Below are 133,473 nucleotides of genomic sequence, written 5' to 3' on the forward strand. Positions count from 1 at the left end.
TGGGCCGGGCACGGTGGCTCATGCCTGTAATCCCAGCACTTTAGGAGGCCAAGACGGGTGGATCATGAGGTCAAGAGATCGAGACCGACCATCCTGGTCAATGTGGTGAAACCCCGTCTCTACTAGAAATATAAAAAATTAGCTGGGCATGGTGGCACGTGCCTGTAATCCCAGCTACTCAGGAGGCTGAGGCAAGAGAATTGCTTGAACCCAGGAGGCGGAGGTTGCGGTGAGCCGAGATCGCGCCATTGCACTCCGGCCTGGGCAACAAGAGGGAAACTCCGTCTCAAAAAAAAAAAGAAAAGAAAAAAGAAAAAAGAAAAGAAAATAATACCACCTTTGTAGAATGTATTGGTATAATGAAAATGTCAATACACATAGGTCATACGTGAGGTAGGCTTGGATTGATTATGTGTACCAATAGCCTGAAATCTAAATGAAGAGGTTTTTTAATAAGAAGGTAATAGGACTACAGTTTTTTAATAGAGATCTTTGTTATGACATAAAATACACAGGGAGGTGTGTTGTAATGTGAATAAGACTAATTGATCATCTTATTGGAGAAACACTTATCTTGAGATGAAAAATGGCCACACTGTTGTTTGACATTTGGATTGTCGATGGCTTGACCAGAAGAATTCTTGGTCAAACACTCTAGAGACAAGAGGAGTTCAAGAGATCAGTTGCTTGCCAAAGGTCACTGATAGAATAATAGGGCTTTTTCTTTACAGTCTTAAGAAAGTCATCTGACTCTGCTTATATCCTAGTGAAGGGGAAATAAAATGATAGCCAAAAGTCATCATTTTATTAAAAATAACATCATTCAATGTTTCATATGACAGGACAAATCAAAATTTCTCCATAATAAAGTCACCAAATAGCATACTTAGGCCTATAACCTATACATTGCTCATGTGCTATGTATCAAAACTAAAATATTTCATTATTTTTTTAGCAAACATAAGCTAAGAAAACCCCCGAGCTGAATCAGTATTTATCTAGCTTGAAAATTATCCAAATGAGTAGAATTCTCAAAATATGTTTAGAATCCATATTTGTTTTTAAATTGTCATAGAAAAATCGACTTTAGGTAGGCTTAAAAGTATTAAAGGAAAAAAAGAAGTAAAGAAAGAGACCCAATCCTCTCCTGTCTACCACAGAGTTAAGATTTTCAGACGGAAGAGTTGGTGACTGTTCTTAGTCATTTTGTGCACCCGTACTAATTTTATAACTTCCTATCCCCTGAAGCAGCTCACATTAAGAACTGTAAATTAAAATCAAGAGGTCTTTAGTTTAAAATGAAAGAATATCTAAAATGGTGGCATTAGTAAGTCTCTCTAAAATATAGGTTGTCTTGAACAGGACTTATGGATTGTCCAACTGTAATGAAACATAATTTCAAAAACTTGGGTAGATATAGATGGTATTACCATTAGGAAGAAATTCATTTTGAAAATCAGTAGTTCTTAAATAATTTTTAAATAGTGGTTCATTTTTTAAAAAAATATCTGGGATTTTAATGCCACATTAGCAAATACTTCACAACTGAAATATTTAACAAGGTATTGGTAACAGTACTAAGATAAGATGTGCTGGTGGACATGAAGCATTCCCAAACCTTGGACTTCTCACTTTGTGCCAAGAAAAGGTTTTCACAAAGCCATCCATTTTTAACTAGTGCATTGCCTCTCCAAAGTGCACGACAACATCTGTGATCATCTCTGGCAAAGTTGAGGTTTCCCTATTACCTCCCCACCCAGTGGAGAGACTTGAGAGCAAAAAAAAAAAAAAAAAGTCAGAACAATGCAACAGGAAGCCTGCATTGTGTGCAGGGGAAGGGAGAGCGGCAGCTCCATTTCCCTTTACCTTGGTAAGACCTGGCTGTACATGAGCTTCAGTGCCACCTTCTTAACTCAGCCCTCCTCTTGCACAACAGATACCCACTCCTTCCTTGCCCATCTTGGTCACTCTTGCAACAAAGGGCTGTCTAAGAACGATTGCCCCAATTTGTTCTACCCCCAGGGATGGTTCTGAGCATTATCTACTGGTGTTTGGTGAGTAACTAAATTGACCACCAAACTTTTTTCTGCCCACAGCAGTGTGAAATAAATTTTGAGTCTCTTAGGCATGCACAACCTTATCTTTCTGATTAGTGGCATTATTTGTCAGTAAGCTCTGAAAAATATAGTACGGTTTGGATGAAGAAAGGTTGACCTAATATCTGAATTACTGTGAGATCCAGATTCTCACCAGCACTTCATCCATGATGTCTAGGCCGTCTCTTACAGCTAGAATTGCATGGAAGAAAATCAACAACATTTCACCTGTTCTCTTTCCTTCAATTAGGAATCTGTGTTTTTAACTTCAGAGGAAAATGCATGGATCTCTAAAATATTCTTTTCCAAGTTGCTAGCAGTGCTATGAATTCAGTAAAATTAGCTTATTACGAACATTATTTTTATAAGATTACTTCGCAGATCAAAGTGTTATTTGCAGTCAAAGATTGCCAAAATCCCATAGATTCTTATGATCCATACATGACACATAGCTATTTCATTCCAGAAGCGCCCCCAAAACTGGACAAGCAACTACCTTTGGAGTTGAAAGATTACTTGAGACCAAACTGTCACAAAGTACCAAGCTAAACTGCTGGCCTGCAGGAGTAAGATGGTAGCATCTAATCTTCTGTCTGACTTTGAGGATAGGTTATGTCTTAACTAAATCACTCAAGGGTTTGAACAGTTTTGTCATTATCACCTCTGGATCGTAAACTTTAAGCTAAAACGGTGAACCAGAGCTCCCAGAAGGCAACCTATTCACCAAGTGTTTCTGACTAATCTTAGGAAGAAGTCCATGTAAATAATTCTAAACTCTTTCTCTCCTTCTCTTCCATATTCTCTTTTCCTCTACTTTTTAGGATTTACTTAATAATTAAGTTCTCAACAATGGACATTTCACTAGGAATGGAGATGTCTATAAATTCGTTTCATATTCAGATTGTCAGGCAGCAGAATCAGCTGAACATTTTGAATCTATGATTTCCTAGTTATGTGATCCTGGGAAAATTAAACTTCTTTGGGCCTGCTTTTTTTTTTTTATTAGTACAATGTAACTAATAATCCCTGCCTCATCAGATAAACTTTAAGAATTAAGTGACATATAAAGTAACTAGAATGTTATAGGCACATAAGAGATCTTAAATATTTTAAACAAACATTTGAATTTATTTACTTAAAGAATTTGTTATGGATATGTTTTTCTTTTGTCACAAATGTCTCTACTGTTAAATTATCTTTATTCACCATTTCAAAGGGGGAATAATCAAGCTTGTTTTAAAATTTCTGTGATTTAAAATGTTTATACAAATACAACATTACATTCTGTTTCTACTTTTGAGTTAACTTATTTTTTTATTTATATAATCACATAATCTTTATCATATTTATTTTGTGCATTCAAATTTTTCATAGAGTGATGTATGCTAATTATCTCTTTCCATTATTGTACATATAATTTGTTTCTTATTCTTCAACAGTATCATCAATAATATTAGATGGGAGGAGAAATTTTGTGTATAAGAGCTTTTTCTAACTTGTCAATTGTTAATTTCTTAGGATACAGTTCCAGAACTGAAATTACTAGATCAAAGGATGTGAATACATTTTTATGGTTCTGATCTGTTTTGTTGATTTGAAGTGCATGGAGAGAAGAAACTACTGTGAGAAAGGATAGTCAGAGGTCTGAATTTGTGGGTTTGGAGGATTGGAAAAGAAATATTTAAGAAAAAAAAGAGCCTTAAAAAATCAGAATCAAATAAGAGTTCAGTATGAATAAAAGGCAACAGAAAATCCACCTGACCAAAGCTGGGTGCTGTAGCTCACACCTGAAATTCAGGCAACATGGGAGGCCTAGGCAGCTTGAGCCAGGAGTTTGAGACCAGCCTGGGCAACATAGCAAGACACCACCTCTAAAATTTTTTTTTAAAATTAGCCAGTGTGGTGGCATGTGCCTGTAGTCCCAGCTATAAGGGAGGATCCCTTGAGTCTAGGAATTAGAGGCTGTAGTGAGCTATGACCATAACTGTGCATTACAATCTAAGTGGCACTATGAGATCCCATCTCTTAAAGATAACTTCCCTTTGAAGTAAAAGATTTATTTTGGCAGTAATAAGAAATCAGGCTGGACAGATTGAGAAGATTCTTACAAGAAGGGACCCTTGAGAGCGAGATAAAATAAATTCAGCTTGCAGTAGTATGCCTAGAGTCCAGGACAGCAGCAAAATCGAGAGAAGGAAATGGTTTATGACGAATCGCTGGCAGTGAGATTGAGGCTGTGTTGGATGAGGACATGGAGTTGTGGAAAATAGCTAGAATTAAAACTTCACATGTGATGGCAAAGAAGAGGAAGACGGAAAGCAAATACAGACAGTTGAGAGAAAAATAAAAGGACTTAAAAAGAAGCAGTGTAAGAGAGTAAAGAAAAGTATGCTTCCCCACAGTTCCCACCTGAGAGACTAGAAGTGAGCAGAAATAGTTGTCACTGAAGTGACAGCAGACCGACAATTTTGGGAAGGGGACCAAGTTTACTGGAGGGGTGAGATGGGCAAGAGATACTGATCTTGTGTTGAGAGTAGGATATTCAGGTGAAAAGGCCAAGTATAGCCTGTTGGAAGGCATTACGTTCTTCAGGACATTAAGTTGGATACATGCAAAACAAGTTTATTTTGCAGAACAGGGCATTCTACCAGAAGATGGGGAAGATAAAGTGAAGTTTCTGAGATGGCCTCATTAGCCAAGGCCTTGGACTGAAGCAGCAAGTGATTCTGGCTTATCAGCCATGGCCTCCCAGGATTGAGGTAGTGTCAGAATTTCATTAGAAATCATGTCCCATTGCTATGGTCTCAGTGTATGTGGCCCCTTTCTCCCCGCCACCAAATTCCTATGTGAAACGTAATCTCCAATGTAATAGTATTAAAAGGTGGGGCCATTGGGAGGTGATTAAGCCATGAGGGCAAAACCCTTGTGAGTGGGATTAATCCCCTTTTAAAAGAGGCCTGGGGGAACTTCTTCGCCACTTCCACCACCTGCCGACATAGCTGGAAGGAAGGGGCCACCTGTGAGGAAGAGAGGATTCTTATCAGTTACCAGTCTGCCAGCTCCTTGATTCTGAACTTCCCAGCTTCCAGGACTGTAAGCAATAAATTTCTGTTGTTTACAAACCACCCAGTTTATGGCACTTTTGGTGTAGCAGCCAGGATGGACTAAGACACCCATTCTCTAGTTCCACCATCACCATCGTATGTGGTAAAATATAATTGTGGTAAAGCATCAAGACAAGAAGAAACAAAATTTAGAATTATTTAATGTAGACGCAAAACTAGTAATACTATCATGGGCTCAACTCGTTTTATTTGGGGGTCAATGACATATGATTTATGAATAACTACTTTTTTTTTTTTTTTTTTTTTTTTTTGAGACGGAGTTTCGCTCTTGTTACCCAGGCTGGAGTGCAATGGCGCGATCTCGGCTCACCGCAACCTCCGCCTCCTGGGTTCAGGCAATTCTCCTGCCTCAGCCTCCTGAGTAGCTGGGATTACAGGCATGCACCACCATGCCCAGCTAATTTTTTGTATTTTTAGTAGAGACAGGGTTTCACCATGTTGACCAGGATGGTCTCGATCTCTCGACCTCGTGATCCACCTGCCTCGGCCTCCCAAAGTGCTGGGATTACAGGCTTGAGCCACCATGCCTGGCCTGAATAATTACTTTTTTATTTTAGAAGGTACCTGTATCGAAAGACTCCTCTAGGCCAGGCACAGTAGCTCACATCAGTAATCCCAGCACTTTGGGAGGCCGGGGCAGGAGGACTGCTTGAGCCCAGGAGTTCAAGACCAGTCTAGCCAACCTAGTGAGACCTTATCTCTGTTAACCTCAGGAGGTTGAGGCAGGAGAATCACTTGAGCCCAGGAAGCAAATGTTGCAGTGAGCCAAGATCGTGACACTGCACTCCAACCTAGGTGACAGAGCGAGACTCCATCTCTAGAAAAAAAAAATTTTTTTTAAATTAGCCATGCATGGTGGTGCCCATCTGTGGTCCCAGCTACTCGGGAGGTTGAGGTGGGAGGATCACGTGAGCACAGGAGTTTGAGACCTCAGTGAGCTGTGAACATGCCACTGACTTACTACTTGAGTGGCAGAGTAAGACCTTGTCTCTAAAAAATAAAAAATAAATAAGAATTGTTAAAGATTCCTCTAAAATATATCTGCAAAACTCAGAAAATCTTCCCCATTAAGAGGAGGAAAAATAGGTTTTAAAACACTACCCAGTAATGAAAATTTGGCAGGCCTTCACACCTGCAAAAACTTACAGATAGACTCATGTCCACACCAGACAGTCAGAATTCTGGATTCATCTTTTAACTATAGAAAATTCCACAAGAAGAATCAAATAATCTCCTGGGTCATCCCAAACCACTGAGCACATACCCACTATTCTAAATATAATCCTTTGCATTTTTCCTTAGAGGAATACTAATGACATGTGTGGACCATATGTTGCAGTCTAATATCTCCGCAATCAGCAAGGAATTTCCCTGGATTTTTTTTTTATAGGATCCCTGAGGAACCAGAAATAGACAACAGGAAAATTCAGTTTGAAGTAACCCTCTTAGATTGAATTAAATATAGTTGTATCTGTAATGGTATAAGGATCTGCTAGAATATTTGGAATGTACAAAGTGTTCCTGAATTTGTATGATTTGTCTATTTTTAATGATTACTTTTAAATTTCTGGGAAAAATATTTTGTTAAAATAAGACCATTCATGGATCATAAATAAGACCATTAGTTTGAGTAAGCCCATAGTTAGTCACCTCAAAAAAGGCTCGCACCATCTTAGAGGTGAGTAGAGAATGCACCAGAATAACTCACAGCCATTGCAACTGCTCATGGCCCAAGGTGCCTCTGGCACAATTAAGCTGCTAAGCATTCTTAGTTTGCAGAAGGCTCTAGAAATTGCTACTGGTGAGTCACTCTAAAGCCCTGTATCGGAATCAAGCTAGGAAAGTGTGGATGCATCCATCTCCCAAGAGTTTTGAACCACAGGTCTCCAGGGTCTTCTGAGTACGAAAGATGTTCTGGCCCAAGGTCTCCTGCTTTCTTAAAATCTGCAAAGCTAGAGTGAGGAGAGAAAGGAAGAAGAGACGGAGAAGGAGAGTGGAGAATCACTCTCTTGCTCATTACCAGAGGTTATTTTGATTCTTTTAAATGATAGAAGTACAGAATTACATATTTTTCCTTTTCTGTAACTCCAGTAAATATGTTCATTGCAATTAAATAAGATTTTTCAGTCCATTAACTTGTAATGAATATAGCCTTTGGGTGTTTTTGAAAACTAAAATTAAAAGAAAAATGAGCAAGTGAATGTGTTGATTAATGCATCTATGAGGATCTTACACTAGCTTTTAAACAGACTGATAAACATTTTAAAGCAAAATAAGAACTTGAAAATAAGTATACTGTATATTTGTTTTTATTCCCTTTTCTTTATTTATTTAGACAGGGTCTCCCTCTATTGCCCATACTGGAGTGCAGTGATGCAATCACAGTGCATTGCAGCCTCAACCTCCTGGGCTCAAGGGATCCTCCTGCCACTGTCTCCTGAGTAGCTGGGATTACAGGCACGCACCACCACACCTGGTTAATTTTCTAATTTTTCGTAGAGATAGGGTCTCACGTTGTTGACCAGGCTGGTTTTGAACTCCTGGTGGGCCCAAGCCCTCCTCCTGCCTCAGCCTCCCAGACTGCTGGGATTACGTAACAGGCATGAGCCACCACTCCCAACCTGTATTGTATTTGTAATGACAAACCTGTTTTTCAAAACAACCACATGAATTAATATTGTTCAATACATTCTGAAGATGAAGACAGGAAATCACAAGGAGATAACATTGCTATTGCACATAGTAACTTGGAAGAGGCAGCAGCCACTAGAACTGCTGCCCAGTCAGATAACAGTGATTATCATGAAATTTGTCAAGAGTTTCAAAGCTGTACCCACTTTGCTTAAAAGAAGAATCATATTGGCTGGTACAGTGGCTCACGCTGGTAATCCTAGCACTTTGGGAGGCTGAGGCAGGTGGATCATGACGTCAGGAGATGGAGACCATCCTGGCTAACATGGTGAAACCCCATTTCTACTAAAAACACAAAAACTAGCCTGGCATGGTGGCACGAGCCTGTAGTCCCAGCTACTCAGGAGGCTGAGGCAGGAGAATCTTTGGAACCTGGGAGGGAGAGGTTGCAGTGTGCCATGTTGGGTGAACTTAATGCCACTGAATTATACACTTTAAAATGGTAAAAACTGTTAGTTTTATTTTGTATGTATTTTCAAGATAGATTTCTTCTCTTTGCATCAGTCACTAACTCCTCCCCATTTTTCCTCCAGAGTGCCTGTTTTACGTTTTTCTGTCTTCATTGCCTCAAGCTTTCATCATCTCTCATCAAGGCCATTGAAATGAATTCCTAAATGGCCTCTCTGACTTCTGCCTCTTCCAGTCTAATCCGTCTTACAGTTCCGCTTTCTATGTCATCTGATGTTACACTCTCAGTGTCTCACTCTTGTCTCCAGAAGAAGTACGAAACATATCGACCCAACCTTATCTCTCACTCAGAGGGAAACCTGGTATGTTCAGGAGAGGTCATATTTTTAAATGTGCATTATTTAACTTCTTTTGATTGCAAAATGTAACATACATGCAAAAGAGTACATTAAACTTTGTGTATAGTTTTAAAAAGCAGCGAGGTTAAGATAGAACACTGCTCATTAGAACCTAGAGCTTCCTTAATCCACGCTGACTGGACAGTATTGGTAGGCCTACAGAGAGGCCGTTAGTGGCCGGAAGAGTCCTAGAAAAAGAAGAGACAGAGATAGGCTTTCTCACTTCGTCATTATAACCCAAGCATGGGATGCAGTACCTTTTAGCAGGACCAAAGTGGGCACACAGGCACGTCTTTTTTAAAAAATGGTTTCAGTAATTACTATATGTAAAATGAGCATAATACCCAACACACAAAAGTGAATATGGTACAGAAACTGGAGCTAGGAAGATGAATATGTTATAGCACCTGCCCTGGAGGAGAAAGACGTGGATACAGATAATTGCAATCAACAGCAATTGTTCTGTAATAAACAGGTATGCAAAGTACAATGTGGAGTATAGAAGGGTTTGGAAACAGAAGGAATTAAAATTAATCCAACCATGAAACTAAGCCAGAGCAATCAGTGTTGGGATCCTTGTCATCGCTTAGTCTAAAATTCCCACTTTGAGCTGAGAAGGAAGGTCCTTAGGAACCAAAAGAGATGGGGGGTGGGGGGAAATGACTTCATTTCCCCATTGCCAGAATCTCTGAAGTAACTAGCAGCAGGTTATCAGTAGAAGTTGTGGAGTTTCCTTCTCCAGAGATCTTATGATTGACATTGTAGCCCTGTGTTTTCAATGCACTGCCAAATTTGTTAAAGCGACTGGATGCTTGCCATCCTGCCACTTCATTCCGTGCTGCGTGGACACAGTCGTAAGCATGTGAAGCGCCAATAAAGCACTTAACGTTATTTTTGGATTTACCTAATTTCCCTTTCTACTGAGTTTGTAAGTTCCTTGAGGGCAGTGCATCACACTGTGCTCTGAGTGGCAAACATTGGACCCACTAAAGATAGCTTAAAAAGGAAAAATGATTAACTTTAATTATCTCCAGGAGGGCTAGGAGACTAGGTTCAGAGGGTACTCCACACCCAGGAGACAACAGCAACACCTGGAATGTAACCCTGGCACAGGCTCCAGAGCAGGTGTTACCATCACGGGCATGGGAATCAACTGTTCCTTTTCCTGCAGAAAAAGTGTCAGGTTGTTAGAGGGACAGAAAATGAATACTGGGCAAGCCAAAATAGTGGCAAGTATATAGTAGATCCTCCACAGGATTTAAACAATTTCAGCCAAATGAAGATACCTAATACCATTAGAAAAAGGACGTATTTGACAGTCAGGCTCCGTGGCTCACACCTGTAATTCTAGCATTTGGGGAGTCTGAAGCAGGCAGATCACTTGAGTCCAGGAGTTTGAGACCAGCCTGGGCAATGTGGCAAAACCCCGTCTCTATAAAAAATTAGCTGAGTGTGGTGGTACGCATCTATAGTCCCAGCTACTCAGGAAGGAGGCTGAGATGGGAGGATCACCTGTGCCCTGGAAGGTCAAGACTGCAGTGAGCTAAGATCACGCCACTTCACTCCAGCCTGGGCAAAAAAGTGAGACCCAATCTGAAAAAAGAAGAAATCTGTTTTTAGTCCTCTCAGGAATACCTCAAGGGATCAAGTTGCTAGTGAAATAAGCCAACTTCTAAATAAAACTAGTGACATGATTAGCATTTTCTTATCATGGTTACTTAACCCTAACTAAGCTTCTTGAGGCTTAGTTACACTTGTGTTTTTATGTGTGTTAATCTCGCAGACAACTATCAAATTTTATAAATCTTACTACAACAAAAATGAAAAAATATTTTAGTGTTGCTCCCCAGAAAACTGCAAAGCTTACTAAGAATATGCATTCTTTAAAAAGTTTGCCTATATCTTTATAAACTTGCTTTTAACATTTCTTTAATTTTGTATTATAAATATAGAAAAATGATAAACAGAATAGTTTCCCACATTTCTTGGAGTCTCCATTTTACTTAAGCTAAAGGTGTACTTTTCTTATTGATTTGCTAATCACGAATTCTGCTTTTATCAACACAATTCAGAACTTGTTTCCAACTGGTAGGATGAAAATTGAACATATGTGACACTCAAATGCTCAATTCCCTGTTGAAGAAATGAATGATAGACCTTATCTATCATCTATTTGACTCATGCATATACCCGTGTATATCACAGACATTTTTATTTAATTATTCAAGAATTGACACATGAGAAACATTATCTAATTCCTCTGGGACTTTCCACTGGCAAAAATAAACGCAATGACTGTGGCTACCAGATGAATTTTGCCCTTTTTCTTATATTTGAAAGTAATGACTTTATTATTTCTACATTTAATGATTTAAATTTTAAGCAAAACAGAAAATCACTACAAAGAAAAAAATGTCAGCAAAATCTTACTATGTAGAAGTAACCATCATTGATATTAGGGGAACATTTTCTTGATAGCTCTATGTAGATACTCAGATATCAGGAGTGACAGATACATAGATAACTTGGTACACAGAAATAATTTTATAAAACTGGATACATATCATGCATGCTATTTTTAAATAAAAATATTAAATTTACATTAATAAGAGAGAGAAACAGATGAAACTAACAGATAACTGTTTCTTCTTCACTAAGAGAGCAACCTCTAAGAAAGTTTTCTGGGAGTGTGGGAGAAAACTATTAATAAGTTTGGATTTTATAGCAACCTAAATGTGTTGTTGAACTTTATTAAAGTGCTCCTAAAACTAAAAATAGAACAAATAAAATAAACCAGTTGAGTATGGCGGCACACGCCTGTAGTCCCAGCTGTTGGGGAGGCTGAGGCAGGAGGATGGCTTAAGCCTAGCAGTTAGAGGCTGTAGTTAGTCATCTATAATTGTGCCTGTGAACAGCCACTGCACTCCAGCCTGGGCAACATAGTGAGATCCTGTCTTTAATTTTAAAACAATAAATAAGTACATAAATAAACAAGTGACCCTAATACTACATAATCTTAATTGAGAAAGCCTTGAGCCAAATCTATTCATTTTGAGCTCCAAATGATAATTATGTTTTATAACTAAAATTGGAAAGAGGCAGAAATGGAACATCTGAAACCTTTAGTCTTTATTTCCATATGAATTGGAGCTAGCTTACCTTTGTCATTGTGATACATGTCGAATTAGGGACAAGTACCAAGCAATACCTTTATTCCTCTTAATTCGTTCAGAACAAAGTTAATTCAGTTCATCGGTGTAATAAAATATCTAAGTTGCAATTGTTGGTGTTTACATGGAACCAGCTGAGATCACATTGTCGTCTAAAATACGTAATTTTTTTAAAATCAAGGGCCAAGCCAAAAATTACAAACCTTTAATAAAAACAGACTTTGACAATTCTCAGATAGCTTCCCCATGTGACAATTCTGAAGTATCTCGAGAGATACAAACACAGCTGTTTCTAAAGTTTCCAAAGGAACCATATGCTGCTACTAAGATAGATTATTCTGGTTATATGTGTGCTTTTATTTGTTGTCAAAACAGACGAGTATTGGACTTTCTTGGCAGGTTAACACAAGGAAGTTTGAATTTTAAAGTCGATTTAAGAAAGTCTATTTAAGATTTTTAGGGACAAATAGTATGCTATCTTTGTCTGAATAAGAAATGTTATAGTTTTAATTCATCATTTGGAACTCATTTTATGTATTTATGCTGAATCTATCTTTTCCACAATTTTTTTTTTTTTTTTTTTTTTTTTTTTTTTTTTTTTTTGAGAGGGAGTTTTGTTGTTGCTGCCCAGGCTGGGGTACAAAGGTGGGATCTTGGTTCACCGCAACCTCCACCTCCCAGTTCAAGCAATTCTCCTGCCTCAGCTCCCAAGTAGCTGGGATTACAGGCATGTGCCACCATGTCAGGCTAATTTTTTGTATTTTTAGTAGAGATGGGGTTTCTCCATGTTGGTCAGGCTGGTCTTGAACTCCCCACCTCAGGTGATCCACCCACCCTGGCCTCCCAAAGTGTTGGGATTACACCCATGAGCCACTGCGCCTAGACTGTAGCCTTTCATAAGCTAATGGTTTCTTTTTTTGCCCCCTGTATAAAGCTAACAAACTTAACATATTCAAAATGTGACTAAAGTTTCAAATGTAACAGGAGGTGTAAAAATTTACATATGATAGAGTAATTACTCATAAAGGCAATTGAATGCTAACATTATTTTGACAGTTAGATCATAAGCAATCAGGAAAAATAAAATACTTTCTATTTACTTAGAACTGTCTTTCAGCCATTAATTAGACTCTGACGTGTCCTTTGCAAGCTTTTATTTATTTATTTATTTTCAGTTTAAGAGTAGGTTTTTATAAACCCACAATGGAAATAATTACAGTTTTATGCATAGTTGAGAAAATTCACAATTCCCTACTGCCAAAGTAGGTAGAAGGAAGAATTTCTCCCTTCTGCAGCAACAACCGTTAATGCGGTTGATCCCTCCTGTTTTAACTTTGATGTCCACAGAACACAACAACCTGAGCTTCTCTATTTTAAAGAATGATAAATTCAACTCTGGGGGAGGTGCTACAATGTAGCAAAGACATGTAAATCATCACCGCATTCTGATTTATGGCTCTTGACTCCCAAAGTGCCATGTATGTGAATTCACATGTCCTTTTGGACAGGAAAGAACGAATGAAAATGTGATGGATTTAAGTTTTCTGTGATGCTCAGAATGAGCGAGTAAACCAGAAGCAGTGGTAATGGCCTGACACCCTCTACATCCTTTATTTCTCTTGGGCTTCTTCTAAGGTCTCGGAGTCTTAATTTAGTGAGTGCCCAGCCGTTGCACTCATCAAGTATTCATTAACTGCCATTTTTCTTTCCTCTGTAATTATGTATCACCAGTATTTTGCTAAATATAAGGATAACCCTAGACCTTTACTTATTCTCTCCAGCCATATTCCCTGTAATGATTCTTCCCTTCCAGTATCTCTTCAATCCTAGTTGGTAATAGTTTATTCATGGCACCTGGGAACTCAACACCTATTTGTCATACATGTAAATATTTCTCTCCCTCAGCCCCTGTCTTTCCATCCTAGATGCCTATCACAATGCTCATCACCCATTCTGTCTTAATAATTAGCAAATGTTACACTATACATTGTGCTAAATGATCCACATGTGTTATCTCTGTTCTTCCTCAAAAGTCAATGAAGTAGAGACATTAATATTCTCATTTTTAAGAGAGGAATGTAGAGCTGAATGACACTGAGTCATCTGTCCCAGGATTTGTGCCCAAGACTGTTTGCTTCCAAGGTTCACCATGGTAACTACTATATTTAACTGTAGTTTCTACTACTACAGAAGCCCTATGTTAGACCTCCTTTGGTTTCAATGATCTTTCTCCAGGAGTTCTGTTTCCATAAGGTGCTCCAAAAACTATAACAAGTAACAAAAACAATATATTAAAAAGCCTCAAGCAACAAACAAAATGCATTATAAATTGCATTTTGTAAGAATAGAAGAGATTGGCCAGGTGCAGTGGTCATGCCTGTAATCCCAGCACTTTGGGAAGCCAAGGTGGGTGGACCACCTGAGATCAGGAATTCAAGACCATCCTGGCCAACATGGTGAACCCCTGTCTCTACTAAAAATACAAAAATTAGCTGGGTGTAGTGGCAGACACTTGTAATCCCAGCAACTTGAGAGGCTAAGGCAGGAGAATTCTCATAATATGGCAGGAGATTCTAAATGCTTACGCAGGTAATACTAACAATAAATATTACAGCAGCTCAGAGGAGTTAGCTTTAAATTCGGATGATGTGCCAGGCTTGCGGGCTCACGCCTATAATCCCAGCATTTTGGGAGGCCAAGGCGAGCAGATCATGAGGCCAGGAGGTCAAGGCTATCCTATCTAACATGGTGAAGCCCATCTCTACTAAAAATACAAAATATTAGTCGGGCATGGTAACACATGCCTTTAGTCCCAGCTACTCGAGAGGCTGAGGCAGGAGAATCACTTGAATCTGGGAGGTGCAGGTTGCAGTGAGCACAGATTTCTCCACTGCACTCCAGCCTGGGTGACAGAGTGAGACTTCATCTCAAATTAATTAATTAATTAATTAGGATGATGTGAAAAAGGTTTTATAGAGGTCATGAGGTTTGAGCTATGCCACAAAGGATGACTTTGGATAGAGAGAAGGTAAGAGTAAGTATGAGAGAGGAATGACATGAGAAAAGGTTTAGAGGCAGAAAAGCACACGTTTCTTCTTGCAGGGAGAATAAACAGTCCATACCAACTGGGGTAAAGTTTTTGTGTCAAGCAATGGTGGGAAATGATCAGGGAAAAAATGGCTGGATACAGGTGTTAAGGGCCTTGAATCCCAAGCTAAAGACATCTGAGTTTCTTCTACTTGCTACCAGGAGCTACTGAGAGTTCAAAGTGGAACGGTACAATGGAAGCAGGGCTTTAAATGGATTGACTGGGAAGAAGACTGGAGGCAAAGTGATCAGTAAGGCATCAGTTGCATTGCTGAGTGAGAAATGATGAAGACTGAGCTAACGGAGAGGGAGAAATAGACAGGATTTGGTGACTAACCGGAAAGGAGGAGAGATTTGTTTATCCATATTTTTTTTTCTTCAACAGAACAGAGTCCCATTTATCTGAAAGGAAGACAAAAGATTCAGTATCACTTCCCTATTTGGAAGTTGTCAACTTTGAAGTATGGAATTAAGGACAAGGAGATTGAGAATCCAAACGGGAAGTGCTGACACCCATTTGAAAAGCCTCTTGTTAGAATCTAGTTTATCTGTTCAAAGGGAAGTGGTCTTTTTGGAGGCTATCACCATCGTTAGCTTTTAATTAATCAGGTCGACTAATGAGGAACATTACCTAGTTCACATATACATATGCACATAGATTTTAAAACTAGATAGATTAATTTTTAAAGGTCTCAGATATTACTTCAATACCAGCCTCTTGTTGACATTATTCTTACAGACCTACAGTACTACTAAATAAACTCTTCAGTAATAACCAGCAGAGTGAAGGATTGTGAAGAAATACTAAGGTGATAAGGGAATGTAATGATCATCCATACCGACCCACTTTGTCTTACAGGAGAATCTGAGATCAGGAAAATTATTTTTCCTTTTAATCGGAAAACACAGCTGGAACTGAAATCCAGGTCTCCTCCCTTATGTATAATATTCTTACTGGGTGTGGTGATGCATGCCTATAGTTCCAGCTACTTAGGAGGCTGAGGTAGGAGGATCACTTAAGTCCAGGAGTTCGACACCAGCCTGGCCAACAAAACAAGATCCCATTTCTAAGAAAAGAAAAAAATAATGATGTTATTTTTTCAGGGTCCTTTACTTCAGCCTTAGCGGTTCCAACCTAGGAAATGTTTAGACACTAACAATGTGGTTGCATTGTCTCCAGCTATAACTTTCTCTTCTGTTCATATCTTTGAGAAGAAAACACAACAAGAGAACCTCTAGGAATCTTAGAATAGGGTTCCCATTCTAAGGCAGTGAGGTAAGCCCACTGGCTAAAGTCAGCCAGCCAGTATAGCCCAGAAGAGCACAGTGAGATTGAGATGCTAAGAGAGTAAAACAGAGTGCCAACCTGCCCTTGTCCCCATTATCCACTAATATGATGCATTTGAAGAGAAGCAAACAGTGACTCTGACTCCAAGATGTTAGAGAAAAGCAATCATTGCTATCATCTCATAGGCAACGACGGCAGTGAAGAAAAAGCAATGATTTCAAGGAAGGGGGAGATACGGATTTACCATGAACCCAGTGAAACTTAAACCTCACTAACTTGAACCATTCCACATCCTGGGAATTTTGTATTGACAATTTTGTATTTTTTTCCCCCTTACAGATGTCTCCCCAAATTGTATAAGCTAAGGCTGTGAAAAATTCCTAAGAATTCAGTATGCTAAAGAGTCTAGTACCTTCTAGAAATGCCTTGAAAGTGTCAGTTTTAACTTGCAACAGTTTATTAGCTATTACAAGTCCAAATGACTACTCTTAGGCCCTTCTTTCCAAAATACATCAGTAAGATTTCTAGAAGGAGAAGAGATTGTGTTGAAATCTTTACAAGCTCAGTAGTAGACCTTCCTTCCACACCAATATTTAGGATTTTTGTCCTCTTGATTCATTATTGAATTTGGTTAAACAATTTCTATTGAAATTTTATTTCTGAATAACAAGTAAACTTAATAAGCAGTTAAAAATGAGATGTCCAAATAGAGTCATTTTGCAGATTTGTTGCATGTTCATGACTTGAAAACATTAGAGTAAAAACCATGAACATCTTCGTTTCTATTTAGATGGATATTTATCATTATTTGCGAGATATGTCCAGGATGGTTTTACTTTAAAACCACAAATAAAGTTTTAACAATGGGCATTTTTCTTGTTGAGAGGTCTGTGGTCAGACTAAACATCTCTCAGAACCTGATTAGATCCTGAGGTTTTCAAATTCAATATTCAGCAAATATAGATCATTTCTTTGGCCATAAGAAATAATTAAGAACTTCAGAGCTAATGCAACTCTCCTGAGCCTGCTGCTTTTTTTTTCGGATGACATGATAATCAGACAACCTCTTCTGGGGTTGGGCCTCACCATATTTGAGATTGAGGCAGCATAAATCACACACAATTAATCTTTTGAAACTCTAGGTGACAATGCTTTAGGTTTTTATATCAGCAAAGCCCTTGTTTGCTAGTACTCAAGTTATGGGAATTTTATTTATTATTAAATGTTTTCCTTTTCCTCACTCCCAATTATCCTGATCCAGAGAAGTAGACACATGGTCATTATGTGAAGACGAAGGAACACTGAATAGCTATATAACAGCCAGAACTGTTCACTGTGTATTCATTCTTGCAACAGATCGCTGGATGGTAAATTAGCATATTTAGTTTGAAATCCTGTAAAATAGAAATGGGATTGAGTAGTTGCAGTTTATGTAGTAACCTCATACTTCATGGAGATTTGACTCAGAATAACACAAAGCTCAGAATAACGGGGAAAGGAATGCTCTGTAAATGGTCCACATTGCCTAGGTACCTCCACTGACAAGATGTATTTGATAGTGTATAAAATCCTCTTTTCCTGTATAAACACAGTATCATTGTAATCTTAGAGAGTACATTTGCTTTCTCTCAGAAGCTAACTCCCTTCAAATGATAAGTCTAAGATAAAGTATGCAGAAGTCACTGAATTGTAGCATTTTCATTGCTGGGAGGGACCTCCAGAGGTCACCTAGTTCATCCTGATCTCCAGCCAGGACTCTTCCTAATACTGAATATAGCTGTACAGCGATCTGCATTAAGAAAGCTTTTAAAGATCCCTGGGGTTGGGCAAAAAATAGCTAATATTGGCCTGATTCATAGAACAGCATTATACGAATGTCATAATAGCCACCTTCATCAAGGAAGACATCCATCAGGGCTAAGTGCTAGTACTAGCTTCAGAAGGAAAAGCTTTATTTTCTCAGAGAAAAGGGTGGTAGATTAAGGAAATGACCAAGCACGTTGGTATTTTGTTGTTGTTTAGGTGTACACTTAAATGCTTATCAAAAAGGAAACATTGTCATGTCAAAGACCCCTGCAGGGGAAGCCCAGGGGTGGCTGTAAGCAAGCAGATCACAAGTCCTTTAACAAGTTCTTTCAAATAGCAGCAGAGCTCAGAGGGGGGCCGTTGTTTCAAACAAGATTCAATTAGCATCAAGTTATTGAAGGGCAGATGGGGAAACATAAGAATAATATTGACAGACCTGCTTTTTAAGTGATATCGTTTTCCTCTGATCAGCTGAGTTGGTTAGAGCTGATCATTTTATTTCTTGAACTCCATTCAACTATAGGTGCAAAGAATGAGAACTTGAGTGTAACTTCAATTTCCTAAGAGAACTAATCACATTGATCACATTGCTGCTTTATAGGAAAGGTAATCTTTCACAGTTGCTTAGATTTACGAATCATTAGATTTGAAGCATTCTACTGGAATCTAGAAACCTAGCTTGAAAGAGCTGAGATTCTTATCTGAATTACTTGGGCCTTTAAGCCTTTCTGTTGAACTAAAGAAAGAACTTAAAGACATAGCTATAAAATGAGGAAAATGATCTACTCCCAAAAATTATTCCAAGTATCCACTTGATTTTGTGTGTTTATATTTCATCTTTTTATTCTCATATTTCTGCAAGGTTACATAAACCCTGGTCAACTACGAATGCCTCCAGAAATGAGAAATGAGAGGTAGGGTGGAAACAGAGAAGAAGTTTTGAGTTTTTTTTTAACCACATACTCTCTTGTCCACTTTCAAATTGGGTGCTTGTACTTCTTTGAAATAATTTATTTGAAAATATTTCATTTTTGAAATCAGAAAGACACCTTCTGTGCTTTGTGCTCAGTCTGGGTTACAGGAAGTAGAAACTTGTGACTACTAGCCTTTTCCAGCCTTCTTTGTAACTCTTGACTTTGGAAATGGGAATTCAGCCAGTCAGAACTTTTTGATGTGCAGCTGCCTTTCTCAGAGAACACTAAGAAACAAAGTCTTCAAGTCACCTTTCCTCTTCCTTGAGGACAGGAGACAAAAGAACAAGATATCCCCTAACTGTCTCCTTTTCTTTACAACATTCTACAGTAGGCACCCAATACTTGAGTTAATGTGCAGACTACACACCTACCATAAAACTAGGACACTGTAGGTAAGGAAAGTATTTCCCATAGTTACCTGGACATTTGGCAGAGTAGTTTTCTCTCTTAAACTACTCCGATAATTGTCCATAACTTGTTGGGTGTGTACATAACCTGTAAGAAATATTATTTTTAAAAGTTATCAGCCAGGTGTGGTGGCTCACACTTGCAATCCTAGTACTTTGGGAGGCCGAAGTGGGCAGATCACCTGAGGTCAGGAGTTCAAGACCAGCCTGGCCAACATGGTGAAATCCCGTCTCTACTAAAAAAAATATGAAAAATTAGCCAGGCATGGTGGCTCATACCTGTAATCCCAACTACTCAGGAGGCTGAGGCAGGAGAATCACTTGAACCCCGGAGGCAGAGGTTGCGATGAGCCAAGATTGTGCCACTGCACTCAAGCGTGGGCAACAGAGCAAGACCCCGTCTCAAAAAAAAAAAAAAAAAAAAAAAGTTATCAACATAAATTCTCATAGCAGAGTCAAGTAAATTCAAGCACAGGAAACGGAATCAACTTTAAAGAAAGTGAATTATGATGAAAGAGAGTAAGAAAACAGAGAGCAGCAGATTCTATAATTTTTATTACAAAAAAAAATCCTTTACATGCTATGACATTAAATGTCACTTATAAGGTCGTTGCAAGCAAACCTTTTAAAAACTATACATAATGTATATATTTACATTCAAATTTGAATAACTGATGTCAAGATACAGTTCATATTCTACTCTTTACCCACTCTGTGGATTTGTTCAGCTAGTAACTAAACAGCGATTGTATCTTCACTTAGGCACATGGAGAGGTAGAAACCACTTTTTAAAGAAAAAAAAAAAAAAAACTGGAGTGCAAATGTGAAGATCATTGAAGCAGCTTAGCTCTATCGAGGAAACCCTAACTAGCTTTGGTCATCTCAAAAAGCTAAATACATGTAGCCTTGTCTTTTCAATTAAAACCAGAACAGCTTTGGGCAGGTGCTCTTCTGAGCACATCAGAGGGCTGACAGAACTAATGGTCTGCCACTCTGCACCAAGAATTGCATACGACTGAGGCAAAGACAGCAGCAGAGCTGGGCTGGCAGCTGGTCACCTTTTCCCTGGTAAGACACAAATCACAACCAAACAAGTGGCTTAGGAGACAGCCAGTTAATATCTGGACATACAGTCTGGAACTCAGAAGCCAACTAACGTACTTCATTTCCCAAGTGAAATCCCTACTCATTTGTGTTCTCCCACCTCCATCCCAAACTGAGCTCCTAAGTTTAGATAGGGACGGGGGTGGCCTGGGACTTCTGCAAGCCGTGATTTCTTGGCCCTAAGTCCCGGCCTCACGAAGGCTCTTGGGACTGAGAAGGGCTGCCCGGGTTCTTGCTAAACTTGGTGGGTCTCGTTCCAGAGAGGGGAAGTTGGAGCGGAGCCACAGGAATGGCCGTGGCCAGAAGCCCTTCTCGTTCCCTTTTCTTCTGTTTCATCCTGCGGTTCTGGAACCAGATTTTGACTTGCGTGTCATTCAGCTGCAAGCAGTTGGCTATCTCGATGCGTCGGGCTCGAGTTAAGTACTTATTGAAATGAAACTCTTTTTCCAGTTCTGTCAGTTGCTTGGTGCTGAAATTCGTGCGGATCGCGCTGGAGGGGCTAGCCGCCCCATACTCGGCGAGTTTGCCTGAAATGTAAAGACAGGGCGTCAGGGGGGCCAGAGGCCGGGGACAGAACGTGGGCTAGCAGTGGAGCTAGTTAGAATCCAAGTCCCAGCGCAGCCCTCCGGGGTCCCTAGGAACACAGTTTGTGCCAGGAGAAACTCCACGGAGAGCTCCTTCCTGAAATTTTCTCAATGCCAGGCACATTTTCCGAGTCTGTTCTCGAGGCAAGCTCAATGGAATTCGCCCGGGAGCGCGTCTCCTCCACAAAACCCCAACCGCTGTCTGGAGAGGCAGCGGCGCCGCGCTCCCAGCGCAATTCCGCGGGGGAGTCTTGGACCCCAACCTCAGATGGCCCCATCCAAGGCCCGCGGACTTACTTTTCTTAGGAGCGTTCCTCTTCACTTTCATCCACTCGAACGTGCTGAAGGCAGCGGGGAGGCCGGAGGCAGGAGAGACGGACTTGGGGTAGGCGCCTGGGGCTGGGGATGCGGTCTGGAAGGCACCGGGGTGGCCATCGGCTGGCTCTTTGAGACACGCCGGGAAGGGGCCGGGCTCGCTAAAGGCCGCGTAATCCACCTGGCCGCTGAGGAGGAAGGAGCCGCCGCCCGAGAAGACGGCCGAGGTGGCGTAGTGGACGTGAGCCCCGCCGTCGTCTGCCGCCCGCCCCAGCACGCCCGGGAAGTCGTACGGGGGCCCGGGCCCGAGGAAGCCGTAGTTCGCGCCCCCCGCCGCCGCGGCAGGTGCCGCGCCCGGCTCGTAGGACCCCTCCAGGATGCACGGCGCGTACTGGGGCGCGGCCGGCGGCGGTGCTAGTGGCCGCGCGGGCGTGGCCGGGGGCGAAGGCGCGGGTCGGGCTGCGGCCAGGGGCAGACAGCTGACGAAGGCGCCGTCGCCGCTGCCCAGGGAGAAGGCGGGCTGGAGAGTCACGGGCCCGGCGTCGGAGCGGCAGAACTTGGGTGCCAGGCTGAGCACGTCGCCGCCGACCCCGCTGCCGCCGCTGCACGAGACATACTCCAGGTAGGAGCTCATGGTTCCGGCCCCAATGTCCTGAGGGCGCAGGCCGGGGCCAGAATGCGGAGCCGGGCAGAGGCTGGGCGGGACGGCCGCCGTCTGCGGCGCTCCGCCTACCCTCTCTACCCGAGCTGCCGTCGCCGAGCCATGGCGAGCGAGACTGAGGTAAATAGTGGCCTAATATACCGGCGGGGGCGGCCACGTGGCGCTGGCCGGCCAATGGGCGGCCTCCCCGCACGGCCCAGGTCCCCACGGTCGCTTCGCTCCCCGCTCCTGCCCCGCCGCCAACTTAGCCAAAGCCGCCGAGGGCCGCCGCCCGGCGCCCCCCAGCCCCGGGGAGAGGCGGCGCGGCCGGGGGCTGCTCGAGCAACAGCGGGGCGAGAGCGCAGGACGCCTGCTCCGATACAGGTATTGGGCGAGGTCGGGAGAGAAAGGAAGGACTCGCCGCTTGGGTGAGGGCGAGGGGATGGAGGGGTGCGAGCCGCTTCTGCTCTGGATCGTGGGGGGCTAGTCCCTCTAGGGCGGAGTGTGGGCTCGCGGGGTGGAAAAGGTTAAACGCGCGCATGGCGCGCGGCGGGTGGAGACGGCTCTTCGCCCACCTCCAGGATAGGTAAAGTTATTCCTCTTCCCTTCTCCTGAGTCCTCTGCGCTTTCAGTTTTCTTGGCACTGATGTTATTATCCTTCTCATAAACCTAGAGCAGATGCTTGGTTTTTTTCCCTTTCTTCTTTCTTTCCTATGACTCATGGCACTACATTTTATGCTGTGAGTGCTGTGTGCCTAGGGCAGGACAACATCTTCACTTTTTGACTAGGCTTCCTTTTCACGTGACTTCGCAGCTTTCTATATCCCTCGCAATTTGTGGCGGCGTGATGAGGGCCAGTGTTGTAGTGTCAGGTTTTGATAAAGTTTCTGCCATGTGGGGAAGTTTAGCAGATTTTCCCCTCCGGCTGGGTTGTTGGAATAAAGCATCCAGGATGGTAGTGGAACCTCTCTGGGAGGCTGGCACAGGCAAGGTGCGGCGCTTGCTTTCACCGAGGATCTTGTCTGGAGGGCGCAAAGGCTTCCAGGGGACGGGTGAGATCTCAGAGGTTTGGATGGGCTTGTACCTCTAAGCAATTAGAGATTCTGCTCCATCAGATAAGTGCTGCGTCGTCTCTTGCGAGTGAAATGTGAGGGCTCACGATGTTAATGGGCTCACATCTTTCCCTTGATAATATGGTTTTGTTTACTGAGTGTAGAGAGACGGGAAATAAAAGTGCAATTGGCACAGGAAATGAAGAATAGAAAGGTTACAAAGACAGCCTTACATTGACAAACTTTACAACTTCCTTGAATATTTCTTTTAACGTTTCCCTTTTTGGGGGGGCTGTAGGAAGATAACAAATTAGATAAACAGAGGTTATTTACACACGGTAGTAATGAAAAATGGTGGTTTCCTAAAACCCTATGTGAATAAAGATTCTAAACTAAAGGGTCTACTCAAAGCTTATATCAAGTACCCTTGAAAACTTAATCTATTACAGCCTGAGTTATGGTAACCGAGGTTTTATTATTGTTTTACTAATCCACTTGTCATAAAAGAGTGATTGAGCTGTTGCCTAAAATTCCACTCTGAGGAAGTCTTTAGAATAGGAGCCATCACAGCCCAGGGAGCCAGTTCCTTCCAGGGATGTGGACTTACGAATAAATAAAGCCCTGCCAAAATGTCGACTACTGGTGGACCTGAACTTGCTGCAGGATGGGGAAGGGGTGTCCCCAGGTTGAGGGGAGCCGGCAGAGGGTGGATGCCTAGGAATGAGCACGAATTTAAAGGGATCTGTGGTTCCTGCACTGCTGGCATTCTTGAGTTTGATTGGAAATGGAATCCCTGTGCTGAAAACAGCCCTTCAAACTTGATTTTGCTATTTCAGTTTTGTGCTGTAGCCAGTCAGATGACAAAGGTCCTAAATAATTGTTAAGAAGAGAAAAATAAAAGTTCTTCCCTAGCACCCTAGTTAGGAAATGATAGAGCTCTTCAGAGCTAGGTCAGCCTTAAAATGTAGACATGTTTCTTCACTGCTTTCCCTCTGTGCTGTTTATGCAAAAGTATCAGCAAATAAGATGCTGCTGAGTTCACAATGCCCCCTCCTCCACCTCTGGCTAGATTTTATCTGCAACATGTCCCAGCTTTCACAGCATTTCCCCAAATGATACTTATCCTATCATAACTCCTAAGCCCAGAGGTCCCGTGGGTCAAGAAGGAAGATTGGCTTTGTAAACCTCTTTGGGGAAGACATCAAGCCGACTGCAACCCACGGTTTAGGGCAGAAGAGTCAGCCTGTCTAGAAAGTCTGATGAAAAGCCCTCAAATTAAGGGCCTATTCGCTAAGGTTTCAGAAAAATCAGGCTGCCTGAGTGTCCTGGCAGCTTTCATGGCAACAAAGACTGGGTTTTTCCTGCTGAGCATCTAGGGCAAAGGCTGGGTCCTTCCTGATACAATAAGTTGATTTTGATGCACCCATTAGCTATCCACGCTAGCTCCATCAAGTAAAATTTTGGAGATTTAGCCCTTCTGAGGGAAGAAAATGTCCTAAAAAAGAGTGAAGTTTTTAAAAATACTGTTTTGTTTTGTTTTCACAATTGTGGGTGAGAGTGAGGGGGAGTTGTTCAATATTTGCTTGAACCTAATAGTATTTCTCTGATAATTGCATAAAGAAAGCTACATTCACCCTTCTCTCCACTCCCTTAATCTCTAAATCCTTGGGATATCCCACACCTTGGGGCTCAGAATTGGTATTTCCATTCTTGGGCTGCTTCTTGACTTGCTCTGCTTGGAAGTCAAGACTCTAGTCATCAACATTTGAGCCACACAATATAGGCTCAGCAGATATTTACCAAGGATTTACTATGTAAGACTATTTTGTTAGGAGAAAATTAGGCTAGGGAAAAGACCTTCTCAAACCAAAGGAACTAGAGATTAATTTCTAACACAGGTCTTAGCTATACTATAAATTTACTCTAAAATAATCTTAATTTATAATTATCTAAGGAGAGATTGGAAGATATTATTTGGGGAAATGTAGCATATTTTGAGTAACTTTAAAGTTTGTCTCTTAGATGTTCACAGAGTATGGGAGAAATGTCTCACTAATTTTATTACTTGTCAAGCCATGAATTCCCAAGGGTCACTTGCCCTGCTGGGTCCTGGTGCTGAATTCTCCACGGGAGGTGACAGCAGAGGGGCTCGATTGCCAGGTTGTGTTTGATGTAGGAATGCTTTGAAATCTCTCCCCTCCTGCTCACCACAGCAGTGACTCCCTACCCATTCCCTATCCCTTTCATGACTACCTTTCTCTCCCTTTCTAATAACTAGCCTCTTTTCTGCAGAAGTGATGGAGGGTGGCAGTCTGGTCTTCTGTGTGTCTATTTTATTTTATTTTATTTTGGAGATGGAGTCTTGCTTTGTCGCCCAGGCTGGAGTGCAGCTGTACAATATCGGCTCACTGCAACCTTCTCCTCCCAGGTTCAAGTGATTCTCATGCCTCAGCCTCCCGAGTAGCTGAGACTACAAGCACGTGCTACCATGCCTGGCTAATTTTTATATTCTTAGTAGAGACAGGGTTTTGTCATGTTGGCCAGGCTGGTCTTGAACTTCTGACCTCAGGTGATCTGCCCACTTCAGCCTCCCCAAGTGCAGGGATTACTGCTGTGTTTTTAAAGCTGTTTTCAAGAAGCTCTGGGCAAGCCCCTTAGACAAATCCCACTATGTTACCATTTGGAGACACTTGAGCACATTGAAACTCTTGGCTTCCTAACCCCGAGACACTGAAAATCTTTGTTGGGGTGAAAAAGGTGGGTGTCTTTTTTTCTTAAGCCACATTAAGAGAAAGTGCAGTTTAAGATGCAGTTCTCTGTAGCATCCTTCAGTCATCCTAGAATGGAGGTAGGGATGCAAAGGAGTCCTAAGGACAAGAACAAGCATTCTAAACCTGTTGGAAATCTGACAATATGACCTTCCCTGAGGAAAGCATTTAAAGTACTGTGCCTTTCCCTGAGAATTTTGTGAATGAAAGTCTCACTGGTCAAGCCAGTGATTTGCACATGGAGGCATTTGACAAATGTTTCTTGGACATAAGCACAGTGAACAGAATGGTGTGTCTTTACCATGACTAATACTGGCTGAAGGATATCTTTAGATTATTGCCCCCGGAAACCACATCATGTGGGTAGAAATCACCACAGAACCTTATTTAAAAGTTGAGGTTTTTTGGGTCACCCCCAGAGACTTTTATCCAATAGGTCTGAGTCAGGAATACTTTTTTAAAAAATTATTATTATTATTATTATTATTATTATTATTATTATTATTTGTAGAGAAGAGGTCTTACTCTGCTGCCAGGCTGGTCTTGAACTCTTGGGCTCAAATGATTTACACACCTCAACTTCCCAAAGTGCTGGGATTGTAGGTTCGAGCCACTGTGCCTGGCTTAGGAGTCCTTTTTTTTTTTTTTTTTTTAACAAGGTCTTTGGGGTGATCCTCAAGCTAGATTCTTTGGAACTACACTTTGGAAAGTTCTGCTGTAGGAGTTGGGGTGGGAAGGGGTGGTATGGGAAGAAAGGAGATGTTCCTATGGGAGGAATCATGAATGATGCGAGGTCATGGCTAGCTGGTTCATGAGTATACCTAAAAAGTGTCCAGAGGTCTCTTGGGTTGCAGATAGGTCAATGTCAAGGTCAAACTTAAGTCTACTTGGGCTGAAGTTTTAGAACATATCCTTAAGAAGTGGTCAGTTGGAAGTTTCCCAAGTTTTGCTGGCCATTGGTGATTTGCAGAGACCGGGCTCACTTCTGCTTCTTGCCACTTCCCTACCTTGGCTCTGATGATGCCAGTGGGGTGGGAAGAGGAAGAGATTTGTCTCTTCCAGTCTCTTCAGAGATAATTTAGAGTGGTTCTGAGGCAATGGGAAGAAGAAAGAAGTGAGAATGGGCATCTCAAGAGAGAGGACTCCACCCTTTTTCTTTTCTGTTTCTCAAATTGTCTGGAATATGCCTTTGAGCCCCAGGGCTCCAGAGGGGCCAAATGTCCCTTAGCCTAAGCTATAACTGTTCCTCTGGATAAAGGCTGACTTTTCACAGCCTAAGATGTCAAAGCTAGAAACACCTTCCAGGTAAGCTACATCAAACCCCTAATTTTAGAGAGGAAGTCACTTTACTCAGAGGTTAAAAGGCAAAGCCATCCTGCAAAAAAACGAAACCACCTTTGGTCTCCTGACTTTCCACAGTCGATTCCCTTTTCACAGTCTTCAAAGAGAAAGCAGCACAGTAGCCACCGCTTGGCACAGTGGCAGGTCTCGATCCCAAGCAAGCAGAGCAGCGCTCAAGAAGGTGTACTCATTTTCTGGAGGCCACACAGTCAGCGGTTCTGACTGAGGGGCCTGCTGCTCTGCCCCAGACTTCTGTAGCCTCACCTTGAGTACTCCTACAAGAGAGGGCAGAGACAGACCTAGGTCCCCACCACCAAGCAAGAGTAAAGGGTCCCCTCATTATCCTTGAGGTTGATCAGCATCAGAGCCCTGGGGGAACAAAACAAGAGGCATCCCAAGATTAATTTTGCTGGCTAGAGCAAGTATGAATAAGAACACATGTGAATACACACAGGCACATCCAGGTCACTTGTACTAACAATTTGTTGTTGTTGCTGTTCCTTTATTTACTTATTTTACTCAAGGCGAGTTCCATTTCTTTTTAATGGTATTATTTTGTTTTGTAATTTTTAAGTTCAGGGGTACATGTGCAAATTTGTTACACAGATAAACATGTATCATGAGGGTTTGTTATACAGATTATTTCATCACCTCGGTATTAAGCCTAGTACCCATTTGTTATTTTTCCTGATATTCTCCCTCCCACTGCCCTCTACTCTGTTCTTTTATTTTTATGAGACAGTCTTGCTCTAATTGCCCAGGCTGAAGGGCAGTGGCTTGATCTTGGCTTACTGCAACCTCCACCTCCTGGGTTCAAGTGATTCTTCTGCCTCAGCCTCTGTGTAGCCGGGACTACAGACACATGCTACCACCCCATCTAATGTTTGTATTTTTAGTAGACATGGGATTTTACCATGTTGGCCAGGCTGGTCTCAAACTCCTAATCTCAAGTGATCAGCCTGCCTTAGCCTCCCAAAAGTGCTGGAATTACAAGTGAAAGTCACCATGCCTGGCTTCTTTTACCTTTTCAAATGGGTAATAAATTTAAATGTGCCTGGTTCAAGATTCAAAGGGTACAAAGGGATATACAGTGAAAAGTCTTCCTCCCACTCTTTTTCCCAGCTACCTGATTCTCCTTCACATAAGCAACCAATTTGGGTATCTTTTCAGAGGCAATTTTTACTAGCACAATTTATATACATGTGGGTGTGTACTCCACAGGTATTTACACAAATGGTAGCATGTTAGGAAGACTTTTTTGCACCATGATTTTTCCCCTATTGTATCTCCAAGATCATTCCATATAAATGATCTTCATATAAATACACACATAACTTCCTGGATTGTTGTTGTGGTGGTAGTTTGAGACAGGGTCTGACTTCGTTGCTGAAACTGGAGTGCAGTGGTCCAATCATGACTCCCTGCAGCCTCGGGCTCAGGTGATCCTTCTACCTCACTCTTCTGAGTAGTTGAGATTGCAGGCATGCACAAACATGTCCAGCTAATTTTTGTATTTTTTTGTAGGGACAAGGTTTCATCTCTACAAAAATCAGGCTGGTCTCGAACTCCTGGGCTTGAGTGATCTGCCAGCTTTAGCTTCCTGAAGTGTTGGGATTACAGATGTGAGCCACAGCATCTGGCCCTGGTTTACTTTTATAACTTCATACTGTTCTACTGTATACACCTGCCACAATTCATTTAGCCATTCCCTACTGATGGGCATTTAGCTTGTTTTCAACCTTTTGCTATTACAAACACATGGTCAAGCTTTTGCCTATTAGAAAAATTTGTAGAAGTGAAATGATTTAGTTAAAAGGTATGTGTACTGACAATTTTAATACATTTCTCTACAGACATGAATCAATTTCGACCTCTATCAGCAATATATGAGCACTCCTGTCTTCTCACACCTTTGCCAAGTTAATGGGAAGTTTTTATGTTTGCCAGTCTGATAAGTGAAAAATAATACCTTTTACTTACCCTTATAACATCTCCCAAAATCTCTTCCTTATCTTGAGCCTTTCATAATTCTGTATTACAAATGGTAATACTAACACAGAAAAGATAAACAACTTGCTGTAATCACACCCAGTGTAAATGGCCAGAGTCAGATGTTCAGCACTATTCCCTGCGCTACACCATTCCACACAGGGCTTAAGGAGGTTCAAAAGAGAGTAGGTGCCTTTAAGCATTCTCTGAAAGACAGGTGATATTAAAACAAAACAAAACATAGAAGCTGTCTGACATTAGCTAAAAGACCTCTTCTTTAGTGGTCTGATACCAAGACCACATTTCTGCATGACTCCTCCAGCGAGCACTGCTCTTGAAGGAGAGGTCTCTGATTAGCAATTTGATTTAACCTAGTCCCAAACATTAGCTTGGATTCAATATCTACAAAGCATTGTTTTTAATTTCTCTAAGATATTTCTCACTGGTCACCCAGGATCTAAGTATTAATCAGCATGGTGTGAGTGGGGGTGTGTTTTCTTTAGGTTTTAGCTTTCTATAGAATACTCACTTGGACCTGGTGAAGATACTAATACCTAACACACATACCCATATTACTCTAATGATAAACCTGTGAGGTAGATATCTTTATTGACTCTTTCACTGCTGAAACAGAAAAGCAGAAAGATTAAGTAAATTGCATAGGGCCACACAGTATGTCAGTAGCAAAGCAGAAAAGACAATGTAGACTGCAATCAAACTCATTAGCTTCCCTGCAAAGCCTTCTCTTCTCCCTCCTCTATTTATTTTTGTGACTAGTATGACTCAGCTCCTCAAATCTAGAGATTAATATCCACAACTGCTCTTTTACTCATCCAGTTGATCACTGAGTCCTGTGAATTCTACCTCCTAAATGTGTTTTCTCTTCATTCTTGTTAATTAGCTTTCTCTCTGATTGGAACTAGTTCCTGTCTAACTGCTATATTGTTGCAGTCACCTCCTTTTTTGTTCTTCTTGCCATATCTCTCTTTTATCCAATCAGATGCAGCATCCCTAAGAGTTAGCTCCAAAATACATAACCTCACATCCCAGCTTAAAACCTGCTGTGGTTCCCTGTTCTCGACAGAGTAGGTCCAGACTCCTTCACATAAACCCTGTGCAACTTCCCTTTTTAGCCAGGATGCCCGCACTCCAAAGTATGCTCCTTGTTCCAAGTGCAGACTTTGCTTTTTCCTCCCTCTTTGCTTTTGCATGAGTTGTGCTCTCTACCTAGTATGGCCTTCACTTCTCGGCCTGAAAAACTCTTATAGTTCAGGAACCCGAATTTACCTCCTCTGATTTTTTTTTTTTTTTTTTGACATTTTAGTAGTATTAGTGGCTCCTTTTTTATTATAGAAACATTCTAACCACACCTCTGTTACGGCATCTATCATTATTGTTTCAGGATTATTTCTCTTCCCCATTAGATTGAAGGGCACACACCATCAGTGACTCATCTTTGTATCCCAGAGCCCAGAACAGTGTGTATAGGAGCTGTTCACTAGGAATTGGTGAAAGGCAAGGAGGAGGGACAGACTGAACCAAGGACAGCAGGACCAGTAGTTTCATTGCTCAGTGAGCTCAGGACACTGTGTGAGGCCTAATGCTTCAGCTTATATCTATCTGAAGCAAGATGGTAGAACATTTTTCCAAAGCAAGTTCAATTTCCACCCAAGAGGATGAAGGGATAGAAGGCTGAAGGAAGAGAGGGCAAAAGCTGAGGCTTTCTGTCCTTAAGGGACACTTTGCTGTGGGCTAAGGCAACACATTTACTAACTTCAGAAACATCTCAGCTGATGTCCCGCAGCAAAAAAGGGGGAAAGGGAAACTAGGCCGGAATTTGGTTAGGATTTATAAGGACAACAGCATGACCACTCCAGAGGGATTATAAAAATGCTTCACCACTAACTTCACCAAATCCTCCTGCTGTAAACAGCTCTAATGCTAATGACTACCCTCAGAAACTTGCTGTCTATCCCTTTAGGGTGTTCTTAAAATAAGCTGGAAAGAACAGAGGTAAAAATACTGGAGCGTTTCCTCCACACTGGAAAGGAGAGTGTTTCCTCCACAATCATATCATTGTGATTGGTGTTTTAAGTATATTTTTATTGTTATTTTAAATGGCATTCAAGTTTAGCTTCAAGTTCAACAGCAGTCTTAACCTACTTCCTCCCACACAAATACTCCTGCCAGTAAATAGACACTCTTAAATAAAACAGTGCCTTCAAGAACCTGCTGACCCATTGAAATTAGTCCTGCCCTGCCTTCAAAGGTGGATTCGTCCCTCTCTGGGTGTAGAGCAGCGTTTAAGGGCGACATTCCGGCACGCAGGAGGTGTGGCGGGGGGCGGGGAATGCAGGGTCACTGTGGGTCAGGGGCGGGTGTGGGTGCAGGCGCGTTGGGAGGGCCCTGGGCGCCCCGGGAAGTCCGAAGGCGGGCGGCGGGGCTGGCGGGCAGCCTTGCTAGCCTCGGACGTGACGGGGCGACGGCCGGCCCTGCGCCGCCGACTGCTGTCCTGGCTGCGCAGCTCCCCAGCAGGCGCGGGGCTCAGGTCGCGCCTTCCGTTAGCGCTCAGCTTGTGTGCCTGCGTCTCCTCTGCTTGCGGTTTCTGGTCGGATCCCAGCTGGCCCAGACTTGCTCAGAAGTAGGAGGAACCGCTGTCGAGCGAAAAGTGCACGCCGGGTGATTGATGAACTCTTAATAGGACTAACCTCTCCTGCCCCCCACCCTAGACACACACAGAGAAATCGTTCACCCCAGCCCCCCTCCAGTCCTCCTCGCGGGCAAGAGGGGACCCGGTCGCCAGCCGGTAGGGTGATTAACTCACCGTTTGTCTTTGCGAAAGTGCTCCAGGTGGATCAGGAGCATCGGCCCACCCTGCCTGCAGCCTGGCGGCTCGCGGGGGCGCGGAGAACGCGCGCGGAGCGAGCCTGTGCATCACAGGGCAGCGCGGACCTTTGTGCCTTGCGCTCGCCAGACCGCCCAGGAGGCAGCAGCTATTGTTCCCCGCGGGGGCTAGGGGCGCCCTGAAACGGATCCACACCAGCCCCCTCCCCAGCGTGTCTTCAGGTCCAAGGACGGTGGGGCTTTCTTTGTGTGTTCTCTACCAGGAGCAGGGATGCTGCCCTAAGGGGTAGCCGAGGGTGGGTGAGGGACGCTGGTACCAGCTCCCTAGAGCTCAGTTTACCCGACCTACTCTTCCCCTCGGCCCTGACAGAGGAGGTGGGGAGGAGTATGGTATATGTAGGGCAGCGCTGTGAACAATGGGGCTATCAAAGGGCCTTCCCCGAGCTTCCTCACCAACCACGGACACTCCTGGCCCAGCAAGCCCTCCTGACCTGGTTTTGAGCCCTGCTTCCCAGATAAAAACATTATCTGTACCAGAACTCTTCATGAATTCTGGCTTAAATTAGGATTTAAATCCTTTTGGCCCTTACTAATATTAAAACCCAGCTTTTAGGATTCTCCAGATATTATTCTTTCTTTGAAATAATCCAGACTAGCTACAGGAACCAATCAAGACATTTTGCCCAAGATCTAGGACAGGAAGACTCATGCAATAGCTCCTGCCTTACAGATGTGGGGACCCTTCACCCACCTCTGCTATTGCAAATGATTGGACATTCATCTCCCTTGGCTCTTCCCTCATGTGTGAAAATATTTTGTTCACTCTGTTTCATGGTGGACCTGACCTGAAGATGGGCCCTTATATTGTCTTTGTACTTTCTAACTTGCCAAGGTGGGTGTGAAACCTGGGAAAAGTTTTTAGGACTAGGCTTTAGGCTAGATACCTAAATCCATTTGTTTTCAACCTTGGACTCCAAAGATAAGGGTTTTTGTAGCTGGAATAGAAAACAGGGAACAGGGCCAGGCTCGGTGGCTCATGCCTGTAATCCCAGCACTTTGGGAGGCTGAGGTGGCTGAATCGCAAGGTCAAGAGATCGAGACTACCCTGGCCAACAAGGTGAAACCCCATCTCTACTAAAAAATACAACAATTAGCTTGGTGTGGTGGCGCACGTCTGTAGTCGCAGCTACTCGGGAGGCTGAGGCAGGAGAATCGCTTGAACCTGGGAGGAGGAAGTTGCGGAGAGCTGAGATTGTACCACTGCACTCCAGCCTGGTGACAGAGCAAGACTCCATCTCAAAACAAAACAAAACAAAACAGGGAACAGTGAGAACTGAGAACTAACATTTCATCCTCTGTGATAATCTTCATCATTCACCATCCTTCCTCTTCAGCATCACCAGTGCAGGAAATGTGGAGGACTTACATATCCAGGCTTTCTTCTTTCTATCTAGGCCTTCTGCAAGAGATATCTAAGAACTAGCTCTCCAAGATGGTAAGGGCTTGGCTAGTGACAACCCAGTCTCAGCTCTCCATACCCAAGTGTCTAGAAATAGGCCCACTCACCCAGGCTCTACATATATACTCTCTCTGGGAAGTTGCAGTGCCTTGAAGTGATCAGGCCATAGGCCTGTGAAGACTGGGGTCTTCCATCTCTCTTCCTGCCTACTCACAAACTTCTGTTCTTTCTATTCTTTTCTTTCAGTTTCTAAAAGAAGGACCAAAGTAATGTCAAGAACTCCCAGATGAAGAGGACCTTCCTTAGACCTGTAACAGATTCACTACTGACTTCAGAAGGAAGTTTCAGCTAATTCTCAGGAAAAGGTCAAAACAGGCCTGTGACTGTCCCTGGAATACTGAAAGTATAAACAAGCTTCTGGCTCCCCCAGGTCAAGCAGCGGAACACTTTTTATTAGAATGAAAGGTTACTTCTTTGTTATTCAAACACACACCCACACACATCCTCTTTAGTCTCCCTAATAAAAACCTCAACAGATGGAGAGCCTGAGCTCCTAAGCCCGCAGGCTGAGAAGATGCTCTTCACTCAAGGGTCAGTGGGCTGGTACAGACTGGGGAAGGGAGAAGGGACACAGCCAGCTAGTATAGGTAATCACTATCTTTTAATACTCCTAACACATAGAAATTCGAAAAAATCTTGTTCAGCAAGGTTAGCAGCCTCTGGAGCCTCAGAAACTAATTTGGCTGATGTGTCTCTGATAGGGAGCTTGGGGGCTGCACCAAGGGAAACGTACTCCTTCTATATTCTCTCCTCTCTCTCATTTGAAAGCTTATACAAAGAAATGGTACAAATGGATGGTTAACTTAATGATTCCATCAGAGGCAGATTTTTCTCTGTCAGGTCCGTAGATAAGGCGGAGGTCTGAAAGCCAGGAGGCAGAATATGTCCTTAATCGCCCTTTCCGACTTGCTTACCAGTGGCCAAGGCTACTCTTCAGGCCTTTCTTCTGCCACTTCCCTGTCCCTCCTGACTAGCCTAGTTGGGTCTCAGCACTTCACTCCTGGCTGGATCTTGAGTTTTTCGTAGGGAAAGCTCTCAGCTGCATCTCCTTCCCCACCCCCACCTCCCATTTCGCAGCTGGCCATTATGGCTGCCTCACAGCTATCCTGCCTTAATTCCCATTTGATTGCCTGGACAAAACCACCAAGAATGTCCAGACGACTACCACCCCTCATCCATGGGCCTGAGCTCCTGCCTTGACCCCTTTCTTCAGACCTCAGAAGGCCTCACACACTCTCCCTGATTCCCACCTTCCCCAAAGCTGTCTCTATAGGAAAAGAGCAGAACTGGCTGAGGCCTGAGACAGCCATTTCTTCCCCTTGGGCAAATAAGGTGGACCCTCCCAGAGACCAGTGCTGGAGAGGCCCGGCCCGAGCTCCCTTTACAGGGCCTCCCCCATCACGGAACCCATGGGAAAACCTGGCACACAATGGCGCGGCTGCTCCTGGCACCCTCAACCCAGCACCTGGAGGCAAGGCCTGAAGCAGTCTCGTGGTCTTGGTGTGCTCCCTTTGCCCTCTCCGCCAACCCTTCACGAGCACCCGTCCCAGGAAAGAGACCCTGGCAAGGGTAGACGTTGCCTCCCCCAAAGGGCGCTGTTGCTGAGGCCTCCCCTCCCCCATCCTCTTGTTTCTCTGCTTCTGAGACCCCGGAGGGAGGCAGCAGACGCCTCCGCCGCCGCTAGAGCAGCTATTGTGACCTTCCCTTGCAGAGCGGGAACCCAGCAGAGTGCGCGCCCGGCGGTGGCGGGGGAGGAGGCGGCTGTGTGTGCAAACCTCGGGCGCAGAGGGGGACACTGGGAAATAAACGTTTGCAACCTCGGGCAGTTGGGCCCTTCAGAGGGCGTTTGGTTGTGTTTAGACTCGGGTGCTTTCTAACACTAATTGCAGGCTCAAGAGGAGCGGAATTTACTGAGAAGGCTAAGGCGGCATGTTTATAATTTATGAAGTTTTAAATGGCTGTGCCGCGGGCCCCAGCTCTCTCTTGGGCTGGCAGCCGCGCGAAACGCGCCCTCCCATGGCTCGCCGCCACCCCCACCAATGCCGGTCACATGAGTCTCACGCCAAAGGCAGGAACAGATTCGAGCCATTCTTAGAAGTCTCGGGAACCTCCAAAGGTGGGAGAAGGCAGCGGATTTGGTCCAAGCCCTCAGCCCACTCGAGTGGAGGGCCACGGGGAAGGCTGCGGCTGTCTGGAGAGGGAGCCCCAGATCCCGCACTTCCTTGGAGCCTGAGTGTGAGAGGAAGCTGATGTCAGCCGGGCTAGACACAGTTTAAAGTCTAATCCATGAAACCCTAAGCCGCAAATGACACTTGGGGCTTTGCAGACACCCGCAGACTCAGCAGATACTTCTGCGGTAACACACTGTGCTGGAAAACGCCTGGAGCCATGATACATTATGTATTTTTATTATTATTTATGGTAGGAAGAGGAGATGAGGGAAAACGGGACTGAATCTAAGCAGCCTGACAATTCAGCTATTTAATATTTAGCCAGTTAAGAAAGGTGGTTGTAATCCCTGAAAGGCAGTGAGCTCTTCTTTGATTTCTCTAATAGCTTAAAAAATAATTTCTTACAAGACAATTAGAAATTCTGCCTGTGGATGCAAATTTCATAGAAAACAATGTTAAGCCTTGAAAGTGGGTAAAATATGCCTTCGGTTGAAGTTATTTATTCTGTTGATACACTTCTACAACATATATATTTTAAACCTGCTCAGATAAAGTGAAATTTAGCAAAAGGATATCCTCTCCCACCCCAAATCTAACATGCCATTTTAAAAACAGCACAAAGGAACAAGGAAACTAAATATTATTTTGAGCCATCATTACTTAGCGAAATACAAACATCCAAATAGAAATGATTGTTGTTCCACCAGAAGATGAGAAGTTAAATTATTTCCACACAATAGGAATTTCACCTCATGTCATCAGGGATGTAGTGGGAGTTGCATTATTTGTCAAACCAAATAGAGATGCGTGGGCTGACTTTGCTGAAATACAAAAGAATTGAACCTTATCTGAAGGCGTTTTCTAAGTGGCCCCTCTCATAGAAGCAGGGAAGTTGTCCACCCCTCGCAGAAGCCACATTAATATTTACAAAATGGTTATAAATCCTTGAAGACATTTTTGCCCATTTTGTACAAAGAAACAGGAGTAAACAAGGTGTTTATATTTGTTATGTTTCATTTATGAAACTGTTATTTCTTTACATCATGGGGAATGTTTGTTTTCTTTAGAAATGAACTAATGATCACTACAAAGGAAGAATTCATAACAGCATTTCCTAGAGAAAAGGCTTAGGTGTGCATGGTTTCTTTTTCTACACCTTAGCTTTTTCATAGCTCAATTCTTTTTACAAATTCTCTTGTGTTTTTTCTTTGATTGTCAGTTTTCTTTCAAAGTTTATTTTTTGTTACTTAATGCAGAAAAGTGAGCTGTGGCCTCCCCAATGTAAAAGTCGATTGTGTCTAGAAAGAGGGCAGTAAAAAGAGCAAAGCAGGCGCTACTTTCAAAAAGCCCTATCCAAATCATCCTGCCTAGAACCTTTCTAGGTTTGCATCTTCATTTCCCCCTCCCCTAATTTCAATAGCTGAAAAGTAATCAAGTATCCCCAGAACCAATTTTTGCACTAGACTCCAAATAAATAAAATAATGTTTTCAAGTGTCAGTCTATTTCAGGGCCTTCCATGGGGATTGTGCGAGATGAAGGCATAGTGATCTGCTTGCAAGTGTGCATGATTAACACAGATACACTTCCAACTGAGAAATTTTTTTATTCTAAGTATTTGTTCCAATAGTACCAGACAATTTGAAATCAATAAACTGTGGTGAGGGCTGTGGCTTTTGAGAAATGACTAACGTGTGTTGTGCCACACCACCGGGCTTTCTGACTCTACCCATGAAGGACAAGTTGCGGTCTTAAATCCTTTACATCAACTACAAACACCAGCCACCGTTACGACTGTTCAAAACTACTCTTTCAACTAGTTCAAACCAAGGGGACTAAGGAGGTGAAATGTGGCCCCCACGGCCTGGAAGCGAATTCCTAAGCTCGGCCGGAGAAATCTACAAATATACACACAAATACATTCGGACAAGGATAAATAATCAGGGAAACGAAATGACTCGCTTCAAATAATAAATACAGATAGTTTAGTCCGATGCAATCCTTATGGGACAGGAAGGAGAATATAAATTAAGGTCTCCGAAACTAAGCTAGACGCGGGCCAGGCCCAAGACTCTCCGGGCCCTGGTCCCTCTGCAGGGCGCGCCGCCGATGGGTCTCAGACTTACCTTTGGGACACCATTACCAGATTAGAGTCCCTCGGTCCGCAGTATGTGGCACTGTCAGGTTTACAGGGAAGGATCCTTGCGGCTGATTTATGGCGAGTCACCCAAAGGAGGACACCCATGGAGGGGGAGGCCCGGTCGCCTGCGCCTCCACTGCTGGAGGCCTGAGACCCGGGAGGCAGCGGCGGGGCAAAAGCGGGGGAGGGGGTTCCCGAACTGCCCCGCGGGCCCCGCCCGCCACCCCACCACTACAGCAAGAGAGGTAATTGCGCCGCGAGTTCGGGCCGGCGGCAGCCGCTACAGATGCGTCAGTTTGGGAGCCTCCGGCAGTCGTCCCTGAGACGAGTGGTGGGCCGAGAGATCTGTGTAGGTGGGATGAGGGTCGCACGGTCCATGGTGGTGGTTGCCTGGAATCTGCGCGGCGCAACTATAGTCCACGCTGGCCGACGACGGGTGCGAGAGGTGGCCCAGGTTGAAGACAGGCCCGGACGCGGGAGCCATGGACTCGACGAAGTTGCCGCCCACGTACACCGGGCTGCCCTGCAGGTTGGCGCTGGCGAAGCCGCCGCCGTTACTCGCCATGGGGTGGGGCTCGAACTCGGGCGCCGCGTAGCGCTTCTGTTGTGGCAGGCAGCTGCTGAGCGGCGCCGTGTAGGCGGCCAGGCCGTACATATTGGGCTGTGATTTGGCGAATGCCGGCGGCGAGGGCGCGTCGTAGGCCAGGCCGGGCACTGGGGGCAGCTGGCCAGAGTAGGCCACGTGGCCAGCGGCGCCGCCGAGCGGTGGGCTGCGCTCAGGGGACTGGCCCGCCGGCGAGTGAAGGATGCCCTTGGCCTTCTGGTCCTTCTTGTACTTCATACGCCGGTTCTGGAACCAGATCTTGATCTGGCGTTCCGTGAGATTCAGCAGGTTGGCCATCTCCACGCGGCGCGGCCGGCACAAGTAGCGGTTGAAGTGGAATTCCTTTTCCAACTCCACCAGCTGCGCACTCGTGTACGCCGTGCGTACCCGCTTGGATGCTGGGCCTGGCGGGCTCTTGTCCTCGCAGCTCTCTCCTGGGCAGGGAGGGAAAAAGGGAGGGCGCTGAGGGAGGGGATGGGTACCCTCAGGACTGAAGAGGGGTGCTTCCCTGGTTCTCTTTTCTTCCCCTCTCCCCTCACCTTCAATCCAGGCTGGGGTGGGGAAGGGCCTTTTGAGAGGTATGATTCCGAGGGAGAATTCACCTACCTACCAATCCCCTACCAGGCCTACCTATCAGTCGCACCTGAAACCTCCATCAGCCCTGAGATCCAGTTCACTCTGCCCACCCTCTCCCCTGCAGCCTAGTCCCTCATCCCAGGCCCACCCAAAGGCCATGAAAGAGTTTAATGAGAGACTAGGAACAGCTGGTAAGGCCTCCGCCTGTCAAAGAAGGGCCAGACTCCTTTAAACACTCCTCCCAGCCTCTGCTGCCAGGGATGGGGTTTGGAGAAGGAAAGGAGGAGGAACTAGCTCCAGCCTGCCTTGCTAGCTCCTGGGCAAAGCCCCCACCAACCCCTAGCAAAGTGTGGGGTTGGAGATCTTGGCACCTCACTGCAGTCCAACTGCACCCAAAGCCAGGGAGGTGATACACCAAAAAATAAAAAAATAAAAACCAAACAAAACACTGCCTGGGTGTTTCAGGGAGTCCAAGGCCAGGCTAGAAGCATTTTGAGTATTCACAGTGCTGGGACCCGCAGCCTCAACACTCGCTTTTACTACCCTGCCACCTCTCAGCTGCTTGTCCACTCCCTCCCGGGAAAGACAAATGGATTTCTCCTGGGAGGGAGGGCCTGAGCCTGCAGCTGAGGAGGGAGGGAAAAGGAGCTTGCAGGCAGGATAATACCTTCCACCTAGGAGCAACCCCAGAAAGCCTCAGGCAAACCAGAGCCCTGATAACAAGCACACCCCAGGCCCCAAACTTGCCCTGGACCTGGAAGCAAGTTCATCTTGAAGATAAATCACATCAGATAACACAAGGTCAGAAAATATCAGGAACCAACCAGTCTAAGCAGAGAGAGGGGCAGGCCTCAGAGCTCCTGGCCAGGCCTATCTTCTACATGCCCTGGGTGGACCTAGAGAAGGCCCCAACTTGAGGGTCTCCCCTTCCAGTCAGAGAAATCCAAGGCTGGTTTTGTCTCCCAGAACATCCTCTCCTAATAGGACAGGCACCTCCCCATTAGGGATTTGCTGGAGCAGGAGAATGGGCTGAGGTGGGCCAAATAGATACTCATGGTTATGCCTAGCAGTCCCTAACGCAAGTGGTTGTACCACTTTACAGTTTTGTGATCTTGGGCAAGTTGCCTATCATCTCTAACAGTTTTCTTATCTGTAAAATGGGGATGTTATCATATACCTACCTCAGAAGATTCTTTGAACAATTAAATTAGATAATGCTTAGAAAGTACTTAGTATGTATGGTACTTTCTAAGACTTTAGGGTTTTTTGTTTTGTTTTGTTTTTTGTTTTCTTGAGACAGAGTTTTGCTCTTGTTGCCCACCCTGGAATGCAATGGCATGATCTTGGCTCACAGCAACCTCTGCCTCCTGGGTTCAAGCGATTCTCCTGCCTCAGCCTCCCAAGAAGCTGGGATTACAGGCATGTGCCACCATGCCCAGCTAATTTTGTATTTTTAATAGAGACAGGGTTTCTCCATGTTGGTCAGGCTGGTCTTGAACTCCTGACCTCAGGTGGTCTGCCCACCTAGGCCTCCCAAAGTGCTGAGATTACAGGTGTGAGCCATCATGCTTGGCCAAAACTTTAGTTTTTATGAGTTTAAGGGAATGAGATTCATGTGATATGGGCTATATAACCACCTAGGCTTGGGGATTATACCTGTCTTCAAATCTTGAAGACCTGTTGGGTGGAAGAGGGACCAGAGTTATGATTAGCAGCCCAGGAAAACAGATATGCCCATATAAGGAAGCACTCTCTATTAATAGCTGTAAGACCTGTCCAGCAATAGCACCAGCAGCCTGGAATGGAAGTGAGCACCCTGTCACTGCAAGGGCATAACACCAATCAGGAATGCTAAAAGGGAAAAACATTTTGATATGAGTAGGAGTTTAGACATATGACCCCCAAGGTTGCATTTCCAGCCCTTACTGGGGCTTCCTTGGGTCAGTCTGGAGGGGGCTTGGTCTGGGGGCGAGCCACCTCAGAGAGCTACCTGCAGTGGCACAGCTGTTCTTCTGCTTGGAGTTCTGTCGAGACTCTTTCATCCAGGGGAAGATCTGCTTGCTGATGGTGGCTGAGGAGCTAGAAGCATTGGGCCCACCTTTGGGCTTCTTGGCAGGCACTCCACCTCCAGGATTGGTGGGTGAAGATGGGGGCAGGGTTGGTGGTGGAGGAGGGGGTTGTGGTGGCTGCTGCTCTGAGTTCAGACCAGGAGGCTGGCTGCCACCACCCGCACCCTGGCTGTTACCAGTGCCAGGCCGCATGCAGCTGCCATTAAGTTCAGCTCCTTTGTGGGCTGGGGCTCTCAGAGGGGCAGAGCTCTGGATGGAGCAGGCAGAACCTGGATAGTCAGTGTCCAGGGAGTTGGCAGCAGCAGGGGGTGGGTAGGGCTGGTGGGGGGTGGTGTAACCGTAAGTTTCAGTGGTTTTGCTGTAGCCGTAGCCTCCGAACAGTCCTGGGTTTTCATAGTAAGCAGCCTTCTGCATTGTGCACTCAGGTAGCTCCAGGGCCTGCTGACCCTGCTCAAATAACATTGACTACCACTGTAACCTTCAATGTCACTTGCAATGTCTGCTGAATCCTGAGAAAGCTGGACAAGCCCCCAGACTCCAGGTTACCTGTCAGAAGAAAAGCAAGAGGCCCCAGAGGGAGTGTCATTGGCAAGACCAGTCAATATAGAAGGACTAGCCCATGCTCTCTGCTTCTCGCCCACTTCATGGTGGGGAGATTGGCAAGGTGCTAGATCTGAGTTTATTTACTTATCTGTTTATTTACTGATACAGTGTCTTGCTCTGTTGCCCAGGCTGGAGTGCAGTGGCATGAACACGGCTCACTGCAGCCTCAATCTACTGGGCTCAAGCGATCCTCCCACTTCAGCCTAGTATTAATAGCTATTTCAGAGTATTTTAGAGTCCCAGCTACTGCAGAGTAGCTAGGACTACAGGCTCACACCATGCCTGGCTAATTTCTTATGTTTTATTTTGTTCTGATGGAGTTTCGCTCTTGTTGACAAGGCTGGAGTGCAGTGCCATGATCTCAGCTCACTGCAACCTCCACCTCCTGGGTTCAAGCAATTCTCCTGCCTCAGCATCCTGAACAGCTGAGATTACAGGTGCCCACTACCAAGCTTGGCTATTTTTTTTGTATTTTTAATAGAGGCAGGGCTTTGCCATGTTGATCTGGTTGTTCTCAAACTTCTGATCTCAGGTGATCCACCTGCCTAGGCCTCCCTAAGTGCTGGAATTACAGGAGTGAGCCACCACGCCTGGATCTTAGTTTTTTTGTAGAGAAAGGGTCTCACTATGTTTATTCAGGCTGGTTTTGAGTTACTGGGTTCATGTGATTCTCCCATCTTAGTCCCCCAAAGTGTTGGAATTGCAGGCATGAGCCACTGTGCCTGGCAGATTTTATGAAGTCCAACTTACTTGAACCTCTGAAAAAGTCAGAAGGAATTTTTCCTAAATGTAAGAAAAGGTGTTTCTTTCTTTTTTGCTAAACTCTAGCTGAGGAAAGGGGCTTCCCCTACCTACAGATACAGTTTACTTTCTTCAAGATTGTCCATTTAGCCTTTATTCTGTGTGGAAAAGCACTTATAGCCTCAGACATTTTATTGGCTGATTCTCCCACTAGACTGTAAGCTCCTTGAAGGCAAGGGCTGTGTCATTTGTCTGTATATTCCTGCATGTAGTTAGTGCAATAAATGTTTGTTGAATATGTGAATTAATAAGTGAATCAATCAGTCAATCATTGGGTCAGCACAAAATTTTGATGGGAAATGAAATTCCTATAACACACTCAGAAGAGCCAGAACATTAAAAAAAAAAAAAAAAAAAAAAAGTGTCTCTCCCACCTGGTTTCAAAATCACAGCATCTTTCATGAAAGTTCACATAGTCCACTTAGCGATGACAGGGTGAAAGTCAGCTGAGTTAGCTCTATGGATCAGCAGTGTGAAATCAACAATGTAGAAAACTAGGAGATAAAAACCAAGAAGAGGACTTGCAGACTTCCAGATTCATTTTGAGGCTAGAAAATGTTTCTTCTCTTTCATCTATGTTTTTCTAGACCTTTTACTTTTGACCTTCTACTACTTTTAAATGGATACTACTGGAAATGGGCAAAGACATCTAGAATTGGAAATGCATGGAAATGCATGGGTGAATAGAGAATGCTTTATAAATTTATCATTTTTGCCTTGAATCTATTGTATAATAGATATTATTATTGACCTCTGCTCTGGATAATCTATTCTACCCCACCTCCCACCCAAACCACAACCAATGAGAGAACCTTTCATGACATGATGAATGGACCCAGAATTCGAAGAAGAAAAAAAGCTAAGAAAAATTCTACCCCTTTTGTATTCCCTTCTTGATGGGGGTTTCCTTTCGCACCCTCCCTCCCTACTTCTTCTGAAAGTCTCCTAAAGAGTTAAAGTATAACTAATACCATTGAATCACTTTTGTCTGTTTGATAAAGAAAACTCATAGGTCAGCTCCCGGGTCTCAATTCTTGATCTGTCTTTCAGGCAACTTTCCTTCCTAGAAACTCTCCCTGGCTTCCATCCTGGTCATCATGATGGACCACATCATCTAGACAGCTTATGTAGCCTAATGAATTTGACTACCGATACCAAAATCATTCACTCATTTTTCCCTCCACCTTCACCAAAAGCCTAATCTAATTTTAAAAATTCTCCTAATTAGCCTTTGTTTGGTAAGTAGTTTTGTTTCCCATTTTTTTTTGTTTGTTTGTTTTAGAATATAAGTGAGCATGCCATTTGTCTTGATGAGGACAGGCCCTTAATACCAAGATATTATGTTGTAGGAATTGTTTCCATTAGTGTTCCTAAATGTAGGTAGTTAGGATATCTACTTAACAAAACTAGACTTAATCTTTCTTTTGATTAATTTTATGTATCATTCTCTGTTAAAAGTTACTGAATATCAAATGGACAGCTACATCTTCAATCTGTGACTAATATTCACATATGTTTGCCCTCCTGCTAAAGAAAGAGGCACTCTGGATTTGATTATGTTTCAGGCTTTTCTGGTATCCTGCTTCTAGTCTTAACCTTCTGGAGGCCTAATGGTCACATCGGATACTCAGACCACCAGAACATTCTGCTTCTGTCATGCCATTTACAACTGTGGAAGCAAAACATCCCCACTCCTGCCTCCCAAGTTGACAAAGTTTATCTAGATAGGTGAACCAGTCACACTGAAATAGCTTATTTAGGAACTGACCAGTTCTTCTGGGACAGAAGGCTTTACATGTATATTTGCTCCTATAGCATACTTTTAGAAAAAGTTCTGCACAGACCTCAAAAGTACAAATATTGGGCAGCTTCTTGAAAAAACAGAGTCTGTTTTCCTGACTGTTCATATTGTCTTAAGAAATTTCCCACTCAGTGGCAATCCACTACCTTAATGTCCGTTTCCCCAAAAGCAAGAGCCAGTAGTGGTGCTGTCTTTACTGGAAATGGCTTTACAGTCCCCCCAAAATACAGCTTTCCAAAAAAGTAATCCCTCCTAAAACAAAACTTGAGAATATAGTTACAAAACTGGTAAAAAGGCTTATTTCTTTTCAGAAATCCCTACTCCTTGTGAACTCTGCTTGAACCTAAAAAGCAGGAATGGGTCATAAATCACTTGGACAATGGTCAACTGTTCAGTGGCTCATCTTTTCGATCAGCCCCTCACCCTTTTTTTAAAAGCCTTTCTTTTCTCGCCCTTTGGTACCTTTGCTCATTTGGGCTCCAAGACCAAAATGCCTTGGGGTGAAGATGAGCCAGTGTGGGGGAGGGGTGGTAGAGCAAGGCCACCTTATTTCTTCCAAGTCCTCAGCTGCCATTTCCTCTCCCTCCTCTTCTCCTCCACCCTTTAACCCGGGGAACTGGCCAGGGCAGCCTCCCCAAACGCTGCTGGCGGCCGTCCCCTGCTCCTCCGGGGAAAGGGGTGCCAAATAGGTCTGGCTCGCCCTTTCTTCCGGTGATGGGAAATTGCCCCACTCAGCTTGGAGGTCCAACCGCAGGCCCGGAATACAGGGCCTAACGGTCTCCGCCTGGAAAGATGGTATTCTCTGAGCGGCCACCGCCCGCTCCCCCGGCCCCGCCGGCCTGCCTCGCCCGCTGCGCCTCCAAAGCAGCCAAGCCCTGATACTTGCTCACCGCACTTAATTCTACCAGAGATCAATACCTAATATGATACCGAATAAATAAAAGGCGCTCACAGCGACCAGGGGACGGGGTTATTAAGCAGCTGGAGCTCTCACGGTGCATATCAATGCACCTGTCATTGTGGTTTGTAGCAAAATTTATGACTGCGACCACGGCGGCAGTAAACGCTTCAGTAAGGAATGAAAAGAAAAACACTTCCCAAGGCCTGGCACTTTTCAGAAGTGGAAAGCAGGCTCCGCGTAGGAGGCAGCGCAGCAAAAGAATTCCCTACTCCGCACTTTTCTCGCTCTCGCTCGCGTACCCTGCGAGCAGCGGGATTATATAAAGTGACCGGCGCCTGCCTCTGCTAGCAGCTCTGCTCCGAGGCCGAGAAGGGATGAACGCGCGCAGCCTCGTCGGGGATCAAAAATCTGCTGCCCGCAGTGGCCTCAGACGCCGGGAGGCTCGTCCGACTCTTGGAGGCAGGCTCGGCGCTCGCTCCTGTGCCGGTGGCGGTGGAAAGGCTGAGGGTGCTTGGGAAGGGAGGGGGCGCCAAGCGCCAAGCTATGGCTGCGATCATCGTAAATCACCGATGGGTAGAACCAGCCCATGCACGTTTAAAGAGAGGGGGAAGGCGATGGAGGTTGCGGTCAGTTTCTCTCAAAATCCGCTAGGGCTCAAGTAGGTCTCAGCGCCTCTCCCTGTTTTGCCTAAACCAGGGTCAGAAGCCCACGGATCTTTCTGGCGGCCAAGACTTTTGCTGAGCATCCCCATGCATTCACTGGAACCGAGAAACGATTCTCCCCTTCCTATTGACTTTGCTACTTCGGGATTCGAAACCGCTGGTTTTCGGGTTTGATCGAAAGGGGACTTTACGTTCTGCCCAAGTTCCTGATCTCTAAGTTTGAGCCTCTTTTGCTCTATAAGAAGCCCTGGATGCACTTTCTAAATCACTCTCATTTAGCCCAGATAACTTAATACTGTAATGCACCCTGTATTTAAGGCACTGGGCTGGCCCCATTAAAGCGCCATAAATTTAAAGGCCAATAATCGGTTTTCATGTAACGGGCGGCAGTTACCGGCGGCAGTTCCTACTGAAGTGACCCACTTCAAAGCTGCCCTTTGTTCTATGTCTTGATGTATGAATTTTGAGATGGATACCTTGAGTTGCAGGACAGATGGAAATGTAGTGGAAATTTTTTAAAATGATGCCCACTCACCACAATTATGTATGTGTGTGTTTTCTTGAATTTTGTCTTTAACTCTTTTTTTGTAGGCTTTTCCGGTTTCTTTTGATATCTGTGGAGGCGGATCTGGAACAAAATGGAAAACTCAGTAGCAGTCGTTTCTGCTTACAAACACTTACATATTGAAGGGCTTTTCCCACTTTAAGGGCGTCACAGTCAATATTACTATTGTATACGGTACCGTGGCCATTCAGACGCCTTCTCCCCAGCAGAAAGCAGACTCAGTTGGCTCCTAGGGAGCGAGGGCCACTTTAATGCCAAAATCCATGGCTGGATGGGGGAGGGAAGGGCCCGGACCTGAGGAAAGCAGCCAGACCCTCTAGCCAGGGGGTGAGCCAAGTGGGTCAGAGGTGCAGGGAAGCTAGTCTGCTCTCCTCATTCCCCCACCAAATTCTAAATGCTCCTCCAGGTCTCAGTCCTGGAGGCCAAACACCCTCCTAGGGGCAGAAGAGAGAATAAAGGTGGGGGTTCGGCAGGGGAGGCTGCAGACAAGCGTATGAGGAAAGGACGGTAAATAGGCCTGGGTGAATCCTGGTCAGGGGCTGCCCTACAGAGCCTCAGTGAAGAGGGTGCTGGGCACTAGCTAGTTCCTGGTTTGTACATTAAATATCTGTTGCTTTCCCTGAGTTTATTTATTCCGGTAAGTATCCACCACACTGTTGGCCCTGGGCTGCCCACTTCTGGGTCAGGATCAGACTGCAAATCGCCTAAGAAACAAACATGCTTTCCACCCACACCCAAAGCCACAGACCAAGCTCCCCCACCACTGTCACCACTCAGCCGGTGCCCACCCCATCAGGTGAAAGAAGAGAGACAGAGTCCCGCTCTTGCATCTGCCCTGTGCAATTTGTCGACTCAGTAGTTTGCAAACACTAAACTACACCCGGGAAAGCCTCACACAAAGCGTTCCCGGCGCTTCTAAAGACTAGAGCGCGCAGCCATAAGCCTTTGAAGTGACCTTTGGCTCGCACCGCAATAACTCACCCCTTAATGAACACCCAACAGAAGCGTCTCGAAGAGATCCCAGCCCGGTAGGGCTCCTAACTTCGCGCAGCGGCTTCAGCTTCCCAGCCAGCCCCGACCCAGGGGGACACGCCACTCGCCCGCCCCTCTTCCCCAAGCTCTTCTGGCTGGGCCCGGCCCTGAGGGTGGTGCGGAGGAGGCGCTAGGTACCAGGGCTCTCAAGCCAGCTGGTCCTGAAAGCTGCTTTATATAATACATTCACGTGGGCGGACGTCAACTTTCGCCGCTTGATTATTTTTATTTATTTATTTTTTTAAAAAGAGTTCTTTAGAAGTAGGAGCATCCCCTCAAAAAAAGAGCTAAGTTGGGAGGTCACCTGGGGCCGCCAATCCCTTACGCCCCTAGCTAGATTTTGTTTTTCTAGCCACGGAGAAACAGGGTAAGTTTGCGCCTGGGCGTCCGGGGGTGGGGGCTGCGGTGTGCTGTGAACTGTTGGCATAGGAGGCTTGGGAAGGAGAAAGGAAAGAGGACCCCAAGTTGACTAAAGTCGGCCACTTGAAAAGCCTTCAGCACCTTCTCCCACGCTCCCTAGCCTGCCCACCCACCATCCCACGAGGGCCCAACTTTGTCTGCTTGCTTGCCCAGAGTCTCAGCCTTAACCTGGCTGGCTGTGGGCCACCAGTACTGGTGCCCTTTTTGGAGCCCAAAACGGGGAGAGCAGGAGCCAGCCGCATGGGCGAGCTGTCAAGGAAGAGCTGAGTCCAAGCGACCCCAATCCTACACCTCATCCCTCAGCAGCACCCCAGGAAAACTCTTTAGGATAGGGCCAGCATGGAGCCTTGGTGGGGATTATTGAAATTTTCGGGGGAAGTTATAAGTGAGTGCTCCATGGGGCCAAATGAAATGCTGCTCGCGGTAATTGGATTCAGCTGACTAATCTGGCAGGCGCGCAGCTTCAAGGCAGCTAGCAAAGAAAAATGTCCAGCGACTCTAAGTTCTGATGGAGCCAAGCGCAGGCAATTGACAAAACAACTTTTCTGGTCTCCTTTGATGGCGAAGCGCCTGGAAGTCGGTTCCTCTCCTGCTAGGGCCCGTCCCAACCTAAGGTAAGGGAGTCCTCCTTGCTTTTGAGGTTCCTTCCCCATAGGGGTCCAGTTGGGTCTGGCCCAGTGGCATTCCCGTGAGCATGGAACCACTCAGTAGAGCTCATGGAGCTGCTCACTCCATCCCTGGCCCGGAACAACCCGGGATGGGTTGTCTTCTCCTCTCCCAGCCAGGAGTCACAGGGAGCAAATAAACAAAAGGAGAGATGGGATTCGGGAACCAATATATGATTTAGCGTTCATTCAGGGTTCCTTGGGGAGAAGGACCCAGAAACCCTAAACCTTTTCTCTGCCACTATGGCAATCGAAAGCTTAGATTGATAAAGGGAAGTGTGGAGGAACCTCCCAAACTCTTCTGGGTAGTTTGGGGGTTCTCTCAAATGTGGGAGGGGGAGCACAGTAGCATTTTAATCTCCCAAGGAAAAAAGCCAGCAGCAAGAGGTAAAGCCTGAGTGTGGAGCTGCTACCCGAACAATGCAGGGAGCTGGCTGGCCACCGAGTTTATTTTAAATTCATATAAATCAACCCGACTGCACCCAGCCCAGCAGCCGAAGACACACAATTAATATGACACTCCGTCTTACTTTGGCAGTGACCATGTAAAAAAAGTTTTTTTAAAAAATTTCTTTTTCAGTCCATTCTCCTAACTGCACATTTAGCCCCCAAATATTTCCTCCAGCCCCCAGTCACCTCACCTCCTCAAACTGCAACTACCACCCCCAATGCTGCCGGCCACCCTCCAAGCCTGGAAAGGTAGTGTCCTCCTAACCCTTTGGTAGGCGGGGAACGTCCCCACAAAGCGCGCCTTGTTACGATTAATCACCGTCCTCGATGTATATGTAGCAGTGTATCTAGGTCTACGCGGGCTGCCTCACCAATTGGCAATAATCAAGATCACAGATTACACAAAATAAATCATATTTAGTATCCCGCTCAGGGCAGCAAGCAGCCCCGTGCCCAAAGATTTCCATTTTGTCATGCAATTGCTTACCTGGATCCCAATTTATCATAAACCTGGTGTCCTCGGCCTCAGAGTGGGCGCCAGTGGGGGGCAGAGCTAGCCTTCCCCCTTTGTCTGCAGACAACACTGTCCCAACCCTGGTCTTGCGCGCTTGCAGACGCGGCCATATACTCGAGCACACGGAATTCCCGGTAGAACGGAACCAGGCTGAGGTTCAACTACCAATAAACGCAGGAGGAACGAGTTCTTAGTCCCCGAGCTGGCTTCGCCTGCGCTGCGCGCCCATCGGTCCACCCGCCCGCCCGCCCGCCCGTCCGCTCCAGGGCCCAGAGCGGCGGCCACCCGCGCCCCCACCCACTCCTGGGTTTCTGTCCAGCCCTCCCAGGACCCCCAGAGCTTGGGGTTTGTTTTGCTTGCGGAACGTGGTCCTTTCTGGATTTGGAGAGAGCCCCGGAAACCCCCTCAAAGTCGGGAAATACGGCCGCTGCCTTCAAATGCAAGCATATTTGTTCACGTGACCCCGAGAGAAGATTGTACTGATTGAGGCTGAAACTTTCACGCCACCCAGCCCCGGAGCGCAGCCAGGCCTGGGGGCTGGAAGGGAGGCACAGGAGGCTTGGGACCTGGGCCGCTTCCCTGGGGCAGACGCGGATGGGTGTGGGGCTGAAGGAAAGAACTCATTCTCACTGCTCCTGGCCGACTCAGTCTAGGCCTGGACGCCCTCAGTGGGTTGGGGGCGTTGAGAGTCTCTCCCCACAACGACCTCTGACCCTGGCTGGGCCTTCCGCCAGACTGCTCCGGGAGTTGGAAATTTTAGAGGCTGCCTCTCTTAGAGGCGTCTCTGGAGACGGCTGTGGAGCAGCAGAGGCTCAGGGTACCCCTAGCTCCCTGGCCCCGCAGAGTACTCCGCATCCGCACTGACCCTGGCAAGGCGGCCTCTCCGCCGCCTAGGCCGACGCCCCACTCTCCTCCTCCCAGGGCGAGGTGGTTATGTGGTGGCACAACACCTGCTCTGATCCTAAGGTGGAAGCCGCGGCTCTCAGCACTGGCGGTCACCTCAGAAAATCCTGCCACTACCACCACTCCCTGGCTCGTTCTGCAGACTCGGTCTGCAGCAGCCAAGTCGCTGCCACTTCTGAGACAGAGAAGGCGCGCGGCAGGCGGCCTGGACCCAGAACGACCTCCTCTCTCTGACCCCTGAGCACCCCAATCTTGTCCTTCGAGGCCTGGAGACGGCTAGGCGCTGAGCCACTGCCCGCCGAGATCTGTGTGACTCCAGATCTGGACAGGACCCGCAGATCCCATAGGCCCAGCGACCGCGAAGCCGAGACTTCCCGCTTCCTGCGGTGCCTCCAGGAAGGCAAGGAGGACTGCGGAATGAGTCCTGGCTGGGCTAACCTGGGGGACGATGAAACTTTTATTTTAGAAATATTCAATCGAGACAGATTCCCACCACTCACCGAGTGGCTGGTGGGAACAATTTTGCAATGTGGGAAAAAGAATTAAGCGTGGCAGGGCCAGCAGCCGACCTCCTGGCCTGTAATGAGCGCCCAAGGCCCTCCCAAGCCGGGCCCGCGCTCGGGAATCCCGCACCACTGGAAACTCTCCATCCTATCCCCGAAGTCTTGGTTTCGTTGCCCACTCTGCTTTTCAGCGGCATCAGGCGCAGTGAAATGCTCTGTTGCTGATTGCAGGGTCTGAGACCGGCGAAAGCGCCCAGCAGCCATAGACGAGCACGGGAGGAGTGGGTAAGGTCCACCGCATCCCCACTACAGAGGCTCAGGAATGTCCTGGAGGCCCGAGCCCCTCCTTTTGTTCACCTGGCCGGACCTGGCCAGAGGCCCACTCGGGGAGTCTCTGTCTCTCGAAGCCGGATCCTGGGTGCCCCAAGCCCACCCCCCACCCGGAGGACTCCGCCCCCTAGCCTCCTGCCAGAGGCCGAGCCGGTGGCACCGCAGCAAGTGTTAATCCCCAGCCAAAGAGGGGGGCTGCTTTGCGGGAATTTGTCTCCAGGAAAGGATCTAAGCCTTCTTCAATCGGAGCATATGTTCATAGAGCAATAAACCGGAAAGATTTACAGTCCTCGCCCGGCCCCCAACAGTCTCGCACCCTTTCAGGAATTACTTACGATGATTTATCACACCAACCCGGGCAATTGTCACACTGATAAAATAGCCAGGGCCGGTGCCCGCCAAGCCGGGGCCTTGGGAGGCTGTTGGCTGCCGGGCCGCCAGCAGGGCTGGGGAAGTTTTTGTGGGTTTCTCTCTGGGCCTACAAGGGGGTATCTAGGTGGGTTGGAGTGGGTGAGGGTGGGAGGAGAGACAATTCTCATTGAGAAAAATGCAAGCAGCTCAGAGAAAGCGCCTGGAATCTGCGCCCGAGTCACTCGCAAAGCACATAAACATTTGTCATCTTTGAATAATTGAATTAATGTGTTATTGTTTGAATGTATAATTCATAACGGAGGAAACTTTGTTCTGTCCTGACGGGGAAATATACATACACCAAAAAAGAAATGAAAACACACACACACAAACACAATCCCAAAACAACCACCATGCGCAGCCAGCCACGGCTAGCTGAAATCATTCTGAAAGCCAATGGAGGCATCTCACAGAAACAAGAGGGAAGGAGGCAGCTGAAGAGGCACCCGGGTCGGAGCTGTGAGCTGGAAGAAAAGAATGCCCGCTGCTGCCTCAGCCCAGGTCCCTGGCAAGCTGGGGGTGGGATGGGACAGAGCAGAGTGGCTCTTAGGACACCGAATTTTCTTGCAGTGCCGGTGAGAAAAGGCAGAAACGGGAGAGAGCAGAGAGACAGCCTTCTGCAGCTCGCCCTGGCCTCTCCCCATCCTCCTTTCGCCAGGCTTCTCGTCGCCCCGGGGTCTCCCACTCGGGCTGCAGGGACTTCTCGCGTTTATTTTAGCTATTCCAAAATAGAAATTAAAAATACACAAAAATAAAGGGGAAAGAAGGGGAAACTCGCTGGGGTGACAGAGGCAGCAGAGCTTGGGTGGGGAGAGCGGAGTAGGGGAGAAGCAACTCGGAAATCATTATCTGTTGGTTAAAACCTGCCTGGGGTAAAATTTCAACTCGATTTTATAGCCTTCTATTATGACGCAAAGAAAAATTTACGACCCTCGCTTGAAAAGAGGGCCAGGGCCTTTTCTCACCGGTTTAAGAATAGGCGGCAGATGCCGTGACAGCGACCATTGTTCCCAGTAGACACAGGCGACCGGGCAACCTCGGCCCGCGTGCGCCAAGCGCGTCCCCAGCCGGACCGGTTTTTTTTTTTTTTTTTACAACTCCTGTTGTCTTGCAGCAGCCCGCGCGCACCTCACCCCTCACCCCTCGTCCCCTAGCACCCTAGCGCCTCGCACAAACACCTCTCCCTGTCTCTGTCTCTGTCTCTCCCTCTCTCACACACACACGCGCGCGCGCGGACACACACACACACACACACACACACACACACACACACTCGGCCGCTCTCAGTAATTTTTCATAAGTGCAAAGCTTTGCTGAATCAAAGGTCACCATCCAAGCCACTAACAACTTCTCGCCGGCTCGCAGTTCCAAATCAGGAAGCAAAGGAAACTATTTGTTAGCAGCCCTGACAGCTAAGTTCATTAAGGATTTAAATCTGATGAAATAAAAGTTGCCAAAATATTTACCTGCAGGCCAGGCTCCCGCACCCGCCGAGGGCAGGGGGTGGAGGGCCGGGGACGTCGCGCGGCCCCCCTGGGCGGGTGATATTCTTGGGATCCCTGCACTTTCCAAGTCGGAGAGAGCCCTTTGCGTGGCAGATTAATGACGACTCCGTGTTTCTTAAGGGACGTGCTGAATTAATTATTTCGCCAATCACGTGGTCGGGACATGTAGAAATCTATTCTTACCATCTTCCTCGCACTTTGAAAATTCTGCGGGTTATGAAAGGCCCTCCCCCGGCTGCCAGCGAGCCCTGGCCGCCCAGCCTGGCGCGGGGGGCAGGGAGGGCTCCCCAACATGGCGGGTGGGAAGCGCCGTCTGCCGAGGGTCCCGATTTACTGTACTGTACTCAGCGGGCTCTGCTGTGGACGCGCTTCCTCCTCATCCCTGCCCGCGACTCAATACACACAACGGTATTGATGTATTGGTGGGCACGGGAGGAGCCATTAACCAGAAGACGGGCAGAGGACAATCATAAAACGTGTCTGAATATTTAAACTTCTGCCTGCGCACTTATAAATACACATGTCCACGCGTCTGGGGCAAGCCCTTCCATATATTAAGGACACATGTCTGATTTTATACATTCTGCTTATTTCCTGTCTGGAACAAGCCCCCCATCTATTTTGGGACTCCTGTCTTGGCCCCTTCTTCAAGGCGAGGCCACGATATGAAGAAGTCCTTGCGATAAATGTAGTGCACGGCACTTTTTATAGCGGGGAGTGTTTATTGTTGCCTGAGGGGTGGAGGGGGCGCGGGAGAAGGAGGGGCAGGTGCTAGAGTCCCCGCAGGAGCTGAGCGGCACCGGAAAAGTAGGAGCCCAAGAGTGGAGGCCAAGGGGTCAGGTCAGAGCAGCCACCCAGCAGCCTCGGCTCAGCCCAGAACCCAGCGAGCTCTCCCTACATTGGGGGTGGGAGACCGGTAAGGTGTCTCATCCACCACTTCACAAAGACTTCCTCTGAGGGCTTCCATACCAAAAGGATCTGGGGGCTGGGCTGGGCCCAGCAGAATGCCAACTTTCATCCCCCTGTTAACCTGGGCAATTACTTCTTTTTCTTCAAAAAATTAACACCCAACACTCTGTACCCTGAATTCAACTCCAGGCTTCCCAATGCTCACAAAATATGATAGCCAATTGGGAGTATGTGTATATGAGGGAGGGGGTAATAACAGAATTGCTAAGCCTTACAAGGTTTAACCTTCACACTTTAGGCACCCCACCCCCCAAAAATGGTGCCTAATTTATTGCAGAAAATAATAAATTGTTTATATTAAATGTTAGCTTCTAGAAGACTTAACAAAGGATGAATACTTCTGTTAAGGCACCAAACAGGAGGGAGATTTGCTACACCTTTTATTATTTTAAATATAGATCAATGAATTACATCAAAACTACAAGCAACAATTAGTATAAATAATACTTTAATCAGTGGCAGCAAAACATTGGTCAATTCTATTTAAAAAGCATCTCGTGTGAACAGACACCATGGGGCTGACTGACAATGTCATCTCACAACAAAAGGCTGCAATGGACAGAGTGAGATGGGAGTTAGAGGAGCAACATCCTCAGCAAACACTTCACTCGCCCCCTTCCCTAGTCAGGACCCCACCACTTTTTTTTTTTTTTTTTTTCTTTTTTTTAAACACCAACACAAACACTTCTGGCTCATATGTAAAGAAACAAACTGGAAACAAATAATAGCAAATGGGCACTGGAGCCTTTCCACACCTAGCTTTCTCCAGAGCACGTTCCCAGATGGAAACCCATTTCCTTCCCTGCCCTAGGTGGTTGGGGGGTCCTACCCCTTCCCTGACTTACTCCTGTGGGCCCAAATGGATGCTGAAGTCCGGCTGGGACCTCAGGGTTGGGGGCTGCACTCTGGGCCATCCAAGCTCCATTAACATTTCAAAAGAATCCCTGGAAGCTGAGAAGGAGAGCTGAGACTTATAAACAAAGAAGTTTCTCTGATTAAGTTACTGTCCAAAGTAGTGGGGCTGTTTGAGAAGGAGCTTGGGTTTTCCTCATGAAAACATGTTTCCTGGCTTTCCTCTGGGGCAGGGATGAAGTCAGTTAAGTGTTTGTGGCATTTGGTTTGAAGCTGGGGGTGAATAACCTGAATTTTTGAGGTGGGGGAAAATCTATATAACAAATTTCTATAATATATATGTAGTTGGATGTTGTGAAAATATATACTTTTTTCCCCTTCCCAAGGAGAAGGTTTAATAAATACACAGATTAAAGTTTTAGGAAAGAATCTTAGCAACTTTCCAACTTGCCTAAGGATAGCGGCTCCTTTCAAATGGTACATCCAAAGACTGCTCTCCACGTTAGAGAGGAAAAAAGAAAAGAAGGGTAGTTAGAGTCCAAAAGGTTAAGGGTTTAGAGGTCAGTTCTCCCGGCTGAAATACAGCTAATCGAATAGAAAATTTGTCCTCTGGATGAACCTGATTCTGTAATTTACCCGAACTTCAGTAAAATACCTTTTCAGCTTCTCTACGTGAGGGCGTCAGAAAAAAGACGTCTTGACTATGTATGAACTCTGTGCTTTTTGTCATAGAAACAATGATGTGAATAATGCAGGAATATCCATCTTTAATATCTCGACGTGGTGATATTCAAGTATTGCCATGTGCAAGTCTGAGAGCCAGGCTCACCCCAAGGAGGAACAAAGAGCAGTCCCCAGGGTCTAATACAAAAGACCAAGGCTTGGAAGACACTTTAGAGAAGCGGAATTTCAGCCTAGGGACTGCAGTGAATACCTGCCCTCAGCTCTCAGGAGACACAGCCAAAGAACACGCCTACAGAGAAACTCTTTTTTCCCTCCCACTTAAATATATTTTTTAAATTACCACAGAAACCTTCTAAAGTGTTTTTGAAGCACTGAAAAAATATCCCCTTTCTGAATCATAAAATTAAGTTTTAAGCTTACCCTTTCTCCCTCTTTGACTTTGGTCACTTTTTGATAGCTACAACCTTTTTTTCCCAAGCCTGAGGCCTTGGGAAGCCTTGTTTCATCTAAGTATATGAACTCTGGTCATTACCTTTGACTTTTTCCTCCTTATGCTTAAGGGTCAGCATTTTAGAAAAATGAACTTTGAACCCTTCCCAGGCGAGGCAGAAGAAAAATGACTAAAGAACATCTCTCCTGTTGAGAGTGATTCTTTTTAAAAAAGCACTATTCTCAAGGCAAAGATGAGTGCTTGAAAACTTTTATGCTTTTACATATTCTGCTTCTAATTAATGGGCTGAGGAAATTTTCCTTAGATTTGGTTTTTTAAAAAATTAAAACTTCAGGAGGAAAAAAACCTCTAAGGCTAACTTTTGTGGATGTCTAGATTCAATTAGGTTTATTTTTCTTTCTTTCTTAAAGCAAGAGTTCCTCACCTTCCCACTTTCTCCCCACCACACAGCTCTTCCCCTACACAGGCCATACACCAGTTCCTGTAAAACACTGCTATGTGGGGGTATTCAGGGCATTTGAAATCCAGTTGGAACAGAAAATTCAGTCATTATCTAACGACCCAGTGCATAGAGGTTTTGTTTTCTTTCCCCAGAAGGAAAATGTTGGACCATTTGTTGCGTTTTTTCCCCTTTCCTTTAATCACCCAGAACTGGTGGTAAGCACAGTGCTGAAAAAAGCACATATGGAAATATATTTTCAGGAACTCAACTTTGAGTGGATCCTTTGCTTCCTTCTGGAAGGGTTAAGAGCCCCTACACACACCTCCATAGAGTGTGTGTGGTGGGGGTTGGGGTGGGGGTGGAGTTCAGAAGTAAGTGCACATATCTCTCATTCTGCTCCCTGAAGTTCAGTGCCTTTCACCTTTTTAAGATTTTTGGCATGAAGGTGTCGGTTTTTTCTGTACCACATTTCCCAACAAATAAATATTTCAGCAAATATCTAAACATAAAATAACCCGTTTTCACTTCCTTCTTAGACCCATTTCTTTGGACACAGGGCCACTGGGAGCAAAATATATATTTTTTAATCACACGAAATTCCATAGACAATCCAGAAAGTTCAGAAATCCTGACCCAGCTCTCTGGCTTCCACTGAAAGCACCTAGCACAAGGGTGGCCAACCTTCTGCCTCAACTCCCCCACATTATTAAGCCACAAAGCTCCCTGGAGGGGTGGAGTGGGGGAGAAAGTCCACATTTACAGTAGGATAAAGCACCCAACCTTCATTTGCAAATTCAAAATCCAAGAGCGGTGATTTTCATGAGTTTAATGACTCGCCAAGATTTTGTGTTCTCAGTAGCTCCTGCCATATAATAGAGAGAGAATCCCGCCCCCCTCCCATCCCCATCCCGCTCTAGGGAGGGGGCTGCCCTCGGGCAGGATGCTAACCTAGTCCGAGGGCGGCCTGCTAGTCCCAGGTCCACCCCACAGTACCTTAGAGCCCAGCAAGGTGACAGCAGGCCCGGCCTGCCCCCGCAGCTTCGGCTCAGCCTGGTGTGCAGGGAGAGATGGGCCCAGGGTCCCCACTTCTATAAGGTTGTCAGGTCCGTGTGATGGTCCTTGGCCATCGGCTGTAAATGCTGGCTGGGGGCGGCTGAGGAGGAGCAAGACGAGGAAGAAGACGAGGACGATGACCTGCCTTTGGTGTTGGGCAGCTTATGATCTTTTTTCCACTTCATCCTCCGGTTCTGGAACCAGATCTTGATCTGGCGCTCCGACAGACACAGGGTGTGAGCGATTTCAATCCGACGGCGCCTTGTCAGATACCTGTTAAAATGAAATTCTTTTTCCAGTTCTAGGACTTGCTGCCGGGTGTAGGCCGTCCGGGACCGCTTGGGCTCCCCACCGGTGTAGTTGGGGTTCACTGCGAGACAAAACAGACAGGACAGCCAGGTCAGCGCCCGGCCACTAGTTAGGCCCCTCGCCTCCGCCGCTTACTTCCTGCCGCGCCCGGAGCCCCACGGCCCTCCCCGCGTGCTCCCAAGCTCACTTTGCTTCCTCCCTCCCACCCTCTCCCCGACGCACACGCTCACTCCCACCCACCTCCTCAAACACACCCACACACCCCAGGCTTGCAGGGCGGGATCCCCAAATGTGCTCTTTCTTCCAGGCCCACCATCAGGTCCGGAACACCCCAGAAAGCATTTTGGAAATCCCCTGCTCCTCCACAGCCTTCCCCCTGCTCTGAAAATGGAGTCCTCCCCCACCCCACCCCCATCCCCACCCCCTTTTGCGCCCACAGCGGAGCAGCCAGCCACATGGTCCTGGCCTGCTCCCTCAGCTATAAAAATTTATGGGGAGAGTAATTGCGGCGCCCATGGAAGCTCCACACGCCCCCACCTACTCGCACACCCTTCCAGGGGACCCAGGCCAATGGGCTGGGATGCTGGCAGAGAGATTGCTAGACCAGAGTCTTACCCGAATTCACGTGCACCTTCTTCATCCAGGGGTAGACCACCGCCGGCTGCTTGAGTGCCGTCCCGGGGGGCGGCTGCTTGGGGTCGGACTGACTGCAGGCCTGGGCGCCAGGCAGGGGCGCGGGCGGAGGCGCTGGGGGCGCTGGGCACGGCTCTCCCGGGGCGGCGTAGTGACCACCAGGGCCGCTTGGCTCTTGTCCGTGACCCCGCGCGGGCAACGCCGAGCCGGTCGCGGAGCCGCCGCCTCCGAAAGGCTGCTCACCGAAGTCGGGCCGCGGGTAGAGCCCCGGGGGCTGGAAGTCTGCGCCCTGCGCGCCGCCGCCGTAGTAGTCAGCGCCCTGCTCGCCTAGGTAGCCACCCTGCAAATATTCCTCGCACGGAGGGAACTTGGGGTCCACATACTTGGAGTTCACAATATACGAACTCATGACCATTAATTTCAGAAGGTAGAAAATACTAATTTTTCTCGTGTTGTCTTTTTTTCTCCTTCCATAGGGCCCTCCTACTTGCTGTCAACTGAATAAAGTTGGGCGGCCATGTGACCAGGCCAGCCAATGGCGAGGGAGCAAGTTTATCACCGGGTTGGTGAGCATCTCATAATTTTTACAAATTTAACTAAATAACATACGTGTAATCAAGTGGCTTGCTGTGGCACATTTGAGAGCCCCTGCCAGATATTAATGTACTTCCAGTTCCCAGCACCCCGTTCCCCTCAGGTAATCCCAGCTTTTGTCTGTCACTGATTTTGCCAACCTTCCGTGCCCCGCTCCAATCACCCCCAACTGAAAGCAACCCCCACACACAAGCCAAATAGACACAGCTCAAGGGAGAATGAATCTTCCTACTGGGGAGCAGAGCAATGAAAGGTGGGTGGGCGAAGTCGCCCATTAGTTGGGCAGAGTGCCCCAGGCGGGGAGGGTTCCTGCCTGCCCGCCCAGCCTGCGGCTGGCGGGAGCTGGGACTCTGCCATACAAAGGCTGCCGTCCTGGCTTTGTCTTCATCAGGGTCACCCGAAAGTTACCAGAATCTGGCCAGCTTGAATCAAATTAGGCAATGAGTAACCACCATGCTTTCTACCAGTGCCCAAGCCCGGGGGTTCCCAGCCGAAGCTAGGCCCTGCCGAAATGGCAAGAGGCCCTTGCTGCCCTTGCCCAGGTAGCTGGGGGTGGGCTGGGATGGTGGTGAGGGTATCCTCAACTCGCTCAAATGCACCCCAGAGCTCCCCACTGGGTTTCTTTGAAGCTTGCTTTCTTCCCACAGGAGGGCCCCAAATACCAGCGAGCCCCATTAGAGTTCCTTTGCACCTCATGTCCCTGGAGGGCAGAGCTGGGACTGGGCAAGCTGGCCTTGCACCTCACTCCCTATTACTGCCAAACCTAACCCTTTGGTCTTGCATCCATGCAACCAATTAGGCTTTTCTTTCTTTCTTTCTTTCTTTCTTTCTTTCTTTCTTTCTTTCTTTCTTTCTTTCTTTCTTTCTTTCTTTCCTTCCTTCCTTCCTTCCTTCTTTCTCTCTCTCCCTCTCTCTCTCTCCCTCTTTCTTTCTTTCCTTTTCTTTTTCAGCACCCACAGGATCCTCTGTTTAAAGGTGAGGAGCTTCTGGAGAGGAAAATGCTGCTCTGTGTCACCAGGCACAGCTGATCCTCCTGGAGTCCAAGGTAATAAAACAAAAAGAGGCGGCTGACCAGTGTCGGCTGCTTTTAGTCTCCACTTCACACTTTGGTCTCTGGCTATTTCGAAGAAACGTGAAGTTTTTGCATCGACCATATATTCCCCTAGAATCGAATCTGTGACTATATGGATACCACACAAATTCGGTTCTACAGGGTATATATAGACAACGTTACAACCTCTGGGTCCCACCCAGAGTGAGGTGCCTAGGCCGCTGCCAGCCCCAGCCTCTTCCTCTGAGTCACCACCGCCCAACGCAGCCACTCGCACTTTCTGAAACAGTTCAGGTAGCCTGATGGGCTTGGCGACAATTTGAAGCAACGAGTTTCCTCATTCTTTTGCCAGGGTCGGGGTTACCAAGCAGCCTAGCAACCAGAATATTCTTTTTAAGAAAGAAAGGGGAAAAAAAGAAATAAAAATAATCCATCCCAGGGATGGCGGCTTTATTACCCCCCTTTCAGGATCCAAATAACCCCCCCCTCCTTATCAAGTGGTATTTTCCAGAAAGGAACAAATGCCCTCAGCGGCAGAAGGAAAAGAGGCAAGAGGAGAATATGCTCTGTCCACTGCTTTTCCTACTGCCTGACCAAGCCAGGTTGTCTGCCAAAGCTACTTCTTCAAGAAGTCGCGCATTTACCTTCATGGGCCCTGAGCCGGGCTGGCCTCTCCGTTCCGCGGCTGCTGCAGACCCCGAGGCAGGCGCTGCTCACAGGCACCGAGCCGCCTTGGGCTGAGGCCGGCGCGCTAATGGTGAAGGGCAGGGCGAGGGGTCATTCGAAATCATTTACAAACATATCACAAAGTTTCATTATTTTTGCTTTGCCGACAGCAGCACACAAGAGTACAAAAGTTCACCAATTTCACCCGCCCCAGTGCCTCGGCACTGCGCAGGGCATGCCCCTCAGTTCAGGGCATGGGGAGCGCAGACTCACTCAGGGCCTGGATGGATTTCAGGGGCACAGGGATGCCCAGGATGAGTGGGGCTTTTGAACGGCTGTGGGCCGAAAGTGCTTTTTTTTTCCCCCCCTGTCTTAATTGCCCTTCCTACTTCCCACGTAATTCAAACTTTAGCTTCGAGCTTAGGCCTGGGCCTGGTGGGGCGGGGCAGGAATACTACCCTCCAGGCATGGCACTTTGCACACACCCCCAATGCTTTGGTTCCATCACTTTACCACTTTCGTAGGGATTTTTTGGGTGCCCATTCTAACAAGGGCTATGAGGCTGCAGAATCTGTTTTGTCCCTGAAGATTCCCCCCAGTTTCCCTGAATGCCAAGGACTCCCACGTACCCACCTTCCTGGGACACTGGGCCTAGGCTCTATCCAGAGAAATTGGGGGAGGCTGCTGAGCTGGCTGGGGACCCGGGGTGAATGTACACATTTTCATATTTGTTAGACGCTGTGACCTGCATTTCACCTTATTGCTTGACTTGTTCAGACAGGTCAAAGCCAACGAGTTATTGATGAACAAAAGCGTTAAATATTCACCTCCCGCTCAACTGCCTATACTAACGCTTTTGATCTCACGGGCTTTTTGTGCTGTGTTCAGCTACCGGGCAGTGAATGTGGGTTTGCTAGCAAGCAGCTTCCACAGAGATAAGCACCCAAAGCCAGTGCAGGGGAGGAGAGAAGCAAGACCACGGGGTCCCCAGGACACCAGATTTTCCAGCCTGGAGCCCAGAGCCCCTTTCACTTGTATCAGCCTGATGTATAGAGGGTAACTGCTCCTCTAGGGGTGTGTACAGCCTACAAACGGTCGACTAGACTGCCCAGCCCAGCGGGGCCAAAAAACCTGCCGCTGAGCCCAGCCCCAGATTTTCCAACCATTAAGGAAGGTGGGTGCCTAGTTGCTGCAGCCCTCTCATATTCTATCTCCCATTAAAATAAAATCGCCTCCGTTTTGCAGTGAGAGAGGGGCCACAGTTCTTTTTGTGACTCTCCCGCCAATACCATCCTCTTAATGAGATGATCCTCCAGGAGGCTTCACAGGCCTAATCAGAAATGTACCTGTCTTTCGCGGTACAGGCAACTCAGAAAGATCCAAACATCCAAGCCAAGGGCCCCAGGAATCTCTGGCCCCACCCCACCCCGCTCCACCCTCCTATGTCTCTTTGCAGCAACAGCGACTCTGGGGAGGAAATCCTCCAACTGCAGTTACAGAGAAGCAGAGGTGAAAAGAAGGACCGTATCCCTCCTCGTTCAGCCAGTGTCCCAAACCCAGGGCCCGCAAGGCTGCAACTAGATCGGGGGAGGGTTGGTGAAGGGAATGTCCGGTAAAGCTCAGAATTCACAGCCCTTCCCAGAAGCGGGCAACTTAACACACCCACGGCCACAGAGGATTGAGTTTTTTTGTTTTTTTTTTTTCAGTTAATATTTTTAAAAACAGAAGGTTGGCCAGGCTGGACCGGGCTAAGAAGGGCTGGACTGCGGAGGGGATCGCATTGCCTTGGTGTTTATTGCTTTGGTTTGATGCCGCAGGTCGTTAATAGGACAGGTTGCTAACTAGCAAGCTCTTAACAGAAGTGAGCGCCTTGGCAGAGCTGCACCTGTGCCGAGCAGGGACCGGCCACGAAGGTCCAGGAAGGCCCAAGGAGATCAGGGCGAAACGCCACGGCCCGTTCCCTTAGGCAGGTGTCTGTGAACCAGGCCCAAGAAAAGCTTTCCAGGAGCTGGATTTAGCGCTTCCACCTCCCAAAGCGAGCTAACCTCCCAAGGCTAGGCCCGGGGTGGGGGTTGGGGTGGGGTTGGGGAGGCAGGGCCTTTCCTCAACCGCCCACTCCGCAGACTCGGCCCTAAGCCCACCACTTTCCCGCGATCGGTACCGCCACTTCGCGATTCGGAAGAAACGGGAAGGTACTTACAGCGGCGCTCTCTCATGGTCCCGAACCTGTTGCAATGAAAACGGGGGTCACTTAAATTTCACAGGATAACAAAGCAGAAACATATGACACACAGAAAAATGACAAGGTCAAGATACCCCACCAATACCCAGACCTCCCTGCTTCAGGTGCCCGTCCCCGGGAACTGCGCAAAGTTCTCCGCGGAGCTGGAGACCGCAGTCCCTCAAGGGCAGAGCGACGGATTATGAGACAATTCGGTCTCCATTACCTCCCCCACTCCATGCACCCTTGGGCAAAACCTCACTGGTTATTTGGCCCAAGTCAGGCCGCTTGTAACAGGGTTTTCCCAGTGGGAAAACGGGAAGCGAGGAGAAAATGGGCCTTTGTGTGTTTCCTTCTGCGCAATCCGGCTGGGTGGGTGCAGGTCCACTGGGGAGGGGTAGCCGCTCCATCTGCCCCTCACCCCAGCTTCCTATCTCTGTCACCCTGGGAGCAATTCAACCTTCTTTTCCAGCTTCAGGTTGATTTCAAATTCCTCAGCTCCAACCAGTGTTCCCAAAACCTGTTTTCTCCTCAAAGAAGAATCAAGCATGGCTGGTACTTGCCTTACCACTTCTACTCCAATTCAAAACAAAGAGCATTTTCCAGGGGAAAATGAAGACCCAAATGATAACCAAGGAGGAAAATCAATGGGTTTAAAGGTAAATGGCAATGCTTTAGATTGTTATCTAGCTCTATGGGTATGACATCAATTTTTCAGGATTGCTGCTGGAAAGCCCAGAAAACAATCTTATAAAGCAATGTTCCTCCCAGAGGCTGGTGTCCTGTTTTAAGTTTTCAGTCTTTCCTAATATTATTATAAGAAAGCAATATCAGAAATCTCAGGGACAAAGCATCTTTACCCTCACCCTCTCTTTCTTCCCCCACCCAGAATACCATTGTTTTATTCCACTTCTGAAGGAGATACTCTTATGGGAAGGAGAGGGACAGTAAGTCCCTCTTGTGAGGTGGGAACCCTCAATTCCGAACTGTCCCTATCCAGAAGGGAGGGCGTGAGAGATCAAGATGCTCATTCTATTTGTTAATTTAGGTTTAGGCTAAAATTAGAATAAACTTCGATGAGACTCTTCCCCATCCTAAGCAGAAAAGTCAGGAACAGAGAAATCCCACACCTCTGAAGTTGTTGTGGAAAAAGTAGTAAGTGACTTACTGTTTTTCTTTCCTAGTGGGCAGGGGAGCTGAGTAGAACTGTCTCCTTCTTAGCCCGGTGCTGGCTGGAGCCTCTCACGTTCCTATTGCTGCTCCAGGAACCCAGCATCTGCACTTGTATGCTCTTAACCTAATTTATGGTGGGAATTATATTTTGGCTTGTCAACTCTCAAGCCATAAAACAAAGTTTATTGGAATCACGTGCTCGTAAATAGCCACTCAGGTCTCATCTCTGCAGAACCATAAATAACCTTTGGCTTTAAACTTTTATTCACTAAATAAAGGTTTGCTGCAACTGTTCCCTCAGATTTAAATAGTTCCAAATATCCAAGATGCAAGGGAGGTCATATTCATATCAATACCCAGGCTTTTCAAATAGCATCTTTTCAGAGAAGCTGTTTAAGTTGGGAGATAGTGCTATTTGGAAAAGGCTGATTGGTGGGCATGTCTTATGATTCTTTGGCTGCATTCACTGTGAGTACCATCAACCCCTTTATTTCAATAATTTCCTAGCTCTAGATGTGATAAAGAGAAAAGTCAAAAGCCATTTCTTACTTGCTTATACCAGAAGTTGGAAATTTGAGATTTTGTTCAAGTTTCAATAGAGAAAGGCTGGTTAGAGAGAGGCTGGGTGGGCTTGGGGGTGAGAGTGGCAGTTAGGATTAACACTTGGCTCCCTCCGTATTGTTGTGGATGAGTTTGGAGAAAATTGAAGGTAGCCACATGCCTAGAGGTTTTTATAATTTGCTTAGATCTGAAAGGAAAGCGTTTGCAAGTGACCAAACTGCTTAAAACATCAAGACTTGGGATTTGGTAAAGTGAGAAAGTGGAGAATAGCCCCATCAGAATCTTTGGCAACTGAACCTCTAAAGAAGGTTATAAAACAATAAAACAGCCCTGGTGTGAAGGAGACAGGGTGTGAGGAAGCAAATGAGACTCTCAAGGAATCCAAGCCTGGGAAGTCAGATGTCCCCACTCCCACGGTGCCCCCAAGCACAGGGATCAGGGCTCAGGAGCTTTGGGGGCTCAAAACTGGGTGGGATTTTTAGGAGAACTACCCCCTCACCCATACTGCTGCCCCCACCAAGGAGATAGACTAAGAGAGGAAGAGGGAGTACACTGCCTCTGTCGTGCTGAGAAAGCCAAGAAAAGGAGCCTGGGCCTGAGGCCGCTCTCTAGGAGAATGTGGCATTCTCTGCTTGGGGGAGGCTGAGTGGGGGTAAGAAAGAGAGAAAGATGCCCCCAGCTCCCACCAAGGAGCATAAATAAAAAGAGAATTGATTCCCCAGCACTCTTCAATAGCCCACTAGAGTTGCCACCAAACAGTGTAAAAACGTGTGTTTTTGACTATTCTGATGAAAATAATGGATGTTCTGTGGAGATTTGTAGAACACACACACATACAATTTCTAAATCAAAATCAAATTCAGTTGCAACTGTTCCCATCAGAAAGTCCCACCAACCCCATTAAAAAACAAAAACAAAAACAAAAACAAAAACAAAAACAAAAAAAAACCCTCCATACAAAGATCTCTTTGCATCCCACTTTCCACCATTCTACATGCACTTCCAAACCCATTTCCTGATTTGACTGTCATTAGCTAGAGAGCAGGGGGCTGTTAACCTGGATTGTAAAGCATCCATTTCTCTTTTTTTGTTCCACTAGGCATGTAGACATATATTTTTCTTTTATGGTTGATGGTATCTGTTTTTAAAAATGGATAAACTCTTCAAAACAGTTTCTGATTCTGATTAGCACTAAACAAGCAGCTGTCAAATTAATAATAATAATAATAATAATAATAATAATAGTTTGAGGGGTTGAGAAGAGCTTTCTTTATTTTCCTGTAATCCCAGCACTTTAGGAGGCTGAGGCAGGCAGATCACGGGGTCAGGAGTTCGAGACCAGCCTGACCAACATGATTAAACCCCATCTCTACTAAAAATACAAAAACTAGCTGGGCGTGGTGGTGCGTGCCTGTAATCCCAGCTACTTGAGAGGCTGAGGCAAGAGAATTGCTTGAACTCGGGAGGCAGAGGTTACAGTATGCCAAGATCACACCATTCACTCCAGCCTGGGGGACAGAGTGAGACTTTGTCTCAAAAAAAAAAAAAAAAAAGAAAAGAAAAGAAAAAAGAAATTAATCACAGTACATATTACTTTCCAGGCAATTGTGATGAGCTTTTTTTGAGAATGGGGTAAGGAAAAGATAAGACTGAGGAGAAATGGTGTTTGAAACAGTGCTGGGTAGCTAGTCAGGGCTAGATAGACATTCTTTGAAAGAATGGTGATGAAGCATGGTGACTGAGACATGCTTGCAACCTTTACTGTGGCCTACACAAAAAGATAAAATCACATAGCCTATCTGTATATTTAGCTGTGAGTAAAGAAAAGGAGAGATGAAAGGAAGATATTGAGGCAGACATCATTTATGTCTTGATCTTAGGAAAGCAAGACAAAGTGAGTAAAGAGAGGAAGTGTCTACCTTCCCATAATCTTCTCTTGTCTCCTCCTCCCCATCTTCCTTTTCTCCTCCCCTCCTCCTGGTCTTCTGTAGATGAAAGAGAGTGGAATGGGGAAGAGAAGCTGAGTGATGGGAAGAGCGGAGCTAGCATGTGCCAGTTTGTTGGGGAGTCTCCCAAGAACTTGCAATGGAGCTAAGGGAAGAGACAGTGGGGAAGGACAAGTTGAGTCTTCCTAAAAACCTGGAAGGAATTAATTTCTAGGTAAAGTGTGACTCTGGGTACCATCCCTCCCCATGTGGCTAAAAAGAGCCTAGAAAGCTCCCATGAGATAGGGCACCTTGTAGGTTCCTCTGACCCCTGGGAGCCAAAGTAGCTCACAGTAAGGAAGAGAGAGAGACGGGATCCTGGGAGGCAGCAGCTCTACTCCAAACGTAATGAAAGTCAGCCCTCTACCCACCTTAATGTCTCCTACTAGGTGGCTCCAGGAAAGAATATTTTCATTTTGCCTCTTAAGACGCCTTTTGCCTGAAGCGGGTGGAGCTTTCCTCTTAAACTAAATGGTTGTACAACTAGAATAGATAAGAGGGGCTTTGAATGTACTTCCTGGCCAGAGACAGGTAGAGAAAGGAGACTGCCCCGGGCTGGTACTTAAGGATATACTCTGGGCGTGTAGCCAGAGAAGGGCTGAGCAGGGAGTCCCAAGCATGAGAGAAATGTCACTCTGTATTCCTGGCACTATACTCTATCACCAAAAGAGAAACACTGCTCTCCCTGCCCACCTCCCCCCGCCCCAATGGAATCACTCATTGGTACTCTGGCTTGAGGACCTCTGGGCGGAAGCGGTGACCCCAGATGAAAAGGCCAATAGTGAGAGATGAGACCAAAACAATTGGGGAGGTGGGTGGGACAGGACGTCTGAGAGCAGGGTGGAGGCTAGAAAAGGCTCCAGTGGTCCCAAGAAGAGCAGGAGAAGCTGAGGTGGCCAAGTACTAGGAGAAGCAAGATTTGTTGGAACAGGAGATGGCAGTGACTAGGGAGCTAAGCGCTGCCCTAGGCTATAGGCAGAATACTGCCTGACAAGGTTAGTAGCAGAAGAAACTGCATGTTTTGAGAGAAAATCTGACCAGGAGGACTTCCTGGTTAAGCCAAGCAAAACAGCTTGTCCAAGAGCTATAGAGGCTCTCATGAAAAAAGTCTGTAGACAGAAGTCATGGCATCCAGAACTAAGGATGAGGACTTATCCCTCAAATTCTCTATTGACCCTTCCAATTCTTTGAAATTCTGTACATCTTTTATGCTGCATTATAAAAATACCCTTTCCAGCTACAACCCCCACACATGTTGGGAGCTGAGGCTCAGCTACAGCTCTGGAGTACAGATCCTGGGTCACAAGCAGATGAAGGGGTGAGAAGGGTTGGGGGTGGAGGTGGGGCTCCTCGGCTTCCTTGGCTGCTGTTGGTCTTTTGCTTTCCTATCCTGCCCTAGATTTTAAGAGATTAAGGAGGGTCCTTGCCCTGGGGTTGTAGGAGAACAAGGGGAACAAGCAGCCCAGTGGGTGTGACTGACAGGACAGGGTGGTGAAGGAGAAGGTGACCTGCAGGAGCTGGATCAGTGGGCCTGCTCTCGGGAAAAGACCTGAAGCCGCCCGTCTGTGGGAGTCGAAGACATGCCTGTGTGGGTGTGAAGACTCCCTTCCCTGACGCAGGCCCACTGAGGAGCTAGGGCCACTTTCAGCCTGGGTGTAACCCTAAACATTTAGGTGCCAGACAGTGAGACCCAGTGGGCCAGAACTATGTGACCCACTACAGCAGTAGGTTAGGTCCCAGAACTATGTTCTCCTGAGTCTGCTACTTCCTGTGTGTTCAAACCTGTTTTGTCCTCCATAGAATTCAAGAATTTGGTGAGTGAACCAGGGGTCTTTTGCTCTAAAAGTCTAGGCCTGATTACTCAGCAAAAGGGGGATGGATAATAAGAAATATATATGTAATGAATACTTGGTATGTGCCAAAACACTGGTTTAAGTACTTAACCAGTGAGTTAAAGTATGTAAAGCAGTTAGTGCCTGACATATAGTAGTGCAAGTAAGTAAAAATTCTCGTAGAAACTCTTGAAAGTACTCTTATCCCTCTTTTTCAAAGAAATTAACAGGTGTAGAGAGTTTCAGTACTTGCCTAAGGTCACACAACAGGTAAGTGGTACCATGGCAGTCTGAACCCATAACTGCTGTCTTTGAAATCTCCAACCCAAAAGTAAGGGATCCATGGCGCCTTCCCTAAAATGGGAGAAAGTACTCAGCTCATAGGGTGGTGACATTAAAAACACAACCCTGGGTGGAACCCTAGGAGCTCTGGGGAATGCCTAGTTGTCGAGGTAGAGGGAACTTGATCTTTGGAGAACAAGTAATCATTAAAGGAGTGGGAGAGATAAGAGACCAGTAGTTCTCAAACATAAGCTTGCAGACTAACTGCCCTGTGGGGAGGAGTGCTTACAAAATGCAGATCTCTGGGTATCATATCTGGATATTGGGATTCAGTAGGTCTGGGATAGGACCCAGAAACTTGCATTATAAACAAGAGATTTGATGCAGGTCTTCACTGAGAATCATTGCCCTCCAGAAGGGCGGTGGCGGTAGTGGAGCAAAAGACTGTTGCTAAGAGATAACAGAGGATCAGTGATATTGGGCCAGAGCATTATTTAAGTAAGGTGTCACTGGCTCTTGAAGCTGGTGCGAAGAATGCCCAGTAGAGCCCGCAAAAGGCCTGAAATGAGCGACACGGTGGTAGAAGGGTGGGTGGGTGGTGTGAAGTAGACATCCGCATCTGGCTAGTTCTCTCAAGCTGTTGAGCAAAAAGAATTTACCCAAGCTCTGAGAGTCTCCAGGGATTCCCAGGACCCAGGCCCTATTCTAAGTGAGCAAAGGAAAGGCCCATCAGCCTGTTCGAGGTGGCACTAAAGGATGTAGTTTTCAAGTCTGTCCATTCTGGGTACCAGGAGTCCGGGCCAAGGTAAACGGCAGGAGGGAGGGGCTGGTTGGGATCCGAGGATTGGGCGCAGCTTGCCCCACACAGGATTCACGGAGCGCAGCACGAGGAAATCGCGCCCCCTCTGGGAGGGTGGAGAAAGCGAGGTGGGCCGCCAACCCGGAACGACCCTAGGCTCCCTGGCCTCGGAGCTGCTTCCACTGCCGATCTGGCGAAGGGAACCCCTGGGGCTGGGCGCAGCACCGTCGACCCTTGTTGGAGGCCTCACACACTTTGCGCGCGGAGGTAGAGGGCGGGGGAGAGGGAGGAGCGAGTGGCGAGCCCTCCGCTCCCGCCCTCCCGGCCTGCCGCAGCCGGCGAGACGCTTGTCCTACAGCGCCTCCTCCTGGACGAGGCGCTAGACAGCAGAGCAAGGAGACCACCAGCCCCGGAAACCTGAGGTCGGGACTTCGGGCGGGCGGAGGTCTCCCCGCACCAGAATGTGCAATGTCCCCTGGGGCGGCTGGAATGAGCGAGAGGGCCCTGAGGCCGTCTCTCATCCCCTACACCCCACCCCAGCACAGACAACAACCTCGTGGCCCAGAGGCGCTCGTCCCCCGTTAATCAAGCGAGCCCAGGCGAAAGAAGCCCTTAATTGTTCATTTATTTATTTATTTGACTGCTCTTAGCCCAGCCGCTGCCACCAACCCCCCTCCCCAGAGCCCTCGAACGTGCTGTGCTGGCGTAACAGGATCCAGGGATGGTCGAGCTGAAAGACTGGCCTGAAGTTTGGCTGTTTGAGCAGGCGCCAGAAGGAAAGGCCTTTTCCCAAAGCAGTAGCACCAGGCTGAAAAAAAATCTAGAGCCTTCCCCGAGGGGCAAATATATACTATATGATGTGTGTGTGTGCGTGAGTGCGTGTGTGTGTGTATAACAACTGGAAAGAAGAGTATTCCTTTGGCCCCCATCTCGTATTTGCAGCCTGTGTCTAGCATACAGCTTTAAATTGGGGTGAGGTGATAAGTCATGATGATTGGAAATGCAGCCAAAGGTCGAACTGTTCAGCTAGCTACACAGGGAAGGCTGAGATAAAGGCAAGATGAGTAGCGAGCCTTGACCAAGAGGGAATGGAAAGATCGGGTGTATCTTCCTGCTCGAGTCCACTCGCCCACTGCCCCCACCCGCGCTTGGCCGATGGAGTCCCCGGGCTGGGTCATTTCACTGCACATGCGCTGGATGCCTGGCGCGCGTGTGTACAGAGCGCGCTGCGAGGCCCTGGGCGGTGCGGGAGGCGGGCACCGCGCACCGCGGGAGGCGGGCACCGCGCACCGCGGATGAGGCACCGCGCACCGCTTCTAGGCCTGGATGCAGAGGCGCTTGAGAACCTCATCTCAAAGAAGCAGGAAGCATACTTTTCTTTTTCTGGAAACCCTGTATTCAAAGCCTCAACTGTCCTTTCTGATTTGCAAACCCTATTCCGCCGAACAAGCAGCATCTCCTCGTTGCCAACGAACACTCTAAACGTTGTCATGTGGATCAGAAGTGTCACATCTAGGGCACTGCTTCCCCTGAGTCGTTCTTCAAGGCGGGGAAAACCACCCTGCATCCAGAGAGCACAACGTCTCCCTTATTCTGCAAAACTACCAAATCGAAAGGACCAGTCCCTAGAAAGAGGGCATCTGTTCACGCCATTTCAGAAAACATGACCCTAAACTGAATTTCAGTTGGAATTCTGAGTTCTTGGTGGCTTCTCCCGAGCTTCCGGTGCCCCCGCATCCCTACTCCGCTGCCTGGTCGCCGCACTGCGGCAAGGCAAGGCCGTAAATACCTCTAACAGCTGCCTGCCAACCCAGGGTGAAATACTGTCTTTGTTCGATTTCCCTAGCGTCTCGGGTTCAGAAAACAGAACTCTGGCGAAATGTATTTATTTGTAGAAACATCTGATGGGAAAATACGCTTCGTTTTCAGCCCTCGTGGTTGGCTACATTTACCCTTGAGAGCTTCGCTCTTTCTCCTGGTCCTCGAAGAGATCTCAAGCCCAGCTTACGGCCTGACCCGTTGTCACCAAGACCGGGACATGTTATCGGCTCCCTGATCTATACGAGGACAGAGGTTTGGGCCAAGGACGCTGCGAGTTACACTTCCGGGCTTCTCAGCTCTTAGGGTCCCACGTTTTAAAATTTCGTTTTTTTTTTTTTTTTTTTTTTTTGGTTTTGTTTTGTTTTGTTTTTGTTTGTTTTTTTTTTTTTTTTTTTTTTTTGTTAGGTTAACAGAAACAATGGGGTTATTTCCGCCAGTGGCAACAGCACGAACTAGTCTCCTTGTGGACTAATGGCCCAAGTTCCTGTGATTTGCGAATTATTTCCCTTAGATGCAATCGACCATATCGTTCCAATAAGAATTAATGCTACCACGGGGCTTACAAAGAGCTCTTCAGTCTTCCACATCTGCCCATGACATCAACCTGTGCTGTATAACCGGACCAGCAGCCAACCCAGGTTTTCAGTTACCCAAGCGCGCTAGGCTACAGAACCCAGGGAAAAGTAATAAAGCTCTGAACCTAGAGCTTGGCCGTCAGGGCCGCACCCCCACCCCTCACTGGGGTCCCATCGGACCTAGGGACTCTTCCTGATCCGGATCTACTCGGCGGGGCCTAGAAACCATGATCCAGGTGCCTGCTTTTCAGTGGGGAATATATTTTTACTCCGATCAAATAATTATCTCAAAGGCCATTGAACTGTAGTAGAGAAATAGTTACAAAATACAAACACTCCAAATTAAAAACCAAATCACTCAAGGTTTCTTATTTGTAAGTGATCAGAGTTAGTGATCCAGGAGAATTTGCAGGCATCAACCGGCCACAAATCGTGGACCTCCATTTTGAAATGAGCATGATTCCGTCATTAATTAGAAAAAAAAAATCTTTCCACAAAGATGACATTTTTGTTGTTGTTGTTCAGAAACGCTTTTAAGGTCAATGCTGTTACACTGGAATTTTAAGGGAACAATAAGTTAGGATTTACCACTGGGTGCTTTGGGGACCATACCCTCGGCTTGCGCAGGCCAGTCTCATGCGCAATGCGGCAGACTGTCTAAAGGTTTCATTTCACAATGTTCACGAGGGAATAGGCAATAGGATTTGCGAACTGCATCCTCAAGTGCCATTCAAAATCAGTGGGAGAAAATAGCTTTTTTTCCTTCTGCAAAGGATTTTCTTTTATACATATTGTTTCAGTTCAGTAGTTTTGAAGTCAAAGGAAGGATGTTGCAATGTAATATTTATTGGTAGGCAGAGAGAGAGAGAGAGAGAGAGACAGAGAGAGAGAGAGAGAGAGAGAGAGAGAGAGAGAGAAACCTACCAATACATTTAGAGAGCAAAAAGATAAAAGATCTACTCTGGCAAATAAGAAAAACACTATGTTTGAACACAGAGATGCCTTATATTTCTGAAAGATCTATTGGTTTTTTTCCAAGACCTGCACCAGATATTCTGATACCATTACCTCCGAAAACATGCATTCGTTTTGCGATGTAAAGTAATCTAAATTAACCTGACAGATTATCATACGTGGGAAGAGCCTATCTTGAGTTCTTTAAAAATTTCTCTAAGAACTAGAGAAAAATTTGAAAATATTTAAAATTCCATCTCATACATCACAAGGCCCAATAAAACCATCAACCATAGAAATAAACCAGCATCAGTCACCAAAGCCTAGATTCAAACACCAAGCACATCCTGGGAACACAGAATTCACCCCACCCCCACCCAAGCCCCAACCCTCAAAAAACACCTGTTAGCCTCCCAGGTACCACCGTAAAAACCACAGCTCTAAATAAAATGCCTTTAGTGACCCCCAGCAAAGTGGAGATGTTCAGGAATAACCCGTCTACACACTTTCCCAGGGTGGGATTGAGGGGCTCTCCATCTAGGCAGTGGGATCCTGTCTGTGGCTACCCATTTCTCAGAATCTCTGGAGGAAATACTATTACCCGCTTAGACTTCTGAACCTAGCTGGATCCCACCCCAGGACCCAGGGGACGCCCTAACAACGAAGTGATTGGGGGAAGGGGCTCAGACAACGACCCCTAGTTCCCGGGGAAATGTAGGGGAGCAGCTGGACTCCCCGAGCTGCCCAAGGGGGTCGGCGCCCTAGGCTTCTTGGTGGCATGCTGGGGCGCGGGGAGGAGGGGACTCTTACCCGAAGGCTGCCTTGCTGCAGGCGGCGGTCGGTCCGGGCGGCGGCTGTAATCCACTTGGCGCTGCCCCGAGGCGCGCACTCTCGGCAGTAGGGACCCGCTCATGTTGGAGAAGAAGCCGCGTCGGAAGCGCGCGGCTGTAGTCGCCCCGAGCAGGCCAGTTGTTCCCGGCAGGCGGTATCGGCGCCGGCGGGGGACTCGGCGCCTAGGGCCCCTTCCAGGCCTTCCCTCCCCCAGGCTCCCCACCAGCTCGGGAGGTGGTAGCGGTGCAGACCGAGGGAGCGGCGGTGGGGCCAGGGCGGGAGCCGAGGCTGCCGCCGACTCCGCAATCCCGCAGCCGGCGACTGGAGCCCACCGCTGCAGAGACAAAGGTTAGAAAAAGAGGGGGTGAGGCTCTGGGACAGCAGAATGCGGGGGGAAATTCGCCTGGGAAATCAGGAAAAAGGCCGTGAAGGCGAGCGGCGCCTGCACATGACCAGCAGCAGCCAATGACGACCGCAAATAGGTCATAAAAAGGTCTATTACCAAGTTGTAAATTTTCTTCAAACAAAAAGGAATTTACTGCAATTCCTTGCGGATTTTGCACATACAGCTCGCAAGCGCCATGTTTTTTCCTCTTTAGCTTTCTCTCTCCCCCGCCTCCTCTCTTCCTTCTCCTCCTCCTCTTTCTCTTCATTCTCTCTTTCCTTCCTTCCTCCTCTTTCTTTCTCTGTCCCTCTTCACCTTTCCCTTTTTTCTTCCCTTCGTGGTTCTTCCCTCCCTCCCCCACTTCTCTTTCTCTCTTTTTCTAGGAATTGTGTGTGTGTGTGTGTGTGTGTGTGTGTGTGTGTGTGTGTGTTCTTTTCTTTGGTTTGGCTCAAAACCTCTGCGAAGTTGGCCATTGTGAAGGAGGGAAAATGAACTCAATGTACTGCTCACGCTCTGGGGAAGCGATCCCCACAGCAACATCCCCCCATTTCTTACCCTGTGCCAGGCACTTGGCTTCTCTTCCCCTCCCCTCAGGAAACGGCCTGTCCCCAAAGCCAGTCAACCACTTTCGGTTTTCTCCCCTCCCACTCATCTCCTTGCAAGCTAGTCCCAGTGATCTTGGGAAGAAAACCCACCCAGTCTCTGCAGGCCAAGAAAGTGTGCCCCCTCAACTACAACGTAAATTTGGGTCCCTCCCATTCCCTGGAGGTTCTGCCATAGGATAATCACCAACCAGCTTAAAGGCTGGAAATGGTTTTAGGTACTTGTCAATCTCACCGAAATACCCTTTTGAAAGCCCGCTGCCTGGTCTTTCTCCACAGAAGCATCTTTCTGGACAGACAGGGTGGTGGTTTCTGGATTCCTTCTGAAACTCCTTGGTCTACATCCCCCTCTAAGAACAATTCTCATTGTTATGGAATTTAATTCTAGTTCTTCCCTCTCTCCTTGACCCCAAATGTTTCCCCATTGAAAAATTTGTTCAACGAAATACTGAAAAGGGGTAACACTTCTTCAGGAAAAGAGTGGCTTCCTCAGATCAGCCTAGAAAAAAGAATGATTCCTTTTCCTTAAATGCCAGTGTCACATTCCCTTTATATTTTTCACAGGAACTGTTATGGAGAACTCCCCCTGAAGGTAAATGTCCTTGGCTGGCCTCCAGCAGTCCCCTCATGGGCATAGCCATCCAGCCTTCAGAACCTGCCTGAAAGAGGTTCACCACGCCCCATCCTTTTAAAGACAGTATCTTTGCACTTACAATATTATGTTACAAATATTTGTATTGGATATCTGTGTATAAGTTCTCTGCTATTAACATCATCACACCCAGTAAGTGCCTAAGTGTATGTGGACTGAAGCAGGAAGCAGCACAGCACCCTCTGGAGCAGGCCATTTGTTATCCCTTGAAAAAGTTCTGATGACCTTGGATGTTTTTGATTAAAGGACTTTTGCTGCCATCTGTCAGCAAAAGTCATATTCTTTCTAGAAAAAAATCCAGTGGGCCCTAACTTTGCTGGAGGGAACCTCGGCAGCAGCCAGCGTCCATTAAAATGTTCTCTCTCCTTCCATGTTCACCCCCAGATGCCAAGGATTCAGCAAACACCGGGGAAGCAGAGAGCACAACAAGCTTGGATGTGAAATAGCACTACCTTCTGTATTGCAGCAGAAAACAATATTTTAAATTACACAAGCAGATGGGGATTGTTGGGCCCTCACAAGCCCAGAAGACTTCACACTGGTATACTGGTGTGTGTGTGTGTGTGTGTGTGTGTGTGTGTGTATGTATTATATATATATATATATATATATATATATACACATATATATATTCCATATATATATATTCCATATATATATACATATATATATGAGCAAAGAACTTGTTCAATTCCAAAATTTTCTGAGAAGTAATCTCAATAGTCAATTTGCTTCATTATCCGCTCCCTGTCTTACCCAAATAAAAGCAGAGCTTTACTACTCTCCTTTTCAGCTTGGGGAATGAGGGCCGCGAAGAGACTTTGCACTGAAAAAGCAGCCATATTTACATTTTCTCCACTTGTATGGCGGTAAGCCTTGTAGTGGGCTTTGTGGAACCTCACAAAATGGCATCCTTGAACTGACTTCTCTGAAAACCACTGAGACCCACACTCTCTTTAGTGTGTTTCTGGTCGTTGCAAACCAAGAGCCTAAATCACTCAGAAGGCCTGGTTCTTTCATTCGGCATTACCATTGGAGAGTACTATTTTTCTCTAAACCGTTTACAGACCTCTCCAGGCAGACTGCCGCAGTCCAGGGCTGAAAAGTGCTGCTTGGGATGGCAAAGCATTCTCTGAAGGTTTATGCAAATTTCTGCAGCAAAAAAATGTTCGCTTGTTGCCTCAACGCTCTGATGTTGACACATTTGAGCCAATTAGAAGGGCACCTTGTGCGCAAGTCACTGCTACTCTGTCTGCATGAAACACCATAATGGGGGTGGGGATGTGTAGTCAGTGTAAGAAAGAAGGTGGCAAGTGTGTGTGTGATGCGTAATTCCCCAAGGTCTTTATTTGAACACAAATCTATGCTCTTTCCTAGCTACAAAAGGAAACATTTACCTACATTGATAATCAACACTCTGGGCATGTGTGTAAGCTATGTATATATCCAAATTTATATTCTAAAATACACTAGCTATTGCAACGGTCTTTGTCTGTGCATGAGCTATGAATTTACCATGGTTTAGGGAGCCGGTGGGGCCAGAAGGTATGCTTCCAGACCAGCACAGAATGCTGAAGAAATGACACTTTTACCTACCCTTCCTTCCTTGATTTCCATACCCACCCATACATTAGAGCTCCCACGTGACAGTCTTGCCTAAATCATTTCAAGGTTCTAAAAGCATTTGGTGAGCATCCTTGAGCAGGAGACAGCCAGTTTTGCTAATATACAAAGGAGTCCCAGGTCCTTTAAATCCACGGCAGCTGGATTTCAGCCAGCACTTGTCTTTGGATGGTTTACACTGCAGGCTGTTCCCCAACCTCTTGGCCCTTGGCATCCTTACTCTGTATCAGCCAACAGAAGAGTCTCAAGCAGTGCACAGAGCAAAACATTCTCAAATCCAGCATTTGCATTTACAGCTGTCTCTTGGAGTGCAAATGTTTTAAGTCTTGGGCCACCTGTGACTTATCTTTCTTGGTTCAGGTCGGACAATATCACAGCCATCACTTCTTTCCAGCATGGAAAGCCAGGTGGTGCTTTCCTTCTGACTTGGCCAGTGGCAACATTTCTGTGGCCCAGGAAGCTACAGGCAAACAGCCCGAAAAAACTCAATGGGGTGACCCTGGCCCAAAACGATAGGATTCCATTTTCTTACCTATGTAATAAAAGCAACTCGGAAAATAAAAATGTACCCCTTTGAAAACAAACATGGTTAGGGAAAGCAGAGAGCTCTTCGATGACTACCTAATAAAGGTGCTTTCCCTTTTTCGGGACTAAATGTTACTTTACTTGAATTTCTCCTCTATTTTCCCTGCTCCTCTTCCCTGTCCCCCACTTTCCCCTGTAAAATGGCAGCTGCAGGAGCAGCCTCCAATGGAAAATGGATATCTTGTTAATAACAGATGCCAAAACTCAGCATCAACACTGGCTCAGTGGAATAAGCTGTGGTGTAACCTGGACTCTGGGTCGTCTCCCACTGGGCCTACAACTTGAGTCCTTTAAGAGGTTCAAAGCTCTTAAGAGTATCTTAGCAAGATTATTTAGAGCAAGATAGACTAGCCAGCCCTCTCAGGAAGGAGAAGGGGCCCCTGCCGCATTTTTTTTTTTTTTTTTTTTTAACAGCTCGAGATGTGTGTAACTCCACCCCTTTCTTATTAAACAGAAGCCTAGTGACTCAGGGAAAACGGGTATTTGCGGCGCTCAAAGACACTAACTCTAGAAAGACATTCATTTCTTTATTAAGGAACTAGAGATATTCTGGAGTGGCTGTTTACACTCAGATTTTTCTGCGTTTCCTCTCAGGGTTTGTTTCAAATAGGGGAGGCTATTGCTTTTCTGAAGAACTGCAGAGGATGTACCAACCGACATCGCACACAGCAAGCTGGTTTAAAACTAGCAGGCGAACAGAGCAAAACAATACAAATAAATATGGCATCTACTGAAAAAAAAAATGGAACACAGCAGCAGCCACAGCATACAAAGCCAGACTTTTCGGGCGATTACAAGGGCGGTTCAAAACGAAAGCAAATTAAGAAATGAGATGCATTCTACAAGGTGACTTGCCAGAGTGAAAAGTTAATGAGTAAAAATATCATAATTAATTTTTCAAGTATTTATTCACTCTAGATTATTTACTTTGTATGGACTATAGAAAAATAATTGTCAACTTTGACATTGTCTTGAAACTCTTGTCACTGGCCCAATCTTTTCCTGAAGTTTAAGGAAGCTGCAGAGCTGAACTACACGTCACACTCTTTAGCTAACATGTGCTTTCAAATATTTGGCCCAGCCTTTTCCCCGAGATGTTATATTTAGAAAATACACAAAGAAACTTCTTAGGAGTAAACAAAAGGCACCCGAACCATTCATTATAAAAGAAAGAAGAAAAAAAATCCATAAATAATGCTTTGTAATCAAATAATATAAAGTAAATATTCTGCAGACATAATTTTTAAAAAAATTTATAGACTCCTTTTAACTTACTAACCATAAAGATTAAATGTTCAAGTGCACTTGCTTGATTAATAAAGCATTTTATATTCAATTATTAAATGCTAATCATTAGGAAGTTTACGTTGTTCAGGAAAATCACCAGCTCAGACATTAAAAACCATTATAAAAATATAGCTACAAGGTCACTATCAAATTACCCTTCCATAGGACAGCTCAAGGACTGCTTCTATGTGATACTAGAAACTTTTTAAAACACCCAAATCCCTCTCAAAGCGCAGAAACCTCAAGAGCAATGATATGAAGGTAGCTTGAAACACAGGTAAAGTCTTTTTCAACAAAGAAAATAGGTGGTGTCCACAGCATATGGTGATCATTAGATTTAATAGTCTGTGGTAAAATTTTAAAGGTAGAAGTTAATTTGTCGGGCCTTCGGCTATGTCTTCCTCCAGCTCTTGGGCTTCCTTTTTGGTTTCCCCGTCCTTCACCTCCTGCCGGGAAACGGGAAATTTATCCTTGTTGTTTTCCTTTTTCCATTTCATTCTCCTGTTCTGGAACCAGATTTTTACCTGTCTCTCCGTCAGGGCTAGGGCGTGGGAAACCTCGATTCTTCTTTTCCTGGTCAGATAGGGGTTAAAAAGAAATTCCTTTTCCAACTCTAGAGTTTGGAAGCGACTGTAGGTTTGTCTTCCTCTTCGTCTACCAGGAGCTGCTGATTAAAACAAAAAACAGGGGAAATAAACGTTTAAAAAATGTAATGGTGCCCCTGCATGTTGCTGGAGGTTTGTGGAACAAGGGGTCCACAGGCTCCGATATATATAGGGTGTGCAAGCAAGAGGGGCAGAGAGAAGGTCTTCACAATTATTCTGTCCCCATCATCTTTACATGGTTTCTACTTTTTTTTTTTTTTTAAGTCTGTATTACTTTATGAATAAGAGCCACTGTGGCTACAGAAGAAGGAAAAGGAGGTGGAGAGGGAAAAGGACGGGGAGTTTTAAAGCCCGAACGTGAGATGAAAGCAGATTTCTCGCCCTCTCCCCTCTTAAAAAAAAAAAAAAAAAATTGCATCCCAACCTTGTGGTCTCATCCAGGGAAACATTTGAGAAGGAGACGAGCTCTGATTTAAGTGGTCTGGGTCCTCGCCAATATTACCACTGGACGATTTACAGTCAGGATATTGTACCAGCTCGGCCTCTTGCTGGGTCGTAAAAATCGGCTGTCTCTGTAAGTTATCGTATCCGTAAAACTTCGCCGGCTCCCCGTGACAAGCAATCCCGCCGCAGGGGGGAGGCGGCGGCGGCGGAGGCAGAGGATGCGGAGGAGGAGGGGGGGCGGCCTTGTAGGCAGCGGCCGGGCTGCCTCCGCCGGGATGGAAGTAGTCCTGGCCCGGGCCGCCCCCACCGCCGCACCCGGGTCCGGAGGGCGGCGGGGACGGGTGCGGGTGCGCGTGCGCCTGCGGGTGCGCGTGCGGGAAGCCGGCGGCGCTGTTGCCATAGAGCTGCAGGGCTGCTGCGGCAGCGGCGTGACGGCCGCCGACCTCGGGCGCGAAGTGACAGTCGTAGTAAGTGGGATTGATGGCCTCGCCCGCCGCCGCCGCCGCCGCCGCCGCCGCGTACTTGGAGTACAGCGGGTTCACGAAGTACGAACTCATTGGGGCGGCGGCGGCCGCCCTGGCGGTGCTAAGCAGGCAGGGAGCGCGCCTCTGCTCGGCCGCACTGCCGCGGGGGCCTCTGGGGCGGCTGCTCTGGCCGCCTGGGCCGCTGGGCTACCTCGGTGCAGCGGCCCGCGCGCCCGCGTCGCTTCTGAGGCCGGGCAGCCGCGGGCGCTCAGCTACTGGGCGCTCATGCCCGGCTCCTGGGCCCGCCGCCTCGGCCTCGCGCCGCCTCCCTGACGGGTCGCGGGGCCTCGCCCAGCCCCCGCGCGCCGCCGCCCTCCCGGCCTTTCCCGGCGCGCCCCGGCTGGGCCGCAATATAATCGCCGACGCCCCGGGCGACCGGTCCTGCCGCCTCCACTGTTTCCTCTCGGGCACCAGGAGGGCCTGAGCGCACCGGGACAAGAAAAAAAGTGCGCCGGCCCACGGGGACACTCTGGCCTCGGTTTACAAACCCCCGCTCTGGAGGGAAAAGAAAAAAAAAAAAAAACCCTCTGCCTGCCGCCAACTCTCACCGCGCCCCCCCCGCGCCCTCCGCCCGCCGCTCTCGCCCCCGCCGCCGAGGCTGCCGCCCCGGTGCGCACTGGCGAGGCATTTCGCAGGACAGCACTGCACCGAGAGGCAGCGTGCCGGGGGCGAGGAGCCCCGCGGAGGGATCCACGCGCACTCCAGCCGCTGCGCCCAAGGGACGGAGCGCCGCGCCCGGCCCGAGATGCCTCCGCCGGCCTTAAAGGGGGCTCATAAAGCCGCACTGCCAAGGGCTTCTTGTGCCCCCGGGGCCGCGGGAACGCGGGCCGCAGCCGGCAGGGAGGGGGCGCGGCGGAGCCTTAGACTTGGGGGAGGCAAGGAGGCCACTCCCAGGAGGAGCAAATGACTCCCTCCCCGAGCTCCTAGGGCAGCCCAGCAGAGGTTGCCCGTGGCTTTTGCAGCTCTGGACACGCGGGCACAGCCCAGGGAACGTGGACAAGAGGTGTGACGGACCGGACCGTGCATTTGAGTTGGGGCATATCGAAGTGGTTGGATTAAAAGCCGCCAGTGTGGCCCCAGATCCTGGCGTTATCAAATCAAATCAAAACCCTTCTTTTCCAGCCGAGTGGGCTGTGGAAATGAGATGTACATTTACCCTTGACGCACCGCATGCCTGGCCGAGGCTCCCAGGTTAATTGATATTTAATGGAAATCATGCCCATGAATATAGTTTCCATCATTTCACCCTTGATAGACGTCAGCACTGGGCACAGGGGGAGGCTGAAGAATGCAGGAGGGGACATTAGCCTTGCTGAGAGAGTGAATAGAAGAGCGGATAGAAACGTTCTGAGGCGGGAAAAGGGGCTCACGCTGGGGAGGGTGACATTTCCTCGGGCGGGAGGCGGCTCCGGGGTCTCAGCCCCAGCGCGCAGCGGACCAGGGCGGGCTGCGGTTCCTGGCGGAGCGCGGGGGGCCGACGTCCGCGAATCCCCCCAGGAGGGCCGGCGTTCCGATCGCGCCGGTTCCAGGCAGCTGCAGGCGGCCCATCTTCTGCTAACGATCCTAGTTCCTCCGCCAAGCCTGCGAAATTACTGCCGAGAGAGCGCGCGGGCCTCAAAGTTACCATTTTTTCCCCAAAGCAGTGAAAGAGAAGGCTCAGCCTAGTTTGTGAGCAGTGATGAAGAAAAGCAGCCCGAGTCATGTGGGCCAGTCGAGTGTGAATCGACAAAGTATTGCTGATTTTAGCAGCTCTCTCCAAAGCTGCCTGGCTCCCCACGCACTTCCAACCGCCTTCCACACTCTTCCTTTCCCTCTCTGCTCCGGTTTCAATGTCCAATAAATGCAGTCGTTATCTGTGAGTGTGTGTGTGTGTGTGTGTGTGTGTGTGTGTGTGTGTGTGTCTTCTCCTCTCCTGCCCGGCCTTTTTCGTGGGCTCTTTGGATAACTGAGCCCCATTTCCTTCGGGATAGGTACAATGTCGTGAGGGCGCCAGGCCCACAGCCTTGGAAACAGACCTCGAAGGCGCCTCCGCTCAAGCTAAACGCACTACGCCAGCTTTCCACACCAAATGCAAATTTCCGAAAACCCCCTGCTTCGGGGACGCCGCAGGCCGGCGAGCGATTTCAGCTACCCCTCGTTCCTTGTGGGCTGGCCCAGCCTGCGAGCGCGATCCTGAGGTGTGTCCGGGTGGACTGAAATATCATTTTCACAAATGGAGAAAATGAAGTCGAGATGGACAGACGTAGTGAGGTGATAATGTCTGACTCAATTATTTCTACTGGGAATGACTGACAGTGGTTAAGGTAAAGGAATCGTTAATGAATCTGGAGATGATAAAGACGTGCTTTATTTAATTTTAAATTAGTAGGGAATGCAGACTTGAGGTGGAGAGCAATGGCTTTTTGTTTTTTGTTTTTGTGGGTTTGTTTTTTCTGCTGGTTACTGCTAAGTATAATCACTTTCGTTAAATCCGTAGGCGAACCAACTGATTCTGACAGTTAAGGATATGTCCTTCAATCTTGCAAATACCCAATTAAAAGATTATTATTGTCAATAAAGCCTTGGAGCTACCTTTGTAATTGTGCCCCTTTTTTCAGTTTGGCATATGTGTGTGTGTGTTTGCGTATTTGAACCCTGGATAAATGAGTGGATTTTGGAATGGAATGGGGAAAAAATGAAAGAGCCAGGATCTCAACAATACCAGGCACCTTCTAGAACTGCGTGATTCCTCAGGGAAAAAAAGACAAACGAACACTAGAAAATTCATTCATACGTATTCAGGCCAAATTTAGAAAACATTACAACACAATATTTCCTCTTTGGACAAAACAATTTTTAACATGTATTTAAGCATTCCGTTTATAATATGAGTAGAAAAAGAGCGCGATTACCTTAGTAAGCAAAGATCTATGCTTTTTACAGGTTTCTGTTTTGCTAGAATACATTAATTTATCATGTTTTGTAGGCTCAGCTGTGCCATAGTCTAAATTTTCTGAAGCACTGACTGAGCCAAAATTTTATGCCCAACAAACAGGAAGAATTTAATAGTGCACCTTGTTTATTTTTGTTAAATTTATCCTAATTTGGAATTAAAAATAAGATTGTAAATATTTTTAATCAAAACCCTCTTCCGCAGCAATTCAGGCTTTACGAGATCAGAAAGTGGAGCAACAGCGCTCTCTAGTGGCCAAATGCCACTTGCAGTCCACTGAATTTAACTTCCTTTTATTCATCTCAAACCAATTCTAATCTTGTTCTTTAGCTTGGGGCTTGGACTGCTGACACTAATAATGCTTCATTCCTGTGACTGTCAACAAGTGAAGAGCAGCAAACAGGGGCTCCTGCATGCCTAGTGTATTCTAATGTGTGCTCTCGACAGCTTCCAGTAGTGCCTTTTCTAAAAGCTTTCAGCCCTTCTTTTGCCAGATACCTAAGGTCCCCATGCTGTAACCGCCCAGCCGCGCCTTTTAAAACAGTTATAGGACAGGCTAGATTTAACAAAACCTACAACTTTCTAAATATCAACTGCCAAGAGGCCTTTTCTTTTCCAGAGGAACCAGACAGTTTGGCAACCAAGAAATTACAGAAGTCAAGCATTGTTGTGTTTTGTTTTTCTCTCACAGCTGTTGCTTTTAGGATTAAATCATGAATATTTGCTGTTTTAACAGTGTAACTTTAATGCTTTGGACTCACTTAGCTGGGCGATTTTGGGAGGAATTGAAGCCAAATCAAAAGCTTTTTGCTGGACCTCTGAGTAGCTGTCTGGAAAGTCCCTTTGCGTTTGTGTTCGTTTGAATTTCTACGGACAATAAATGGGATTTATAAAATGTGTATCCAAAGTCATTGAACTGAATTGACTGGGAATTCAACTAGACTTTTTTTTAAAAAATATGACTATTCAATTGGCTTAAGTGTTTCCTGTTAATCTTTTTACTCATCTTCAAAAATGCTCTTGTCCAATTTAGGTGTAACAATCATATTTTTAAAAAGTTAATAGACATAAATCCCAACAATCTTTTTCCTTCAAAGTTTGGAGTGGAGGGCCAGAAATTCTGAATAGGCATCTAACTTCATCTTTTCCCTCGAGCCACACTTCTGGGAGATTGTTACCTGGGTAAATGTCCTAAGATCCCTAACCGCTGGACCCCCAAATAACAGGCCGATTTTTCCCCCCCAAAGAACCAGCTAAAACGTGGTCATAGTCAAAATATGACAAAATTCCACCACCCTTAGGCTACTTCCAGCACCTGGTTTATTTCAAAAATCAGAAATTCATCACCTCTTCCTCCCTAAGTCTCTCATGTTTATTTCCTAGGTGCTCACACCTCACCCAGGGCTTCCCATGCCCCTGCCTTCTTGGTCTAACGCAATCTTGTTTATATTTTATTGTCTAGATTTTAAGACCCAATTTTGTCTGCATTTTTCCTTTCCTCCCACAAACACAAACATCAAAATGAGATGGTTTCAAAGCAAAGTGCCGGGTCCGTCGTAAACTCATTACCTCCAGACGTCTGGCCGGCTAGATGGCTTTATGACACCTCGGCTCTTCCTGTTTTCAAAGAGCCGTAGGTACCGGGCTGGCCACGGGGGCCAGGGTACGCAGCACCTTCTGCCGGATCTGGGCCTTGGCTTTCCCTCCCAGCCCCCTCTGCTTTTTCTTCGAGTCCCCTCTTTCATCAGGATCCCCCAAGATCTCTGCCACCGCCCCCACCTTCCGCCCAGCCCAGGCCACCCGGCGCCGCTGCCTCTTCGGGCTGCAAAGGCTGTGCTCACCCGAACCCTCACTTACAATGACCTTCATTTTAGCCCCTGAATGCAGCCCCCAGAGGGCCAAGCTGGGGGCTAAACATACACAGGAGCTGGGTGGGGGGAAAGAGGCGGTGGGTTGGAGGTGGCTGGGGAGGAGAGCCTTGACCATTTTGATCGCTAAGGTCACTTTGGGGCTCTGGTAGGGAGGGGCAGAAGCTCACAGCCTGACCGGCTGGGACCTCTCGGAGCCAGCCAGCCTGGCCGAGCTGGGGAAGTTGCTCCACAGTGCAGAGTTGGCTTTTCCCTTGTTTGGAAAGGGGTTTGGCGGCGTGGGCTCCAGGAGCCAGGGAGGGCTATGGTGCTTTGTACCCAAGCTCCAGCCTGAAAGTTTCTGGCTTCTGGGGCCTGCTGGTTCCTCTGGGTGCTGCTGGTAGGCTGAACTGTGCCCAAGCATGGAGTTCCCAGGGGAGCTGGAACAAGGCTTGGGGAGGTACCAACATCCCCCCAGGGTCTGTGCTCTAGGCCACACCTCCCCACACAAAGGGAAGCTCAGAGACACATCAGAGAGATCTGTCAGGTGGAAGGGCCAGGGATTTTTAACAACGTCTCCCTCCCAGGGGTGGAGGAGAAATATCCTGAGTGTGATATTTTGCAGAGAGGCAGAGAAAGCAGGCACACAACGTTTAGGGCCAGGATCTGGGCTCCATTGATCAGGTCAGCATTTATTAGTAGGAAGCAGTAACATTTACAACTGGTCCTTGGGCAGGAACTGGGAGAGCCACCACCCGCGGCCGCCCACGCGAGCCCAGCCCTCGGGGAAGAGAGCTGCACGTCCAATGCACTGAGGACGAAACCCCAACCCACCCGAGGCCCTGGGTTAGGCCTCACTGAAGATATCCGCTGAGGTGCCGCGGGCTCCCTGAGGAAAGGGGGCTTTTGAAACTGTTGGGCAACGCGGCCGGCTTCGGCAGGGGCTTGCAGCCGGGGTGTCCGCACTGTTGTCGCTCTGCCTTCATTCTTGGAATTGGGGCGCGCTTGGCCCCTGTTTGGGCAGTGCTGGGTGTGGGGGGACTAAACTACAGCACTTTTCAGAAACATGAGGGACATTTACACAAGAGAGGGCTCCCCAAGCCAGCGTGCACTCACAAAATATTGCATTTCCTAAGGAACCAATGGAGCAGGAAAGGGAGGGTGTGGGATAGGGTGAAACCCCAAAGCCACTGCGTTTTTCCAACACATAAGCGAGCAAACAGAGTCCCCCAAATACCTCACAGAGACCAACCACACAGTCACTTCTACCTAAAAAAAAAAAAAAAAAAAAAAAAAGAAGAAGAAGAAGAAAAACAAAAAGAAGTCCAAGTCATTGGAGAGTTTCTGGAAATCAAGCACCCACAAAGGAAAAAACAAAAACAAGAAAAACTGCTGCCTTTGAGCGCTCCCGCACCGCACCGGGTCAGTCTCCTTTGGGGCATTTCTCTTTGCTCATCTTTTTCATTTTCATCCTGCGGTTCTGGAACCAGATTTTGACCTGTCTCTCTGTTAGGTTGAGAATCCTGGCCACCTCGTAGCGCCGGTCCCGGGTGAGGTACATGTTGAAGAGGAATTCTTTCTCCAGCTCAAGCGTCTGATATTTGGTGTAGGGACAGCGCTTTTTCCGGGTGGAGCGAGCGTGGATCCAGTTCGCTGCGGGGTTGTCTACAAAGAGGGGGGTTTGGAGACGGGGAGCGAGGGGCGGAGAGGAGGCAGGGAGAGACGACAGGGTGGGGAAGAGAGGTCGTTAAATTAATTTCACCAAGGATGGCCGCTTTTCACAACTTGGGGGAATTATCATAAAAGCCTTAATGCCCGCGCTCTGTTTACCGTACAAACCGAGCGCCCAGGGTACGTGGTTATGGGGAGCATTTTTATGGATGCGTGTTGCTCGCCTAGGCTTGGGTAGGCGTCTAGACGTTTTTATAGGTTAGTAAAACTATCAGTTTTGCACATTCGAGCCTTACAGGTTTCAGCAATAAATCAGGGGGCAATTTCTTTTGCACTTACTTGGGTCAAGTTGCTGCTGCGGCGGCTGCGGATGCTGCTTCTCCTCCTCCTTCAGCTGGCAGCCGGGGCTCGGGTGGTCGCTGCAAGCAGAGGGCTCCGACGAGCCGCCCGTCCCGTTCCCGGCCCCAATCCCTGCCACGGGCCCGGTTCCCCCCGCCGCCGCTGCCGCCTTGTCCCGCAGAAACGAGTTGCACGAGAACTCTGGGCCGCTGCTCCCCTGGGACTCCCGGGCCGTGGAGCACTCAGTCCGTTTGGAGGAGGAGGATAAGGAAGTGGAGGAGGTGGTGGAGGCGGCCGTGGCGGGGGCCGGGGCCGCTCGGGTTTCAGGCTTAATCCCGTAGTGGCGCCCGTTGGCTGGGCCGCCTGGGCCAGGATTGGGACTGGGGCCCGGGCCGCCGCCTCCACCCCCGCCACCGCCACCGCCACCGCCCGCACCGCCCGGGAAGCCGGGCAGCGGCTCCATCCAGGAGCGCACGTAGCGGCCAGGCTCGGAGGCAGAGGCGGCCAGGGGCGGCGGGGGGACGTATGGGTGGTAGAGGCCGCTCATCGCCGCCGCCGCCGGGGGCTGGGCGGGCACCGCGGACCACGAGGCTGAGAACACGGCCGATTTGGGGGCAAAACTACACGAGGCGAACTCGGCTGCGGCGGCGGCCGGGCTATCAGCCACACCTGCAGGCCGGCCCTGCGCGCCTGGCCCCGGCGGCCCGAAGCGCGCCGCGAACACCTCGTCACCCTCATGGCCTATAAGCGAGTCCACGTAGTAGTTGCTGAGGGTGCCACTGGAAGACATTTTGAGGCGCCCCGCGCTCCCACCCAAGGTTACTCTGTCCGCCGCGGAGCCGCTCCCCGCCGGCGCCGGAGCCGCCGACTAGTTCGCAGGCTGCAGCCTCCACCATTGGTCGCGCGGCCCACGTGATCATATTTACCAATACCGGGAGTAAATCAGTCCGCTAAACTGGGGGCTGCTGTGATTAAAAAAAAAAAAAAAAAAATCATCAACATAAGAGCCGCAATTAGAGTCCGCAGGCCCAGGTCCATGAGCCCGACCCGGCCCGGCCCAGCTCGGCCGGGCCCGCCCAGCGGCGGCCGAGACCACAGACGCGACCGCGGCCGGAGGAGGCGCTGGGGACTATTTGTTCGCTTCTTCTTGCGGCCCTCGGTGTGTCTTGTAGTCCAAGCCGGGCGCTGGCTCCCCAGCTCCCGAGCCGCGGGCGGTGCGTCCAGGGCACACGGAGCGACCGGGGACGTGCAAGGCCGGGTGTCGCCCGAGGCAGGCGGGCCCTCGGGGGCCGCCCCTGGCGCCCGAGGGGAGCTGTTCTCCCCTCTCCTCTCTCTCTACCCAAAGCCACCCCTCCCCACACATCCCCACACACACACTCGCTCACAGCTTGTCGTGTTGTTTAAAACAGGTGGAAGACCTCTGTAATGATATTATGCCTTTCAATAAAAATTTTATGAGGTGTATTTGATTATAGATTAATGTGTCCCTAATAAAACGGACGGATGGAGCAGCTCAGAGTGCCCCCTCCCCCTGCCACACTCACACACGCCCGCGCGGCCACACACACCCCGACGTGAGGCTGGGCACACGCCGCGGCCCGGCCCGAGGGACGAGCCGAGCCGCCTGGCGCGGCGGCGGCGGACGCGAAGGGGCTTCTGCTTGCCCTCGGAAGGGCGGCCGGCCGGGCGAGTTGGCGCAGCACGGACAGTGGCGGCCACGGTGCCTCATCTTCTCCGGTGCTGCTAGAAAGGCCCTGGAAGAGAACACGCCACAGGGCAGAACCCAAATGGTGGAGCAGCCCGCTCCCGCCCGCCGTCCCAGCCCTGCCTCAGTGAGTCTCTCCAGGCAGGGCCGCTTCGCGGCCTCAGAGGAGACTCCCAAAATGTCTAAAAATCTGGCCGAATGGCCGGGTCCTTGGGCCACTCCCTTCTGAATTTTTTTTCCCTCCAGAGGTGAGGTTAAGCAGCCTTGAATCTGAGGGAAATGCCCATTGTCACTCCCAAATCCATAGTACAAAGCCTCGGAAGCCCGGCTGGGAGCCGAGACAAAAGCCGCAGGGGCGCTGGCGGAGGAGGGCATATTCCTCCTTCCACAAGTTGTCCAGCGCATCCTTAGAGGGCTCCTGGCCCACCTCCAGCCCCGAAAAGGAAGAGAGTAAATGGCTACGTATGGCCTGATTGATTACCTTTGCCAATAGCTTTCTGATTTTTGTTCCAGAGGGGACGCCTTTGCCTTGTAGCTCAGGCTTTCCTCTGAGACATGGCCCCCTAACAGCAACTGATGGCGCTCCCCACGCGCTCGGAGAAACGGCTAAGTCAAAATTACCCTCCTCCTGCCCAGCCGGTGTTAAGTCTGGGGCAAACCTATTTCAATGTTTTCAATCCAGCATTGATTCCAAGCCCTCTCCCCCACCCCCAGGAAATGGCCCTGGAAAAGGATCTGTTTTGGAATGTTCCTGGTTTGGGGGAGGAAGTTTAAAATCCTGAAGGCCACTGTCCCAGAGACTCCCTAGATGAGGACTTAGAGCACCTAAATAGTTTGTTCTTAGGGAAACATTTAAAAAGGAAGAAATGGAAAGGATGTGTTTTTGTGAAACTGCTGAAAGCTGTTTGAAACCGCAGGTCGGACCTGTGGTAACGAATTTTCTGTTCGCTTTTCCACGAAAGGCCTCTCCTCCCTTCCCCGCCCCCCAACAGGACTAGATAAGTCTGGGCTCTCTAGTGGGAATCCTGCAGAAGCCGGTGAAAGCTGGTGGGAGTCTCCCCGGCCATGGCAGCAAATGGAACATTGGACTTCATGGGAATTCATGTTCATTTGCAAAATTTTCAGTCACCCTTTTTGCATTATATTATAAATAAAGGAAAGACTGGGGAAAATCTTTTCATTTCTTCCTTTAAAAAAATTTCATGTGGGCCACTAAAAGGTAATGACAGAGCACAAAACCCATCCACAAGGAGACCAAGGCAAAGTGGGATGGGAAAACTCACCCATCCTTGGCTTCTCTGAGGTCTGGCTGTCTTGCGCTTGGGATGGGGGTAGGGCTGAGGGAAAGGGGGCAGAATTGGATCCGCTGCAGTGCTAAACTGCCGCTTGTCCTTGCTCCTGTAATGGAGGCCGGCAGCTTCCAGGTGGGCAAGACTAGCTTCAACCTAGCCCCTGATGATTGCTCGCCAGCCAGAAATCACCAAGATGCCACTGAAAGCATTAAAAACAACACAGCCAAAACCAAAGAGGAGAAAACACACAAATGGGAAGCTTTGAGGAGAAAGTGGCTTGGGGTATAGGCTTACTTACCAGGCTCAGGCCAGAGGGAAGCTCACACCCATTGAGAGTGGCAATTATGTTACTATCGCTGGGGGCTGAGAAAGGAAAGAGGAGACTCCCCTTCCTCCCAATTATGAAAACTGCACTCTCAGGCTGGCTTATCACTCCTCTCCCCCAACCACTGCCAAAATCCAACACCCTAGGCCTCCTCCAGCTTTTTTCACCCATCTCCCTTCCCCTATTAGTCTATCACTCCCCTACTCAAATGCCCCAAACAGGGTGTTTAACCAGTAGATAATCTCACCATAGGCTTTCATTTCTACCATAACATATCTCCATTTCAGAAAGCAGAGGGAGCGAACTGGTTTCCAGAGTTTATTGCATTATACATGCGACCAGAACATGCACAGAAAGGACAGGTTGCTGTTGTACTTCTACCAAACCACAGATGCACCACAAGGGAAAGGCTACAAGGCATAAATCGTCAATGTTCCATCTCACCAAAGACAATTGCTAAATTCATTTGTGAAAAGATACATTGGAATGTGCTTTTTTAGTCCCCCTCCCTCCAAGCTTGTGGGTTTTCTTAATATTTTATTTTAAATATATATGTCATTTTAAAAGTACTGGATGTATTCAAAATGCCATGAATTCATGTACTAACCACACACACAGAGCCTTTTGTGTTAGGAAAGACATGAAAAAGTCACATTGCTGGATGGATGGATGGATGGATGCTCTACAATAAGTTAAGACCCAAATGAAAATGTGCAGTAATAGTTACCCTGCATTACGATGAAAAAATAATAAATTACACGTGCTAAGTTTTTTAATATATATATATATATATATATATACTCATAAGGATTACAGATCACTTGCAGCACGAACATAATGACCCCAAAGTCACATTCTAGCAGGAAAACAAAATACAACAAAACAAAAAACAAAGAGCGGTGAAGGTTTTGTTTCCGCTTTCCCAGTCCTCCAGCACTGGGCCCTGGAACGGGGTGTCCCCTCTCCAATCCTGGCCTCTGACCGGCCTCAGACCTAAGAAAACGTGAGGTTGGCGGTCAGTTCTCGGATCCGGTTCTCTCGGCTCATCTTCTTGAGTTTCATTCGGCGGTTTTGAAACCAAATCTTGACCTGCCTGTCGGTGAGGTTAACGCTCTTACTGATCTCTAGGCGGCGCTCGCGGGTGAGGTACATATTGAACAAGAACTCTTTTTCTAATTCCAGCGTTTGGTGCTTAGTGTAAGGGCACCTCTTCTTTCTGCCACTCTTTGCAGTGAGCCAATTGCTGGTTGGTGTATCAGACTTGATTTCCTCTAACAAAATTAAAGGGAGAAGAAGAAAAGAAAATCAAGATGGTTTTTTTTTTTTCTCAGTCTGTTCAAACGTACCCTTGGCCATGACCCTGCTGGCAGCCAGGCCGCTCTGGAAAATGCTAGTATTAAACATTACTCACATGAAGTGGGCCCTGGAAAGGAATCTTACATGGATGCCACATTACTTAAATGACATGATAGCAGGACATTGCATTTGGGTTCTCTCTTTCTCTTTCAACTTTCTGACTTGTACAAAACATTAGTATAATAGTAAACTTTCCAGATCTCCCCAGCAACATTCTAAGGGTTCAGCTCCTGACAGGGCCAGAGGGGAATAAGCCACAACCTGGACAAGCCTACCAATCCCACTGCTGCCTCAGGTCCCCAAGTCTGCCGCTTCTTCCTAGGCAGTCAGGGAGCCCCACAGTCAGGTTTATAGGTGCCCATTCTCTTTCAAAAGATACATGGGGAAGCAAGAACACCTTCCCCACCCTGCCTGAGTATTGCTGCATTCCCCAGAATTTCCTGAATTTTCATGTCTTCTTGCCCCCACACAAAAGCATTCCCCCAGAAATGGAGCTCCCTACTGTGATCCACCACTGAGCATTGGGGAAGAGAAGCAGGGGTAGGTTTCCTTCTCAGAAAGCCAGATCCATGGCTCTTTGCCCTAGCCCAGCCGTAAGGCTGGCCTTACAGAGTGGGCAATGCGGGTTCCACTCTCCCCCTCCGATTTTGCCCTCTTTGGCGACGGATTGCAAAGCCTGCGGCACTTTTCCTAAACAAAGCCAAGGTTACCTAGTCCAGCAAAGGCAGGAATTCCTGTTCCGCAGCCCAAGCACCAACCAGCCCAGCCATCTCGTTCTCCTCACCACCCCCAAGCTCGCAGGATGCGGGGTGCATACACTTGAACACGAACACGGTGCTCTGGGTAACCTTAAAATGATTATTGGGCTCAAGGCAAAACTGGAACTGCAAATCTGAGCAGGAGAAAGGAGGCTCTGGGGTCGTGTTTACCAGCCGCAGGTCTCCTTTACGCTCTTTTGTTGTGTTTCAGGTCTAGCTCAGGAAAAATAAAACCGGCAAGCTTTTCCTCTGCCCGGGCGCCATCAGCGTGGGGCCAGGACTGGCGGGGAGGGCCAGGGCAGCAGGGGAGAAGCAGGGACTATCTCGGGGCTGAGATCACCCCTCTAAAAGCCAGGCGGAGCAGCACCTGCCAGGTCGGGCGCCGGCTCGGGGCTGGGCACCCGGGCGCTCCCTCTCTGCCGGTTCCCGGGCTGCGCGCCCCGCTGGGGAGGCAACTCTGCTCATACCGACCTTTGCTTTCCTTCTCCTGCACTTCGGGACTGGACACGGAGACCTCAGCCAGGCAGCTTCTCTCTTCAGGAAGGCCGCCTTTGGCCTCGGGGCTCTCCACCTGAGAGACTTTGGTGGGCTCCTGGCCGTTCGCGGGCTCGTTCATCTTCTTTTCCATTTGCAGCTGGGCAGCGGAGAGCTGCGGCTTGGCCGCGCCACGAGGGTTGAGCTGGAGCATGACAGTGGAGCTGCCTTCGGGGCTGTTATTGTACTCTTGGGTTTTCCCGGTGGCGTAGGTCTGACTCAGTCTAAAATATCCAGGGACGGGAACCTCAGGGTTCTCAACGGGACAAGACTCAGGGACCAGCCTCTGGTAAGAAGGTACCTCGGCCGAAATGAGTTTGTTGCGCTTATCAGAATACATGCAGCAATTGGATTCTTCCTTAATGTTGGTGGTGAAAGAGCAAGTGGGGACTTGCTGTGTAACAGGTTGCTCTATTCGACAAGATCTGTTCGGGTCTGTCCAACTGTCTACTTGAGGTATATAAGGATGCACATTCATACCCATATTTTGGTGGTTCACTTCTCTTTTGGCCAGAGACGGGAGCAGTCCACAGGTTTGCATTCCATAGGTCCCCATGTCTGCGCTAGGTGGTGGCATGTACATGCTGGCGCTGCTCGAATAAAAACTGTCACTCCTGCAGGCACTGATCAAGGAATCTACTAAAAAAGTATTAGCAGCAGGAGAGCTGTTGGGAAAGGACATTTTGGGGAGGAATTTGAAGAAGAGAGATTGTGTCCTTTGTAGGCTGACATCTCTAGGAAAACATTCCCCGTGTAATTGTGGATGCCTCTGCCGACCACATGACAACCAAGCCAATGAGATTTGAAAATGGCCTTGAGCCGCAGCCTCCTCTCAGGTCACGTGCTCCAGAGCCCGGCCGGCCGGCCGCGTAAGCACGGACAACAGCGACATCTACTACGCGCCCGCGATAGTGCGCGCTGGAGACAACCGGCCCAGCGCTCTCCGCCGCCCTCCTGTCCGCCTCTCCAGGGCTCGCTCCACCAGCCCGCCCCACTCGCGTACCCCTCTTCGGCCACTGGGCCCAGCCGGCAAAAGGAAAGGCTCGGCCCGAGAGAGCCTCCGAGTGGACACGCACGGACGGGGAGGGAAGCCAGAGTGCCCTGGCGCCAGCGCACAGAAGCATCCCCCGTACACACCCAGGCAGAACGCGCTTAAGAGGGCCGGGTCCAGGACAAGAGGGTGGGGGCGCAGGCTGATTAATTTAGTCCCGGGCTGCCCAGCGGGGAAGGTGAGTCGGATTCCGCCGGCCCTGAGACATCCCACCCCAGGGGTCCAAAGGAAAGATCCCTTGGGGCAAAGAAGCTGCCAAGGTGTCTCTCGGAGGGCGGAGGAAAAAAGGGCTGCGAGGGCCGAGAGGCCAAGCAGCCGGCCGGGCCCGGATCCCCGTAGCTGGGTCGGATCCCGGCGTTGTCCTCTCCCTTGGTTCTCCTGCCTGGCTCCGGGTCCCTATGTGCCCCGGCGGGCTACACTAGCCTTCGGCTCTCAGAGCAACCACACCCTGACCTCTGCGGAGCCGGGCCTCCGGGAGCTTTCAGCCCAGAGACAATTCTTTGCCAGCAGTTGACTATCCGCGAAAGCGTCTCTCCCGCTCCCTGCGGAAGAACTAAACCCAGGTTTCCCTCCCCACACCCTGATAACAGAGCGCAGAAAGGAAGGAAGAAAGGAAAAAAAAATTAAGAAAAGGGAAAAACGCTGACCCTCAGAATCCAGAAGTTCCAGAAAACTGACTGGGCCAAGAAGGGCAGAAAGAAATGCAAAGGTGTCATTTGGTTCTTCTGCAAAGAAAAATATGTTTTCCTTTTATGGATTTTGTAAAAGCATTGGTTTCTGACAAGTGCAAGGTACAAAAGGTTGTGGAATTTATTAATACATATTAAGAAGAATCAGGGCGATCAATAAAATTCTCATCTACATTCTTGGGCTACTTGGTAATTTTCTTGCTTCTGAAGGTTTTTAAAGAGTTATGCCCGCTGTTGCCACACACGGGAAGATACTTTATTAACAAATCAATCGAGACTTTGTAAAGGATAAGATTAATAGTTAAATTTAGCATAATGGCGTTCGCTTTATGAATTATTGAAAATTATACTATTGATTTTTTTCCCTTCGCTGCTAACCAAGAAGGTCAATTTTTGTTTTAACACAAATTGTCAAATATTAAAAGCTACACTTTTGTCAGAAGTTAAGTTTTATAGTTTTGGCCAATTCCTAAAATTATTTGACAAGGCTTTGCTTGGGTAAGGGAGGGGAAGGAGGACGAATCTTAGTCCTCTGCTTCCTTTGGTGAGGGCAAGATCTATAAAGAGGATATGGTCTGGGGTTGTGGTCCAGCTCATTAAAGAACCACCACTACCACCACCACCGCAGTGGAAACTCAGAGTTTTATGAGAAACTTCAACAACTTCCTCCCTCCTTCTCTGGTTGCAGGCGGGTGAGCCGCCCTGCGGAAGCCGGGGCCTCGGGGCAGCAGCAGGGAGCTTTAACCTTGATTTCCAAAGACTTGCCCTGAGTGAGGGGCCAGCCAGGGCTTGGAGCCGTCCTTCGGCCTGCCAGGTTCCCTTCCCGCAGCCAAGAAAGTAAAGCAGCCCCAGAAACTCTGACCATGAACCAGTTCTCAGGCCGAGAAGGCATCTGTGTTCTCTTTTCCCCACACTCACTGGGCATGGGTTGGCCTTGGATTTCAGGCCCAGAGACTGAACTTGTGGACAAATTGGGTTTCTGCCTCAACAAAACATTTATTTGGGGACTGATGTTCATTAAAGCGCCTCGGCATTCTTGGGGACCTAGTAGCCTGCCCGCTCCTTTACAAAAACCTCTCCCAACAAACCCTTTGTCCCTCTCCAAAAAGGAATCTCCCCTGGCCTGGTGGAAACAAGCGTTGAACATTATTTTCGGCCTTGGGACCGTTTCGCCTGTTCCCTCTCAGTGCCCTCGCCTAAACAATAACCTCTTTTAAAAAACTCCTCGGTGGCAATGAGACAGACCTTTTAAACCTTTACGCAGCTGTTCAAATACAACATCATTGTCAGGTTAAAAGCCTGGCGCCTCTAACAGCTTCGGCTGCGGCATCCCAGCATAGCCCAAGGTTTAAACATTACCTTTCCACAGGGGTAGCTATTTTCAAGCTTGCAGGGGTGGGGGGGGCGGCAGTTAAGGAAGGCAGAAAAAAAAAAAAAAAACCATAACTTTTGACTCTAGGTTGCTAAGGTCCCTTTCAAAGCTAGCAGCCACTGACCGGTGCCCTGAAATTTGCTTTCTCACATGGTGGAGATCTAGTTCCAAGCCAGGGCTAAGCGTGCCCAAGTCTGGATAATGTGCCCGCTGCACTCGCTTGCGGCAGGCGCCCTGACACTAGCCTGGCGCTCCAGCAGTATCGAGTGTCGCCCTTTTGCCTCTTCGACAGGAGAGCTGCCTCAGGAACTCGTTTGCCCAATTCTCCCTACCCAAGCAAGGCAAGACTGTTCAATCTAATCGGGAATTTTATGCCCATCAAATGCCCTTTCATAATCTTTATTTATACATGAAGAAAACATTCAGGCTAAAAACAAGCAATTCCTTGCGGGCGGGTAGGTCTGCAGTGAGCCAGGATAGGCAAGACGTGTCTTCAGAATTTGGGGACCTTTCCATTTCAGCGCTCAGTGGCTTTGAGCTCAAAGTCACTCTCATAATGGTTAAAGTTAAATAGGTTTTTACTCACAGACAAAAATGTGTGTATCAGATATAATTTGGAATCTGTTCTCACCAAATTATATTTTTTTCTCTTTAAAATTTCTGCCTTCAGACCCACTCCTTGAGACCACAGACTGTCAGTATTTTGAGAGATTTTATTACTAAAAAATGGAGCAAGATAGAAATAATACAAAAGAATGATCTGGGCCCCAAAGGATGGAAAGTGTGCCTAAGACTCAAAGGCTGAGATGAGACAAATGGAATAAAGAGGCAGTGCTCTAAAGGCCAGCCTTTATTTTGCTTATGAGTATTTAATGTAGCTGCTGTCTTCGATCATCTTTAGATCAGTTGGAGCAGTTACCATTAATAATAAATCAATATTGCACCATAAAGGAGATGGATACCCATATCTGTACCAAGACGCCTTTCTCCCAGCCACAGTTCTTTCCAGGGAAAAATTTAAAGAATAGCTTGAGCAAGAAATTAGCATTTGTAATCAAAAAGTGGCTTGCAGCTGCACTCTTGTCTCCTGGAAGAAGAGTTGAAGCCCTGGGCCTGAGTGGACCTGTGGGCTCTTAGGGTAACCCCGGATTAGGGTCCTGAGCTGCCTCTGGGCTGTGCCACTCTTTGGGGACAGAGGGGATGGGATCAATTAAAAGCTGTCTTCCCAGGGTGCTTTTCCGGATTGCACTGTGCACCTCCAGGCCAAGGTGAAAGGAAATCGAGGGGGCAAATGGAGAGTCTACCATCAATGTGATAAGAGGTCTATCCAGACGTGCGACAAGGGCGGGCAGCCGGAGAGCCTCTTTCTGCACAGACACAAAAGACTCCTACTTCGGGCATTTCCCTTCCACTTCAGAGTCTGAGACCTTGGCGCTTCAGCATCCAAGGCCCCAGTCTGCAAGCCCCACACATTCTGAAAAACGGGGGTGGGGAGAGGGCTTTAGCCCCCCAGGGGCCCTGGTCTGATCCCCGGCCCCTGTCAGGCCCATCTTGGGTGCAGGGAGGAAAGAAGCTGCAGACCGCTGAGAAGCGGTGTTTCCGCAGGCGGCTGCCAGCCAAGGCCAAGGGGCCCCCGCACAGCCAGATGTGCAGCCGCTGGGGCCGCCTTACCAGGAACACAACGACATTTGGGGAGGGCGGTTCTCACCCTACAAAGACCGTGGTCCGGTTCAGACTCCGGTAAGGTCGACTCACTATAGCCAAGCTGGGCCGGCGGTCAGACTAGTGGAGCCAAGGTTGCCCACGGGAAACACCCACGCCACTCGTTGGCGCCTCGTCGGGGGCTCACTGGCGCCCCAGCCTCCCCGCCAAAGCTAATGCCAGCTCCGGGAGGCAGACGAGCGACAGGCCCCAGGGCCTTTGGTCCAGGGCTTGGAGGGCGGAAGACACACAGTGGAGCCAACGAGGCCGGCGCTAATTCTGGGGGTTGGAGGCTCTTCACAATGAACTTCGGAGAGCGAAAGGTGGCAGTCATCCTCCCTTAGAGAGGCCAATGTTCAGGAGCCCTGTCTCCTCTCTTTTTGACTCGGGACGGGGACACAGGCCCTCCCCAAGGTCAGGGGCTTTGCTGGGGAAGGGAGGGCACTCAACAAATACACTGCTTTTGAGAGCCAAAATTCAACTCCGCTCCGCAAGACCGGTGTGCAGTTTGGAAGGGTGGCCAGTGTTCTGTTAAACGCAAAGTCCGTTTGCTTCAAATACATTCCCTGTTCCACAACGCCTTGAAGTATAAACGTTTCCCCCTGAGTGCCTGCTGCCTCCCGTGGCCGCATCAGCCCAGCCTGGCCTGGGCACACCAACTCACAGTCCTGCCGGCGCCTCCCGGTCGCCACGGGTAGCCGCGCACGCCAGGCACGGCCCCCGGCTCCCTAACCCAGAACGACTCTCCCAGTCCTCCACGCGTCTTATTATTATTATTATTATTTTTTTTCTGAGAGACATTCGGCTAAGTTGCCCGCGCCCTGATCTGTTATAAACAAAAGACTTTTAATAACCTCAGGCGGTCTGAGAGCCGGCAAAACCGATGAAGATTTTTGTTTTTTTTGAGGGGGGAGGGGGATGTAAGTGAGGGGCGTCCAACCCTAGACGAGGCTCTCCACACTGAAACCAAGAAAACCGATTTCCCTAATTAAACTAATTAGCAGTGACTATGACATATTTCAAAATGCATGCATTTATCTTTTAAAACTCTCCTCCACACTATCAAGTTATACCACGGTACTCTTTTGCAGCAGCTTTATCTTTAAAGAGACAAGGTGATCTGTTTCATGAATCTAGTTGTTCCGTTTTCTGTCTCTATACAACTTCTCACACCTCATGGCTGCTTAGAACAAACAAACTAGCAAACACCTTAGCGGCCGCCTGTTACTAAGGGCTTGGGGTCGCCTATTAGAATCCAGTATTGGACGGATAGGTACCGCGGCCTCTTGGTCAAACGCGGCTTCTGGAACGTGAGCGCGCCCTCGTGTGGATCTCCAGGCCCCTGCAAATGTGAAATGGTATCTAGGTTCGGCATGCCTTGGGTGGTGGGCACACAAGCTTGCTACATTTATATGCAGTTTAAAAAATAGATGGAAACAGAAAGGGGGGAAAAAAACCAGTTTAAGCTTCTGAAACGATCATACTATTAGGGCACTGACGTTTCAACCGATGCCTAGAATTCCAAACAAAGGAATCCCCTTCTTAACGAAATTCTTCGATTGTAGGCTTTGTTTCCATTGCATCTTTCACCAAAGGATGCTTTTAAAGGCAATATAACTATATTTTCTTTTGTTCCTTATTATAGAAAGTGTAATAATTTATTTCACAGGGTGGCAAATTGCTTTCAAATTTAATGAAGGTGTAAAGCTGCACAGAACTTCCTCCTTCAAATACCTGATTTAAAAACTTCAGTTCTTCATTAAAGCAAAGGGGACCACAATTTAAGACCCCCCCCCCCGCAAAAAAATCCTCAGCATTTCCTAGCGGTAGTGAAAGCAGCTAGCAGGCATTTTAATCTAACCAATATTTTAAAAAGAAGTTGACTGCTATTGCATTACACTAACGTTTGTAGGGAAATTGAGGTTATTGATCCTGAAATCAGGAATTTTCTTAGATTTATGGTGAGCTCCTGGTATTATTCTGTGTGGTCATAAATGTGTGTGTGGGTCTGGCTATGTGTGAGCATGTATGTGTGAGAGTGGGTGGCAGCTGAAAATCAAGAAGAACCTTAAGGCGCCTAATTATTCAGAAAGGTTAAAGGTGATGACCTTGACATTTTGGAAGTTCAAAGGCATACATTTATGCACTTATTTTTTCCTTCCCAAATAAGGCTAAGCAATTTTTTAAAATTGCATTTCAAAATGCACGACTCTTTGGAAGATGCCTGGGGTACCCCGCATTTATAGATTTATATTTTGTCTTTGGGCTTAGGAGAGGTTGAGTCATAAGATTCACTTCACTCTTTTCAGAGAGACAGAGAAGCTTTTCTCACTTCTCCAGTTTATTGCACATTGCGGAAATCTCTTTTGGGCCCACCAGAAGGTGTATAATATAACCCAATTAAGCTGTTTAGAACTTTGACTTTTATGGTATTGTCTAGACAGTTCAAGGTTTTGTAAACAGCCTGGCCTGGCCCTGAAGCATAAAGTGCAGTGCAGCCTTCACCACATTCTTTAACTTGAAGCGATAAATGCCGCGAGAGGGTCTGCAGCTCCTGGCCCCATTTCAGTGGGGGTGGGGAGGGTTTACCTTCCCTGCTTCAGATCCACTAGGAACCAGCAAGGACCACAAGCCCCCTCCACCCACTGATAACTTTCTTTTTGAAAACTTCTCTCTTCAGTGGAGAGTTCTAATTTTGGTTTCTTCTTTTAAGGGACTGTGGGTCCTCGTTACCTCGTAAGAGATAATTTGGATTTTCTAACCAGTTTTTAAAAATGGTTGTTGTCTTTTCAGAAATCCCAAGTTCACTAGACTAAGGGTTGGGGTGGGAATTTGCTTTTTAGGTTCCTGCTGCCCCAGGCTTATTGCCTGAAGAAGGCAGCGCCAACATTGCTTGGTCATATCGTCAATTCAGAAATTGATCACTAACATGATTTTAAAACCAATGTAGCCTAAAGGTGGTGGGAGGGAACGACTCCTGTTATAGAGGGATTAAAAGGTATTTCATTCGATTTTCAGTTGCAGGGGTTCTGGCCACTAAAATATCCTAATCAGGCACTAAACCTCAAAGAGGAGAATTCATACAGTGTATCGAAGCTGTAACCTCCATTTTACTAGAAACCATTTATTCACACAAAAAGACAGTGACTCATGCCTTGATATGACAGACCAAAGGTACATTTCCCAAAGTTTAAATAACCTCCGTTCACTGAAGAGGAAGGAAGAGCTCTCTTAAAACTCAGAGCAAAACACCAGCGCCTTCTAGCCCCCCGGCCTAACTTCCTAAAGACCCCGCGGCGTCCGCAAGAGGACTGGGAGAGGGGGAGGGGGAACAACAGCATATTGGCGGTAAAATTGTAAAGGGACGTTTGCATTTACCATTTTCCCCTTATTAGGATCCGCTCGGCCAAGTCCCGGCCTCGTCCGCAGGCTGCAGTGGTCGCTGGGAGGTCCCGAGTTGACCGTGGGAAGGAATCGTGAAGTTCCACAGAGAAGAGGCGTCATTAAACCCAAGGACATTGGGCCTGCGGAGGGCAGGCTGGTGGGGAGGAGGGTGGGTGAGTGGGGCTGGGGGAGGGGGCGCTTCCTGGAGCTCTCAAAATAAGGGGTTTCCAGTGAAATACTGCAGACGGTCTCTGTTCAGTTTCTTTTCTTTCATCCTGCGATTCTGGAACCAGATTTTGACTTGCCGGTCAGTGAGGTTGAGCATCCGAGAGAGTTGAAGTCTTTTCTCTTTGTTTATGTACACGTTAAAGAAAAACTCGCGTTCCAGTTCGCGGATCTGGTACTTGGTATAGGGACAGCGCTTTTTCCGGGACCGCTGGGGGGCCACTGCAAGGCAAAGAGACCAAGGGGTGAGAGAGGCCGTTTCCTGCCAGCCCCCAACCTCCCGCCCGGGCCACTGAACGAGGGCCAGGCGCTGGCCCCGTTGGGGACGTCCTCTGCCGCGGCTGAAAGGCCCTGCCTGCGTCGTGGGGAATGATATATGGGCGGGCACAGGAGAGAGTGCGGGCGTGGACATGTGTTCACGCCCGGGACACACATACACACACACACACACACACACACACACACACACCCCTAGCCTGGCACCGAGTTGGGGAAGCAGAGGGCAAGGCAGGCTCTGAACTGGAACCTGAGGGAAGAGAGACACAAGCGTGCCCCCCGGAGCATCTGCCTGACTCCAGCGGCGCGCGTCAGCCAGCAGCTTGGATAAAGTCCAGTGCAAGGATCAAACTCCCCCCACACCCCCCCTTCTCCGCCTCTCTCCCTTAAAAGCAAGCGGCTCGGGTGTACGCACTCTCACTGGTTTGAACTCTCCCTCCCTCCCTCCATGGTCTCTAGCACCCCCCTGCCCAAAACTGGGGAAAAGCTTTCTACAGCGATTAATGTCCTCCTCGAAGTCTACCTTAAGCCCACCTAAATTGGTTTCCTACCATAAACACGCTTTACAACGGCCCGGGAAATCTTATAGGATGTATAAACCTCTTCGAATGCTTATAAAGTAGCACATAAAACGGCGCAAGCAGAGGGAGGCCCCCGCTGCCCCCCGCCCCCGCGGCCCCCGGGCCCACCGCTCGCCCGGCGCTCGGTGCCTACCTGCGCCGCCGCTCTTCTCGGCCCCCGCCTCCCCCGGGGGGCCCTCGCCGTCGCCACCGCTGCCTTCTGCTGCCCCCTTGGGCTCCGAGCCAGGGGTCGCCTTGGCGCAGGGACTGCCCCCGCCGCCACCAGCCCCGGTCTTGGGGTCGCCCTTGTCGGCTGCGCCCTCGGGCTGTGCCTGTGCGGGCGGCGGCGGGGGCTGCGGCCCGGCGAACGGGGGCCCGGGAGCCGCCTCGTAGAACTGGTCGAAGCCCTGCGGCAGGATGCCATTGCGGCCCACAGCGCTGTAGAAGTTGGAGGCGGCTCCCGCGGGGCCGTGCGGCGGCCCCGGCGCAGCGCACACCGGCTCAGGCGCCTTGAAAAGCACGTCCGGCCGGCGGCCCGCGGGCGGGAGCAGCTCGCGCTGCATGGCCGCCTCCTCGGCCGCCGCTGCCGCCGCCGCTGCCGCCGCCGCCGCCGCGTAGTAGGGAGCGTAGCCCCCCGCGCCGCCGCTGCCCCCGCCGGGGCCGCCCCCGCTGCTGCCGCCCCCCGCGCTGCCGCCGCCGCCGCCGCCGCGGTACGGCCACTTGGCGCGCTCCAGGCCGTAGTCGCGGAAGGCCACTTCGCGCACGGGCTGGACGTGCGGCGCCAGGTTGGAAGAGTAGGGGAAAGTCATCTGGCAGGACGACGGCTGGGAAAGGAACGACGGCTTGCTAGCGAAGTCAGACGGGGCGACATAGTAGGCGCAGCCCGGCAGGTACATGCTGGCTGCGCTCGGGCCGCACTCGTCAAAGTCGTTCATGGCTCCGCGGCGTGCGCGCCGGCGAGCCCCTGGCCGCTCCCCGCGCAGCCAACCTGAGCCATCGATTGCACAAGAGGCTTGGGCCAGGATCAACTAAGCAAAAATCCCCACCGGGCGCTGACGTGCAATTCATCTTGATTGATTCTGGTGGTAATTATGTCACGTGACGCCATGAAGAGAAATGTCCTTATATCTATATCAGCGCTCGCCAACAAGCCCTGGGACGGCTCCTGGCGCCGAGACGCGCGCGCTGGGGGCGGATCGGCTGCCCTCTCCCGCCAGTTCTCCCCGGGCGCCCCCTGACCAGGCTGCGCCTCAGGCCGGTCACCTGCGCGCCGCTGGCCGCTGCCACCGTTGGGCGCATCTGCCACCGCCCGACCGGGCCGCCCGCCCGCGTCCGCCCGCCCGCGCGGCTTTAAGTACGCGGACCGAGGCCGACGGGGAGGAGGAAGGAGGGGGAGGAGGGGGAGGAAGGGGGAAGGGAAAGAAGCAGCAAGAAGAGGGGGGAGCCCGGCTCCAGGCTCCCTAGAAGCTAGGGACTAGGTGTGAGGGTGTGAGGTTCCGAAACCCACCCCCCTTACTGCAGCCGCTCCCTCCCCCGCGACTCTGCCACCCTCTGCAGCTCACCGGCCTGGGAGCTTGTTGCTTCTTGTTCACCGGTAGTAACTGCGCTACTCTCCAGGGCGCAGGGAGCCCTGATTTACATATTTCTCTGCCCAGCGCGTTAAGCGCGAAGTAACTTGGCTCTTTCCGGTTCTGACCCCAGGGGTGCTAGTGCTGGCCTCAGAAAACCCAGGCCACTCACCTCTTAGGCACTCACCCAGGCCAGGGCCTTCGTGCCCACCTGGCTTCTTCCCTCCTTTCTGGTTTCCCTCTCTGTTCTTGTCTTTCTTTCTCCTTGCTTGGTCTCTCTTCAGTCTTCTCCCTTCTCTCTCGTCTTCACTTCTCTCCTTCCCCTCCTTTTCTGCTTCCTTCTTCCTTCCTCTTGCTTTCCTGTCTCCTTTCTTCTGTTTCTCTCTGCTTTCTCATCCTCTCCCCTCCTTTCCCCTAAGCTGTGTGTCACTGTCTCTGTCTCTCTCTCTGTTGCGTCTCCCTTCCCCTTCAGCACTAAAGCCAGGAGGGAGCTCAGCCCGTGGTCTCAGGCCTCCCTAGAATCTGGGGAGTCTGGTGAACAAAAGGATCTGAAGTCCTACTCTCACTGTGCCCGGCTTCCCGCTGGTCCCCCGCAAGAGACAACCCCCCCCCACACACACTCGCACCTCCGACCTCCTCACCCCTTCTGCTTTTAGGCCTGGCCTGGGACTAGTCCGCCTTACACCCAGACCCTTTACTGCTTTGGAGCCCCGGCAAAGCCTGCGTATCCGCACCGCGTTTCCCCGAGGCTCCTTTGGCACCCTTAGGTCGGCAATGTCTCTTCAGCCCCTCCCCCCAAGACAGGTTGCCTCTCTGCGGGCTCTTAGCGGTGCCTGACTCCCCAACTGGAGCCCCTCTGTGTCACCTTGCACTGAGGTGGACTCTTCGTGGGGCTCCCCATCGACTCCCCCAAGGCCTCACTCTCCTCCCAGCCTGCCTCGACCCTCTCCTAGCCCATGGGTCCAGGCGAGACCTGGGCTCCCACCTCCGAGAGAGCAGACGTTTTTCAAAGGTAAACTGTCTCTTCCCAAACCCAAATCTCAGAACCGAGGACAGGAGGCTGCCCCTTTCCCCAAGATTCCTCCGCCCAGGCAATCCCAGCACTGGGGCCTGGGCTTCAGTCTATACCCAGGGTAGGCTGTGCTGGCTGTGATGCTGATTCCCTCCCTGGCCCGGGCCGCTGCAGTGCCGGTGTTGTGCGCTCTGCCCACGGTGCGGACAGACAGAGAAAAGGCGGGTGGTCTGAGCTAATATCTATTTTCTGGCTGATGTCCCCCCCCCTTCCTCTTTTTCTCCTCCCTCCCTTTCTCCCTTCCTCTCTCCTTCCTCCGCCCCTTCCCAGTCTGCCTCCCTCCCCCAACACTGCGCAAATAGGTCTGTGGCGACTGGAGGGCACCGAGCCTCCCCCAACTAGAACTACCCTTCTGTGTGCCCCTCCCCACAGCTGGCACCCCCGCCCAGATTTCAGCTGGCATCCTTCTTCTCAACCCAGACCCCCAGCACACTTATCTGCCTCCCCACCTCCATCCCAGGCCCAAGCCTCTCCCTTTCAGGCTCGGGCTCGTGGTCGACGCCCCTGGATCTCTCTCCTAAAATGGCTCCCCGGACTCTGCACCACTGGCCCTGCGGTAGCTCAGGACCCAGGGCAGCGGCGGGGACTTCAATCCGGGTCTTTATGTGTCTGTGGGTTCGCAACATTCTCGCACTTTCTCTCTACCGGCGGCACGGGGTGGGGCGCCAGCAGCCCGCCGCCCCCAAAGTGGAGCCTGCTGACCGCCGAAGAGGGATCTGGGGAGGACGAACCATTCAAGTTCAACGACATGGCGACGGCAGCTCCGGCGGGAGCAGCAGTGTGGCGGGGGAGGGTGAGCCATCTGCAGCGGCGGGCCGGTGCACAGGGGAAGGGGCGGCCGGCCCCTCTCGGCTCCTTAGCGCGGACCCTTGCCCCCCACTCCCCACTCCACAACCCAGAGCGCTTTCGTTCCAGTACCAGCCCGCTAGGCTCTTTGGCCCCAGCTCCCTCCTAGTTCCTGCCCCTATTCCCCAAACCCAGGGAAAACCGCAGCCTCCGGACCCGCGCATCCCGCTCGAGAACCTACCTTGGAGACCCCGGCTCTGTGGCCTTGTCCTTGCCTGCGCGGCCCCACCCGAAACGTAGGCGAATCAGGCCTTCGGGGCGCAGCCAGCAGCTCCGCGAGGAAGAGCTTTCCGCACAGCGCCGGGACGCTATGCGGTGATTTTGAGCCACCCAAGATAAGACACTAACTTGACCTTAACTTTGTCAGGGCGCCCCTGGTATCTGGAGAACGTGAACAGACACTGTCTGGCAGCTCTCGTAAAAGCTGACTGGGGAAGGGATTCTGAGTCATTTCATTTATTGCCACTACAGTTCTGCAAGAAAGCTTTTCCTCCCTGCCAAACTTTAATTATTTATGCTCTTTTAAGAAACGAAAGAAGAGAAACGCAGGGAAAACACCCAGAGCCAGTTCCTTCCCTGCAGAGCCCTCGGAATGGACCTCTTAAGTCTAGCGACTGGAGAACAAAAATATGGGGAGATCACCTTTGTCTTAGGACAGTGGGGCAGGCGCCTTGCCTTCCCCCACTATCACTGAGGGGGGAATGCAGTTGGGAGAGGCGGGTGAAGGGGCATCCCCCGCCACACACACACATGAATATTTACAACGATTCCGGATTTCTCTTCCACCCGCGGGCATCCCGGAAGCCTCCCCGGCCCGCCTCCCTTAGGGAGAACCCCCAGGCCTTAAAAGTGTCCCCCCTCCCCCACCACCCTCTGAATTCGAAACTGATTGAATGCCAGACGAAGCGGTTTTTTCTGCTTTGAAAATCGTTTTCTTAGTCAAGAGGCCCGCTTGGACTGCAGCATTTCAGAGGAGGCATTTGTCTTTCTGCAGGGAATGTTGAGCACTCAGATTTTAGCGTCCTTTCTCTTCAGCATTTGTTTCTTACGAATTTCCTAGTGGTTCCAGATCTCTGCCAGAACCAGTGCTGTGGAAGGAGACACCAGAGTCTTTGTATTTGTGTGAACTAGCAAAAGGGATAGATTTGGAAAAAACTGCTGAACCAAGACATATGCTTTTATACTTAGAATAATTTAATTTTCTTTGAGGAGTGATCTCCGTGAATATCCACTCCCCCCACTCATCCCAGGCTAAATGGAAAGAAACAGCCTCTGTGTTTTCTGTCTTAAAGCTTGAGTCTGAGTTCTCATGCTTTCCTCCTCCTTTCCCCAGCCTTCCGAGGGCTCAGGGAGGCTTCCGCCTTTGTTCAGTTGTTTTCGAGGAGGCAAACCTCTGAATGCACACTCGGACTTGGAGATCCTGCTCTGGGTACCATCGCCTCTGTGTGCCCAGCCAGGTGGGGAAATCTTTGGAGCCACAGGGCCTTGGCAGCTTTTGCTTCTTTTTCTCCCACTGAATATATGTACATACATTGTATATACAAATGGGTGTGTAAACAAAGAACAATTAAAAATTTAATTATACACCAAATTCGCTTCTGGGAAGGGGAGTTGGAATGTTGAATATTCAGCGTTAGTGATTTAGTGGTTTTGTTAATTCTCTCTCTAGCTAAAAGCTAGTTTCCACTTCCACCAGCTAGGAGCTGGGGTTTGCAGGAAGATGAGTAGCAAGCAGGCCCTGGCTTTCCCCGACTGAGCTAAAGGTTCATATGGACTAGGGAGTCCTGAGGCCCCATTTCCAAGGGAGTCTGCTGGGCTCCTGATAAACCTGCTGACATCAAGGATTTAGCAGGACATAGCTGGTTCCAGAGAAGCCAGAGCAAAACTTGGTGGAGACAGGCTTTTTTTATTTTTATTTTTTATTTTTTATTTTTTATTCTTTTTTAATCCGAGGAACCTCAAATCTTTACAGCCCACCAATAACAGTAAGTTTTAAAGTTTGAGAATTTAGGCTAAGCGCAGAAGTCCCAGCCTGCAACAAGCTGAGAGTCCCCCTAATGTGTGAGACACACTCAGCTCTGCCATGGTTCTTCCCTTTTGGATATTCTAAACATATTTGGTTGGTAGGCTTTTGCACACCATTTCCTGACCGCCTTGGAAGCCATTTTCTCATTTAATGAACAGTCAACACCCGCGATGAAACAACAACCAGAAAAGAAAAACGAATTTGGTAGTCTGAAAAACGTTAGAGGGGAATCCAAAATATTTTGAAAAATTGACATCAGCCCCTTGACAGCTTGGTTCGGACCTCAATATTTATTTTCACTCAAAATATTTGTATATATTGTGTCCTGATATATACAAGCTATTGTTTGCAACAAAATCAAAGTGAAACATACATGATAACTATTAGATAGCCTAGAAAATGAAATTAGTCTAAACATCAACTGAAGTCAGCTGAGCTAAGGCTCCGGGCTCTCTGTGAGGTGCCCACGCCAGCTTTAGGGCCATGTCCTCCACTGAAAAGAAATCACTGGATTTTGGGAAGGAATCCTCAATCCTTGGGCTGTTGTACATCATGCCAGGAGTTGTGGAGGAAGGTGCTGCATGTCTGAAGGAGAGGGAGAAGAAGCAGGGATAGTAGAATAAGCTAGCAGGGGGAGCCTTGGATTCACTGAGATTAAGGCTGGATACTCCAGCACACCCAGAACAACTCCACCTGGCATTTGGGAACTCCTGCCTCCATGAGGCAAGCCTGGCAGGGCCCAGGGCCTCAAAGTCTCCACTGGAACAAGCCAGACATCCCTTAGAAGGGGCACAGTAGCTGGGCCACTGGTAGATTTGGCAGATGCTGGAGACAGTGAGAGGAACTTCTGGTCCCCTTTGCTCTGTCAAGAGCAGCTAGCAGGAGCTGAGAATCTAAGAGATCTCCTTCCCCACCCCATTACCCTTGAGAAGGATCTTTTGCCTGTCCTTGTGGGGGTCCATTAAGGTTATTCAAGAAAGACAGATGTGTCAACACCTTTACTCACCTCACCTGGAAAGCCATATTACAGCTGGACTGTAGCACCCTCCTCCTCTTGCTCACTCCCTTCTCCTCCCCTGGGTATCTTTCCCTCCTCCCTGTGCCACAGCTTCAAAGCAGACCAGCAGCTCCTTTCACCAGAGCTAGGCTCTGGGGATCCAGTTACAGGGTTCATGAGCCTGGCCTAGGCTTGTATGAGGAGGTGGGAGTAGGGCAATGTTTGCCAGTCTTGTCTGGAGATTGCACTTTTTCTGGAGCCCCGGTCTCTTTCATCCCATCTCAGGGAAGGAAGGCTCCACCCTGTTCCACCCAGCTGGAGGGGCCAGCCTAGCTCGCATTTTGCATTTTGAGATACCTCCAAGTTTGCCCCACTACCCAGCCCCTCCCCTTCTCTCTTTTTCCCTCCCGAAGTCTGAAGGTCTAGTGTGGCTTTTGTCCTCTCAAATCAGCCAGGGCAAACAGGAGGGTATTGGCTGTATGGTGCCTTTTCCTTTTTCCAGAGTTAAGATCTTGGCCTTGCCACAAAGGGCTTCTGCTGCAGAGACCTAATTGTACTCACGGTCCTTTCCATTCCCTCAGGAGGCCTTCCCTTTGAGCCCTAACTAGGCGACTGCTAAATGCTGAAGGGGCTGGAGAGAGGGGGAGAGAGAACGAATTGGATGGAAACAGAAAAATCCAGGTACCAGGGAGCAAGAATGAGCCGTGGGTGCAAATGCCGCATCCTGGAGCAGGGAGAGGTGGCCTCAGACCCCACACGTGGAAGCCTTAAGGCCAGGGTTGCATCGGAACTTCCTCACTTTCTCCCAGGCTTCTCAGGGACGGAAGAAAGCAAGGAGGCCCAGCTGGCCTGGTCTCTAAATCTCTTCGTAGCTTCGGGACCGGCGGAGAAGGAACCGAAGGAAAAGCTTTAGCCCCAGTTCCTCCTCCCCACACCAGGCCTCTGTCCAAAAGGGCAGGCCCAGCCCTGGCCACGCGCGCCGCTAGTAGAGCGCCAGCGCCTGCTCCCGCAGCACCACGCGCTTCTTCTTCATACGCCGGTTCTGAAACCAGATTTTGACCTGCTGGTCGCTGAGGTTCAGCCTGTTGGACAATTCCTTGCGCTTCTGACGGTTGATGAATTCGTTGACGAGGAATTCGTTCTCCAACTCCGCAATCTGCTGCTTCGTGTAGGGTTTCCGCTTCTTGCGGGCCCTCCCCGGGGCCGCCCCCCACGGCAGGCCTGCAACACAGCCCCGACCCACGTCAGCCCAACCCGTTCTCTGCAGATTGCCCGCCCCCAGGCGGTTCACCTCCCCTTACACTCTCCCTTGAACCCCACCTCCCATCCCGGCCCAAACCGGCCCGGGGTGTTTGGGCACCGTTTACCGTCGGGCAGTGAAGGTCGCAGGCAAGAGGCAACGCCCGCCGCCTGCACTGTCACGTTCAAGTTGAGCGGGCCCTTGGTGTCGTCCTTGAAGCCGGGAGCGCAGGGAGCCCCGTGGAGCAGGGTCGCGGAGCCCGGCGCGGCACGACCCACACCCGGGTAGTCATACTTGGCCGCTTTGAGAGCAGCCACTGCAGGGGCCAGGCTAGAATCGGGGGCGAAGGACGGCCGGGTACGGCCGCGCTCCTCTGGCCCAGCGGCCTCTTCGGGTGCATAGAATTTGGCCTGCTCTTCGGGTCCGTCCTTGGCTGTTGGGGGCTGCAGGCCGAGAGGCCCGGAGCCCGCCAAGTAGGGCTGCGAAAAGCCGCCGAAGGCAGTGGAGCCTGCAGGCTGCGCGGGGGCGCAGGAGGCGGGCGTGGCTGCCCAGGGCAGCGCCCCGCGTGGGTAGGAGATAGGGGGAAGTGCGGCCAACTGGCCTCCATTTGGCCGTAGGTTGGAGAAGTAGAAAGAGTCTGGCGACTGCAGATTGAGAAACGAGCCCACGTAGCCCGCTCTGTAGAGAGTGCGCTCACACATCTCCAACAAAGGGCTTCGGCTGCGCTCGCAACAGTATTTAGTTACAACCGGGAATAAGAGGACAGGCTCAGACGATTGGACGAAACTTTGCCTGCAGGTTCTTCAAAGCTGGTCATTTCAGCACCGCCTACATCCCCCCGACCCGTTTCTCCCCCCTTCAGAGTATTATGATAACACCCGCAATGTTCTATGGCGAAGGACGAGGCTGCCAGCAGAGCCAAACCATGTTGAGCGAAGACTAAGCCTCTGAGGGTTTCCAGGCCCGGCTTCAGGAGCTGGGGGCACCAGGCAAGAGGGTGCCTTTGCCCAAGCATCCCTTGGGACTATTCTTGGTGGTGATTGGCTTTGCGATCCGTTTTCCGCAGGCTTTCTGGGTCCAACTTGCTCCTACCGGCTTTAAGTTGCAGCGGAGGCATTTTCCATTAACCAGCGCCTCTCCACTTATCGGGAGAGGGCGCGGTCCGGCGGCACCATGAGCTCTGTCCCTGGGATTGACAATGTCCCTCCTGCCCCAATGACTCCTATAGAAAGGCTTTCTCCAGAGACCTCTGCCTGGGGAATCTGACAGCACAGACCCATTCGCTGCTTGAGCTCTCTAACCCAGGCCGCAGACACGAAAAGGGCATCACAAACTCTGCCCAAGTTTGGCATCTAGGAAGGAGGCCACACTACTTCTGGTTTGTTCCCATGGCTAAGAACTCTGATCCTAAGGGAAGTTGCCATCCAGGTCCACGGAGAATATGTCAGCCAGGGAACCCAGCAGCTCGATCCACCAATCGTGGCCAATGGCTACATTCCTTTTATCGTCTGGAGTCCTCTCCGGTACTACACACGTGGAGGGCAGAGCAGGACGAACTCTCGAAACTGGATGTGGAAAGGCATAAGAGCCAGAGCCACCTGGCCTGAGAACAGCGGCGTTCTGAGGCAGCTGGCTAGCAGAGTTCCTCGCCTCAGCGCCCCCAGGGGTGTCAGGGCTAGGGAGCTCAAGGGTCTGACAAACAGGGAAGTGGTAAGGGCAGCAGTTCCTAGCCCGGAGCGCCGTGTTCAGACCCCGCCGCAGGCCCTCTTGCCTAGTCCGGCCAGCGGACTAGGGATTCTCCTCTCCTGCCTCCGCTCCCAAGACCCTTGGAGACCCGGTGACCGGCGCCAGTCTCAGCCTGAAGCAGGCCCCTCGGTCCCCAAGCCAAGCTGGAATTGGTTAGACCTCCGACTCCCGCACTGGGACCACACAGGCGCCGCCGGAGGGCAAGGCTGACCACCGCGCTGCGACTTTATTGTGTGAGTTATGGCGACCAATTGAGTGGCTCTGGGGAACGCAATCGGCCTCTTCCTCCTGCTGCGGGGGGTGGGGGGAGGAGGTGGGGGTGAGGACGTGGGGGTGGGGACGTCTGGGGCTCCTCTGGCTCTGCCAGCGTTTCCTTAGGAGCTCAGGCACTCGCTCGCGTCCTCTCTTGGGAAGTGGTGGCAAGCACAAGCTGCAACCCCAGTTCCTAGATACTTAAGGGAACATAAGCCTCAGATCCCTAAGAGCTCTTATTTTGGGGAACCCACTCTATTTTAGAGGAGCTGCAGCTTCGTTACTCCCGAAAGCTCCAGCTTCAGGGATCCCTGCAGTCTCTGCTCCTCACGTTTCAGTGCATGACGATTCCTCGTTATTTCCAAGCTGAGGGGTGTCTCCTTCGGAGCTTTAGGAAGTCCTACAGCAGCTGTTTGCGCCTCAGGGCTAAAGGCATAATAGAACTAAGTGAGAAACAGGAAAGACAAGAGCAACTACTTTCCCTCCATTGCTCCCTGCCCAGCAGTTCCACTTCATCCCCCGGGTTTATGACTTTCGAGGTCTGACAGAGAAAGTCTAATGCGAGCTGGGAACTCGGAGCAAGGGAGGGTAGGGGTGGAAAGTAGCGGCAGTAGGTGGCTTGGCTGGTGCTTGAGAGAATGGAAAAGGATTTGGCTGAGGAGCCAACAGCGAGCTCTGCCAATGCCGCCCAACGCCCAGGAGATGGCGAGCGCGCTCCATGCCTACCGAGGCGCAGCCGCACGGTCAAGATCAACAGTGAAGGGCGGTGCGGCCGCCCTGGGGTCGCCAGCCCGCGCCGTCGCGGCCCACTTTCAGACGCGGCCAAGCGCCTCCGAAAGCCGGAGATCTTGGCGGCAAGGCCGCCCCTGACAGCAGAGCCGAAGGGACCAGGAGGTTGCCAGAGGTGAGGAAGCATTGCAGTCGCCCCTTTGTCTGGCCGTGGGTCCCGGCTCCAATGCTTCCTTCGCCGCCAGAATCACGCATAGACACGGGGACCTCTGTCCCCCACCCGCGGCGCTAAAAACCTGCAGAGTTTCTAAGGCGCTTTCCCTGCGGCCTGTCTCCAGCAGAAGTAAAGGCCTCTCTCCAAGCCCCCTTAGCCTCCCGGGCTCCCCAAGGGCCTCACTCCCAGTGCCTCCGCCACTTACCAGTTCCTCTCCTTTCTCCGCAATTTGAAATGCAAAGGAAACTCATATAAATAACAAGGCCTTCTTCTGTTACTGATTTAGCCCTCAATCCAGATTCCGCCGGAGAGCATTGGAGCACAGTTTTAATCTTCAGCAAATCTCCCATTTCTCTTGGAGAGGGAGGAGCGGGAGAACTGACATGAAAACTAGAGATAGAAGGAAAATCTCGAGGCAATCTCCCCTACCCAAGATGGGAAACCCGAGAAATAGACCTGGGAAATGGAGTGAAGCTCTGGAGTGTGGGACAAAAAAAAAAAAAAAAAAAAAAAAAAAAAAAGCCCGTTTCTGCTGAAAACACATCTTTTGAGAAAAAACACAAAAATGCTAACGACAATTCCCGAAGTGTAAGGTTGGCGACAGCTTGGCCCCACGTACATGGGTTATTTCTTCTGCAGAGATTGAATCGCGATCAAATCTCTCTCTCTCTTTCTCTGTCCCTCCCCCTCAAAAACAAAGTTAGCAGTCCACTTTCTCCAGTAAGATATGAAAGAAATCGAGCTGGGACAGAGAAAACGAAAGTAGGTCCCAGCCTTAGATCTCTGCGTTTTCTCTCACAAAATCGTGAGGGAACCCTCCCACCAGGAGAGTTTGCATACTAAGAGAAGTTTTAAATATCAGTATGCAACTAACTTACACACGAGAACGTTAGCAACCACTGAGAAGATTGTGTGGGGAGCTAACATTGACGAGTTATCCAGTTCCTCAGCGGCCATTTCCCTGAGTGGCAAAAAGGCCTCAAACAGAAAGTTCTAGTGTCTAAAAATTGCGTCTGGAAGTTTGGGTTTTATAATTACGTTTTCAGTTGTCAATTGCTCTTTGCAGACTGCCTGGAGAAGGCGATATGGGATAAGCCTGAAATGTTTCTTTTTTGATTGCCAAATGTGGGTATGTCTTTCTAATTTCAAAACCTTCCTAGTCCAGGTATTTATAATGGTCTTTCTAGGTTGAAATTTTTCAAGTAAGTGAGTTTTCCTAAGCAAAGGCACACGAATATAGATCGATTTAAAAAATAAGTAGGACTATATAAATAAACTGCTAATAGTAAAAGAAAAGTAAAATTTTATTGGAGAAGTTTTTTGAGTTGGACTAGTAGAAAATATTTTAAACACTGCAAATTATATCCGCATTTAAAAACATCATTGCTTATGTTAAAGTAACCGGCAAACAGGAGGGAGGCGGGCAAAACTGGAGAGCATGAAGGTTCCAGAAACCAGAATTAGTGTTGAGTTTCCCTCATATATAGAGAGCATAACTGTGTTCAAGATATCAAGATTTTATAATAAATAAGAATAGTTTCAATAGGAAACACAAACTTGAAAAAATGAAACAAATGTATAAGGACTCAGAAAAAACAAGAGAGTTCTGTTTATTGGCATCTCCCTAGGAGTAAAAAGTGATTTTTAAATGCCTGAAGCACTGCCCACGTATCCCAGCTCACAGACATTGCATCTACAAAAATAATCTCTCAATTGTATAAATATGCAGCACTTTAAAAGTAATTATTTATCATCACTTTCAGAAACATCATTGCTTTTCTTCTTGTATCTTGGTGTTCTACATGTTTCATGTTTGTTGGATGCTTTATAACTCCATGAGAGGCCCAACCAATGCATTTCATCAGACAGTCAAGTTCTTCATTGGGTTCTGGATGTAAGTTCCCACCCATGACCACATTGATTCAGCCTCTTTTTGAGGACTGAGGAGATGGCCACAATCCCAGAACCATTGATCCAAGGCCAAGAAAAGGAGGTGCATGTATGCCATTCACGGTTCACTCCACTGATTGCAGCCATTTAAAAATCTGCATTGAGAGCTCAAAAAATGAAGGCATCCTCGAGGACACAAGAGTTTCAAATTAAAGATTATGAGAACGCAAACCTACAAAATGATAAAAATATACGATTAAAACAGCAAGTGAAACTCCCCAAATTGGAAAGATTGTCTTAATTTCAATATTGATGCAAACCCTATTTATTAAGGTTGCCACTTTTAAATCCATCACATACCTTCAGCCTCCTGTTTTTACACTTTCTCGGTGACCCCAGAACACTGCCTGCCTAGAGCTGTTTCCACTTGCTTCAGGGCAACTGCTGAGAGCTAACGATTCAATTACCTAATTACAGGATATGAATGACTGCAAACCGTTCTGCCCTAATGGATTATGAAGATAATCAGTGCTGGGAATGAGCAAATAGAGTGATTTTTAAAAATAAAACACTTAAATCAGAATGGCACTTCTGAAATTCATTTGGGGGAGATTATTTAAAAAATACTTCAAGTCCCTTTATACTGGCCTGGAGGGAGAAACAGAACATTTAAAAAAATATATACACATATATATAAAACCTAGGCAAGAACAAAACCAATCATAAACAAGTAAAAATCAGAACTACAAAGTCAGGTTGGGCAGCAGAAGATTTTAGAGCCAGATAAGGGGAAGAGAGAAACACAATTCACAAAATTTGCCACCATTGGCCGGGGGTGGGGGAAATTAAATACACATTCAAGTCTTTCCAAAGGCCTTTTGGAGACAACCGAAGGGCATCTAAACTGTCTGTGGCCAACCTGGACCACATCAGGAGACAGTATCTTTGAGCTTGGAGACAATTTTCTTGTCCTTCACTCTTCGGTTCTGAAACCAAATGGTCACTTGTCTCTCAGAAAGGTTCGTAGCAGCCGAGATACGCCGCCGCTTGTCCTTGTTAATGAACTTGTTAATGGCATACTCGTTCTCCAGTTCTTTGAGTTGCAGTTTGGTGTAAGGCACTCTCTTCTTCCTCCCCCTTCGGTAGACGCACATGTCCGGTTGATTTAGAGCCACATCTCCTGGTACAAACAAAAGCACAAGAAAAATTCGGATGGGATATTTGGAGCACCTAGCTGAGGAGTGTGTGTGTGTGTGTGTGTGTGTGTGTTTGCAGGGGATGCAGGAAATTAAAAAAAAAACATGCTGTTAGTCTTTATTATCTACATAGACATAATACTTACCTGTTATTAAAGAAAGATCATTTGCATCTAACAACAAAGGTTAATTTGATTGATTATCACAGTTCCTCAAACTGGCGTCTTAACAGGACTGCAATTTTATGGTGTGGTTATTGGGCACGTTCATGAGGACAGTTTCTGCAAATGTCGGTTGCATAAAAACAAACATACATACGTAGACACATACAAATTCAGGTCTTTTGTTCAAATTTTGATTTCCCGAGTTCCTGTTTTTGGAGCTTGTGGGCTTGGTCTAACAACATTTAGTGGTCACCTTGGGGTAGTGAAGTCTTTGAAAATGGGGCCCAACTCTGTGAGGCTTCTTAAAGGCCTCTTTAGGAGAAAAGGGAGAGGCCTGAGCAAAGGGCTTGCCGAGACCCTCAACTTTAGGAGAAAAACGCGTTTGCGCTGCGCAGAGAAAGGAAAGGGCAGTGGCGGAGGCAGTTGAAATCACAGGAGGAATTTACAGATTTCACACGAACTGGACAAACTTCCACGGGGTTAAACCTGGTCAATTGTGGAGCACAAGCACCCACTCCTAAGTAGGGGCGCACACTCCTAATCTTGTCTTTTCTCCTTCTCTCTCCCACTCCCTCATGTCGGTCCCTTTTCTCCATCGCCCCTACCTGGAAAGGAAGATTTCCAAAAGTGGGAGCCCTGTGGCTGGTCCTTGGCGCAGTACACCTGGCTGTTCCACCCGTTAGCCAGCGTCCAGGACTGGTACCCCTCCATGGAGATGTAGGCCTCGTGCCGAGGCTCCCCGGAGCCGAAAGTGGACACCATGTCGATATAGCCGGGCACGTGCTGGTAGGGGCTCGTATAGCCCTGATAGAAGGATACCTCCTTGGCTCGCGCTGGCACCTCGTTGGCCGGTACGCTACTGCTCGCCAGGCCGGACACGTCCATGTACTTCTCCACGGGGAAGCCTCCCAGTGAGGCGTGCGGCGATGACTTGAGCGCATTCTGCTGTAAGCCCACGCCATGCGACATTCGGCAGCTGTAGTAGCCGTTGCCGAAGTGGTAGCCGTAGCCCAGCGCTGGAGCGCTCGGGGGCGCTGCAGCGGCCGCAGCGGGCGTGGGTGCTGGGCACTCTTTGGCTGGCGGAGCCTCCGGGCGCGCTGCGACTGCGGCAGAAGATGACGACGACGAGGAGGAGCCCGTGCGCTCAGAGGTCCCGGGGTACGCAAAGCCAGAGGCTGCTGCTGCCGCCGCCGCAGCCGCCGCCGCAGCCGCAGCCGCCCGTCCCGAATGTGTCCCGGCGAACACAGGCGCGGAGAGAAAGCCGCGGCACTGGCCTGACGCCGCCGCCGCCGCCACCGACGAGGAGGAGGAGGAAGAGGCCGGGGCGCCACCGGCGCCCCCGCCGTCCGCCCGCAGCCCGTCCATGTCCCAGCTCCCGGCGCGGCTCATGGCCCGGCCTGGCCCGGCCCGGGCCCTGGCCCTAGCCCCGCGCAGGACACCATGGCGCGGCGCGCCTCCTCCCTCCTCTCCTTTCTCTCTGGTTCGCTCGCTCCCGCCCTCTTCCTCTAGCACTCTCTCCCTCTGTGAGCCTCCCGCCTCCCGCCGGCCCGCCCTCCAACAGGTTAGCTCATCGCGGGACGTTTATAAAAACGAAGTTCAGGTTGGGAGGGGGCCTGGGCCGTTCGGGGGCCGCCTCCCGCCCTGAGGGCGCTCGCCGGGGGCGTGCCATTGGTTGCGCAGAGCCACGTGGGGGTAGGGGTCGCGGGGGAGCCTGGCTCCAGGCCCAGGAAGGGCTGGACCCACCCACCCTGGCCCCCACCCCTCTCCTGCCCCTTGCAGGATCCACCTCCCATTCCCGCCCTCTCCCCGACTCCCCGCCGACCCAGGAGTTTGCGCTGCAGCCACCCCCACGAGTTGATTGCGTGACGGCCCATCCCGGGCCCTGTCTGCGACCGAGGCGGGCGCTGAGGCCTGCGCCTTGTCTCGGCAACTGCTGTTTTTGCCACCTTGCCTCGGCTCCCAGAGCTGCACAGCAAAATGAAGATGAAGGACAGAGATGATCAGAATGAAGTGAAAACAGGCCCATTTTTGATCCTGTTGCTTAGTTAGTCGACCTCTAGAACCCAAATCTGAGTGAGCTAATTTGCCCTACCTTGCGCACTGGTGTCGGGCAAAGGCATTTCACAAAGGTAAGAGCCATCGGAGCAGACCCTTCCTATACACACAGGCTGTCCGTCCGGAAAACGCCCACGAAGCGCCCTTGGGGCTGGCGGCAGAGACTTAAACAGATGAAAGGCAGGCGTCCGCGCGGTGAGCCTGACAATCTGTCCCAGAGAGAAAAGTCCATGGATGCCTACTTAACGCCATTCGCCTCTACTCTAGGGCCAGCCGGGAGTCGCTTCCGACCTGGACTCCTCAGCTCCCCCGGGTTCTTCCTCAGTCGGCAGAAAGACCCCGTGAAGGGCGCCGGGGAGAAAGTCACTCAGCCGCCCGCAGTGAAACTTCTGTGTCTCTCTAGGAGCCTACCGGCCTCGCATTTTGCAGTCACCACCCACTCCCTCCTGTTCCTCACACCAAATTAATTGAAAACTTCACTTTCCCAGGGACCTTTGTTTCGTTTCCTTTTCCAAGCTGCCAACTGCAGAGAACTGAGGGGGGCAAATTAGGAGGGCGCTTTTCCCAAGCAAATTCTGAGCTTGTGATAGGAGCAGCCCAGAGAAACGGTCTGACTTCAAGGGGTTAGGTGGGCTCAAGGCAGTGCTGGTGGGGCTAGGTCCAGCTCTGGAACTATGCTCCCAGTGTGTTAGGGATTACAGCCCTATGCCTCATCATCCCTTTCTGCTGTTCCTCAGCCTCAGAGATCCAGCCCATCATCCCTCAATCTCAGCAATTAATGGGGCACTAATGAGAGTCTTGCAGTGACTTTGGGGCTCTACCTTAGGAACAATATTAGATTCAATTAGCTCAGGGTGCTGGGGTGGATATGGGATCCTTCAGAGCCCATTTGGCTCTGTGGCATACACTCCCCAAGCCAGCCCATCTCTAAGAAAATCACTCCCCTAAACCTGTGATTGGTGAGAGCTTGTCACCCAGCACCACTGTTCCCCGACCAAAGACGCCCTGAGTAGGATGAGGAAGAGAGCCAGAGAGGCCCTCCTTGGCCTGGCCTGGGTGGGCTGCTGGTGTTAGGAGTGTTGACACGCAAAATGCAGTAACCATAAAAGGCTCAAATAAAGGGGAAAGTTATGAGAGGGGTGTTGGAAAGGAAAAGCAAGAGACTTTGTTTCACATTTTTGAAGTTCTAGACATGTTCATGATCAAATTTGAGATGGGAGGGGCCTGAATTTTACAGGAAATTATAAGGAATAGAAGTTTGCTGATGAGAACAATTTTCTCACTATTTAGGAAAAGAAGGCTTAAGTTAGCAATGAAAGCTCGTCAGGCATTTTTAAAAGGCCAACCGTGGCCAGACGACGGGGTTGCTAACTTTTAAAAAGGGCTTGGCTGAGTCTTTACCAAACAATTACGATATCAAACCACCAACCATGGGTTTCTCTGAAATGCTTTTATTTTCCCTTTGTCTCCTTTTCTTTTCCTCAGAGAGAGAAAACACGGAGATAGTTTTAATTTTTTTATTACTCCAAAAAGCAAATTGGTTGAAATATTTCTAAGATATAACTCGAACCAACAAACTATTCGTCTCTGAAAATTAAATATCTCTGGTTTTGCGCCTTGAACTTCTGCTTCATTTTCTCACTAAGTACATTTTGATGATCAATTGTGTGTTTAACCACAAAGAAAGTAAAATGAAAATGAAAAGAATGTGACAAGATTTGTTGATTTCAAGCAGCCCATCACTTTTGGCTGAATTCTCCATTCAGCAAATTAAGTTGTGCAGGAGTGGGAGAAAAATCTGAATTACTACTCAGGTTGAAAGGGATTGCTCAATGGTGGCACTGCTTCCAAAAGTCCCAGTGGGACCTTCTCAGAGCAGGACAAAATGTTTCTCTGTCCATCCTAATGGATGTTCAGAAGCCAGGAATATTTTGAATTAGGAGCTTTGCCTCTGGATATTCTGCTGCCGGACCTGCTTCCGGAATAGTTTTCGGGGGTCCCAGCTTTGTGGGAGGGCTTTGCCCTTAGTAAAGGGAGTCTGACTGTCCATTTGGGCCCCCAAGCCCAGCACCTCAGGATCAATGTTGAATCCTAAGGCTTTGGTTGAGTACCAGGCAAAGTCAGGGCTGCTTTGTTTATGAACAAATGAGACACATAGATAACAAGATGGGGATGCCAGGTAGGGGAGAAATTTTGAGGCTGAATTTGCAGAAACATTTCATTCTGGTTTAAACTTAGCAGGAATCAGTTTCTTTAGCTGGCCAGGAGCACAGACTGAGCCTTGTGTTTGTGTGTGGGTATGTGATGCAGGGGTCTTAACAACAGAAATAGGTTTTGTTAAGTGAAAATCCTTGGGGAACACACAGGTCCCCAAACATTCATGTCTTCAGTGAAACCAGTGTTGCCACTGTTCCTGATTTTGATGAAAAAATCAGGATGGCACTTTGGTACCCAAAGTCCCACTCACTATCCCATCACTTGCTCCTCTTCCTCCTTTTCCTCCAGAGGCACCCTTTTTAAGCATCAGTGCTGTTCTGGAAGTCACATTCTGTCTTTTCATCCTAGTAGATTATCTTTCAAAATTTCCTCCTGTCCTGGGTTGGAAGAATGAGCAGATATAGGCTGTGATTTAGATTTATTGAAGTTGCTTTGCTTGCCAAGACAGCAATGAGCTCAATTAACCACATAATCGGTGGCCATTAAGGCCAGGATCACAGGATTCTATCAGAGTAGGGTCCTGGGGATTCCTTTGAAAGCATTTGTCTTGATGGCCATGATCAGGAAGTGCAGGACACCCTCCTAATTAACTTGTAAGAAGCCAAATATTCCATGTAGAAATAGAGTCTTAATTCCAAAGTAAACTCTTGACGTGTAGCAGAACTGGCTGGACATCGTTCTTAACCAAATCTGCATTCCAGCAACTTTGGAGCCAATGTTCCCTCCCCAGGAAACACCCCAGTTTTACTCAGGCTGGCGAAATCAAAATAAACAACAAAAACAAACCAAACCTGGGGTAAAAAAAAAAAAAGGGGACTCCAGCAACAACCAGACAGTGGAATCTGCATTTGAGCACTTTCTACCTTTGAGACATACTCCGTTTGGGTTTCACAACATGATTAGCCTTTATCAAATGAAAATCGTTTGCAGCAACAACAACCCCAAACCCCCTCCAAACCAGAAACATTATTTGTTGAAACCAGATTTGCCTCATGCAGGACGGCGGGGCCCTTGTTTGGGATGAAGAGGACTTCTCCAGCCTTGGAGAGAATTAAACACAGTGAGGATCTCTTCCCTTGAAAAGAAGCACTAATCTCACTGTGAAAGGGAGCAGGAGGGTGTGGCAAGAGCCGCCGGAGGCCCTGAGTAACTTGTTGCCTTTTTTGAAAAATAAAAGCTGGGTCCCTAATTTGCTGTAGTTTTATCTGATATCTCAAGGTGAGGGGTTGTCCTTGGAATACACTTCACTAGCAAAACTATTTTTAAGTCCAGCAAATTCTCACTCTGTCGGCCGCTTGAGATAAAAGAAAATGTCTTTCTACCTACCTATCTCCATTCCGCAGAGTCCGTAGTCTCTATGGGGAATCCACATTGTCCTCATTGGCCGGGCAAAGGGATGAAGGTGAGGAAAGTTCCCAAGCGTGAAGGGGGATCCTAGAGGGAGGCAGAGGGGCAGTGTTCGGCTCCGCTTCCCAGCCCGGCAGCGCGCAGTTCCCCACGTCTGGCGCTAGATGTCCCTGCAAGTTTTCCCGTGGCGTCTGAGGGCCCTGGAGCTAGAGGCAGGCGATGGGTCTGCGTAGCCCCAGAGCCCAGGAAGAAAGTACCCCCCAACCCCCGCACCATGACCGTCCTCCGTGGGGCGCAGGATTGCGACGGGAGAGGGAGGAGGAAAGATCGAAGCAACCGGAGAGACTCGGATGGGACAGATAGCTAGAGGCTGGCCTGCCGAGGGATGGCAGCATAAAGTTGCCACTACGAAGTGAGGACTGGAGTCGCCAACTCGGCTCTTCCCTTATGCAGCGAAACCTGCATCCGTAGAAACCTCACTTTGCTAACGACAGGGAGCCCGAGGCTCGAAGTCCAGGCTTCCGCGGTCCTACTCTCCCACCGCACCCTGCAGCCCCAGCTCTTGGGCGAGCACGCGTCCCACTGCAGGCCCGCAGGTTATTGGCCCCAGCGTCCCGCAGCCCCCAGGGTGAGAGGAGAGCCAGGCCACGGCAGCGGCAGCCGCGGGGCTTAGCTGCAGCTCCGGCTTTACCGGCGCCCCTCCCCTCGGGCAGCCTGGACAGATTTTTATTGCCCGCAGTCATAGACCAAAAGTGTTTACCACTTCACCTCGGAGGACCCGCTGCTGCTCAAGAAACAAATATTTAGTCTGGAAGCCTAACCAAAAAATTAGGCCTCTTTTAAGTCATTTACTCCTCCTAGAACAAAAAGTGCTTTTCAGTCCATGCGAAAAAGTCCTTCCCGCCCCATCTTAAAAATTTCTGCCAAAGCATGCGGGCGTGGGTTGGATTCTTGTCTTCTTTTATCTAGTGGGTCCTGTACCTTGGTAGTGGTTAAGAGACCTTGATGCTCCCAGAGGCTGTATCTAACCACCCGGAACATTAGACAGGCCTGTTCCCAGCCTCGGCCTTCACGTTCTGGGACCTGTGCAAGTTTTAGTATTTCATCAAAACGCGTAAACAGAACTGCGTTCTTCTTGCTACCCTCTATATAGGTTCAATGGTTTTTGAGGTAGGCCTGTATTTACATAAGACATAAGCAAAATGGGAGTATTAACCTAAAAAATGCTGCTCAAGGCTTTAAACAACTCTTGTGACTTTATAATCAGAGATATGTTAAAATCATGAGCAAGTCCCTGAACCCCTCTGGCTCATAATCCCTGGAAAAGGGATAATAGTTTAAATTTCATGGAGTTGCTGTGAACCTTAGCCGAGATAACATGTAAAAAGCACTTGGAATTGCATAGTAAGAGCTTAATGTAAGTTAGCCAATATTACTACTAGTGGATGTGGAATCTCTAAATAAATTAAGGGACATTAAATATTGGAATGGAATGCTCGCTGTACCCCATGAAACATTATTATGTGCTACACCCAGGTTAGTGGAAACATTATAGGTGTCTTTTACTGTGAACAGTTTCGCTGGCGTATTCTCTGACATGCTTTTTGTAATAAACGTGCTAGAAATGCAATATCAGTGTTATTTAAAAGATGCAAAAATAGTTTTCAAAGCCACTAATGAATGAAGGTGTTGCCGAGAAATAGTGTTTCCTCTTTCAACAGACTGAGGTCCGGTTTGGAGCAGCCTTTGAGACCAGAGGCGTCGGGTCCCAGAGGAAGGGAGGATGTGGGAGACCCTTGGGCTGGATGATAGAGGAAGGGGTCATCAGTTCTCACCTTAACCCCTAGTGACTGCTTTCACGACTTGAAAACCAGCTCACAGCAGCCAAAACCGCGAGGAAAACAGATGGGGGCGCCAAACGACAGCAATAAAGGCATCCACGGATTTCCGCCCAAGCAGTGCCATGGCTCACCATACCCTCCACCAGGGTCTTGCACCCCCCCTCGCCACCAGCAAAGCCTGAACCAAGGTGTCCTATTCAGTCCCTGGAGCAAGCCAGGACTGCATAGGGGGACCCTTCCCGGGTCATGAGGGCAGCGACTGCAATGAATAAATAGTAGAGCTGGGCATTCGGGCTGCGGAGCAGGGAGGGAGCAGGTTGGGGCGTTGACAGGGCTGGGCTCCCGCCGCGCTAATGGCCCCAAAGCCAGCTCAATGATAACTCAGGAAGCTCGGAGCTGGGTGTTCAATGGGGCAGTGGCGGAGGGGACGCTGGGTCAAGTCCCAGTCCCGGTGCCGGTGCCGGAGGCCCACTCTGTTCCCTGCCGCCTCCCCCGTCCCCCCCCGGCCCCCCCGCCGCCAGGCACCTCCTGCCTATTGAGCTTTCCATTTATTACCTTAACGAGGTGGAATTGATTTTCTAAGCAAAGCTTGCGTTGTTGAAATAAGTTGGCGCCGAGGGTAACAGAAGATAAACTTTTGGCATTGACTATATGTGTGTATATGTGTATATAAATATACTTCACACCTCGCCTCCCCTTACATTCCTGACGCGCCCCCAGCGGATCTAAGGTTAAAAAGAAAGAGCCAAGAGCCACGGGCAAATAGATCTCGGTTTTGCCCCTTCCATACCCCAATGTTTTGGGTGTGTAGGGAGAGAGGAGAGGAGGGGGCTCTGGTTGGGGTCTGGGTTGACGCTAAAGGCGGGGATGCAGGACCCGCGCCCAGCGTCCAGATTGTCAGGGTCTCTCAGCCGCTTCAGAAGCTCACGGGCGGATCTCCGCGTCCCGTCCCTGTCCTCTCTCGCCTCCACCAGAATCCGTGAATTTCTCCCTCGCTGGGCCACTGGCCCACAGGCGGGCACAGTGCTTGGAGGGTCAGGGAAGGGTGGGGCGCCACCGCGGGAGATGAGAAGCGGCCTTGAGTGAAGATTGATCTTCGTTAAAATGGTTGCCACCGGCGTCATTATGACTATCAAAGTTATGGCCAAGAGGCTCAGCCGCCAATCTCAGGCTGCAGGGAGCTGCAGTAAGGCTGTTCGGCAACTCTCCGAGCCCGGACTCAGCGCTGGGAATACCTGTGGCCGCAGGTAAGGGCTGGGGTTGATGAGGGGAGGAAAGAGAGAAGGAAGCAAAGCAAAGGAGAAGGGAGGGCAACGGGGAGGTAAGGGAAGAAGGCTGTCTCCTCTTTCCTCTTTTGACCTCCAAATCCAGCGCCTTTGCCGCAAATAATTCTATTTGAGGAGGGAGGGGGAAATCTGGCAACGTGAAAGTGGATTCGGAGCGCCTGTATGGCGCTGTAAATCTCCAATGTGTTTAAAGTTAGCTGTCGAATTCTGCTATCAAATCGTCTAGCCTAGTTCGTTTCCCCTCGGGAAAATGAGTAGGCTAGAAGGCTTCCTATCAGCAGGATTATAAAAGTAAAACACCGGTACTTCGAGTTCAGAGCTCACTCTGCAAACGATGTTAGAAAAACAGAGAGGAACTAATGATTTCCGTTTGGAGGCGCGGGCCCAATGCACCTCCGCGGCCACGTAGCAAGAAAGCGCTTCAAAACTCTAGGATATATTTCTCTCTCTCTCTCTCTCTCTCTCTCTCTCTCTCTCTCTCTCTCTCTCCTGGGGTGGGAGGAGAGCATTCAGGCTGAGATGAAGAAATAGGGAGGGAGAGAACTCCTGCGTCCTATTTGTTAAATAAAATACATATTTGGTTCTGAAATCCGAAAGATAAGTAATCCAGACAGGAAAAGCGCAAGGTCTTCTTACGCAACTCTTCCTGCATCCTCCCCCTTGTCTCCCCCCACTTACACCCCCAGCTTGTAAATGTTAGAGAGAAAAAAAAAAAAAACATTCCCGAGGATCTACTCTGGAAAGTCAAAGCATTATCTATTATTTAATACGTATCTGTGTCCGAGGAAAAATGAGGAAGGCGCTGCATGATTAGGACCTAAGGGGCAACCCAGCAAACTGAGAGCGTAATGATGCCCCTAAATGAAGGGGGAAATGTGCCGCGGCGCGCTCTATTAATCAGACTGTCAATTTCACCCCCGAGGCCAAACCCCCGGGCGAGCAGAACTGGCTCGGAGCGGGCAAAGGACCGGAGCCTTCCTCACTTGTCTCTTTTCGCCTCCTACCTGGATCTATTAGTCTGCTCTGAAGCTGCCTTCATTACCCACTGACAGGAGCGTGTATTTATTTGCTTATAAACCTGTTACAATAAATGATTATTCGAACAGCGTCATTCGTACCTTAATGACGAGCGGGCGCTACTTTTTGATGAATGACATCTCGGGCTCGGAAGGATGTATGGGTCATTTTGACCAGTCATTCCCTCGCTCTGGCATTCCACATTTTTTCCGCCTCTCTCCGAAAGAGATAATAATATTTAGAGGCGTTCGCTGGGGCTGAATGAGAATTAGCCCTAGGCTCAGCCCATCATTAGGACGGGACAGCAGGGCCACTGTGACATTTTTAAGAAAGCTGAGATGATGGAAAGAATAAGAAAAGAGATGATTCTGATGGAGAGAGGGCTGCATAGCCCTACGGCCGGCAAGAGATTCTCCAATTTGTCCGACTCGGCTGGCAATGCTGTGCTCGAGGCCCTGGAAAATTCGCAGCACCCGGCTCGCCTCAGCCCGCGCCTGCCGTCTGCCCCCCTGCACGGTGCTCTGGGAGACCTCCCCGCCAAGGGCAAATTCGAAATAGACACTTTGTTCAACCTGCAGCACCCGGGCAGCGAAACCACCGTCTCCTCCGAAATCGCCGCCGCCGCCGAGAGCCGCAAGAAGCAGGGCCATTATTCAGAAGCGGCCGCCGAGGCCGAAATGAGCAGCGACGTGGAGGTGGGCTGCTCCGCGCTGCGCTCCCCCGGCGGCCTCAGCGCCTCTCAGCTCAAGGAAAACAATGGCAAAGGTAACTGTGCTTCCGCACCGCGCTCTCCAGTCCCAACCTCTTTGCTCCTCCGCTGCCCCCGCCGGCCGTTCACCGGGCCTTTGTCCCTCTCAGACCCTCCAAAAGCAAGCCACTTCGAGCTAGCTCGGGCGGGGGCGGGACGCGTGCCTGGGACCCTGCCTTCTGGTCCTGGTTCTTAAGCTTTCCAACCTGGCGCAGGCCTGCGGAGGCTGGAACACAAGGCCCACCGCCCTCGCTCCTGAGTCGGAGAAAATGTTTCTGCGCTCGTGTCTAAGAGTCCGAACGAGCCGGTAGACCCCTAGTCAGCAGCCGAGTTGCTTTTGGGAAAGGTACCCTGGGCAACTGCTCTGAGCTCTGCTGACCCTGAACCTTCAGGGCCAGATGGAGGGGGCATTCTTCTGGGTAAATCGGAGGAAGCCTTATCTGGCGTCTCTGCTTAGGTCAGCGGGAGAAAGAGTTGAAAAGTAGATTTCACCCCCTAACGGCTCGGGTTTGAGCTGCTGCTGTCTCAAAAATCTTAAAATATTTGAAACCCGAAGACTCAAATAAAGGTTAGAGGGCGTACAGAAAGCCGCCCTGTGGTCTCCAGACCATGGCAAACCCAGAGCTTCCCAAACGGCGCCTAGAGGTAGGCATTTTCCCTAAGCCACTTTTCCTCCTTGGTTGAAAATTTTGAATTATTAAAAAGAAACCTTCTAATTCCGTTTCTATTATTTGCTTATGAAGGGCTCCCCAAACTTTATTGATTCCATTAACGGCAGCAATTTGTAAGCATGACAGACCCCATCAATTCCGACAGCGACTCTCCTTCCTGACGGGGCTTCCCGATCCGCGCGCAGCACTAGCGCAGGGCTGTGGGCCCTACAGCGACTCATGCGCTGTTGGCCGTTTGTTTGCCAGGGTACACAGAGAGCAGTTCGGCTGCTGGCACCACGACGTCGGCGTCTGGCTCAGGCCTCGGCAGCCTGCATGGAGGCAGTGGCGGCAGCGGCGGGGGCGCGGCGCTGGGTGGCTCCGGCTCCGGCGCGGATCAAGTGCGGCGCTACCGTACTGCGTTCACCCGCGAGCAGATCGCGCGCCTGGAGAAGGAGTTCTACCGGGAGAACTATGTGTCGCGGCCTCGCCGGTGCGAGTTGGCCGCGGCGCTCAACCTGCCCGAAACCACCATCAAGGTATCGATTCTAGTGCGTGCCTGCCCTGGCCTCCCTCGGGGCATCTGGGTTGATTTGTTTCTTTTTCCCCTTTCCCCTTTCAGGGTGGCTAGATTTAGCTGAGGGTCTGGAAATCCGCGGGGGGTATTCACCAAAGGAATTGCTTATTTATTTCTTGGCTACCGAATACGAACGGTTGTCCGGCCTGACGAATCTAAGAAGGCCCCCGAATGGTGGCTCCAATGCTAAAAACGCTTGCCTCTGCTACACCGTGCCCAACGCCTGCCCAGATGCCCCCAGATGCCCATGGCCCCACATTTTCCTAGGCGGCAAACCCGGCTGGTCTTTGTTCCTCAAGCAGGAACCAGAGGCGAAACTTTTCATTTGCTCTTGATCTTGGAGATTTATTTTCCGCATAAATCGTTACATGGAGAAAAGGATACTATATTTTTAAAATTGATTGGCTTGAGACAGTAGTTTCCTAAACATTTTCCTCTTGGGCAATGGGAAAAGGGCAACCTCCTGGGGAGAAAAAACACAACGAAATTGTCTATATATATATATATATATATATATATATATATTCAAATAAAACTTTAGGTTATTAATTTTACTATACGTCTGGGAGAGACAGCCGGGAGGTTAGGCGATTTGGTGAGTCCTTCATGGAGCATTCCACATTTCAGAAAAAGAAAAAACTCCACGGGGTAGGGGAGGAGTGTGGAAGTCTCCTCTGGTTTTATCGGGCTTTCTTTAATTTAGAGTTGTGACGAATGATGTCTTTATTAGTGTGGGGAGGAGTGGAAACGTCCCCTTCCCCGTTTATGGAGACATTGGTCTAGCCACTCATTTAAGGCAAACGATTCCAACAAAATCATCCTTTCGATATCAAAATCGGACCCGTGCCCCTAGGGGCAGGTCCTTGCGGTTCGAAGGGCTCAAGACTTCGCACGGCGACCTCTCAGAGAAACCGAGCTGCAGCCTCTCTTCAAAGGCTGCCCAGAATCCCCGTGCAAATCCTGGGATTGAGAGACGGTTGCTCGGCGAGGCCGGCACTGGTGGGTGGCGGGAGGGAAGGAAAGGTTGGGTTAGGACAAGAAAGCGCAGCAAGAAGTAAGGGAGCAAAAAGCCCGGTGAGCCCCCAGCAGCCCGGCGCGGGGGAGAAGGCTCTCTTCGCTGAGGACGGTGTGCCCACCGCGGTCCACACACTGCCGTCCACACTTTCCCAGCTGAGAGAGCAGAGTGGACTCGGGATTGGGCTGGTCGAAGAGAAGAAGGCCAAGCCATTCCGAGGTCCGGGAGGGGCAGAGGTCCCGGGATGGGTCCGGTAACACGGGGCGCTCCCTAACCCGGCTGCGGCGCGTCTCTCCCCGCAGGTGTGGTTCCAGAACCGCCGCATGAAGGACAAGCGGCAGCGCCTGGCCATGTCGTGGCCGCACCCAGCCGACCCCAGCTTCTACACCTACATGATGACGCACGCGGCCGCCACCGGAAGCCTGCCCTACCCCTTCCACTCGCACGTGCCGCTGCACTACTACCCGCACGTGGGCGTCACGGCGGCGGCGGCGGCAGCTGCAGCCTCTGGCGCAGCGGCTGCGGCTTCGTCGCCCTTCGCTACTTCCATCCGGCCGCTGGACACCTTCCGAGCCCTCTCGCACCCCTACTCTCGGCCGGAGCTGCTGTGTAGCTTCCGCCACCCTGGTCTCTACCAGGCTCCGGCGGCAGCCGCGGGGCTCAATAGCGCGGCCTCCGCTGCAGCGGCCGCGGCAGCTGCAGCGGCTGCGGCCTCCTCGGCGGCCGCGGCCGGAGCGCCCCCCAGCGGCGGTTCCGCACCCTGCTCGTGCCTCAGTTGCCACAGTAGTCAGTCGGCGGCAGCGGCTGCAGCAGCAGCTGCCGCAGCCCTGGGCTCCCGGGGTGGCGGTGGTGGCGGTGGCGGCGGTGGCGGCGGCGCAGGTGCCGGCGGAGGCTCGGACTTCGGCTGCAGCGCGGCGGCGCCGCGTTCCGAGAGCGGCTTCCTACCCTACTCGGCCGCCGTGCTTAGTAAGACGGCCGTAAGCCCGCCGGACCAGAGGGACGAGGCTCCGCTCACCAGATAACTACGTCGCCACCGCCAGGGGGCCGCGCCCGCCGCTCTGAGTGTGCCCGGGAGTCCCCTGTGCGCCCCCTGCGCCCTCCGTGCGCTGCCCGCTGCTACCGCTGTCGCCAGGGGGCGCCCCAGGGCCCGGGAGGCCAAAGGGAACCTACCCCGAATTGGGGGGGAAGGAGCAGGCGCAAAAGCCTGGTGGGGGTCCCCCTAAATTATTTCTATTTTTGTATTTGCCACCCAGCCGCCTACCCTTCTCTCTGTTTTCTGGCTCCCAGGCCCCACTTTCCACCTCTGTCCTGAGCGCTTGACTCCCCAAAGACAATCCCCCTTGTCCCCTAAGCTAGTCCTGGCTGTGCGCTCTCAGGCCCGGGTTGCTCGGCTGCACCGCGTGGCTCGAAGCAAAGGAGAACCACAACAAAGGGAGAGGGGGATGCTGTGCGCTGGTGTTTGGAGGCGGGGTAGAAGTCGTCCCCGAGGTTTCTCGCTGCTGCTCTTTTTATTCCATATTTCCTTTATTTTCTTTAAACGAGGGTGGGGGAGGTGGCAAATGTTCTTTCAGCCTGAGCTCGTTAGGGACCCTGCCCGAAGAGAGCGGGAGAATGGAGGTCTGAGAAGGCCGGGAGGGCGGATGGAGAGCGTGGGCACTGGCGGGTGTGTTTGTGAGGTTGCTTATTGCGTTCAGGAGCAAGGCGGGTAGGGCTGTGGTCGCCTTCCCTGGGAAGGACGAAGCCGAAGTGGGAAGGGGTGGCCGCGCGCCTCCTCCTTCTCGGCCCTACGCCGTTCCTTCTTTTGGTCTTTGGTTTCAGTGCTGATGGAATGGAAGCATCTTGCATATTTTGTGCAAAAAATGATGGCAAAAGAGGTTGCCACAGCCAGTCCAGGGAAGGGACAGGAAGGGGGTGGGGGCGGGGGTGGGGGCAAGACTGATAGATCGCTGTAGTATTTGGAGAGGTGTTTTCAGCTCAGTTTTCCAACTACCGGGTTCCACTCGATCTGGGAAATACTTGAATCTCTAGATATAGTAATATTATCCTAAAGCATTTCCTTAGACACTTTTCTAAGATCGAACTCTTTATGCCCCTCGTCCCCTTCCCTCTTCGCTTTCCTTTTCCTTGGGTGAAATGGTTCTTGGCATATTTCTCACGCATGTCTGTTGCGCCTTCGCCTCTGCAAAGCCACCGCTGGGTTGCTGAGACCTGCTCTGCCAACCTGGCTACTGGAGGGGTTTCCTTGAACTTGAAGAAAGGTACATCAAAACCCACCAGTGTTAACTGCCACGTCAATTTTGATGCTAATAATGTGCAGATTATGACGAAAATTGCCAATCATGCTCTCTGATGGACCTCCTTTGAATGTGGAATTGGAGAAAAGTTCCCCGCACGGAGACCTGCTGTCAAGTACTAACAACCCGCTAAGGGAAGTCATTAGGAGAGACGGATAAGAGACTCGGTACATAAAACATTGTTCTTGGTGCATAGAATGTATGTTATTTAATGTTATCTCTGTTACCTGAAGTGATTTCGCAGAAGAAAGCCACGTTCTTATCATCTCAATTGCCAATTTTCATTTTGGTAACTTGGACGCCCTGGGTAGACTTTTCTCTGTTAAGTTGATATTCCACCAATGTGAACAGCCTCATTAAATCAAGCCCAGATATTTCCATAATGCTCCCCGCAGAGCCACTTCGCTCCTCACATAATGAGATTTTCTGAAGAGTTGAAGCCCTAAAATAACTTGCTAGTGCATGTTTAGGCCCAGCGAAGTGGTATGTGTGTGTACGTATATTAAAATGTAGGTATGCTACCTACATGTGTATGTGTATATATATGTATATGTATGTATATGCATATATATATCCGTGCTCTTAAACAAATACATATGTGAGAGAGACACACATATTCATTTATACATACACATTGGCACTATTTTCTGTGGTTTATTTCAAATTTGTGTCCTGACATATTATTGTTATTTTAAAGACACTGGATTTTAAAATATCATTTCCTAAATATAGGCTTTCAGTAAACTTTTGAAAGAATTCGTTTTCCAGGAGAAATTGTTATTTCCATCAAATGGAAAATGTTTCAAGGGGAAACAGTATTTCAAAATTCCTGAAGTCTATTAAAATATTCCCATAAAATATTAGAGAACTTCCCAATGAAATAGCAATGATCTAAAGCTCAAGTTTTTGTTTTTGTTTTTAAAGACATGAGACTACTTATGTAAGATATTGATTATACCAGCTCTTATTCACCGAGTTTACATTTAAAAAATATTAATATATAATTTAAGGCTAAATAAAATAAACCAAAATATGGTATCCTTTATCAGCTTTACCTTTTTAGATTGTTAAAGTCCTTTGTTATGATCAGCTAACAGATGTATATAAGGTACTTTAGGCAATAATGTTTACATTTTCCCCTCCAAAATATATATGATTGATGAGAACGCTGGTTGGTAAAATTAACATAAATTCATCATATGTTGGGTCCATTGGATCTGGTTATTATATTGAAATAAAACTGTAAATAAAGTCTTCGTGCTTTAAATATTGCTGGATGTACGAACTCACTGTAAGATATTTTACAAATGTGCAATAATTATAAAGCTTTGTATATTACGTTATTTATTGTGTTTGGTCATGTAAAATAAATGTTATTTAAATCAAGGCAATTTTATTTGTTTAAGAGATTGCAAAATGGTTTGTGCTGGTGTTTGTTTTTAACTGTGGCATCTAGGGTTATGAAAATCTCTTAAAACCACACATTTAAATCCATATAATACACATATCAGATGGATTAATTCATTCTAATCATCATTTTTATGGCAAATACATTACTCATGTTTATAGGAGACATACACTACATCCAAACATTAGTTTAACGTTAATTGGCTGGCTAAACAGATAAGAGTGTTTAGGAATAGTGTGTGTGTGGATACACATTATAGAAGACATGCCGACATATATATAGGGAGTGTGTACACAGGGTTAGGAGCTGTTTATGTTTGCAGTACTACATGGTGAACAAAATTAATTCCACCATCTAATTAACTTGCCCATTTTTATTCTCCCCCA

At 48.8% G+C, this 133,473-nt stretch overlaps 10 protein-coding genes across 20 annotated transcripts; 1 reads left to right on the forward strand and 9 right to left on the reverse strand.

The window, feature by feature from the left end:
- Positions 1-19,987: 19,987 nt before the first annotated feature.
- HOXD1 (homeobox D1) lies at positions 19,988-22,221 on the reverse strand. The gene is made up of 2 exons (XM_010330931.3): positions 21,436-22,221; positions 19,988-21,081 (listed from the first exon to the last, which is right to left on the reverse strand). The coding sequence occupies exons 1-2, from the start codon at positions 22,085-22,087 to the stop codon at positions 20,747-20,749; spliced, it is 987 nt and encodes a 328-aa protein (XP_010329233.3). The 5' UTR covers positions 22,088-22,221; the 3' UTR covers positions 19,988-20,746.
- Positions 22,222-37,098: 14,877 nt separating this feature from the next.
- On the reverse strand, positions 37,099-41,628 carry HOXD3 (homeobox D3). The gene is made up of 2 exons (XM_010351741.3): positions 41,086-41,628; positions 37,099-38,953 (listed from the first exon to the last, which is right to left on the reverse strand). The coding sequence occupies exons 1-2, from the start codon at positions 41,624-41,626 to the stop codon at positions 38,196-38,198; spliced, it is 1,299 nt and encodes a 432-aa protein (XP_010350043.3). The 5' UTR covers positions 41,627-41,628; the 3' UTR covers positions 37,099-38,195.
- Positions 41,629-54,562: 12,934 nt separating this feature from the next.
- Positions 54,563-74,511, reverse strand: LOC104653400 (homeobox protein Hox-D4). Of its 8 annotated transcripts, none has more exons than XM_074399438.1 (4): positions 73,948-74,511; positions 63,135-63,160; positions 58,606-61,019; positions 57,715-58,051 (listed from the first exon to the last, which is right to left on the reverse strand). In XM_074399438.1, the coding sequence occupies exons 3-4, from the start codon at positions 59,036-59,038 to the stop codon at positions 57,717-57,719; spliced, it is 768 nt and encodes a 255-aa protein (XP_074255539.1). In that variant the 5' UTR covers positions 59,039-61,019; positions 63,135-63,160; positions 73,948-74,511; the 3' UTR covers positions 57,715-57,716. The 8 variants fall into 8 exon arrangements, with proteins under 8 accessions (XP_074255535.1, XP_074255539.1, XP_074255538.1 ...); XM_074399437.1 differs by having other exon boundaries at positions 58,606-62,908; XM_074399436.1 differs by having other exon boundaries at positions 64,324-74,511.
- A 3,816-nt stretch (positions 74,512-78,327) lies between these two features.
- On the reverse strand, positions 78,328-81,765 carry HOXD8 (homeobox D8). Of its 3 annotated transcripts, XM_010351769.3 has the most exons (3): positions 80,132-81,765; positions 79,627-79,769; positions 78,328-79,548 (listed from the first exon to the last, which is right to left on the reverse strand). In XM_010351769.3, exons 1-3 carry the CDS (start codon positions 80,706-80,708, stop codon positions 79,474-79,476), a joined length of 795 nt encoding a protein of 264 aa, XP_010350071.3. In that variant the 5' UTR covers positions 80,709-81,765; the 3' UTR covers positions 78,328-79,473. The 3 variants fall into 3 exon arrangements, with proteins under 3 accessions (XP_010350071.3, XP_039325647.2, XP_039325646.2); XM_039469713.2 differs by having other exon boundaries at positions 78,328-79,766; positions 80,132-81,762; XM_039469712.2 differs by having other exon boundaries at positions 78,328-79,769; positions 80,132-81,760.
- A 4,341-nt stretch (positions 81,766-86,106) lies between these two features.
- On the reverse strand, positions 86,107-88,260 carry HOXD9 (homeobox D9). The gene is made up of 2 exons (XM_010351781.3): positions 87,465-88,260; positions 86,107-87,119 (listed from the first exon to the last, which is right to left on the reverse strand). The coding sequence occupies exons 1-2, from the start codon at positions 88,252-88,254 to the stop codon at positions 86,878-86,880; spliced, it is 1,032 nt and encodes a 343-aa protein (XP_010350083.3). The 5' UTR covers positions 88,255-88,260; the 3' UTR covers positions 86,107-86,877.
- Positions 88,261-88,364: 104 nt separating this feature from the next.
- On the reverse strand, positions 88,365-101,699 carry HOXD10 (homeobox D10). 2 transcript variants are annotated; one of them, XM_074399439.1, is made up of 4 exons: positions 101,626-101,699; positions 93,372-99,589; positions 89,033-92,057; positions 88,365-88,429 (listed from the first exon to the last, which is right to left on the reverse strand). In XM_074399439.1, the coding sequence occupies exons 2-3, from the start codon at positions 94,114-94,116 to the stop codon at positions 91,780-91,782; spliced, it is 1,023 nt and encodes a 340-aa protein (XP_074255540.1). In that variant the 5' UTR covers positions 94,117-99,589; positions 101,626-101,699; the 3' UTR covers positions 88,365-88,429; positions 89,033-91,779. The 2 variants fall into 2 exon arrangements, with proteins under 2 accessions (XP_074255540.1, XP_003921890.1); XM_003921841.4 differs by lacking the exon at positions 101,626-101,699 and having other exon boundaries at positions 93,372-101,618.
- A 143-nt stretch (positions 101,700-101,842) lies between these two features.
- On the reverse strand, positions 101,843-103,751 carry HOXD11 (homeobox D11). The gene is made up of 2 exons (XM_039469711.2): positions 102,847-103,751; positions 101,843-102,078 (listed from the first exon to the last, which is right to left on the reverse strand). The coding sequence occupies exons 1-2, from the start codon at positions 103,625-103,627 to the stop codon at positions 101,843-101,845; spliced, it is 1,017 nt and encodes a 338-aa protein (XP_039325645.1). The 5' UTR covers positions 103,628-103,751.
- A 4,724-nt stretch (positions 103,752-108,475) lies between these two features.
- On the reverse strand, positions 108,476-111,358 carry HOXD12 (homeobox D12). The gene is made up of 2 exons (XM_003921842.4): positions 110,569-111,358; positions 108,476-110,422 (listed from the first exon to the last, which is right to left on the reverse strand). Exons 1-2 carry the CDS (start codon positions 111,140-111,142, stop codon positions 110,184-110,186), a joined length of 813 nt encoding a protein of 270 aa, XP_003921891.1. The 5' UTR covers positions 111,143-111,358; the 3' UTR covers positions 108,476-110,183.
- Positions 111,359-114,906: 3,548 nt separating this feature from the next.
- HOXD13 (homeobox D13) lies at positions 114,907-118,191 on the reverse strand. The gene is made up of 2 exons (XM_010330947.3): positions 117,238-118,191; positions 114,907-116,452 (listed from the first exon to the last, which is right to left on the reverse strand). The coding sequence occupies exons 1-2, from the start codon at positions 118,019-118,021 to the stop codon at positions 116,202-116,204; spliced, it is 1,035 nt and encodes a 344-aa protein (XP_010329249.3). The 5' UTR covers positions 118,022-118,191; the 3' UTR covers positions 114,907-116,201.
- Positions 118,192-126,547: 8,356 nt separating this feature from the next.
- EVX2 (even-skipped homeobox 2) lies at positions 126,548-133,065 on the forward strand. The gene is made up of 3 exons (XM_039470148.2): positions 126,548-127,160; positions 128,061-128,332; positions 129,688-133,065. Exons 1-3 carry the CDS (start codon positions 126,734-126,736, stop codon positions 130,405-130,407), a joined length of 1,419 nt encoding a protein of 472 aa, XP_039326082.1. The 5' UTR covers positions 126,548-126,733; the 3' UTR covers positions 130,408-133,065.
- The last annotated feature ends 408 nt before the right edge of the window (positions 133,066-133,473 follow it).

Source organism: Saimiri boliviensis, chromosome 5 (genome assembly GCF_048565385.1).
Source record: "Saimiri boliviensis isolate mSaiBol1 chromosome 5, mSaiBol1.pri, whole genome shotgun sequence".
Taxonomy (NCBI): domain Eukaryota; kingdom Metazoa; phylum Chordata; class Mammalia; order Primates; family Cebidae; genus Saimiri; species Saimiri boliviensis.

Excerpts from the sequence above, each read along its gene's own strand:
- EVX2 (XM_039470148.2), top strand. The coding sequence starts at position 126,734 with ATGATGGAAAGAATAAGAAAAGAGATGATTCTGATGGAGAGAGGGCTG. Across the intron at positions 127,161-128,060 it reads CAAGGAAAACAATGGCAAAG|GGTACACAGAGAGCAGTTCG; the intron begins GTAACTGTGCTT and ends TTTGTTTGCCAG. Across the intron at positions 128,333-129,687 it reads TGCCCGAAACCACCATCAAG|GTGTGGTTCCAGAACCGCCG; the intron begins GTATCGATTCTA and ends CTCTCCCCGCAG.
- HOXD12 (XM_003921842.4), bottom strand. The coding sequence starts at position 111,142 with ATGTGTGAGCGCACTCTCTACAGAGCGGGCTACGTGGGCTCGTTTCTC. Across the intron at positions 110,423-110,568 it reads GCGACCTTCACTGCCCGACG|GCCTGCCGTGGGGGGCGGCC; the intron begins GTAAACGGTGCC and ends GCTGTGTTGCAG.
- HOXD13 (XM_010330947.3), bottom strand. The coding sequence starts at position 118,021 with ATGAGCCGCGCCGGGAGCTGGGACATGGACGGGCTGCGGGCGGACGGC. Across the intron at positions 116,453-117,237 it reads TTGGAAATCTTCCTTTCCAG|GAGATGTGGCTCTAAATCAA; the intron begins GTAGGGGCGATG and ends TGTTTGTACCAG.
- HOXD9 (XM_010351781.3), bottom strand. The coding sequence starts at position 88,254 with ATGTCTTCCAGTGGCACCCTCAGCAACTACTACGTGGACTCGCTTATA. Across the intron at positions 87,120-87,464 it reads GCAGCAGCAACTTGACCCAA|ACAACCCCGCAGCGAACTGG; the intron begins GTAAGTGCAAAA and ends CCCTCTTTGTAG.
- HOXD3 (XM_010351741.3), bottom strand. The coding sequence starts at position 41,626 with ATGTTATTTGAGCAGGGTCAGCAGGCCCTGGAGCTACCTGAGTGCACA. Across the intron at positions 38,954-41,085 it reads GAACAGCTGTGCCACTGCAG|GAGAGAGCTGCGAGGACAAG; the intron begins GTAGCTCTCTGA and ends CTCCCTGCCCAG.
- HOXD11 (XM_039469711.2), bottom strand. The coding sequence starts at position 103,627 with ATGAACGACTTTGACGAGTGCGGCCCGAGCGCAGCCAGCATGTACCTG. Across the intron at positions 102,079-102,846 it reads CGAGAAGAGCGGCGGCGCAG|TGGCCCCCCAGCGGTCCCGG; the intron begins GTAGGCACCGAG and ends TTTGCCTTGCAG.
- HOXD10 (XM_074399439.1), bottom strand. The coding sequence starts at position 94,116 with ATGTCCTTTCCCAACAGCTCTCCTGCTGCTAATACTTTTTTAGTAGAT. Across the intron at positions 92,058-93,371 it reads GCAGGAGAAGGAAAGCAAAG|AGGAAATCAAGTCTGATACA; the intron begins GTCGGTATGAGC and ends TAATTTTGTTAG.
- HOXD1 (XM_010330931.3), bottom strand. The coding sequence starts at position 22,087 with ATGAGCTCCTACCTGGAGTATGTCTCGTGCAGCGGCGGCAGCGGGGTC. Across the intron at positions 21,082-21,435 it reads GAGGAACGCTCCTAAGAAAA|GCAAACTCGCCGAGTATGGG; the intron begins GTAAGTCCGCGG and ends TTTACATTTCAG.
- LOC104653400 (XM_074399434.1), bottom strand. The coding sequence starts at position 59,038 with ATGGTCATGAGTTCGTATATTGTGAACTCCAAGTATGTGGACCCCAAG. Across the intron at positions 58,052-58,605 it reads GAAGGTGCACGTGAATTCGG|TGAACCCCAACTACACCGGT; the intron begins GTAAGACTCTGG and ends TTTGTCTCGCAG.
- HOXD8 (XM_039469712.2), bottom strand. The coding sequence starts at position 80,708 with ATGAGTTCGTACTTCGTGAACCCGCTGTACTCCAAGTACGCGGCGGCG. Across the intron at positions 79,770-80,131 it reads TCCCTGGATGAGACCACAAG|CAGCTCCTGGTAGACGAAGA; the intron begins GTTGGGATGCAA and ends TGTTTTAATCAG.